Raw genomic sequence first — 139295 nt, forward strand, 5'->3', positions numbered from 1 at the left:
ATTCCAGTTTTTGATGAAAAATAAGAAGAAGTCCTCCAAGAATGAGGAGCCAGGGAACAGAGTGGGAAATGGGTACTCCCAGATGGTAGAGAAATGTTAAATAAGCAAATCATGAGGGAGGTATTAGCGATTCTACATCAGGAGAGTTATTGGGGAACACAAGCAATGTGTGACGTAATACGGGAATTTATACTATAGCCAAGCAAATTTGTGAAAGATGGGTGGTTTGTAAAAGAATAAATAAAAAGGCACTTAAAAAGCAGCCTGCAGGAGGGCAGGGTCCAAGTTTACAACTCTCTCAAAGTATTCAAGGTGATTTGCCTGTAGCTGGTCGAATTAAATACATACTAGTGTTGGTTGATCACCTTGCCAGCTGGGGAGAAGCTTTCCTCCTGAGCACTGCCGCAGCAGCAGTGGTAGCAAAAGTTTAATAACAGGTGGACCTCCACAGTTTGAAACTAAGGATTTATTTCTCAAAAACTGTATACTCGGGTTGTCTTGCCTATCTTCTCTCAGGCACAAGGCCTTCTGGCACAAACTCTGCCTTTAGAGTTTGCAGCTCACAAGTTTCAGCCTGAAAACTGGGTCCTGGTCAAATCCTGGAGAGAAACGGAAGCTTCAGCCAGATTGGGAAGGAGCATTTCAAGTTCTGCTGCTCACCGAGACAGTGGTACGACCAGCTGAGAAAGGGTGGACTCATTAGACACGGATTAAAGAGCCAATCGAACCTCCAAAGGACAATGACGAGTGGCAAGTATTGACAACTGATGACCCCCTTCGACTAAAGATACAGAGATGAAAATGAAATGAAACCTTTGGGGATTGTTAATCCTGTGTATGTAGAATTTACAAATGGGTTACTTAACAAACGTCACTGAAACTGAAGGTTCCCTAACAATTTGAGTAGATGATTGCCACATCCTTAACTGTGGGGATGTACAGAGCTAAAGAGAATGGAGTTATGAAAAGAAACGTGTCCAAGGGGCCTGAGTCTAAGGATGATTTAAAGAAGTGCACAGTTTTTGTTACTGTCTCTCATTGCCCCTCCTGGTACAGTGTTATTTGGAGCACAGAGTTTAGGGGATGGACAGTGAGCAATGAACGGTTATAGAGTTGCAAAGAAAAATGACCCTATCTAAAGGACAGTCTCTCCCAGGATGTGAGTCTCTGCAGTGCAACCCTTTGCTAATTGCAAGACAGAGAGCAGATGATTCAGTAAGTGGGGTTTATGGATCACAAATAGACATTAGTAGAAAAGATGCCCTGGGAAGGTTCAAAATATATGGAGGTACAAATGCCTGGGTAGAATGGATCAAATATATGGTGCAAAGCCTAAACGAGCAATTGCTATGCCTGTGCGGCAGGAAGGCCTGTGGCCCAAGTGGTACCCTTCCCTCTGGGGTGGAGCGAAGATTGACAGGGGATGGAGTGCGTCTTAGCCTTATGCCAAGACTCTACGGCATGGAGAAATAAGTCGTGTCATACTCTCTCCCTCCTGTTTCCAGCTTTGCAGGGAAAAATATCAAAATTCCCCTGGCATTTTCAGGAATAATTGAAAATCATACTGCCTGTCTCTCACGACGCGGCAGGAATGATACCAAGTTCCTAGGAACATGAGTAGGTGTGCAGAGACACGGGAAGTTGGTCCTCATATGTCCTCAAATGCTTCTTGAGTGGGTCTTTGGTGGTACTGTGGGAAGATGACACTTCATTCCATTTTATCCCCCACTGGGAAGGTACCTGTGACGTCGTACAATTGGAAATTCCTTTTACCCTGGCATTTGAACGCTGTGATCCATCAGGGCAACAGAAAAAGGAGTTGAGGGCTTTCCTCTGATGACAGGGTTTATTTCAATTAGATTGGGGTCCCCAGAGGAGTCCCCAAGGAACACAAAGCAAGGAGTCAAGTTAGCTGCGGGTTCTGAGTCCTTTTTGTTTTGGTAGGTAACTACAAACAAGAATGTAGACGGGATAAATAACATTTATTTATAAGTTATACTAGACAAGCAGTTAAATGAATCACCAAACAATTAGATGCTACTAGTAGAATGGCATGGGAAAATAACATGGTCCCAGATAGGATGTTGGCAGAAAAAGGTGATATATGTCTAACCACAGCTTCAGCAGAAGAATTGGCTGAGAATTCAGGTGTAGATAGTCCACTCACGGGATTGTTAGAATCTTGGTTTGGAATATTGAGAGAAATTACTTCTTTAATCGAAGTAACAGAAGCACTGATTTCTATAGCGTGCTACATCATTGCGTGTCTGCGAGGACTTGTTCAACACCTTATTGGACAGCTCTATCAAAGCAAGTGCCTTTAGGGCCACTGCCATGCTCAGATAAAATGATCCTGCTAAAAGAACAAGAAGAAAGAAAGAACAGCAAATGCATAACTCCAGAAGAAAAACGTGAAATCGTGTTGTCTAGGCTTGAAGCCACCTATACAACTGTATCATAAGAAAATGCAAAACCTCCTCCATTTCAGTCCTGCAGCTCAGCACTAGTTTTTCCTCTTCCCTCCCTTTGTCCTGCTCCCTTTGCTTTCTCCCTTTGTTCCAGATCCTTCTGCACAAAACCACCGTGACTCAGCCTAAGTAGATCTGCCGCTTATTCTTTTGTACTGCCAGCAGATTGTGGAAGTAGAGTATAAAACCCATCCTTATGGAGAGATCTTTGCATTTTAGGCTTAGTCTAAGTGTCTCAAGTAGCCGGGGTTTTTGTTTGGGCCTAATCCATCAGGTCTGATGGCTTTCCTCCTCGTCTCCAGATGTATGTGGTAGAAAATATAAAGCAAGGAAACGTCCTTTGGCCCAGCCTTGCCTTATTTCCTTCTCATCCTGTTCTCTGTGCCAGCCTCTCTCACTAAGCCCTCGTCTGGCTGCATGTCTCTTCTTTCCTCTCTCCTTTTCTCAAACTCTCCTGCTTCCTGGCTTTTGTCTTTCCATTCCTCCATTTCAGTCCTGCAGCCCGGCACTAGATTTTCCTCTTCCCTCTCTTTGGCTTGCTCCCTTCGCTTTCTCCCTTTGTTCCATATCCTTCTTTCCGACTTGTCTCTTGGAGACTTTTGGCCACGCTGGACCCAAGTCTGGGGATGTTTTGGAAACTTTTCCGAGGCCTCGCTGCTGACAGGGGGGACAGCAGGCAGTGACAGGCCCGGGGCTGACAGGCTCCCCCTCCCCTAGGGGGCGCTCGGCTGCCACACCCAGCTGACATAGAACCTTTGTCACAATGCCCGCTACCGTGGGGAGGATGCGGGCACTCTGCGGGTGACAGGGACACAGCAGGACTTGGTGTCAGCTCAGCAAGTGCTCAGTTCCCCAAAGAAGCTGAATGAGGTGTGTTTAATACAGTAAGGTGTTACGTATTCATAATGACCCCAGGAACGCCTCTACATATTCATAACCTTTCCCGCTTCTTCTTAAAATGAGTCCCAGGTGATCATTTCCGTAGTCTCCTCCTTGACCCCTCCCTGTTGCACCTGCGCAGTGCCATCTGGTGGTCTTGAGGAGGGGTCTTTGGATGAAGGCTCCTTCAGCCTCGTCACAGTGACCTCTTTACCTTTGGCTCATTATGTTGAGTGGACTGGAACCCAAGCTGCCAAGTCGATTGAAATCAGACTGGTTCCCCCTTTTGCTGTAAATCTTCGTTATCTCGTCTTCTCAAGTTTACATCTAGGTGCTGTAAAACCTCTTACCTTGGCATTCGACGAGGTTCTGTTTTTTCTTAACATAATGGGTTAGTTAGTTAGTTAGTTAGTTCCCTCTGTCAGTTCCCCCCTTTTCGGGAAGGTTAGTAAATTCTTGTACTAACGTGATGATTCCCTATTTAACCTTTTCTCGGACCACAAGTAAGAAGGCTGCTTCGACAGGAGAAGATTTATCTTTCTCCCTCAAAGAACAAACAAATTCTCATGTTGAACAAAACATTCGTGTTGCTCTTCTGGGGCAGCTGATGACCGGGTGGCTGGTGCCCCGGCAGCAATGGCATCTGTTGGGCTGCAGCGGGAGCTCGCGCTCTTTGGCGTGGTGACCCCGCTCACTGCAGTTCCTAGCGCTTTCCTTTTGGGTTTCTTCTTCCCAGTGCGATGGCCAGGTCCAGTTTGGTGTTATCTTTTAAAATCATTAGTTTATACCCCGTTCCTTTTGCTGCCATTTCAGGATCTATAGGCATGCCTGAGATTTGCATGGCTTGGACTACTGAATGTATTAACCGAACAAAGCACGGGGTCATACGTGGCAGAAACAGTAAACCCAGAAATGCACATACTATCATGAAGCCTATTTTCTTCTACCAGGCTCCCCCAAATAAGTTACCCCACCAATGGCTAGTAAGTATAGAATTCCATTTCTGTACTGGTACATGTGCAACGCGTTTTATCTCCTCTGCTATTTTCATTATGGCTTCCCCATCGTTATCTCTTTCCAAACAACACTCCGAAGTATTCAGTTTCCCACAGACGCCCCCCTCTCTTCAGCTAAAAGCCAATCTCACGCTCCCTGATTTTGGTACACTGCAGCTCTGGTCTGAGACAATTGTCTCGCTATGAGATTCGGTGCCTCAGCCGTCTGGTTGCTTATTATTTCAACCACTGCTTGCAACCGAATAATTTGGTTTAGCATATATATAGGGGTACGGGATCCCCAGTTTCCATCTTGGGCCCATGTGGCTGGATCATAGTATTCAAATATTCTTTGTGCAGGCCATTCACCATCTTTCCAAGTTTGCATTCCTCCTATGGGGCATTTATTAAACTCCTCTCTGTTTCAAGTTTTGTCTTGCACTCCCCCTCCATCTGAATAGCCCCTCCTACCAGCTTGTGTAAAACAGATGCTCTGTTCTCCCCTAGGGCAGGAGGCAGAGCCTACAGCGAGTCCACCTTTCTCTAGGTTAGTTGCTACCCATAATTTCTGCCCTTGGATTTCACGCTTCTCCAATTTTGTTCTATCATAACATCCAGAATTAATACGAGTGTGATAATGTAGAACATACTGGGTTAGTCTTCCTATTCTCACACGCTCGTAGCACTTGGTACAGGGATTAGCCAGGCTAAGTTGGGAAGAATAAGTCACCGCTCCTGGCAAGAGGATCAGGTCCAGGTTTCCACGCTCTCTGGCCAAGCAGGTTGCAGCCGGCAGCCGAGTTCGTCGTCTTCTCGGCAGCGAGGGCCGTGTCCCCGCCTTTCCTGTTTTTGTCGTTAGCGTGGCGATTATCGTTTCCCAACTCTTGGCCTTCACTTCCTAGGAACAACAGGAGCAACACGGAATTTGATTTCTCTGTCTGCACTCTATTCTTTTCATCACTGGTGGACTCTCTAAATTCCCATTCACCCCTTCAGTAAATACCTCCCACCATTCTTGGCTATTTTTTTTCTATTCTTCCAGTGGCAACTGGAATCCTCAACCGAGCTCTGGTTTCCTGATCTTCTATTCTTAGACATTTCTTACACAATCCTGTTGGTAAGTTCCCTTTGTGGATATGCTTATACCACAGTCCATTTACAACCCCGAGTCAACTTCAATTTCAGTTTGCCCGGTTCTTGAGATACTTTCAAGGTTCTTTCTTCCGTCAGGGGTCCTTTAGCTTGAGAGACGTGTGTCCATCTTTTCTCTGCCCTCCAAACAGCTGGTTCTGTAGTTAACAAAACAAGAAAAAGGCCATGAGGAAAGAAAGGGAAAAGGGAAAAGGGGCGAGATCCTCGTGATCTCCCACTTTTATATGAAGTATTCACGTGAACAGAATGTTATTCACCATTGGTCAGTCGCTCAGTCATCAGTTTTCTCATTGCCCCCCTCGCGAGATGTCCATCCGTGCTTATCAATAAGTTTGCATTCCCTTGCTGGGTTTAACCAAAACATGTGTTGGGTTCTCCAGGAAAATGCAGCTGACATGAAGGCTTTAGCTGACAGGCAAATTCACTAAAAGAGAAACTTGTTTTTTAACAAAACCAGGACATAAACGTAGCAATGGAATGAAAACTTATTGATAAGCACGGATGGACATCTCACGAGAGGGGCAACGAGAAACTGATGACCAACTGTGTATAACATTCCATTCACGTGAATACTTCATATAAAAGCGGGAGATCACGAGGATCTCGTCCCTTTTCCTTCCCTTTTGCCTTTTTCCTTCCCTTCTGCTTATGGCCGACATTAGGAGAGGACCTTGCTGGTCGTCCCTGCGAACTGAGGCCAGTGAGAGACTGAATCCAGCTCCGGTTGGCTACAGAGTCCAATCCAGGACTTTGGGTGCTGGCTCTGCAGTTGCTGAGACTTTCAAGATTGGTTTTGTATATTTGTGTTATTTTCTCTATTCTTATCAGTAGCATTAGTAAAACATCTTTAACTTTTCCAACTCTCTTCTCTCTGTCCTTCTTTCCCTCTCAATCGCCTGTCCTGAGTGGGAAGGGGGGAGAGGGAGGGGCAAAAGGGGGAAGTGGGGGGGAGAGGAGGTTGACAACACATCTGCCAGGGTTTGATTGTCACCCCGCAATCCTAACCCTCGACACCAGCCTATCTCCATTTCCCTGCCCACCTCTATGTCCAGGCCTCCTGGGCACTGGTGCCCTCTGCGAGGAAAAAGTGGGTGGCCCTGTGGCATCCCCGGGGATTTTGGGCCATGAAGGCACCCAAGAGTGGCCCTGAGCAGGCGAGCAGGTGCCACCTGCCAGCGATGCCCTGACCACTCAGGACAAGGAGCCTGGACCTTCCTGTGGTCTCAGGGGAGGCGCCCACCGCAGTGGCCCAGGAGGGAGGGGCCGCAGCTTTTGTTGGCTTTTGTTCACTTTTAAGAGAGGCCTTTGGAGGAGTCAGGTGGGAATCAGGAGCTCCCTGCCGCAGGTTCCCTGTACACTGCCTTTTAGGGAGTTTCATTTGCAGACAAATGATTAAACTCCACTGCTTCATCAGATGAAGTGAAAAGATCAAATGCAGAACTTCAGAACATCACTTTGTGGAGCAGCAGTGTCTACATTCATGGCAATCTATCCAAGACAAACTTACACTCAGAGGTGCCCCAACAATATCACTCCTGTTACACAGTTCTAGCACAAATGCCCAAGTATTTAAGGACAAGAAAAGGAATCATTTAGCTGCACAGAACTGTCTTCCAAATGTATGGAATGTATTGGTTTGGGTATTTCTTTGAAGCCCCAAGTCACAAGAAAGAAACAGCACCAAGTTTAACAATAACGGTTTCTCAGTGGTTTTTGAGAACTTTTCCAAAAACCATTAGGCAAAAAAAAAAGCATTGAAAAACAAGAGCTGAGTGATACAATGTGAAAATGGCAAAAACCACACTCCAAACAATTGTTATTGCAAGAAACAGAAATCACACACAAGCTGTACAAACATACACGTTACCGGCTCTGGACAGACAGACGCACACCACGGCAGCACGTTCAGCTGTGCAAACCTTGAACCCACACGATATAAAACCAATCTGACATTATCTGTACAACACAAAGTCAGACCGGAAATATTCTGGCGCATTCACAATGAAATACAATGTGTTGCTGGGCACAAACACCAATATTCACATCAGAACTGTGCAAACCATGGCATTACTCGCTTTGGATTTACAACACAGCCTATGTTTTACTGGAAAACACATTATGTTAATGTTTGGAAAGTTAATACAAGGCTACATTGTTTAGAATTCAGTGTAGTGTGTAGGGAAAACAGTGAGAACGTGTGTTTTTCGTGCTGCTTTTGACAGGCTGTGTCTCATCTCGGTGTACTAAATGTGGCTTTTCTTCCGTGTGCACACCGAGTACAGACCCCTAGTTTTGGGATAACAGTTGTATCACCCAGATGGACACCAATCAAAGCCTTGCCCAGCCCAGCTCGCTGGAGCAGCGGGGCGGGTGCCGATGGGGCTCCAGCCGCACTGCCCTGTTTGTCAGGAGCCCCAGCGGTGCCTCCACCCGGCTGAGCAGCGAGCGGCCCAAAGGCGCAAGGCTAAAATCGAGATATTGTCTTCAATGAATGTAATTGTGATCTGTTTGTATATTTGAGCTTGGCGTGCGGTTTGCATGTCTGAGCTCAGCCTTTTACTTCGCACGTTTATATTTGGTACCAAAAGAATTTTGTTCGGGGAGATAATTACAAAATGAGAACCGGTTCCATTATTAAAGTGCCACCGCGCTCCCCGTTCAGATGCATCTGTACACATGAGAGTAAATGAGAGGGGGAAGCGATGTGAATGTGAAATTCTGGGTTAGCTGTGTTGCAGTCAGTGTTGTTCTGCGCACAGACTGATCTGGGTCTGAAATTAGTGTAAGAAACTACAAAAGGGAGGAGCTGAGGGATGTAACTATTGCTCAGCTAATTGAAATTGCATATGAAGTTTATAGTCGCAGGAACTAAATGAAGGGAGAAAGAGATTTTAAATCAGACTCTGCCTTTAGGGTTTCCGATTCATAAAATACAACCTGGGGATAAAGTACTAATTAAAACCTGGAAAGAGGAAACTCTGACCCCACGATGGGAAGGACCTTTTCTTGCCTTATTAACTACAGAACCAGCCGTTCGGACTGCAGAGAAAGGGTGGACACACGGCTCTTGAGTTAAAGGACCACGGACGGGAGAAAGAACCTGGGGAGTAACCCAAGGACCAGGGGAATTGAAATTGAAATGGACACGGGATTGGTGATGTAACCACTATCAGCACTGTTAATGTGAATGTCCAGTACAAAGAGTGAATCGCCCGTGCACCCAGCGCTGTTTGGCTTGTGCTCTAACGAACACGTGTTCAAGGAATACAGTTAAGGAATTGGATTAAATGTTGTTTATCCATAGAAAAAGCGTAAGCTACGTATTTCAGTTCCTCATTTGCAAAAATGCTGTAACTCTGTGCAGCACGACCCCTCATCTTTATCTCTCTATCTTTCCACCTCTTTCTGGCATTAACAACGCCCAGATCAAACCTCTCAGCACAGACACTGAGAAATGCCCGCGGCCCATGCTCTGTCAGTTCCTTGGAGCTGCTGCTGTTCTGAGATCCCAGGAGGAGAAACTTCTCTTCAGCCGAGTTTAACACGGAACCTGTTCTCAGCAGCCGAGCCTTCTCCTCTGTGCAAGGGCAGCAAACCGCAGGTTTGGAACCCACAGCCCCTCAGTCCCGCTGCGGCCAGCGAGGAGGCGACGAACGAGCGCGGACACCGAGTCCGCCCGCGGGACGCGCCGGTCGCGCTTTGTGCTGCGGGGTCAGCGGTGCGGAGGGCGGGGAGGAGCTCATCTGAGAGCTGAGGCTGACCTGCAGTTCAGGGGGTTTCCCACTGCACTGAGCCACCATGACGGCACGGCTGCCAGAGACTTTGTTATTTTAATAACTGTTCAACTCATTCACATTTCGTATAAAAATTTGGCGGGTCAGGCGAATAATCGGACAGCTCTGTCGGGGTCCTGCCGGCAGCGCCGCTCGGCTCGCCCCTCCCGGTGACGCAATTTCCGGCTACAGGGCTGGGGCGAGCGGAGGCTGCTGAGCGGAGGCTGCTGAGCGGGTCCGGGGAGCGAGCGGCGGGTCCGGGGCGGGGAGCGGCGGGTCCGGGGCGGGGAGCGGCGGGTCCGGGGGAGCGAGCGGCGGGTCCGGGGAGGCGAGCGGCGGGTCCGGGGGAGCGAGCGGCGGGTCGGGATGGGGGCGGGAGAGGCGCCCGCGGTCGGGGCGCGCGCACAAGGATCCGTGTGCGAACGGGCCCTTGGAGACCCCGGTCCCGGGAACCCCCGGAGCTGAGCCCACAGCTGCCGGTCTCTTGGTGCTTTGTGCAGGTGACAGCGCAGAGGCCGCCATGAGAAACCCGGGTGTCCCCAGCACGTTCCTGTTGGAGCAGCACGTGGCCTGTGCAGCTTCGTGTGGGCCAAGGGAGGCGGCTGTGTCCGTGTTGGCTCAGGTCGGTGCAGCTGCGCTTGGATTTAGAGCAGTGACCCTGGCTGGCTGGTTGAGCCTTGGGGGTTGTTTATTGCTGAGAATGGCAGGGGTCTGTTCAGCAGGTCTTGAATTGCTGTGCACTTTACCCTGCAAGAAGGGTTCATTTTCAGTGTTATTCATTCAGCGTAGCTCTCTCCATTGTACGGATAAGTTTTCCCGCTCTCAAAGGTTCCCTCTCCATTTGGTGGTTGAATTTCTCAGCGTCTCTTCTGCCGTTTGTTTTCCTTCTCCTGCAAAGTGGGGTGGGAAGGAGAAGGCAAAAGGCTCCGCTGCTTCCAGGCGGGGACTTGGTTGCTTGTATAACGTATGTCTGGTTCATCTCGAAGTAGACAGAGAAGAGTGGTGTTAGAAATCAATCAGCTGCCTCCTGTTGGAGGGACAAAGTGTGCTGGATTTGAAGGCGTTGGGCAGGACAGGAAGAGCTGCCTTCCTGGGTCAGTGATGGGCGTTGGCATGTATTGTCTGAGCTGGAGCTGATGGCTGTCACCACTTGAGCTCTAGAATTACTCTGAGACCCAGGAATCTCCAGTTCCTTGTGGAGCTTTTCCAGGCTGTGGAAGCCCCTTTCTGTCACAGATTGTAACGCAGCCCTTGGAGAAGGGGGCACTGCTTGAGGTTCCTCAGTTTGGGCATTGGGGAGGCGTCGTTCTTGGGCTCACAATGAGCATGAGGAGACGTTTTCACGTGAGCTGAAGGCAGCTCTGGGTAGCCAAAGCTGTTAACCGGTGTTAACAAACGCTGCTGCTGAGATTTGGGGGTGAAAGTGCCACAAATGTGATTTCCCAGGGAAAACAGAGAGATTTGTCAGTGCCTGGTTGTTCCATGGCACATTGTAGTTAAGCACAGTGGTAATTTTGCATCGATTTTACACAGGATTACTGGCTCTAACAGACTGGTTGCATCAAATGAATGTTGACTTGCTGCACTGGTGGCCTTGTGAACAGCAGATGGCTTCTGGAGGGGGTGACATCTCCTGTGAGCCCAGGAGTGCTGAGCCCATCATACAGGGAACGACCTCCCCTCCCCGAGCAGGGCAGAGGACCCAGGGGTCCGGGCTGCCTGTCTGTGCTCCTCCCCTGCCCCAACACCAAAATACATTCCTTGGGGGACAGATATGGGCCTGGACTAAGATGGTACATAAGATGTTTTTCCAGTAATTGTTATTAAAAACACACTAAACTCATGTGATGTTTATTTCAGTTACGTTCCCACTCGTTCACAGACCAGGCCCAAGGACATCACAAATCCCATGCACTTGGGGGCGGTTATCTGGCCCGAGATACCATTCTCACGAGTCTGGGCTATAACGTTTTACAGTTATGAGAAACGTACTTCAAAGTACTCTGTCCAAGGCCCTTTATATGTTATTATGTTAGTATTATGTCTTTGACCGTCCAGATGGTCATGTTAGTATTGATCTTCCTTTATCATCCAGGTGGCTGGAACCGCACATCTTGCTTTTCCACATTTACTTTCCAAGAGGCTGCTGAACTGTGGCAAGGTGTTGCTGCCTGTACGGAGAACATGGTTGTAAAAGTACATCATGGAGATGCTCACACAGCCCAGAGTCAGCCACTGAGGAATATCAAAGCAAACACAGGTATGTCCCTGAAGGGCTGCCAGCTCTGCAGGGACAAAAATCGGGTCTTGGGAATCTGAGATCCCTCTTCTGCTCCAGTCAGTGAGCACAGACTGGTGCTGGAAACTGCTCAACATCCAGGTTGCCCGGGCAGCAGCCACTGAGACTGGAGTTATAAACCCATTGATTCCCCCACTGTCACACTGCCCCACAGTGCCCAGAGGATGCTGACCAGGGCCCCCAGGATGGGGATGTTTGGGCCAGGGGTGCAGTGAAGGGAACCCCGCGCCCCGCAAAAAGCCAGGGAGAGCTGCAAGGCGGGCGGGGGAGAGGGCAGGGGAGGCCGTGCCCCTGGGGACACAGCTCCATCCCCCAGCTGCTCTGAGCCCCACTCCAGCAGGACTCCCCAGGCTGTCCCGAAGCAGAGCGGCACCCTGGCTGTCCAGCTGCTCCCCTGGGACCCCCCGGCCTCTGGGCTCCAGCCTGTGCCCAGGGCAGCCAGGGAGCCCCAGGCGTGCGGGTGCCCCAGGACCTGCTCCTCCCCGCTGCCCCAGCACTGCCCTTCTCTGTGGGCTCTGCCCGCTGCCAGGGCTGGGGGAGCCCAGGCTTCCAGGCTGCTTTAACTGCCCTGGATCCCCTGATCGGTCACTCTGTGAGGCACCGATCTTGGTGAACGGGCTTCTTGTGCCATGGGCCCCGGGCAAACAGAGCTTATCAGAGCCGCTGTGGGAGCAAACATCCCTCCTCGTGCCAGGGGAGCTCTGTCCTGCAATGAGCTCCGAGCGGCTGCCTGGGAACAAGCGCCCGCTTCATCACGTCCCTCTGGATGGCCACGTCCTGCTCAGGGACAGCGCTGGCCTGGGCCGAGGATGGGGGCATTGAAGGGGCACTCGGTGGGGACAAGGGCCTTTGGTGAGCTGTGGCCAAGTCCCAGGAAGGGACAGGGCTGGAGCCAGAGCCTTGTTGGGGACAGGGACACTGGGACCCACCATGTGGGATCAGCTCTACAGGGCAGGACCCGGGTTGTCTGGGAGGGCACAGTGACCCCGGACAGGGACAGGTGAGAGCCAGGGCAGGGGATGTTCCCTCTGCTCTGTTCTCAGCTGTGGCTGCAGACTGGACCAGTTGGGGGCTGGCGGTGCAAGGGAAATGGGGTGGGCTGGAGCTGGGCACTGACACCACCCCAGCACTTCCCCCAAGCCCAGCCCTCCTCTCCCAGAGCCCAGGATTCACCAGTGCTCCCCATTGGCAGCGCCACCAGTGACTGAGGATCCCAGTCACCAGCTGTCCACATTGCCCCAGCTGTCCTCCCACCTCCCAGAGTTCCCTAATCCTGGGGTCCCTGGTGCCCCAAGAAGAGGAGTGACTCCCAGCCCCTCATTTATTTAAGGGGCTGGAAAGGGCTCAGAGATAATTGTGCTTAGAGACCCCAGATTTGAGGCTGGTGTCATCGCTGGGGGGGTTCCATAGGGAAAGACTGGCATGGGAGTTGAGGGGCACTGGGAGATGGTGGTGCTGGGAGGTGAGGGGCACTGGCAGGTGGGGGGATCAGGCTTTTGGGGTTGTTGCAGGATGGTTTCGAGTTGGAGCAGTGGGTCATCACCATAGGGTGTCTGGCTGTCAGGGACACACTGCTGTCCCCCCTCACCACTGTGGATGCCTGGGCCCTTCCCCGTGCAGCTGCCCCATGCAGGAAGCGGCACTGATGCCAGGGAAGGCAGCTGGATCAGTGCTCAAGGCGGGAGTGACTCTGTGCCAAGGCTGGGTTGCCAGGGCGGGTGTCTCTGCCAAGCTTTGCCCTGGGGGCTGGAGGTGTGGGGAGGGGCAGGGAGTCCTCCTGGGAGGGATAAAGGTGCCCTCACCTTTTCTGGCATCACCCAGGACTCCCTGCACCGCAGAGGAAGATGAAGGTCGCAGTGCTCAGCGTGGCCCTGCTCTTCACCATCCTGCTGTGCACCCCAGAGGATGCGCAGGTGAGGCTCCAGTGAGGGCCCCTCCCGGTTTCTTGTCTTGGTGCCCCCACACCCCTCTTCTTTGGGCCTCCCCATTCCATCCTTTAAGACCCCTCAGGTATCTCCTCCTCAGGATCTCCTCTGTGTCCTATAGAGGGTCGCCAAATGCTCTCCCTTTGATGGATGCCAATGCCTTTCTTTCCATCTTTCCACTCCGTCCTTTGCCTTTCACCCTGTCCCCTGCGGTAGTGCCCCCAGATCCCCCTCCTTGAACACCCCCTCCCAAGCACTTTCCCGATCCCCGCGTTTTGTTCCTCTGCTGTCCTCTTCCTCCTGCCCCCACCAACAACCTCACCTGAATTCCCCATGTCCCCTCCCCTTGAATTCTTTACCCCTCACTTGCATCCCATGCAGTCCTGTCCCTCCAGCACCCCCAGCCCGGTCCCTTGGGTTCTGCGAGTTCACAACAGTGCCCTGCCTCTGGGTCCCCCCCAGCCACCGTCCTCCTTGGAGGCCCCAAATTCCCATGTTATCCTTTTCTCCAACCCAAGCCCTGGTCCGCCATGAACAGGTATCCCAGGTGAAACTTGGAGGAATGAGGTTGGGGGGAGCAGAAGGGATTTTCACGCTCAGATGAGGGAGAATCCATGGGCCTGGGTGGGGCTGGGGACACCTGTGCCCCACCCACAGCCCCATTTGTCTCCAACCCCTTTCTCTTCTTTCATAGGCATTTCCAGGAACATTGCTGGAAGCAAGTGGAGGGTCTCTCCTGCATGTGAGTAGTGGGGCGGACTTGGAGGGCATCCAGTCTGGGGAACTGGAGGGCACCTTGGTCCTCCCCTCCCTTGCTCGGGCTGGGACATCCCAGTGACCAGTGAGGTCTCATGGTCTCTCTACAGGAGGGACTCAAACTGGGGCGAGTGAAGAGGGCTGCGGTAGGTGTCACAAGTTCTGCTGCCCCACACCCTCCCTCCCACGGCCACGAAACTCCAGGGCATCCCGGTGTGCCCCAGAACATGCCAGTGTGCCCCAGTACACTCCCATGCACCCTCTGCAGCCCCACAGAACATCCCTGCTCCCCAGTGTTTTCCCAGGGATGCCCCATTGCCCAGGGCTCCCATTGCATTCCCTTCCATCCCATCACAACCCACTACAGCCCAGTGCACCCCACGATACCCCAGGACACAGCCCCTTCCCCAGGACCTCCACTGCTTTCTGTGCCCCACCACACAAACTCACGCACCCCATTTTCCCTGGAGTCACCTTCCCAAGGACCCCATCGCTTTCCCCTGCCTCCCAGTGCACCCAAGTGTGTCCCTCACCCAACCTTTCTCCCCAGCTCCCTCTGTCTGTCAGGGTGGATGATGTTTTGCAGCAGAAACACCAGGTTCCAGATCTTCCAGATGCTGAAGTGCTAGTGCAGCCATCTCCTCCATTGCTGGTGAGCAGCATCAGGGCATCTCCAGCCCCACAAAGGGTCCTGGGTGGGCAGAACGTGGATCTAGAAGCAAACAGAGGAGACTGTCCATGCTCTGTGTCCCAGGCCACGCTGGACAGAGCTGCCCCCATGACTTTTGTTGCACCCAGCGGGGCTCTACGGACCCAGAGGGTCACCGTGCAGGCCAGGCTGGGGCTCTGGGGCCTTACAGACCCCAAGGGTCACCCTGAGGGCTGGGCAGGGTTCTGGGAGATGTAGGGGCATCCGGGGCTAATGACACACTGGCCAAGGAGCTCTGGGTGCCACATGGATCTCAGGAGAACCGAGTCTTGTCCTGGGTTGATTGAGGGCTCCAACTCTTCTCTCCTTCCCTGGGTCTCTGCAGAGAGACGGTGGGGAGAAGCCTCCCCTCATGTCCCAGCTGACACTGGAGATCTCATTTTGGGCTCTGATTTCAGAACTGAAACTGATGGTGACAGCCGTGTCCTGTCCCCCTCCAGTGACATGAGGAGATGATCATCCCTGGATGACCCCGTCTGATCCCCTGGGAGCCCTGGGCCATTTCCCTCTCATGATCAGTAAATCCCTTCAGCAAAGCTACGCCTGCGTGTGGATGTGTGTCCGTGTCCATGCTCCCACTGCTGTGCCGGTGCCCGGACACCTGGGTCCTCTCTGTCACTCTGCCCGACACGTTGCCCCTCATGTCGTGGCCTCAGCAGAGGACGTTTTTACCCTCATGATTCTGCAAGTATTGCACTAAAAAGCTGCACCCAGCGCATGTGCCTGATGTGCTGCTCTGAATCACATCAATAGTCAAAACTGCTGTGTTTGCTCCCCTCCCAACTAGAGCAAAGTGAACACCTGCATTTCACTCTCTTTCCCAAAGAGCCGATCGTAGGAAGTTACATTCACATCCTAGGATGGAAAAAAAAAAAGAGAAATAGGAAAAGCAGTCCAGACAATGGAAAACAAAATGGAAAAACATTCTATAAGGAAACAAAAATTTTGCAAGAGGCATCCACCTGTATTTCATATCAGAAATACGCTCAGTGCCGATGTTTGCAACATGAGGTGTACAACGTGGCATTCTCTGCACTGCTTTAAATCTGTTATATAGTATTACTAGATAAGTAAAACAATGCTAAACTTGTATGAAACCTTGTTTTCATCAGAGTGCACCCACTTCACCTTGTTTCCTCTGACAAGCTGTTCAACTGGCCATATGTGAGAGATTCTAAGATAATGTCTTGAGGACCCATGTTGGAAAGTAAAATGTGGGCAAGCAAGATGTGCGGTTCCAGCCACCTGGATGATAAAGGAAGATCAATACTAACATGACCATCTGGACGGTCAAAGACATAATACTAACATAATAACATATAAAGGGCCTTGGACAGATTACTTTGAAGTACATTTCTCGTAATTGTAAAAAGTTATAGCCCAGACTCGTGAGAATGGTATCTCGGGCCGGATAACCGCCCCCAAGTGCATGGGATGTGTGAATGTCCTTGGGCCTGGTCTGTGAACGAGTGGAAAAACAAGGGAGACAAACATCACATGAGTTTAGTGTGTTTTTAACAACAATTAGTGGAAAAACACCTTTTGTAAACATCTTAGTCCAGGTCTGTACCTGTTTTTGAACAGTGGTACTGTCTGATGGCTTTCCTCCTCGTCTCAAGATGAATGTGGTAGAAAATATAAAGCAAGGAAACGTCCTTTGGCCCAGCCGAGCGCCCCCTAGGGGAGGCGGGGCCTGTCATCCCCGGGCCTGTCACTGCCTGCTGTCCCCCCTGTGAGCAGCGAGGCCTCTGATTCAGCTGCAGTTTGTACTGTAACCGTGCATTTCTTGCTGTGGGCAGTAGCGCTCCAGGCTGAGTTGGACACCTCTGTTTCCCTCTAGACACTCTTCCAGAACGTTGTGCCCCACCACTGCCTGGGCTGCATCTGGTCCCGAAAGGACAAGAAAGAGAACAAACAGCTGGCACAGAGCATCAGAGCCACCACCTCGCAGTTCAACGCCGTCACCAACTGCGTGCTCAGCGCCATCCTGGAGAGCAAAGAATTAAAGACACAGCCAAGAGCGAAGATCTTGGAGAAGTGGATCCGTATCGGACGTGTAAAGCGTTTATTCGCGACTGTTTAACGTTCCTTGTGCGGGTGCCGTGGAGCTGGGAGGGGACAGGGGGGTTGTAGCGGGGAGTGATATTTTTGATGCTCAGTATTTGTAGAGCTGCCCGCTTAGCAGGGAGAATGTGCAGCAAGCAGGACACGGGGCAGACAGAAGAGCACTGACTATTGGTGATGCTGACGTTTAACGCTCCTGTGTTTCTAACCGCTCCTTTCACAGCAATGTAGGATCCTGAACAACTTTTCGTCTCTGAAGGCCATCGTTTCCGCCTTGCAGTCCACCTCGGTTTATCGCCTGAAGAAGACCTGGGCCTGCGTTCCAAAGTAAGGCTGTGCAGTGTGTCACTGGATGTGTTTTGGTGCTTTTATCTTTTCTGTGCCCAACTGTTAACGATTCTTGAGAAAAAAATTGTCCCCTGGTCTGATTCAGAGTGCTTACAAACAACTTAAATCATTGAATCTTTTCCTGTACAGGGACACAATGCTGATGTTCGAAGAGCTTTGCGAAATCTTCTCCGACTGTGACAACTTTGCGACGAGCAGGGAGCTGCTGCTGAAGGTGGGAATGAGCTTGAGTTGCCAGGTTGTGATCTCACCCAAAGCCGAGCTCAGCCCTGTTCCTGACCAATGAGCTCCCGTATGCGGTGCTTTGGGGAAGACGGGTCTGTAAATCCCGGCTTTTCTGCCGGGGCGAGAGGTGCCGCACAGCGAGATTTGACGCAGAGGAGTTACGAATGAGCACTTTGGCTTATATACCGCTCTGTGCAGACATGAACCGCTGGCTGAGATACCAAGGATGATGTCGTGAAAGCATCATTTACAAGAGCGCTGTTTGGTGAAGCAGACTAGTTGTGTTTTGTTTGCTTCCACAGGAGTATTCTAATTAGTATAATTATGACTTCTCAGTCAATTAATCCACCATTGCTCTGACCGTTTGCAGGGAGTCACACAAGGCACGGTACCTTACCTGGGTACCTTCCTCACTGACCTCGTCATGCTGGACACAGCCCTTCAGGACTATCTCGAGGTAATTTGGGGCAATTTTTGGAATCCTAAATCTCCTCCCTCCCTTGCAGACACTGTGTCTGCTCCTGCATCTTCCACTGGGTGCTAGTGCAGTTCTTAAAAAGAGAGGAATGTATTTAACAAATAGATTCAGGTACACGAGTGCTGTGGCTTATCCTAGAGCTGGAAACGGGTCTTTGTAGAGGCCTTTGGTCAGGGCAGCTCTGGCCCGTCCCTTGGTGTCGCTACTTCATCCTGTTCATCCTGTTTGTGATTAACTCCAGCCGAGCCTGTGCTCTTCTCCTCTGATCCCTTCTCTGTCCTTCCAACAGGGCGGCCTGATCAATTTTGAGAAGCGGCGAAGGGTAAGTGGAACGGTGACTGTTCTGTGATCGTTAGTGCCTGACGCTCTCTGCTAGAGCGTTCTCTTGGCGAGGCCTGTTGTCTTTGCTGGGCGTATCCAACAGCCGCTCACGTTACTCAGAGGGTGAGGAAGGAACAGTCCCCGGCACGCTGTGAACCTCTGCCGGGCTGTGCGGGGCGGCGCGGGAAGAGAAATTCCTTTTAGATGCGGGCAGCAGGGGAAGAGGAGCCGCAGGGCACTCGCTGCCGCGGGAGTTACGTCTGGGGCACGTTCCCCCCGTTTGGTGTTCACGGGAACACGTTACACGAGCGTGTTCTGTGTGCTGGGAGCGCATCAGACCTGCTGGCGTGAGACCTTTGCTGGCCACAAGATGCAGTCTGTGACCATCTTCCTTGTGCTGCAGTAAATAGTTGTGGGTCAAAGGTGCAGAGAGCGAAGCGGGTACCTGGGACCGAGAAATCAAGGCTGAGCGTTGCCTTCCAGCCTGAGCCTTGTTGGTCAGAGATCAGTAGGAGCGAAGGTGCCGGGGTTTCCTCTGTCCGAGGGCAGTTTGTCCTGGATCTGTTGCTGTGTGTGTTTAGTGTATTAACGAGACTGGCTTTATTTTTCTAATTAGAATTCCTATTTTATTATTTGTTTTCTTAGGAGTTTGAAGTAGTCGCACAAATGAAGCTGTTGCAGTCCTCATGTAACAGCTATTGCGTGACAGGAGATGATAAATTCGTGCAGTGGTTTAGGAGGCAGCGGCATTGAAGTGATGAGGAGAGGTAGGGTCTCAGCCCAGCTGGCGAAGCAGCTTTTCTTCCCCCGCAGGCAGGTTCAGGTTCTCTCAGCCTTGAGCTCTGCGCTGCCAGGAGCTGCTCCCGGAGAGTGGAAATACACACGCACAGAGCTGCGCTCCTCCTCGTGGGGATGAACCCTCTGGGACGTGGGAGTGACCCAGGGCTTCTCAAATATGGCCACTTTGAGATATTTAACTAACGGTATTGCCTGTTCTGCAGTTTCTATCTGTCACGTGAAATCGAAGGAGCAGCTCCTGACCAGAGCACCGCAGCGGGCAGAGCTCAGAAGAGCGTGGTGAAGAGATTCAGCCTGTGAGTACAACGGGGAGGGGGTTTGGTGTGTGAATATGAACTGGAATAAATCAAACACCAGCTGACAAACCTGGCTGGGGATCCAGAGCACTGCAGTGCTGCGAGGAGACACCGCCAGCTAGAAATACGTATTGCTGTTGTCTCTTTCTATTGGTGTAAGTAGCCATGAGGGTTATCGACTAAAGACTTCAGAAATAACTCTAAGGTGTCAAACAAAGGAACGATTTTAGTGCTGGATTATAAATTCAATTCAAATTTGCAGCAGCAAAACAGAGCAAATAAGGATAGAGTCTAATTTGCTATACACACACAAACAATAGGCCACTCGAGATAGGAAAACACAACAGCAGGTCAGATTGTTGAAGCAAGTGACAGCTGTGCTCAGCCCAGCTCTGTTGTGCTTTCTTTTCTCCCCTAGGCCGTTCCTGGGCTTGGGGGTGAGCGCCCTCAGCACCCCCGTCAACGCGCAGCCCAAACCTGCTCCAGGTGGGAGCTCTGGGGACAGCACCGTCACCATCGTCCCTCCCACCGACACTGCTGAGGAGCCTCAGCACAAGGTAGGGCCCGGGCCCTGTGTTCAGCACAAACAGCCTGTGCGAGGCTGCTGACGCTGCCGGCGGCCCCAGGCGCTTGCCCAAGCCTGTGGATCTTGACTGGAGCGTTGCTGGCAGTGGAATGGAGGGACCTGAGCTCTGGGAAAGGCGATTTTGGGGGGAGGGCTCATGTACATCAGCCCAGCCTAATTCTGGGGCAGGCAGAGCAGCTGAGCAAGTGAGAAGCAGGTGAGGTCAGAGCTCACCAGCCCTGTGGTTTGACCTGCCAGGAACTGCCCAGACCAAGCCTGGTCTGGGCTGGGTTCCGTTCCCAGGGAGCTTTGTCCTGCAGACTCTGCTCTCTTGACCTAAGCTGCCTTAACTGGGTTGCCGAAGCCCTTGTTAAGGCTGTTGTGCTGAAGAGTGTCATCTTTAGCTTTTGGATCTTTGAAATTCAATGGTAATGAATGTGTTTGATCTCGTCTCCCCCCTTGCTGCCATCTGATGACAAGTGCTCCAAGAAGTGCCCCGGCCCCGTGACTCCCGTTCCATCAAAAGAAGTGCCGCCAGTCCTGCCAGTCTACAACCAGCAGAGCGGAGAGAGCTGCGTCATCCGCACCAGCGTAGAAGAGGACAGAAGCGGCAACATCTACAGGAGCATCCTGGTGAGCGGTGGGAACAGCAAAGCGCTGTTACTGTGGGTGGTGTTTTCACCCCAGGTGACTTGAATGGTGCTTTTAGTTTCGGAAACACCTATTCCCCGATCAGACCTCCTTGACAGGGAACGTGACCGATGTTACAAATCAAAACATGTGGAGCAGGGGATGAATGAGAGGTTTGCAAAGAGCATCTCTCAAGGTTTCTGGCTTTGAAATTGAAGCTTGTATTTGATCAACAATGCCAAGGGAAGCACTCTGAGCAAGTGCCGGCTTTGCTGCCCCTGCTCTTCTGCCAGCGCCGGCTGTTGTGTGTCCAGCTCAGCACTGGGGTGTGTGAGCTGTGACACAAGGTGCCCCTTCCCCAGCAAACCCAGCTCCAAGGCCCAGAATCTTTGCAGGACATCGCAGAAAGTGTTTAGCAGGGGAGACTGTGGATTAATGGATGTCTGCAAACAGCAGCTGGGGCAGCTCTTGCTGCGGATTCGATGGCTGCTGAGAACAAGGTCTCACCTCTCCGAGCGGTTGCTCAGGAGAGCAGAGGCTGTGATTTCCTGCTGCATTTCTAGAGCAGTATTCTATTTAATCTTTATTTAATATTTAATACTTATATAATAAATATGCAAACGTTTTCCCACCAATTCTTGTCTGGAGTTAGTAGATTTTAATGTTTGATCTTTAGATCATCTTTGAGCTTTGTATAATATTTAATGTATCTATAATAAATAGATGAACTTTTTAACACTATTTTGTGTCTGGAGCGAATGTATTTAAATATTTGATCTCGTGTAACATTCCATCTCTCTATAACCTTTAATGTTTCTATGATAAATACGTCAACTCTTCCCGCTCATCAGTGTCTCGTTCATCTCTTTTCCTCTCTGAGACTGCACCGCGGTCTGAGAGTTTCCACCTTTTCCCCGTTGTCTCCATCACGGCATTTGTTGCTCCTGGCAAAAAGACGACCCCGAATTTAAGCTGCCTCTTGCGTTCTGGTTGTACTTCAACTGCCCGGGGAGCCAGCACACTGTTGTCAGGTTGTCAGGTTCTGGTGACAGCCTTAGAACCGGTGACGTGCACCAACCCTGCCTGTGACCTTGGTGTGAGCAGCTCCACTTGCTCCTCACCCTGGGGAAACTGCTCCTGGCTCCGGGTCTGTCACCCTCGCTGCGGGGTCTGCACCAGCCGGGGCTCCGGGGGCTTCGCTCTCGTGCTCCACAGCAGAGGACAAACCCCACGCTCACAGGAGAACACAATAACTCATGGAGCAGCTGAGCTTCACAGCAAAGGGGAAAAAGAGCAGAAAAAGAGCAGAACAGCGGAGAAGGGTTTGCACTGGCTCCTGCCTTCCCAAAACACAGTCAGTGCTGAGCAGGGAAAGCCCGGACAGCACCAGCCCAGGAGCTGAAAGCACAAGTGCGGTCACCTGCTGAAGTGAAGGGTGTTTGGGGTTGCACTGGGAAGCAGTTTTAGTCCTTCTGGGTGAGCAGCCTGGGTGGTGCTCACCGCATTGGGAAGAAGAAACCCAAAAGAACAAAACAAGTAGAATTTTTGGTAGATATGGGGGCAACACTAATGAAAACCTGAAAAGAAGAAACTCCAACCCCATGATGGGAGGGGCCTTTTCTTGTTTTGTTAACTACAGAAACAGCTGTTGGGAGGGCAGGGAAAGGATGGACACGCGTCTCTTGAGTTAGAGGAGCCCTGATGGAAGAAAGAACCTGGAAAGTAACTCAAGAACCAGGGGAACTGAAATTGAAGTTGACACGGGATTGGTGATGTAACTACTATTAGTGTTATTGATGTGAATGCCCAGTATAAATGAAAATGAGAATGGCTTAATAGCTAAATGTGTTGAACCGAGTTGTATATGTAATTCTCATTTTATATTTGATGTTTAGGTTGTAAATGGACTGTGGTATAAGCATATCCACAAAGGAAACTTACCGACAGGATTGTGTAAGAAATGTCTAAGAACAGAAGATAAGGAAACCGGGGCTCAGTTGAGGATTCCAGTTGCCGCTGGAAGAATAGAAAAAGAATAGCGGAGAATGGTGGGAGGTATTTACTGAAGGGGTGAATGGGAATTTAGAGCCCACCAGTGATGAGGAGAACAGAGTGCAGACAGAGAAACCACATTCCGTGTTGCTCCTGTTGTTCCTGGGAAGTGAAGGCCAAGAGTTGGGAAACGATAAAAAGTCGCCACGCTAACGGTAAAAACAGGAAAGGCGGGGACACGGCCCTTGCTGCCGAGAAGATGACGAACTCGGCTGCGGCTGCAGCCTGGTCGGCCAGAGAGGCAGAGGGTGCAGAACCCTGGACCTGATCCCCTTGCTAGCAGTGGTGACTTATTGTTCCCAACTTAGCCTGGCCAATCCCTGTACCAAGTGCTACGAGCGTGTGAGAATAGGGAGACTAACCCAATATGTTCTACATTATCACGCTCCTATTAATTCTGGATGTTATGATAGAAAAAAATTGGAGAAGTGTGAAATCCAAGGGCAGGAATTATGGGTAGCAACTAACCTAGAGAAAGGTGGACTCGCTGTAGGCTCTGCCTCCTGCCCTAGGGGAGAACAGAGGATCTGTTTTACACAAGGTGGTGAGTGGGGCTATTCAGATGGAGGGGGAGTGCAAGATCAGTAGAAGGAGGAGTTAGTTAAGAGTGCCACTCAGGAATTAAAAGGAAAGCAAGAGCAACAGCAATTGGTACAGAACAGCAGTGATTGGTATGAGGAAATAAGGCAAAAAGACAAAGGATTACAATTACCGACAGCAGGGAAAAACCTGTTTATAGATCTTATGGAAAAGACAGCCCGAGAATTAAATGTCACCTCGTGCTGGATATGTGGGGGGTCTCAAATGACTGAATACGTTGGACGAACCCCTTGTCAGTTAGCGTTGAGGGCAAATTCGTCAAGTACCTCTATTCCTCCCACTTGGTGGCCAGGTCCACCTAATGGATATTGGTCTCGAAACTGTAGCCTGGTGGAAGAAAATAGGGTTCGTGATAGTATGTGCATTTCTGCGTTTACTGTTTGTGCCATGCATGATCCCGTGCTTTATTCAGTTACTACATTCAGCAGTCCAAGGCATGCAAATCTCAGCCATGCCTATCGATCCTGAAATGGCAGCAAAAGGAACGGGGTATAAATTAATGATTTTAGGCAGGTGCTGGCTAACTTTGAAGTCAAAGCACGAATCAATGGGATAAAAAGCAAAAAGGGGAACTGTGAGAAATGCAGCTGTGGTTCGTGCTGAGAAGATGTTTAATGTTTACAGATATAACCAAATGGGGCACGGGCTCTGAACCTGGAAAAGGAAAAGGTGGTGAAGTTCTATGTAAAAAGTTAGGAAACTTGTTTATGAAGTTATATTGATAGAGGGAAATAACATTTTAAAGGGTTAACCAACTACATAGTAAGAGCCTACTAACGAACTAACACTTTAAGCCACAGAATGAATATCTAGTTCAGAACTGTATGTAAGCAATTGTGCTAGGAATCTTTAAAGGGCCAGGAGTAAAATCCCAGCGCGTGGTGCGTGTGCGTGAAGCAGCTCCGGGAGCGCTCGCCCCGGGCTCTGCCGCAGCACACGTTGTGTTCCACGCACAGTCTGATGCCCACGCTCCCGGCTCGGTCCGTCTGTCCCGCTCCCGGCGCCTTGTCCGGCTGAGCAAGGGCTCGGACTGCGGGCGGGCTGAGGGCGGGGCAAGGGGGCGCGCGCGGAGCGGCGGCGAGCTGCGATTGGCCGGCTGCGGGCGGCGCGTGCCGCCGCGAGGCCGCGTCCGGTCGCCGTGGTGCCGGCGGAGCCGTCGCCGCCGTTAGCGTGGGGGCGAGCGGTCGGTGCGAGAGAGAGCGGGAGTGCGGGGCTGGCGGAGCCGGCAGCAGCCCTGCCTGCGGACGCGGACACAGCGCCATGTGCGGGATCGGATGCGGGCCCTGCTGCGGACGGGTATGAGCGAGCCGGGCCCCGCCGCCCGCCCTCCCCAGGTAAATTGTCCCTTTAGTGCTAAAAAATGTAATAGTTCTTTTTGCAGTTTCACTTCATAAAAGGGATTTGTGTAATGCTTTCTCATTTCTTAAAAGGCATGGCTAAAAAAAAGAGATTAAATTTGAAATATAGTGTGATATATCACACTGAGGAAGGAAAACCATGAGCCAGCACTGGGCCCTTGTGGCCAGGAAGCCAATGATACCCGGGGTGGGTTAGAAGGGGGTGGTCAGTAGGTCAGAGAGGTTCTCCTGCCCCTCTGCTCTGCCCTGGGGAGACCACACCTGGAATATTGTGTCCAGTTGTGGCCCCTCAGCTCCAGAAGGACAGGGAACTGCTGGAGAGAGTCCAGCGCAGCCACCAAGATGCTGAAGGGAGTGGAGCATCTCCCGTGTGAGGAAAGGCTGAGGGAGCTGGGGCTCTGGAGCTGGAGAAGAGGAGACTGAGGGGTGACCTCATTAATGTTTATAAATATGTAAAGGGTGAGTGTCAGGAGGATGGAGCCAGGCTCTTCTCAGTGACAACCAGTGACAGGACAAGGGGTGACGGGTACAAACTGAGACACAAAAGGTTCCTCTTAAATTTGACAAGAAACTTCTTCATGGTGAGGGTGCCAGAGCCTGGCCCAGGCTGCCCATGGAGGTTGTGGAGTCTCCTTCTCTGCAGACATTCAAACCCGCCTGGACACCTTCCTGTGGAACCTCAGCTGGGTGTTCCTGCTCCTGGATGAGCTTTCCAGGTCCCTTCCAACCCCTGACATTCTGGGATTCTGTGATTCTGTGAAAGGGTTATTAGACATTGGAACAGGCTGCCCATGGCAGCGGTGGGGTCACCATCCCTGGAGGGGTTTAAAAGGGACATAGATGAGGTCCTGAGGGACATGGGGCAGTGCCAGGGGTGGGTTGACGGTTGCACTCGATGGTCTCTTCCAACCAAAATGTTTCTATGATCCTATCTATTTTTTGCATTGTAATAGTGTCTGAATTTCAGGGTTCATGTGATCTTGTCCCGGTACTTTTGCAAGGACGTTAAAAGTAAATGTGTTGCTATCTGCAATTCAAAACTGTTTTTCCGTTGTTTTCTAACAGGCTCGGAACTTCCCCTTTCGGAACCTGTCTCTTTGGAGATGCTGGAGAAGACCAAGGAGGAGGACACCCAGGCAGAAGAGAGACGAGGAAGATGTGGAGTCTCTGCACAGCCTTGAGGAGACTCTGACCAAGCCAACCAAGGAAGAAGTGGAGAGCCCAGAGTGTACTGAGGAGCCTCCAGAGCGCGTTGAGGAGACTCCAGAGCGCATTGAGCAGACTCTAAGCGAGACAAGAGAGGAAGATGTGGAGACTACAAGCAAGGTATCAGACAAAGACGCAGAGACTCCAGAGCGCGTTGAGAACGGTCTAAGCAAGGCAACAGAGGAAGACACAGAGACTGCAGAGTGCACAGAGGAGACTCCAAGCGAGCCAACTGAAGAAGACGTGGAGACTCCACAGAGCCTGGAAGAAAATGTGAGGAACCAACCTGGGGAAGACGTGGAGGTTCCACAGAGCGTTCAAGAGGCAAGTCACTGGTGCACAGACAGTTCTGTATGACTTAGGGATATTTTAGATTTAAAAGAGGTAAAAAAAACCAGAAAAGCAACCCCCAAAAAAACCCCAAACCCCAGCTTCCCCAAACCAGGATTTGGTTGCACTGCACTCAAATCCTTTCTAATTGAGTTGTTGCTGTGCTTAAGGCTATGGTAGTCAGTAAAGCCCTGAAACTTTAATTATTCAAGTGGTATGTATGCAGAAAAAGCATTATGTGGTTGCAGGGGGACCAGTATATGTATTTCTGAAGTTAATTGTTACATCTGTTTTCAATTCTCTAGTGCTTTGCTCCTCAACATGTATCAGCATGTTAATACAGCGGCTGTTAGTGGTGGGGTTCAGGAGATCTGGACTCTCTGGTTTAATTCTTACCTCTTTCATTGACTTGTGCAGTAAGTTGTGCACTCAGCTCCTCTCTGCTTTCAGTTAAAAGCCCAAAAAGGCCCAGGTAACTGAAGGCAGCTAAAAAGTGGCAACTGAAGTGAGCGTTGTTGAGGTGTTGTGAGATCCTGGTGCTGGCATGCTGGTGTCTGCAGCCTGCGCTTGTGCAGGGACCATGTTCCTTTCTCTCTGACTTGTTTCTCTTGGCCCTTTTCCTGGCAGAGCACAACTGAGGATGGAGCTGAAGACGCACAAGAAGGAGCTGTTGACTGCGACAGCCTGAGAAGAGCGCAGATCCAGCAGACTGACAGCGAAGGAGCAAGATGGCTCGGGGTAAGTAAAGCTGGCATGGTCGCCAAGCCCCCAGCTGATCAAAGTGTCCTCACTTCATTGCAATCGGTGCAGCTGTGGCAGTTTGAGCCAGAGGGTCAGGAGGTGGGTAGAACTTTCATGTTATGTTGCGATGTTTCTACATTTTCTTCAGGATCCAAGGCAATAATATAAGAACTTGCTTTGGTGTAGTGTCCAGGTTGGTAGTATAGAGACTTTGAGTGGCAGATTTCCCATCTCTGCCTCCTGTTTTTACCGGGAGAAACAGCAGAAAGTATTTTTGACCTCCTGTACATTTTCCAGCTGATGGGAAGAGTTCTTAGTGATGCTGCATTTGTAGAGTGATTTGGAGGCTTTTCAGCTGAAAAGCGTTGGCTGGTAGTGGATGTGTCTGAGAGAAATGCAGCTCTAACTGAAAATTTCATAGAACCCGTGTTGAAAGGAATACAACTGTTTTTGTTCATTTTGAGTGAGTTGGGCTTTATTACCAATTCCTTTAAGTACTGAGAAGCTTGAAACCTTGCTTAGTATTTTCTTGTAGAGGTTGGAGTAAGTGAAGGAACTTAGATCTTTCATGCTGCAAGAAGTCTGACAAACCTTTCTTAAACTTCTGGATGCTAAGAAAGCATCCGGGGTTTTTGAATGGTTGGCCCTGTTATGAGAGAATGGTCAGTTTCAAAGGCAACCAGGAGATTACAGCTTAAGCACTGGAAACACTTGGCTGTTTCAATAAGAAATGTCTTGATTGTCCTCCAGTATTTGATACAGCATTTGGTGTTTGGAGAGCCCAAACCGACAAAATTGTTTAGTAACTAGAGATGGACTATTCCTGTGAAAAGGTGGAATGGAATCTGTGTTTCGTTGTGCAAGCTCTGTCGGGGCTCTGGCTTCTGTCTGAGTTTTGTGCTTTGTCTTTGTTTCCACTTTGTAGGCTGAAGGGGACCAGTTCCCTGCAGGACACACTGTCAGCCCGGACGAGACGTGCAACAGCAGGGCCCTGAAAGCTGGAACTTTGGAAAAGCTGGTGGAGACGCTTCCGACGGCCTTTGCCGATAATGACTTCACATACATCAGCATCTTCCTCTCCACGTACAGGGCCTTTGCCGATAATGACTTCACATACATCAGCATCTTCCTCTCCACGTACAGGGCCTTTGCCGATAATGACTTCACATACATCAGCATCTTCCTCTCCACGTACAGGGCCTTTGCTTCCACCAGCACAGTCCTGGAACTGCTCCTGGACAGGTGAGAGCCGGGACAGAATGGAAACTGAGCCGTCATTTATTATACACGACAGGGGGACGTTGACAGAAAAGAATCCTGCAAAATTCAGGATTTCAGCGTAAACACACCATGTGTAAATGCACGTTGCCCACATCCCAAATCTCATTAAAGCTTAAGCGCCAGGTGGGGAAAGCGTGCGTGGTCTGACCGCTAAGGAACCAAACTGGGACCGACACAAGAAAACCAATACAGCTTGTCCCTTAAAAAAAGACCAGTGCACGGGGGATATGTGCAAACCCTTCATCTCTGCCGCAGCTTCCCCAGCCACGGTGGAATTGTCCAGCATGAAGCCCTTGTCTTCATGCCAATTGTATATGAATATGCCAATATCTATATGTTTATGCCAATTGTATATGGATTACGCTGTTTGGGTTGCTCAGTAGAGGTTCCTCTAAACAGCCATCTCATTTTTTCAGATACGGAAACCTGGAGATCTCGGGCTCTGAAGAACATGGAACCCAGAATTCCCCCGGATCCAGCACAGTGCTCAGGACGTAAGTTTGGTTTTGCAGCGCCCAGCGAGCCCCAGTCAGGGTTCGGTGCTGGAGCGGGACGTGGGCAGCAGAGCTGTTGTTTCATTTGACAATTCACAGCCCTGTTTGCTTCAAGGAGCTTGTGTAAAGGCCAAGTATCAGCTGTCTCATAACACATCCAATAATACAACGCAGAGAAAATATGAATGACTGCGCTGGTTTCTCAAGGTGTAATTGAAGAAGCAGCCTTTAGTTTCCTATGAAGTATTATCTTAATAATATTTCTTGCCTAAAAAGAACAAATTAAATTCTGTGCTCACAGAAGTGTCCATACTGCCCTCACGTGGGGGATGAATGTCTCAGTGTTCCTGTTGTTATATTAGGTACAGATCCATGCGATTGCATCAATACCTGCTGCATACAACCCATGTGTTCTCTCTGAATTTGCTCACAGTGCGATGGCTTCGATTTTACAAGCCTGGCTCGACCAATGTGCCGACGATTTCCGAGAGCCGCCCGAGTACGTGTGTCTGCAGAAGGTGCTGAGTTATCTGAAGAAGAACATGCCCGGCTCTGACCCGGAGAAGAGGGCGCAGAACCTCCTGGAGCAGTTCCAGAAAGAAGAATGGGAGAATGATGGTAAAGTACCTTTCTCTGCTGTCTGTGTGTTCTCCCAGCGTCAAGCCTGACACATCCCCTTATCCAGAGCACAAAGCTTCCTGTGCCGTGAGCCGAAAAGTCGTAAGAGCTCACGTGGTATGTGAATGAGTACTGGAATCAACTTCCAGCCTTAGTAGGCAGACTGAGTTCTACTACATGCATTTTTCTCACGTTACCTGCGTGTTTTTCAGACCCCGTTGGCTCTGGAGCGCATAACGGTAGGACTGGTGTGCAGAAAAGGCCCAGGTTTAGACTTAGTGCTGCGGCAGCCAAGGCTGCTGATCAATTCTGTACAGCCCTGCAGCCCTGAATCCAGCTCTGGTTTAGTGCCGAGTCCAGCCCAGGGCGTCCGGGGGCCTGTCCTGAAGCTGCTGGAGCCACGATTGGTTTCGTATATTTTGCATTACTTTCTCTCCTCATCAGTAGTACTAGCAAAGCACGTTTTAACTTTCCAACTGGTCTCTCTCCCTTCTCCTCCTCTTCCCTTGAAACGTGGACATAAGAGCATTCTCAGCGTAATATTTTGGGAGTATAATTGCAGTCTTGTCTCTTTGCAGTTCAGCTGTTTTTCAGAGTATAGAATGCGTAAATGCTGACAAGCAGATTATCAAAGTTCTGCAGTGTTAATAAGGAGTTGTTGTGGGGGGGTTGGTGGGTTTGTTCTTTCCAAAGAATGGTTAGTGAATGGGTTAAGGCACTTCTCAGCTAAGAGACCCTGAACAGCTCAGTTCTCCCTATTTCTTTTTCTTCTACCTTCTCTTTGCCCATTTAATCTTCTGGACCTTCTCTATCTCCCTAAAATATGCAGCACGGTGAGGCCGTTACCCCACGCAGGTCCCTTTGCATGTTCTGTTCTTCTATGTAGTGATTTTCCAAATACCTGCTTTGATTACTTGTTTTCTGTATAAATTCACTGACTCGTGTTTTCCCCGCTGGCCAGACGCGTTCCACAGCCTTTCTCCCTGCACCCCGGACGAGGAAGAGGAACTGGAGATCAGCGGCCCAGAAGAGTTCTCGTTGTTCCAAGAAGACCTGGTGGCAGAACAGCTGACATACATGGACGCGGTATGTAGATCATAGGTATTACTTGAAATGCTCGGGGAAAGAGTTCTGGGCTTCTCATTGTTTGTTTGTTTGTTTTTTAACTTATATCGGTGTAAGTCTGTTGTTCCAGAACCGCTCTGTTGCTGGGACACAGAGCGCAGCTCTGCTTGGTTATCCAGACTTGCTTCATTGATTGGGCTTTTCCTTCAGTTCTTCTGAAGGTGTTTGTCTTTTTGTTATACAGTGTGGATGTAGACTGTGTGGCCTATTTTGCAAAGTTTAGCATTTGACCCCTCAGAAATAGCGTATTTTGACTGTATCTTAGGCTACCTCACCTGAAGATGTAGAAGTACTTTGTAACTGTAGTGCTCCGATTTGGCTTATTTGTATCAATCTCTTTCAAAAGTATCATGATATAGAAATCTTTCCCCCTGGTAATGTAAGTGATAGAAAGGTGTCTTTTATTTTTCCAGGACAGTTTAGCTGACACTTCTTTTAGGGCGTCAGGCCTAAAGAGTTATACCAAAGTGTATATTTTAAACTGGAGAGAAAACCAATATTTCCCTTTTAATACCATACTGGATTCAGCTGCAGTTTGTACTGTAACCGTGCATTTCTTGCTGTGGGCAGTAGCGCTCCAGGCTGAGTTGGACACCTCTGTTTCCCTCTAGACACTCTTCCAGAACGTTGTGCCCCACCACTGCCTGGGCTGCATCTGGTCCCGAAGGGACAAGAAAGAGAACAAACAGCTGGCACAGAGCATCAGAGCCACCATCTCGCAGTTCAACGCCGTCACCAACTGCGTGCTCAGCACCATCCTGGAGAGCAAAGAATTAAAGACACAGCCAAGAGCGAAGATCTTGGAGAAGTGGATCCGTATCGGACGTGTAAAGCGTTTATTCGCGACTGTTTAACGTTCCTTGTGCGGGTGCCGTGGAGCTGGGAGGGGACAGGGGGGTTGTAGCGGGGAGTGATATTTTTGATGCTCAGTATTTGTAGAGCTGCCCGCTTAGCAGGGAGAATGTGCAGCAAGCAGGACACGGGGCAGACAGAAGAGCACTGACTATTGGTGATGCTGACGTTTAACGCTCCTGTGTTTCTAACCGCTCCTTTCACAGCAATGTAGGATCCTGAACAACTTTTCGTCTCTGAAGGCCATCGTTTCCGCCTTGCAGTCCACCTCGGTTTATCGCCTGAAGAAGACCTGGGCCTGCGTTCCAAAGTAAGGCTGTGCAGTGTGTCACTGGATGTATTTTGGTGCTTTTATCTTTTCTGTGCCCAACTGTTAACGATTCTTGAGAAAAAAATTGTCCCCTGATCTGATTCAGAGTGCTTACAAACAACTTAAATCATTGAATCTTTTCCTGTACAGGGACACAATGCTGATGTTCGAAGAGCTTTGCGAAATCTTCTCCGACTGTGACAACTTTGCGACGAGCAGGGAGCTGCTGCTGAAGGTGGGAATGAGCTTGAGTTGCCAGGTTGTGATCTCACCCAAAGCCGAGCTCAGCCCTGTTCCTGACCAATGAGCTCCCGTATGCGGTGCTTTGGGGAAGACGGGTCTGTAAATCCCGGCTTTTCTGCTGGGGCGAGAGGTGCCGCACAGCGAGATTTGACGCAGAGGAGCTACGAATGAGCACTTTGGCTTATATACCGCTCTGTGCAGACATGAACCGCTGGCTGAGATACCAAGGATGATGTCGTGAAAGCATCATTTACAAGAGCGCTGTTTGGTGAAGCAGACTAGTTGTATTTGGTTTGCTTCCACAGGAGTATTCTAATTAGTATAATTATTACTTCTCAGTCAATTAATCCACCATTGCTCTGACCGTTTGCAGGGAGTCACACAAGGCACGGTACCTTACCTGGGTACCTTCCTCACTGACCTCGTCATGCTGGACACAGCCCTTCAGGACTATCTCGAGGTAATTTGGGGCAATTTTTGGAATCCTAAATCTCCTCCCTCCCTTGCAGACACTGTGTCTGCTCCTGCATCTTCCACTGGGTGCTAGTGCAGTTCTTAAAAAGAGAGGAATGTATTTAACAAATAGACTCAGGTACACGAGTGCTGTGGCTTATCCTAGAGCTGGAAACGGGTCTTTGTAGAGGCCTTTGGTCAGGGCAGCTCTGGCCCGTCCCTTGGTGTCGCTACTTCATCCTGTTCATCCTGTTTGTGATCAACTCCAGCCGAGCCTGTGCTCTTCTCCTCCGATCCCTTCTCTGTCCTTCCAACAGGGCGGCCTGATCAATTTTGAGAAGCGGCGAAGGGTAAGTGGAACGGTGACTGTTCTGTGATCGTTAGTGCCTGACGCTCTCTGCTAGAGCGTTCTCTTGGCGAGGCCTGTTGTCTTTGCTGGGCGTATCCAACAGCCGCTCACGTTACTCAGAGGGTGAGGAAGGAACAGTCCCCGGCACGCTGTGAACCTCTGCCGGGCTGTGCGGGGCGGCGCGGGAAGAGAAATTCCTTTTAGATGCGGGCAGCAGGGGAAGAGGAGCCGCAGGGCACTCGCTGCCGCGGGAGTTACGTCTGGGGCACGTTCCCCCCGTTTGGTGTTCACGGGAACACGTTACACGAGCGTGTTCTGTGTGCTGGGAGCGCATCAGACCTGCTGGCGTGAGACCTTTGCTGGCCACAAGATGCAGTCTGTGACCATCTTCCTTGTGCTGCAGTAAATAGTTGTGGGTCAAAGGTGCAGAGAGCGAAGCGGGTACCTGGGACCGAGAAATCAAGGCTGAGCGTTGCCTTCCAGCCTGAGCCTTGTTGGTCAGAGATCAGTAGGAGCGAAGGTGCCGGGGTTTCCTCTGTCCGAGGGCAGTTTGTCCTGGATCTGTTGCTGCGTGTGTTTAGTGTATTAACGAGACTGGCTTGATTTTTCTAATTAGAATTCCTATTTTATTATTTGTTTTCTTAGGAGTTTGAAGTAATCGCACAAATTAAGCTGTTGCAGTCCTCATGTAACAGCTATTGCGTGACAGGAGATGAGAAATTCGTGCAGTGGTTTAGGAGGCAGCGGCATTGAAGTGATGAGGAGAGGTAGGGTCTCAGCCCAGCTGGCGAAGCAGCTTTTCTTCCCCCGCAGGCAGGTTCAGGTTCTCTCAGCCTTGAGCTCTGCGCTGCCAGGAGCTGCTCCCGGAGAGTGGAAATACACACGCACAGAGCTGCGCTCCTCCTCGTGGGGATGAACCCTCTGGGACGTGGGAGTGACCCAGGGCTTCTCAGATATGGCCACTTTGAGATATTTAACTAACGGTATTGCCTGTTCTGCAGTTTCCGTCTGTCACGTGAAATCGAAGGAGCAGCTCCTGACCAGAGCACCGCAGCGGGCAGAGCTCAGAAGAGCGTGGTGAAGAGATTCAGCCTGTGAGTACAACGGGGAGGGGGTTTGGTGTGTGAATATGAACTGGAATAAATCAAACACCAGCTGACAAACCTGGCTGGGGATCCAGAGCACTGCAGTGCTGCGAGGAGACACCGCCAGCTAGAAATACGTATTGCTGTTGTCTCTTTCTATTGGTGTAAGTAGCCATGAGGGTTATCGACTAAAGACTTCAGAAATAACTCTAAGGTGTCAAACAAAGGAACGATTTTAGTGCTGGATTATAAATTCAATTCAAATTTGCAGCAGCAAAACAGAGCAAATAAGGATAGAGTCTAATTTGCTATACACACACAAACAATAGGCCACTCGAGATAGGAAAACACAACAGCAGGTCAGATTGTTGAAGCAAGTGACAGCTGTGCTCAGCCCAGCTCTGTTGTGCTTTCTTTTCTCCCCTAGGCCGTTCCTGGGCTTGGGGGTGAGCGCTCTCAGCACCCCCGTCAACGCGCAGCCCAAACCTGCTCCAGGTGGGAGCTCTGGGGACAGCACCGTCACCATCGTCCCTCCCACCGACACTGCTGAGGAGCCTCAGCACAAGGTAGGGCCCGGGCCCTGTGTTCAGCACAAACAGCCTGTGCGAGGCTGCTGACGCTGCCGGCGGCCCCAGGCGCTTGCCCAAGCCTGTGGATCTTGACTGGAGCGTTGCTGGCAGTGGAATGGAGGGACCTGAGCTCTGGGAAAGGCGATTTTGGGGGGAGGGCTCATGTACATCAGCCCAGCCTAATTCTGGGGCAGGCAGAGCAGCTGAGCAAGTGAGAAGCAGGTGAGGTCAGAGCTCACCAGCCCTGTGGTTTGACCTGCCAGGAACTGCCCAGACCAAGCCTGGTCTGGGCTGGGTTCCGTTCCCAGGGAGCTTTGTCCTGCAGACTCTGCTCTCTTGACCTAAGCTGCCTTAACTGGGTTGCCGAAGCCCTTGTTAAGGCTGTTGTGCTGAAGAGTGTCATCTTTAGCTTTTGGATCTTTGAAATTCAATGGTAATGAATGTGTTTGATCTCGTCTCCCCCCTTGCTGCCATCTGATGACAAGTGCTCCAAGAAGTGCCCCGGCTCCGTGACTCCCGTTCCATCAAAAGAAGTGCCGCCAGTCCTGCCAGTCTACAACCAGCAGAGCGGAGAGAGCTGCGTCATCCGCACCAGCGTAGAAGAGGACAGAAGCGGCAACATCTACAGGAGCATCCTGGTGAGTGGTGGGAACAGCAAAGCGCTGTTACTGTGGGTGGTGTTTTCACCCCAGGTGACTTGAATGGTGCTTTTAGTTTCGGAAACACCTATTCCCCGATCAGACCTCCTTGACAGGGAACGTGACCGATGTTACAAATCAAAACATGTGGAGCAGGGGATGAATGAGAGGTTTGCAAAGAGCATCTCTCAAGGTTTCTGGCTTTGAAATTGAAGCTTGTATTTGATCAACAATGCCAAGGGAAGCACTCTGAGCAAGTGCCGGCTTTGCTGCCCCTGCTCTTCTGCCAGCGCCGGCTGTTGTGTGTCCAGCTCAGCACTGGGGTGTGTGAGCTGTGACACAAGGTGCCCCTTCCCCAGCAAACCCAGCTCCAAGGCCCAGAATCTTTGCAGGACATCGCAGAAAGTGTTTAGCAGGGGAGACTGTGGATTAATGGATGTCTGCAAACAGCAGCTGGGGCAGCTCTTGCTGCGGATTCGATGGCTGCTGAGAACAAGGTCTCACCTCTCCGAGCGGTTGCTCAGGAGAGCAGAGGCTGTGATTTCCTGCTGCATTTCTAGAGCAGTATTCTATTTAATCTTTATTTAATATTTAATACTTATATAATAAATATGCAAACGTTTTCCCACCAATTCTTGTCTGGAGTTAGTAGATTTTAATGTTTGATCTTTAGATCATCTTTGAGCTTTGTATAATATTTAATGTATCTATAATAAATAGATGAACTTTTTAACACTATTTTGTGTCTGGAGCGAATGTATTTAAATATTTGATCTCGTGTAACATTCCATCTCTCTATAACCTTTAATGTTTCTATGATAAATACGTCAACTCTTCCCGCTCATCAGTGTCTCGTTCATCTCTTTTCCTCTCTGAGACTGCACCGCGGTCTGAGAGTTTCCACCTTTTCCCCGTTGTCTCCATCACGGCATTTGTTGCTCCTGGCAAAAAGACGACCCCGAATTTAAGCTGCCTCTTGCGTTCTGGTTGTACTTCAACTGCCCGGGGAGACAGCACACTGTTGTCAGGTTGTCAGGTTCTGGTGACAGCCTTAGAACCGGTGACGTGCACCAACCCTGCCTGTGACCTTGGTGTGAGCAGCTCCACTTGCTCCTCACCCTGGGGAAACTGCTCCTGGCTCCGGGTCTGTCACCCTCGCTGCGGGGTCTGCACCAGCCGGGGCTCCGGGGGCTTCGCTCTCGTGCTCCACAGCAGAGGACAAACCCCACGCTCACAGGAGAACACAATAACTCATGGAGCAGCTGAGCTTCACAGGAAAGGGGAAAAAGAGCAGAAAAAGAGCAGAACAGCGGAGAAGGGTTTGCACTGGCTCCTGCCTTCCCAAAACACAGTCAGTGCTGAGCAGGGAAAGCCCGGACAGCACCAGCCCAGGAGCTGAAAGCACAAGTGCGGTCACCTGCTGAAGTGAAGGGTGTTTGGGGTTGCACTGGGAAGCAGTTTTAGTCCTTCTGGGTGAGCAGCCTGGGTGGTGCTCACCGCATTGGGAAGAAGAAACCCAAATGAACAAACAAGTAGAATTTCTGGTAGATATGGGGACAACACTAATGAAAACCTGAAAAGAAGAAACTCCAACCCCATGATGGGAGGGACCTTTTCTTGTTTTGTTAACTACAGAAACAGCTGTTGGGAGGGCAGGGAAAGGATGGACACGCGTCTCTCGAGTTAAAGGAGCCCTGATGGAAGAAAGAACCTGGAAAGTAACTCAAGAACCAGGGGAACTGAAATTGAAGTTGACACGGGATTGGTGATGTAACTACTATTAGTGTTATTGATGTGAATGCCCAGTATAAATGAAAATGAGAATGGCTTAATAGCTAAATGTGTTGAACCGAGTTGTATATGTAATTCTCATTTTATATCTGATGTTTAGGTTGTAAATGGACTGTGGTATAAGCATATCCACAAAGGGAACTTACCGACAGGATTGTGTAAGAAATGTCTAAGAACAGAAGATAAGGAAACCGGGGCTCGGTTGAGGATTCCAGTTGCCGCTGGAAGAATAGAAAAAGAATAGCGGAGAATGGTGGGAGGTATTTACTGAAGGGGTGAATGGGAATTTAGAGCCCACCAGTGATGAGGAGAACAGAGTGCAGACAGAGAAACCACATTCCGTGTTGCTCCTGTTGTTCCTGGGAAGTGAAGGCCAAGAGTTGGGAAACGATAAAAAGTCGCCACGCTAACGGTAAAAACAGGAAAGGCGGGGACACGGCCCTTGCTGCCGAGAAGATGACGAACTCGGCTGCGGCTGCAGCCTGGTCGGCCAGAGAGGCAGAGGGTGCAGAACCCTGGACCTGATCCCCTTGCTGGCAGTGGTGACTTATTGTTCCCAACTTAGCCTGGCCAATCCCTGTACCAAGTGCTACGAGCGTGTGAGAATAGGGAGACTAACCCAATATGTTCTACATTATCACGCTCCTATTAATTCTGGATGTTATGATAGAAAAAAATTGGAGAAGTGTGAAATCCAAGGGCAGGAATTATGGGTAGCAACTAACCTAGAGAAAGGTGGACTCGCTGTAGGCTCTGCCTCCTGCCCTAGGGGAGAACAGAGGATCTGTTTTACACAAGGTGGTGAGTGGGGCTATTCAGATGGAGGGGGAGTGCAAGATCAGTAGAAGGAGGAGTTAGTTAAGAGTGCCACTCAGGAATTAAAAGGAAAGCAAGAGCAACAGCAATTGGTACAGAACAGCAGTGATTGGTATGAGGAAATAAGGCAAAAAGACAAAGGATTACAATTACCGACAGCAGGGAAAAACCTGTTTATAGATCTTATGGAAAAGACAGCCCGAGAATTAAATGTCACCTCGTGCTGGATATGTGGGGGGTCTCAAATGACTGAATACGTTGGACGAACCCCTTGTCAGTTAGCGTTGAGGGCAAATTCGTCAAGTACCTCTATTCCTCCCACTTGGTGGCCAGGTCCACCTAATGGATATTGGTCTCGAAACTGTAGCCTGGTGGAAGAAAATAGGGTTCGTGATAGTATGTGCATTTCTGCGTTTACTGTTTGTGCCATGCATGATCCCGTGCTTTATTCAGTTACTACATTCAGCAGTCCAAGGCATGCAAATCTCAGCCATGCCTATCGATCCTGAAATGGCAGCAAAAGGAACGGGGTATAAATTAATGATTTTAGGCAGGTGCTGGCTAACTTTGAAGTCAAAGCACGAATCAATGGGATAAAAAGCAAAAAGGGGAACTGTGAGAAATGCAGCTGTGGTTCGTGCTGAGAAGATGTTTAATGTTTACAGATATAACCAAATGGGGCATGGGCTCTGAACCTGGAAAAGGAAAAGGTGGTGAAGTTCTATGTAAAAAGTTAGGAAACTTGTTTATGAAGTTATATTGATAGAGGGAAATAACATTTTAAAGGGTTAACCAACTACATAATAAGAGCCTACTAACGAACTAACACTTTAAGCCACAGAATGAATATCTAGTTCAGAACTGTATGTAAGCAATTGTGCTAGGAATCTTTAAAGGGCCAGGAGTAAAATCCCAGCGCGTGGTGCGTGTGCGTGAAGCAGCTCCGGGAGCGCTCGCCCCGGGCTCTGCCGCAGCACACGTTGTGTTCCACGCACAGTCTGATGCCCACGCTCCCGGCTCGGTCCGTCTGTCCCGCTCCCGGCGCCTTGTCCGGCTGAGCAAGGGCTCGGACTGCGGGCGGGCTGAGGGCGGGGCAAGGGGGCGCGCGCGGAGCGGCGGCGAGCTGCGATTGGCCGGCTGCGGGCGGCGCGTGCCGCCGCGAGGCCGCGTCCGGTCGCCGTGGTGCCGGCGGAGCCGTCGCCGCCGTTGGCGTGGGGGCGAGCGGTCGGTGCGAGAGAGAGCGGGAGTGCGGGGCTGGCGGAGCCGGCAGCAGCCCTGCCTGCGGACGCGGACACAGCGCCATGTGCGGGATCGGCTGCGGGCCCTGCTGCGGACGGGTATGAGCGAGCCGGGCCCCGCCGCCCGCCCTCCCCAGGTAAATTGTCCCTTTAGTGCTAAAAAATGTAATAGTTCTTTTTGCAGTTTCACTTCATAAAAGGGATTTGTGTAATGCTTTCTCATTTCTTAAAAGGCATGGCTAAAAAAAAGAGATTAAATTTGAAATATAGTGTGATATATCACACTGAGGAAGGAAAACCATGAGCCAGCACTGGGCCCTTGTGGCCAGGAAGGCCAATGGTACCCGGGGTGGGTTAGAAGGGGGTGGTCAGTAGGTCAGAGAGGTTCTCCTGCCCCTCTGCTCTGCCCTGGGGAGACCACCCCTGGAATATTGTGTCCAGTTGTGGCCCCTCAGTTCCAGAAGGACAGGGAACTGCTGGAGAGAGTCCAGCGCAGCCACCAAGATGCTGGAGGGAGTGGAGCATCTCCCGTGTGAGGAAAGGCTGAGGGAGCTGGGGCTCTGGAGCTGGAGAAGAGGAGACTGAGGGGTGACCTCATTAATGTTTATAAATATGTAAAGGGTGAGTGTCAGGAGGATGGAGCCAGGCTCTTCTCAGTGACAACCAGTGACAGGACAAGGGGTGACGGGTACAAACTGAGACACAAAAGGTTCCTCTTAAATTTGACAAGAAACTTCTTCATGGTGAGGGTGTCAGAGCCTGGCCCAGGCTGCCCATGGGGGTTGTGGAGTCTCCTTCTCTGCAGACATTCAAACCCGCCTGGACACCTTCCTGTGGAACCTCAGCTGGGTGTTCCTGCTCCTGGATGAGCTTTCCAGGTCCCTTCCAACCCCTGACATTCTGGGATTCTGTGATTCTGTGAAAGGGTTATTAGACATTGGAACAGGCTGCCCATGGCAGCGGTGGGGTCACCATCCCTGGAGGGGTTTAAAAGGGACATAGATGAGGTCCTGAGGGACATGGGGCAGTGCCAGGGGTGGGTTGACGGTTGCACTCGATGGTCTCTTCCAACCAAAATGTTTCTATGATCCTATCTATTTTTTGCATTGTAATAGTGTCTGAATTTCAGGGTTCATGTGATCTTGTCCCGGTACTTTTGCAAGGACGTTAAAAGTAAATGTGTTGCTATCTGCAATTCAAAACTGTTTTTCCGTTGTTTTCTAACAGGCTCGGAACTTCCCCTTTCGGAACCTGTCTCTTTGGAGATGCTGGAGAAGACCAAGGAGGAGGACACCCAGGCAGAAGAGAGACGAGGAAGATGTGGAGTCTCTGCACAGCCTTGAGGAGACTCTGACCAAGCCAACCAAGGAAGAAGTGGAGAGCCCAGAGTGTACTGAGGAGCCTCCAGAGCGCGTTGAGGAGACTCCAGAGCGCATTGAGCAGACTCTAAGCGAGACAAGAGAGGAAGATGTGGAGACTACAAGCAAGGTATCAGACAAAGACGCAGAGACTCCAGAGCGCGTTGAGAACGGTCTAAGCAAGGCAACAGAGGAAGACACAGAGACTGCAGAGTGCACAGAGGAGACTCCAAGCGAGCCAACTGAAGAAGACGTGGAGACTCCACAGAGCCTGGAAGAAAATGTGAGGAACCAACCTGGGGAAGACGTGGAGGTTCCACAGAGCGTTCAAGAGGCAAGTCACTGGTGCACAGACAGTTCTGTATGACTTAGGGATATTTTAGATTTAAAAGAGGTAAAAAAAACCAGAAAAGCAACCCCCAAAAAAACCCCAAACCCCAGCTTCCCCAAACCAGGATTTGGTTGCACTGCACTCAAATCCTTTCTAATTGAGTTGTTGCTGTGCTTAAGGCTATGGTAGTCAGTAAAGCCCTGAAACTTTAATTATTCAAGTGGTATGTATGCAGAAAAAGCATTATGTGGTTGCAGGGGGACCAGTATATGTATTTCTGAAGTTAATTGTTACATCTGTTTTCAATTCTCTAGTGCTTTGCTCCTCAACATGTATCAGCATGTTAATACAGCGGCTGTTAGTGGTGGGGTTCAGGAGATCTGGACTCTCTGGTTTAATTCTTACCTCTTTCATTGACTTGTGCAGTAAGTTGTGCACTCAGCTCCTCTCTGCTTTCAGTTAAAAGCCCAAAAAGGCCCAGGTAACTGAAGGCAGCTAAAAAGTGGCAACTGAAGTGAGCGTTGTTGAGGTGTTGTGAGATCCTGGTGCTGGCATGCTGGTGTCTGCAGCCTGCGCTTGTGCAGGGACCATGTTCCTTTCTCTCTGACTTGTTTCTCTTGGCCCTTTTCCTGGCAGAGCACAACTGAGGATGGAGCTGAAGACGCACAAGAAGGAGCTGTTGACTGCGACAGCCTGAGAAGAGCGCAGATCCAGCAGACTGACAGCGAAGGAGCAAGATGGCTCGGGGTAAGTAAAGCTGGCATGGTCGCCAAGCCCCCAGCTGATCAAAGTGTCCTCACTTCATTGCAATCGGTGCAGCTGTGGCAGTTTGAGCCAGAGGGTCAGGAGGTGGGTAGAACTTTCATGTTATGTTGCGATGTTTCTACATTTTCTTCAGGATCCAAGGCAATAATATAAGAACTTGCTTTGGTGTAGTGTCCAGGTTGGTAGTATAGAGACTTTGAGTGGCAGATTTCCCATCTCTGCCTCCTGTTTTTACCGGGAGAAACAGCAGAAAGTATTTTTGACCTCCTGTACATTTTCCAGCTGATGGGAAGAGTTCTTAGTGATGCTGCATTTGTAGAGTGATTTGGAGGCTTTTCAGCTGAAAAGCGTTGGCTGGTAGTGGATGTGTCTGAGAGAAATGCAGCTCTAACTGAAAATTTCATAGAACCCGTGTTGAAAGGAATACAACTGTTTTTGTTCATTTTGAGTGAGTTGGGCTTTATTACCAATTCCTTTAAGTACTGAGAAGCTTGAAACCTTGCTTAGTATTTTCTTGTAGAGGTTGGAGTAAGTGAAGGAACTTAGATCTTTCATGCTGCAAGAAGTCTGACAAACCTTTCTTAAACTTCTGGATGCTAAGAAAGCATCCGGGGTTTTTGAATGGTTGGCCCTGTTATGAGAGAATGGTCAGTTTCAAAGGCAACCAGGAGATTACAGCTTAAGCACTGGAAACACTTGGCTGTTTCAATAAGAAATGTCTTGATTGTCCTCCAGTATTTGATACAGCATTTGGTGTTTGGAGAGCCCAAACCGACAAAATTGTTTAGTAACTAGAGATGGACTATTCCTGTGAAAAGGTGGAATGGAATCTGTGTTTCGTTGTGCAAGCTCTGTCGGGGCTCTGGCTTCTGTCTGAGTTTTGTGCTTTGTCTTTGTTTCCACTTTGTAGGCTGAAGGGGACCAGTTCCCTGCAGGACACACTGTCAGCCCGGACGAGACGTGCAACAGCAGGGCCCTGAAAGCTGGAACTTTGGAAAAGCTGGTGGAGACGCTTCCGACGGCCTTTGCCGATAATGACTTCACATACATCAGCATCTTCCTCTCCACGTACAGGGCCTTTGCTTCCACCAGCACAGTCCTGGAACTGCTCCTGGACAGGTGAGAGCCGGGACAGAATGGAAACTGAGCCGTCATTTATTATACACGACAGGGGGATGTTGACAGAAAAGAATCCTGCAAAATTCAGGATTTCAGCGTAAACACACCATGTGTAAATGCACGTTGCCCACATCCCAAATCTCATTAAAGCTTAAGCGCCAGGTGGGGAAAGCGTGCGTGGTCTGACCGCTAAGGAACCAAACTGGGACCGACACAAGAAAACCAATACAGCTTGTCCCTTAAAAAAAGACCAGTGCACGGGGGATATGTGCAAACCCTTCATCTCTGCCGCAGCTTCCCCAGCCACGGTGGAATTGTCCAGCATGAAGCCCTTGTCTTCATGCCAATTGTATATGAATATGCCAATATCTATATGTTTATGCCAATTGTATATGGATTACGCTGTTTGGGTTGCTCAGTAGAGGTTCCTCTAAACAGCCATCTCATTTTTTCAGATACAGAAACCTGGAGATCTCGGGCTCTGAAGAACATGGAACCCAGAATTCCCCCGGATCCAGCACAGTGCTCAGGACGTAAGTTTGGTTTTGCAGCGCCCAGCGAGCCCCAGTCAGGGTTCGGTGCTGGAGCGGGACGTGGGCAGCAGAGCTGTTGTTTCATTTGACAATTCACAGCCCTGTTTGCTTCAAGGAGCTTGTGTAAAGGCCAAGTATCAGCTGTCTCATAACACATCCAATAATACAACGCAGAGAAAATATGAATGACTGCGCTGGTTTCTCAAGGTGTAATTGAAGAAGCAGCCTTTAGTTTCCTATGAAGTATTATCTTAATAATATTTCTTGCCTAAAAAGAACAAATTAAATTCTGTGCTCACAGAAGTGTCCATACTGCCCTCACGTGGGGGATGAATGTCTCAGTGTTCCTGTTGTTATATTAGGTACAGATCCATGCGATTGCATCAATACCTGCTGCATACAACCCATGTGTTCTCTCTGAATTTGCTCACAGTGCGATGGCATCGATTTTACAAGCCTGGCTCGACCAATGTGCCGACGATTTCCGAGAGCCGCCCGAGTACGTGTGTCTGCAGAAGGTGCTGAGTTATCTGAAGAAGAACATGCCCGGCTCTGACCCGGAGAAGAGGGCGCAGAACCTCCTGGAGCAGTTCCAGAAAGAAGAATGGGAGAATGATGGTAAAGTACCTTTCTCTGCTGTCTGTGTGTTCTCCCAGCGTCAAGCCTGACACATCCCCTTATCCAGAGCACAAAGCTTCCTGTGCCGTGAGCCGAAAAGTCGTAAGAGCTCACGTGGTATGTGAATGAGTACTGGAATCAACTTCCAGCCTTAGTAGGCAGACTGAGTTCTACTACATGCATTTTTCTCACGTTACCTGCGTGTTTTTCAGACCCCGTTGGCTCTGGAGCGCATAACGGTAGGACTGGTGTGCAGAAAAGGCCCAGGTTTAGACTTAGTGCTGCGGCAGCCAAGGCTGCTGATCAATTCTGTACAGCCCTGCAGCCCTGAATCCAGCTCTGGTTTAGTGCCGAGTCCAGCCCAGGGCGTCCGGGGGCCTGTCCTGAAGCTGCTGGAGCCACGATTGGTTTCGTATATTTTGCATTACTTTCTCTCCTCATCAGTAGTACTAGCAAAGCACGTTTTAACTTTCCAACTGGTCTCTCTCCCTTCTCCTCCTCTTCCCTTGAAACGTGGACATAAGAGCATTCTCAGCGTAATATTTTGGGAGTATAATTGCAGTCTTGTCTCTTTGCAGTTCAGCTGTTTTTCAGAGTATAGAATGCATAGATGCTGACAAGCAGATTATCAAAGTTCTGCAGTGTTAATAAGGAGTTGTTGTGGGGGGGTTGGTGGGTTTGTTCTTTCCAAAGAATGGTTAGTGAATGGGTTAAGGCACTTCTCAGCTAAGAGACCCTGAACAGCTCAGTTCTCCCTATTTCTTTTTCTTCTACCTTCTCTTTGCCCATTTAATCTTCTGGACCTTCTCTATCTCCCTAAAATATGCAGCACGGTGAGGCCGTTACCCCAGGCAGGTCCCTTTGCATGTTCTGTTCTTCTATGTAGTGATTTTCCAAATACCTGCTTTGATTACTTGTTTTCTGTATCAATTCACTGACTCGTGTTTTCCCCGCTGGCCAGACGCGTTCCACAGCCTTTCTCCCTGCACCCCGGACGAGGAAGAGGAACTGGAGATCAGCGGCCCAGAAGAATTCTCGCTGTCCCAAGAAGACCTGGTGGCAGAACAGCTGACATACATGGATGCGGTATGTAGATCATAGGTATTACTTGAAATGCTCGGGGAAAGAGTTCTGGGCTTCTCATTGTTTGTTTGTTTGTTTTTTAACTTATATCGGTGTAAGTCTGTTGTTCCAGAACCGCTCTGTTGCTGGGACACAGAGCGCAGCTCTGCTTGGTTATCCAGACTTGCTTCATTGATTGGGCTTTTCCTTCAGTTCTTCTGAAGGTGTTTGTCTTTTTGTTATACAGTGTGGATGTAGACTGTGTGGCCTCTTTTGCAAAGTTTAGCATTTGACCCCTCAGAAATAGCGTATTTTGACTGTATCTTAGGCTACCTCACCTGAAGATGTAGAAGTACTTTGTAACTGTAGTGCTCCGATTTGGCTTATTTGTATCAATCTCTTTCAAAAGTATCATGATATAGAAATCTTTCCCCCTGGTAATGTAAGTGATAGAAAGGTGTCTTTTATTTTTCCAGGACAGTTTAGCTGACAGTTCTTTTAGGGCGTCAGGCCTAAAGAGTTATACCAAAGTGTATATTTTAAACTGGAGAGAAAACCAATATTTCCCTTTTAATACCATACTGGATTCAGCTGCAGTTTGTACTGTAACCGTGCATTTCTTGCTGTGGGCAGTAGCGCTCCAGGCTGAGTTGGACACCTCTGTTTCCCTCTAGACACTCTTCCAGAACGTTGTGCCCCACCACTGCCTGGGCTGCATCTGGTCCCGAAGGGACAAGAAAGAGAACAAACAGCTGGCACAGAGCATCAGAGCCACCATCTCGCAGTTCAACGCCGTCACCAACTGCGTGCTCAGCACCATCCTGGAGAGCAAAGAATTAAAGACACAGCCAAGAGCGAAGATCTTGGAGAAGTGGATCCGTATCGGACGTGTAAAGCGTTTATTCGCGACTGTTTAACGTTCCTTGTGCGGGTGCCGTGGAGCTGGGAGGGGACAGGGGGGTTGTAGCGGGGAGTGATATTTTTGATGCTCAGTATTTGTAGAGCTGCCCGCTTAGCAGGGAGAATGTGCAGCAAGCAGGACACGGGGCAGACAGAAGAGCACTGACTATTGGTGATGCTGACGTTTAACGCTCCTGTGTTTCTAACCGCTCCTTTCACAGCAATGTAGGATCCTGAACAACTTTTCGTCTCTGAAGGCCGTCGTTTCCGCCTTGCAGTCCACCTCGGTTTATCGCCTGAAGAAGACCTGGGCCTGCGTTCCAAAGTAAGGCTGTGCAGTGTGTCACTGGATGTGTTTTGGTGCTTTTATCTTTTCTGTGCCCAACTGTTAACGATTCTTGAGAAAAAAATTGTCCCCTGATCTGATTCAGAGTGCTTACAAACAACTTAAATCATTGAATCTTTTCCTGTACAGGGACACAATGCTGATGTTCGAAGAGCTTTGCGAAATCTTCTCCGACTGTGACAACTTTGCGACGAGCAGGGAGCTGCTGCTGAAGGTGGGAATGAGCTTGAGTTGCCAGGTTGTGATCTCACCCAAAGCCGAGCTCAGCCCTGTTCCTGACCAATGAGCTCCCGTATGCGGTGCTTTGGGGAAGACGGGTCTGTAAATCCCGGCTTTTCTGCCGGGGCGAGAGGTGCCGCACAGCGAGATTTGACGCAGAGGAGTTACGAATGAGCACTTTGGCTTATATACCGCTCTGCGCAGACATGAACCGCTGGCTGAGATACCAAGGATGATGTCGTGAAAGCATCATTTACAAGAGCGCTGTTTGGTGAAGCAGACTAGTTGTGTTTTGTTTGCTTCCACAGGAGTATTCTAATTAGTATAATTATGACTTCTCAGTCAATTAATCCACCATTGCTCTGACCGTTTGCAGGGAGTCACACAAGGCACGGTACCTTACCTGGGTGCCTTCCTCACTGACCTCGTCATGCTGGACACAGCCCTTCAGGACTATCTCGAGGTAATTTGGGGCAATTTTTGGAATCCTAAATCTCCTCCCTCCCTTGCAGACACTGTGTCTGCTCCTGCATCTTCCACTGGGTGCTAGTGCAGTTCTTAAAAAGAGAGGAATGTATTTAACAAATAGACTCAGGTACACGAGTGCTGTGGCTTATCCTAGAGCTGGAAACGGGTCTTTGTAGAGGCCTTTGGTCAGGGCAGCTCTGGCCTGTCTCTTGGTGTCGCTACTTCATCCTGTTCATCCTGTTTGTGATTAACTCCAGCCGAGCCTGTGCTCTTCTCCTCCGATCCCTTCTCTGTCCTTCCAACAGGGCGGCCTGATCAATTTTGAGAAGCGGCGAAGGGTAAGTGGAACGGTGACTGTTCTGTGATCGTTAGTGCCTGACGCTCTCTGCTAGAGCGTTCTCTTGGCGAGGCCTGTTGTCTTTGCTGGGCGTATCCAACAGCCGCTCACGTTACTCAGAGGGTGAGGAAGGAACAGTCCCCGGCACGCTGTGAACCTCTGCCGGGCTGTGCGGGGCGGCGCGGGAAGAGAAATTCCTTTTAGATGCGGGCAGCAGGGGAAGAGGAGCCGCAGGGCACTCGCTGCCGCGGGAGTTACGTCTGGGGCACGTTCCCCCCGTTTGGTGTTCACGGGAACACGTTACACGAGCGTGTTCTGTGTGCTGGGAGCGCATCAGACCTGCTGGCGTGAGACCTTTGCTGGCCACAAGATGCAGTCTGTGACCATCTTCCTTGTGCTGCAGTAAATAGTTGTGGGTCAAAGGTGCAGAGAGCGAAGCGGGTACCTGGGACCGAGAAATCAAGGCTGAGCGTTGCCTTCCAGCCTGAGCCTTGTTGGTCAGAGATCAGTAGGAGCGAAGGTGCCGGGGTTTCCTCTGTCCGAGGGCAGTTTGTCCTGGATCTGTTGCTGCGTGTGTTTAGTGTATTAACGAGACTGGCTTGATTTTTCTAATTAGAATTCCTATTTTATTATTTGTTTTCTTAGGAGTTTGAAGTAATCGCACAAATTAAGCTGTTGCAGTCCTCATGTAACAGCTATTGCGTGACAGGAGATGAGAAATTCGTGCAGTGGTTTAGGAGGCAGCGGCATTGAAGTGATGAGGAGAGGTAGGGTCTCAGCCCAGCTGGCGAAGCAGCTTTTCTTCCCCCGCAGGCAGGTTCAGGTTCTCTCAGCCTTGAGCTCTGCGCTGCCAGGAGCTGCTCCCGGAGAGTGGAAATACACACGCACAGAGCTGCGCTCCTCCTCGTGGGGATGAACCCTCTGGGACGTGGGAGTGACCCAGGGCTTCTCAGATATGGCCACTTTGAGATATTTAACTAACGGTATTGCCTGTTCTGCAGTTTCCGTCTGTCACGTGAAATCGAAGGAGCAGCTCCTGACCAGAGCACCGCAGCGGGCAGAGCTCAGAAGAGCGTGGTGAAGAGATTCAGCCTGTGAGTACAACGGGGAGGGGGTTTGGTGTGTGAATATGAACTGGAATAAATCAAACACCAGCTGACAAACCTGGCTGGGGATCCAGAGCACTGCAGTGCTGCGAGGAGACACCGCCAGCTAGAAATACGTATTGCTGTTGTCTCTTTCTATTGGTGTAAGTAGCCATGAGGGTTATCGACTAAAGACTTCAGAAATAACTCTAAGGTGTCAAACAAAGGAACGATTTTAGTGCTGGATTATAAATTCAATTCAAATTTGCAGCAGCAAAACAGAGCAAATAAGGATAGAGTCTAATTTGCTATACACACACAAACAATAGGCCACTCGAGATAGGAAAACACAACAGCAGGTCAGATTGTTGAAGCAAGTGACAGCTGTGCTCAGCCCAGCTCTGTTGTGCTTTCTTTTCTCCCCTAGGCCGTTCCTGGGCTTGGGGGTGAGCGCTCTCAGCACCCCCGTCAACGCGCAGCCCAAACCTGCTCCAGGTGGGAGCTCTGGGGACAGCACCGTCACCATCGTCCCTCCCACCGACACTGCTGAGGAGCCTCAGCACAAGGTAGGGCCCGGGCCCTGTGTTCAGCACAAACAGCCTGTGCGAGGCTGCTGACGCTGCCGGCGGCCCCAGGCGCTTGCCCAAGCCTGTGGATCTTGACTGGAGCGTTGCTGGCAGTGGAATGGAGGGACCTGAGCTCTGGGAAAGGCGATTTTGGGGGGAGGGCTCATGTACATCAGCCCAGCCTAATTCTGGGGCAGGCAGAGCAGCTGAGCAAGTGAGAAGCAGGTGAGGTCAGAGCTCACCAGCCCTGTGGTTTGACCTGCCAGGAACTGCCCAGACCAAGCCTGGTCTGGGCTGGGTTCCGTTCCCAGGGAGCTTTGTCCTGCAGACTCTGCTCTCTTGACCTAAGCTGCCTTAACTGGGTTGCCGAAGCCCTTGTTAAGGCTGTTGTGCTGAAGAGTGTCATCTTTAGCTTTTGGATCTTTGAAATTCAATGGTAATGAATGTGTTTGATCTCGTCTCCCCCCTTGCTGCCATCTGATGACAAGTGCTCCAAGAAGTGCCCCGGCCCCGTGACTCCCGTTCCATCAAAAGAAGTGCCGCCAGTCCTGCCAGTCTACAACCAGCAGAGCGGAGAGAGCTGCGTCATCCGCACCAGCGTAGAAGAGGACAGAAGCGGCAACATCTACAGGAGCATCCTGGTGAGCGGTGGGAACAGCAAAGCGCTGTTACTGTGGGTGGTGTTTTCACCCCAGGTGACTTGAATGGTGCTTTTAGTTTCGGAAACACCTATTCCCCGATCAGACCTCCTTGACAGGGAACGTGACCGATGTTACAAATCAAAACATGTGGAGCAGGGGATGAATGAGAGGTTTGCAAAGAGCATCTCTCAAGGTTTCTGGCTTTGAAATTGAAGCTTGTATTTGATCAACAATGCCAAGGGAAGCACTCTGAGCAAGTGCCGGCTTTGCTGCCCCTGCTCTTCTGCCAGCGCCGGCTGTTGTGTGTCCAGCTCAGCACTGGGGTGTGTGAGCTGTGACACAAGGTGCCCCTTCCCCAGCAAACCCAGCTCCAAGGCCCAGAATCTTTGCAGGACATCGCAGAAAGTGTTTAGCAGGGGAGACTGTGGATTAATGGATGTCTGCAAACAGCAGCTGGGGCAGCTCTTGCTGCGGATTCGATGGCTGCTGAGAACAAGGTCTCACCTCTCCGAGCGGTTGCTCAGGAGAGCAGAGGCTGTGATTTCCTGCTGCATTTCTAGAGCAGTATTCTATTTAATCTTTATTTAATATTTAATACTTATATAATAAATATGCAAACGTTTTCCCACCAATTCTTGTCTGGAGTTAGTAGATTTTAATGTTTGATCTTTAGATCATGTTTGAGCTTTGTATAATATTTAATGTATCTATAATAAATAGATGAACTTTTTAACACTATTTTGTGTCTGGAGCGAATGTATTTAAATATTTGATCTTCGTGTAACATTCCATCTCTCTATAACCTTTAATGTTTCTATGATAAATACGTCAACTCTTCCCGCTCATCAGTGTCTCGTTCATCTCTTTTCCTCTCTGAGACTGCACCGCGGTCTGAGAGTTTCCACCTTTTCCCCATTGTCTCCATCACGGCATTTGTTGCTCCTGGCAAAAAGACGACCCCGAATTTAAGCTGCCTCTTGCGTTCTGGTTGTACTTCAACTGCCCGGGGAGACAGCACACTGTTGTCAGGTTGTCAGGTTCTGGTGACAGCCTTAGAACCGGTGACGTGCACCAACCCTGCCTGTGACCTTGGTGTGAGCAGCTCCACTTGCTCCTCACCCTGGGGAAACTGCTCCTGGCTCCGGGTCTGTCACCCTCGCTGCGGGGTCTGCACCAGCCGGGGCTCCGGGGGCTTCGCTCTCGTGCTCCACAGCAGAGGACAAACCCCACGCTCACAGGAGAACACAATAACTCATGGAGCAGCTGAGCTTCACAGGAAAGGGGAAAAAGAGCAGAAAAAGAGCAGAACAGCGGAGAAGGGTTTGCACTGGCTCCTGCCTTCCCAAAACACAGTCAGTGCTGAGCAGGGAAAGCCCGGACAGCACCAGCCCAGGAGCTGAAAGCACAAGTGCGGTCACCTGCTGAAGTGAAGGGTGTTTGGGGTTGCACTGGGAAGCAGTTTTAGTCCTTCTGGGTGAGCAGCCTGGGTGGTGCTCACCGCATTGGGAAGAAGAAACCCAAAAGAACAAAACAAGTAGAATTTTTGGTAGATATGGGGGCAACACTAATGAAAACCTGAAAAGAAGAAACTCCAACCCCATGATGGGAGGGACCTTTTCTTGTTTTGTTAACTACAGAAACAGCTGTTGGGAGGGCAGGGAAAGGATGGACACGCGTCTCTCGAGTTAGAGGAGCCCTGATGGAAGAAAGAACCTGGAAAGTAACTCAAGAACCAGGGGAACTGAAATTGAAGTTGACACGGGATTGGTGATGTAACTACTATTAGTGTTATTGATGTGAATGCCCAGTATAAATGAAAATGAGAATGGCTTAATAGCTAAATGTGTTGAACCGAGTTGTATATGTAATTCTCATTTTATATTTGATGTTTAGGTTGTAAATGGACTGTGGTATAAGCATATCCACAAAGGGAACTTACCGACAGGATTGTGTAAGAAATGTCTAAGAACAGAAGATAAGGAAACCGGGGCTCGGTTGAGGATTCCAGTTGCCGCTGGAAGAATAGAAAAAGAATAGCGGAGAATGGTGGGAGGTATTTACTGAAGGGGTGAATGGGAATTTAGAGCCCACCAGTGATGAGGAGAACAGAGTGCAGACAGAGAAACCACATTCCGTGTTGCTCCTGTTGTTCCTGGGAAGTGAAGGCCAAGAGTTGGGAAACGATAAAAAGTCGCCACGCTAACGGTAAAAACAGGAAAGGCGGGGACACGGCCCTTGCTGCCGAGAAGATGACGAACTCGGCTGCGGCTGCAGCCTGGTCGGCCAGAGAGGCAGAGGGTGCAGAACCCTGGACCTGATCCCCTTGCTGGCAGTGGTGACTTATTGTTCCCAACTTAGCCTGGCCAATCCCTGTACCAAGTGCTACGAGCGTGTGAGAATAGGGAGACTAACCCAATATGTTCTACATTATCACGCTCCTATTAATTCTGGATGTTATGATAGAAAAAAATTGGAGAAGTGTGAAATCCAAGGGCAGGAATTATGGGTAGCAACTAACCTAGAGAAAGGTGGACTCGCTGTAGGCTCTGCCTCCTGCCCTAGGGGAGAACAGAGGATCTGTTTTACACAAGGTGGTGAGTGGGGCTATTCAGATGGAGGGGGAGTGCAAGATCAGTAGAAGGAGGAGTTAGTTAAGAGTGCCACTCAGGAATTAAAAGGAAAGCAAGAGCAACAGAAATTGGTACAGAACAGCAGTGATTGGTATGAGGAAATAAGGCAAAAAGACAAAGGATTACAATTACCGACAGCAGGGAAAAACCTGTTTATAGATCTTATGGAAAAGACAGCCCGAGAATTAAATGTCACCTCGTGCTGGATATGTGGGGGGTCTCAAATGACTGAATACGTTGGACGAACCCCTTGTCAGTTAGCGTTGAGGGCAAATTCGTCAAGTACCTCTATTCCTCCCACTTGGTGGCCAGGTCCACCTAATGGATATTGGTCTCGAAACTGTAGCCTGGTGGAAGAAAATAGGGTTCGTGATAGTATGTGCATTTCTGCGTTTACTGTTTGTGCCATGCATGATCCCGTGCTTTATTCAGTTACTACATTCAGCAGTCCAAGGCATGCAAATCTCAGCCATGCCTATCGATCCTGAAATGGCAGCAAAAGGAACGGGGTATAAATTAATGATTTTAGGCAGGTGCTGGCTAACTTTGAAGTCAAAGCACGAATCAATGGGATAAAAAGCAAAAAGGGGAACTGTGAGAAATGCAGCTGTGGTTCGTGCTGAGAAGATGTTTAATGTTTACAGATATAACCAAATGGGGCATGGGCTCTGAACCTGGAAAAGGAAAAGGTGGTGAAGTTCTATGTAAAAAGTTAGGAAACTTGTTTATGAAGTTATATTGATAGAGGGAAATAACATTTTAAAGGGTTAACCAACTACATAGTAAGAGCCTACTAACGAACTAACACTTTAAGCCACAGAATGAATATCTAGTTCAGAACTGTATGTAAGCAATTGTGCTAGGAATCTTTAAAGGGCCAGGAGTAAAATCCCAGCGCGTGGTGCGTGTGCGTGAAGCAGCTCCGGGAGCGCTCGCCCCGGGCTCTGCCGCAGCACACGTTGTGTTCCACGCACAGTCTGATGCCCACGCTCCCAGCTCGGTCCGTCCGTCCCGCTCCCGGCGCCTTGTCCGGCTGAGCAAGGGCTCGGACTGCGGGCGGGCTGAGGGCGGGGCAAGGGGGCGCGCGCGGAGCGGCGGCGAGCTGCGATTGGCCGGCTGCGGGCGGCGCGTGCCGCCGCGAGGCCGCGTCCGGTCGCCGTGGTGCCGGCGGAGCCGTCGCCGCCGTTGGCGTGGGGGCGAGCGGTCGGTGCGAGAGAGAGCGGGAGTGCGGGGCTGGCGGAGCCGGCAGCAGCCCTGCCTGCGGACGCGGACACAGCGCCATGTGCGGGATCGGCTGCGGGCCCTGCTGCGGACGGGTATGAGCGAGCCGGGCCCCGCCGCCCGCCCTCCCCAGGTAAATTGTCCCTTTAGTGCTAAAAAATGTAATAGTTCTTTTTGCAGTTTCACTTCATAAAAGGGATTTGTGTAATGCTTTCTCATTTCTTAAAAGGCATGGCTAAAAAAAAGAGATTAAATTTGAAATATAGTGTGATATATCACACTGAGGAAGGAAAACCATGAGCCAGCACTGGGCCCTTGTGGCCAGGAAGGCCAATGGTACCCGGGGTGGGTTAGAAGGGGGTGGTCAGTAGGTCAGAGAGGTTCTCCTGCCCCTCTGCTCTGCCCTGGGGAGACCACCCCTGGAATATTGTGTCCAGTTGTGGCCCCTCAGCTCCAGAAGGACAGGGAACTGCTGGAGAGAGTCCAGCGCAGCCACCAAGATGCTGAAGGGAGTGGAGCATCTCCCGTGTGAGGAAAGGCTGAGGGAGCTGGGGCTCTGGAGCTGGAGAAGAGGAGACTGAGGGGTGACCTCATTAATGTTTATAAATATGTAAAGGGTGAGTGTCAGGAGGATGGAGCCAGGCTCTTCTCAGTGACAACCAGTGACAGGACAAGGGGTGACGGGTACAAACTGAGACACAAAAGGTTCCTCTTAAATTTGACAAGAAACTTCTTCATGGTGAGGGTGTCAGAGCCTGGCCCAGGCTGCCCATGGGGGTTGTGGAGTCTCCTTCTCTGCAGACATTCAAACCCGCCTGGACCCCTTCCTGTGGAACCTCAGCTGGGTGTTCCTGCTCCTGGATGAGCTTTCCAGGTCCCTTCCAACCCCTGACATTCTGGGATTCTGTGATTCTGTGAAAGGGTTATTAGACATTGGAACAGGCTGCCCATGGCAGCGGTGGGGTCACCATCCCTGGAGGGGTTTGAAAGGGACGTAGATGAGGTCCTGAGGGACATGGGGCAGTGCCAGGGGTGGGTTGACGGTTGCACTCGATGGTCCCTTCCAACCAAAATGTTTCTATGATCCTATCTATTTTTTGCATTGTAATAGTGTCTGAATTTCAGGGTTCATGTGATCTTGTCCCGGTACTTTTGCAAGGACGTTAAAAGTAAATGTGTTGCTATCTGCAATTCAAAACTGTTTTTCCGTTGTTTTCTAACAGGCTCGGAACTTCCCCTTTCGGAACCTGTCTCTTTGGAGATGCTGGAGAAGACCAAGGAGGAGGACACCCAGGCAGAAGAGAGACGAGGAAGATGTGGAGTCTCTGCACAGCCTTGAGGAGACTCTGACCAAGCCAACCAAGGAAGAAGTGGAGAGCCCAGAGTGTACTGAGGAGCCTCCAGAGCGCGTTGAGGAGACTCCAGAGCGCATTGAGCAGACTCTAAGCGAGACAAGAGAGGAAGATGTGGAGACTACAAGCAAGGTATCAGACAAAGACGCAGAGACTCCAGAGCGCATTGAGAACGGTCTAAGCAAGGCAACAGAGGAAGACACAGAGACTGCAGAGTGCACAGAGGAGACTCCAAGCGAGCCAACTGAAGAAGACGTGGAGACTCCACAGAGCCTGGAAGAAAATGTGAGGAACCAACCTGGGGAAGACGTGGAGGTTCCACAGAGCGTTCAAGAGGCAAGTCACTGGTGCACAGACAGTTCTGTATGACTTAGGGATATTTTAGAGTTAAAAGAGGTAAAAAAAAACCAGAAAAGCAACCCCCAAAAAAACCCCAAACCCCAGCACCCCAAACCAGGATTTGGTTGCACTGCACTCAAATCCTTTCTAATTGAGTTGTTGCTGTGCTTAAGGCTATGGTAGTCAGTAAAGCCCTGAAACTTTAATTATTCAAGTGGTATGTATGCAGAAAAAGCATTATGTGGTTGCAGGGGGACCAGTATATGTATTTCTGAAGTTAATTGTTACATCTGTTTTCAATTCTCTAGTGCTTTGCTCCTCAACATGTATCAGCATGTTAATACAGCGGCTGTTAGTGGTGGGGTTCAGGAGATCTGGACTCTCTGGTTTAATTCTTACCTCTTTCATTGACTTGTGCAGTAAGTTGTGCACTCAGCTCCTCTCTGCTTTCAGTTAAAAGCCCAAAAAGGCCCAGGTAACTGAAGGCAGCTAAAAAGTGGCAACTGAAGTGAGCGTTGTTGAGGTGTTGTGAGATCCTGGTGCTGGCATGCTGGTGTCTGCAGCCTGCGCTTGTGCAGGGACCATGTTCCTTTCTCTCTGACTTGTTTCTCTTGGCCCTTTTCCTGGCAGAGCACAACTGAGGATGGAGCTGAAGACGCACAAGAAGGAGCTGTTGACTGCGACAGCCTGAGAAGAGCGCAGATCCAGCAGACTGACAGCGAAGGAGCAAGATGGCTCGGGGTAAGTAAAGCTGGCATGGTGGCCAAGCCCCCAGCTGATCAAAGTGTCCTCACTTCATTGCAATCGGTGCAGCTGTGGCAGTTTGAGCCAGAGGGTCAGGAGGTGGGTAGAACTTTCATGTTATGTTGCGATGTTTCTACATTTTCTTCAGGATCCAAGGCAATAATATAAGAACTTGCTTTGGTGTAGTGTCCAGGTTGGTAGTATAGAGACTTTGAGTGGCAGATTTCCCATCTCTGCCTCCTGTTTTTACCGGGAGAAACAGCAGAAAGTATTTTTGACCTCCTGTACATTTTCCAGCTGATGGGAAGAGTTCTTAGTGATGCTGCATTTGTAGAGTGATTTGGAGGCTTTTCAGCTGAAAAGCGTTGGCTGGTAGTGGATGTGTCTGAGAGAAATGCAGCTCTAACTGAAAATTTCATAGAACCCGTGTTGAAAGGAATACAACTGTTTTTGTTCATTTTGAGTGAGTTGGGCTTTATTACCAATTCCTTTAAGTACTGAGAAGCTTGAAACCTTGCTTAGTATTTTCTTGTAGAGGTTGGAGTAAGTGAAGGAACTTAGATCTTTCATGCTGCAAGAAGTCTGACAAACCTTTCTTAAACTTCTGGATGCTAAGAAAGCATCCGGGGTTTTTGAATGGTTGGCCCTGTTATGAGAGAATGGTCAGTTTCAAAGGCAACCAGGAGATTACAGCTTAAGCACTGGAAACACTTGGCTGTTTCAATAAGAAATGTCTTGATTGTCCTCCAGTATTTGATACAGCATTTGGTGTTTGGAGAGCCCAAACCGACAAAATTGTTTAGTAACTAGAGATGGACTATTCCTGTGAAAAGGTGGAATGGAATCTGTGTTTCGTTGTGCAAGCTCTGTCGGGGCTCTGGCTTCTGTCTGAGTTTTGTGCTTTGTCTTTGTTTCCACTTTGTAGGCTGAAGGGGACCAGTTCCCTGCAGGACACACTGTCAGCCCGGACGAGACGTGCAACAGCAGGGCCCTGAAAGCTGGAACTTTGGAAAAGCTGGTGGAGACGCTTCCGACGGCCTTTGCCGATAATGACTTCACATACATCAGCATCTTCCTCTCCACGTACAGGGCCTTTGCTTCCACCAGCACAGTCCTGGAACTGCTCCTGGACAGGTGAGAGCCGGGACAGAATGGAAACTGAGCCGTCATTTATTATACACGACAGGGGGATGTTGACAGAAAAGAATCCTGCAAAATTCAGGATTTCAGCGTAAACACACCATGTGTAAATGCACGTTGCCCACATCCCAAATCTCATTAAAGCTTAAGCGCCAGGTGGGGAAAGCGTGCGTGGTCTGACCGCTAAGGAACCAAACTGGGACCGACACAAGAAAACCAATACAGCTTGTCCCTTAAAAAAAGACCAGTGCACGGGGGATATGTGCAAACCCTTCATCTCTGCCGCAGCTTCCCCAGCCACGGTGGAATTGTCCAGCATGAAGCCCTTGTCTTCATGCCAATTGTATATGAATATGCCAATATCTATATGTTTATGCCAATTGTATATGGATTACGCTGTTTGGGTTGCTCAGTAGAGGTTCCTCTAAACAGCCATCTCATTTTTTCAGATACGGAAACCTGGAGATCTCGGGCTCTGAAGAACATGGAACCCAGAATTCCCCCGGATCCAGCACAGTGCTCAGGACGTAAGTTTGGTTTTGCAGCGCCCAGCGAGCCCCAGTCAGGGTTCGGTGCTGGAGCGGGACGTGGGCAGCAGAGCTGTTGTTTCATTTGACAATTCACAGCCCTGTTTGCTTCAAGGAGCTTGTGTAAAGGCCAAGTATCAGCTGTCTCATAACACATCCAATAATACAACGCAGAGAAAATATGAATGACTGCGCTGGTTTCTCAAGGTGTAATTGAAGAAGCAGCCTTTAGTTTCCTATGAAGTATTATCTTAATAATATTTCTTGCCTAAAAAGAACAAATTAAATTCTGTGCTCACAGAAGTGTCCATACTGCCCTCACGTGGGGGATGAATGTCTCAGTGTTCCTGTTGTTATATTAGGTACAGATCCATGCGATTGCATCAATACCTGCTGCATACAACCCATGTGTTCTCTCTGAATTTGCTCACAGTGCGATGGCATCGATTTTACAAGCCTGGCTCGACCAATGTGCCGACGATTTCCGAGAGCCGCCCGAGTACGTGTGTCTGCAGAAGGTGCTGAGTTATCTGAAGAAGAACATGCCCGGCTCTGACCCGGAGAAGAGGGCGCAGAACCTCCTGGAGCAGTTCCAGAAAGAAGAATGGGAGAATGATGGTAAAGTACCTTTCTCTGCTGTCTGTGTGTTCTCCCAGCGTCAAGCCTGACACATCCCCTTATCCAGAGCACAAAGCTTCCTGTGCCGTGAGCCGAAAAGTCGTAAGAGCTCACGTGGTATGTGAATGAGTACTGGAATCAACTTCCAGCCTTAGTAGGCAGACTGAGTTCTACTACATGCATTTTTCTCACGTTACCTGCGTGTTTTTCAGACCCCGTTGGCTCTGGAGCGCATAACGGTAGGACTGGTGTGCAGAAAAGGCCCAGGTTTAGACTTAGTGCTGCGGCAGCCAAGGCTGCTGATCAATTCTGTACAGCCCTGCAGCCCTGAATCCAGCTCTGGTTTAGTGCCGAGTCCAGCCCAGGGCGTCCGGGGGCCTGTCCTGAAGCTGCTGGAGCCACGATTGGTTTCGTATATTTTGCATTACTTTCTCTCCTCATCAGTAGTACTAGCAAAGCACGTTTTAACTTTCCAACTGGTCTCTCTCCCTTCTCCTCCTCTTCCCTTGAAACGTGGACATAAGAGCATTCTCAGCGTAATATTTTGGGAGTTTAATTGCAGTCTTGTCTCTTTGCAGTTCAGCTGTTTTTCAGAGTATAGAATGCGTAAATGCTGACAAGCAGATTATCAAAGTTCTGCAGTGTTAATAAGGAGTTGTTGTGGGGGGGTTGGTGGGTTTGTTCTTTCCAAAGAATGGTTAGTGAATGGGTTAAGGCACTTCTCAGCTAAGAGACCCTGAACAGCTCAGTTCTCCCTATTTCTTTTTCTTCTACCTTCTCTTTGCCCATTTAATCTTCTGGACCTTCTCTATCTCCCTAAAATATGCAGCACGGTGAGGCCGTTACCCCAGGCAGGTCCCTTTGCATGTTCTGTTCTTCTATGTAGTGATTTTCCAAATACCTGCTTTGATTACTTGTTTTCTGTATCAATTCACTGACTCGTGTTTTCCCCGCTGGCCAGACGCGTTCCACAGCCTTTCTCCCTGCACCCCGGACGAGGAAGAGGAACTGGAGATCAGCGGCCCAGAAGAATTCTCGCTGTTCCAAGAAGACCTGGTGGCAGAACAGCTGACATACATGGATGCGGTATGTAGATCATAGGTATTACTTGAAATGCTCGGGGAAAGAGTTCTGGGCTTCTCATTGTTTGTTTGTTTGTTTTTTAACTTATATCGGTGTAAGTCTGTTGTTCCAGAACCGCTCTGTTGCTGGGACACAGAGCGCAGCTCTGCTTGGTTATCCAGACTTGCTTCATTGATTGGGCTTTTCCTTCAGTTCTTCTGAAGGTGTTTGTCTTTTTGTTATACAGTGTGAGTGTAGACTGTGTGGCCTCTTTTGCAAAGTTTAGCATTTGACCCCTCAGAAATAGCGTATTTTGACTGTATCTTAGGCTACCTCACCTGAAGATGTAGAAGTACTTTGTAACTGTAGAGCTCCGATTTGGCTTATTTGTATCGATCTCTTTCAAAAGTATCATGATATGGAAATCTTTCCCCCTGGTAATGTAAGTGATAGAAAGGTGTCTTTTATTTTTCCAGGACAGTTTAGCTGACACTTCTTTTAGGGCGTCAGGCCTAAAGAGTTATACCAAAGTGTATATTTTAAACTGGAGAGAAAACCAATATTTCCCTTTTAATACCATACTGGATTCAGCTGCAGTTTGTACTGTAACCGTGCATTTCTTGCTGTGGGCAGTAGCGCTCCAGGCTGAGTTGGACACCTCTGTTTCCCTCTAGACACTCTTCCAGAACGTTGTGCCCCACCACTGCCTGGGCTGCATCTGGTCCCGAAGGGACAAGAAAGAGAACAAACAGCTGGCACAGAGCATCAGAGCCACCATCTCGCAGTTCAACGCCGTCACCAACTGCGTGCTCAGCACCATCCTGGAGAGCAAAGAATTAAAGACACAGCCAAGAGCGAAGATCTTGGAGAAGTGGATCCGTATCGGACGTGTAAAGCGTTTATTCGCGACTGTTTAACGTTCCTTGTGCGGGTGCCGTGGAGCTGGGAGGGGACAGGGGGGTTGTAGCGGGGAGTGATATTTTTGATGCTCAGTATTTGTAGAGCTGCCCGCTTAGCAGGGAGAATGTGCAGCAAGCAGGACACGCGGCAGACAGAAGAGCACTGACTATTGGTGATGCTGACGTTTAACGCTCCTGTGTTTCTAACCGCTCCTTTCACAGCAATGTAGGATCCTGAACAACTTTTCGTCTCTGAAGGCCATCGTTTCCGCCTTGCAGTCCACCTCGGTTTATCGCCTGAAGAAGACCTGGGCCTGCGTTCCAAAGTAAGGCTGTGCAGTGTGTCACTGGATGTGTTTTGGTGCTTTTATCTGTTCTGTGCCCAACTGTTAACAATTCTTGAGAAAAAAATTGTCCCGTGATCTGATTCAGAGTGCTTACAAACAACTTAAATCATTGAATCTTTTCCTGTACAGGGACACAATGCTGATGTTCGAAGAGCTTTGCGAAATCTTCTCCGACTGTGACAACTTTGCGACGAGCAGGGAGCTGCTGCTGAAGGTGGGAATGAGCTTGAGTTGCCAGGTTGTGATCTCACCCAAAGCCGAGCTCAGCCCTGTTCCTGACCAATGAGCTCCCGTATGCGGTGCTTTGGGGAAGACGGGTCTGTAAATCCCGGCTTTTCTGCTGGGGCGAGAGGTGCCGCACAGCGAGATTTGACGCAGAGGAGCTACGAATGAGCACTTTGGCTTATATACCGCTCTGTGCAGACATGAACCGCTGGCTGAGATACCAAGGATGATGTCGTGAAAGCATCATTTACAAGAGCGCTGTTTGGTGAAGCAGACTAGTTGTATTTGGTTTGCTTCCACAGGAGTATTCTAATTAGTATAATTATTACTTCTCAGTCAATTAATCCACCATTGCTCTGACCGTTTGCAGGGAGTCACACAAGGCACGGTACCTTACCTGGGTACCTTCCTCACTGACCTCGTCATGCTGGACACAGCCCTTCAGGACTATCTCGAGGTAATTTGGGGCAATTTTTGGAATCCTAAATCTCCTCCCTCCCTTGCAGACACTGTGTCTGCTCCTGCATCTTCCACTGGGTGCTAGTGCAGTTCTTAAAAAGAGAGGAATGTATTTAACAAATAGACTCAGGTACACGAGTGCTGTGGCTTATCCTAGAGCTGGAAACGGGTCTTTGTAGAGGCCTTTGGTCAGGGCAGCTCTGGCCCGTCCCTTGGTGTCGCTACTTCATCCTGTTCATCCTGTTTGTGATCAACTCCAGCCGAGCCTGTGCTCTTCTCCTCCGATCCCTTCTCTGTCCTTCCAACAGGGCGGCCTGATCAATTTTGAGAAGCGGCGAAGGGTAAGTGGAACGGTGACTGTTCTGTGATCGTTAGTGCCTGACGCTCTCTGCTAGAGCGTTCTCTTGGCGAGGCCTGTTGTCTTTGCTGGGCGTATCCAACAGCCGCTCACGTTACTCAGAGGGTGAGGAAGGAACAGTCCCCGGCACGCTGTGAACCTCTGCCGGGCTGTGCGGGGCGGCGCGGGAAGAGAAATTCCTTTTAGATGCGGGCAGCAGGGGAAGAGGAGCCGCAGGGCACTCGCTGCCGCGGGAGTTACGTCTGGGGCACGTTCCCCCCGTTTGGTGTTCACGGGAACACGTTACACGAGCGTGTTCTGTGTGCTGGGAGCGCATCAGACCTGCTGGCGTGAGACCTTTGCTGGCCACAAGATGCAGTCTGTGACCATCTTCCTTGTGCTGCAGTAAATAGTTGTGGGTCAAAGGTGCAGAGAGCGAAGCGGGTACCTGGGACCGAGAAATCAAGGCTGAGCGTTGCCTTCCAGCCTGAGCCTTGTTGGTCAGAGATCGGTAGGAGCGAAGGTGCCGGGGTTTCCTCTGTCCGAGGGCAGTTTGTCCTGGATCTGTTGCTGCGTGTGTTTAGTGTATTAACGAGACTGGCTTGATTTTTCTAATTAGAATTCCTATTTTATTATTTGTTTTCTTAGGAGTTTGAAGTAATGGCACAAATTCAGCTGTTGCAGTCCTCATGTAACAGCTATTGCGTGACAGGAGATGAGAAATTCGTGCAGTGGTTTAGGAGGCAGCGGCATTGAAGTGATGAGGAGAGGTAGGGTCTCAGCCCAGCTGGCGAAGCAGCTTTTCTTCCCCCGCAGGCAGGTTCAGGTTCTCTCAGCCTTGAGCTCTGCGCTGCCAGGAGCTGCTCCCGGAGAGTGGAAATACACACGCACAGAGCTGCGCTCCTCCTCGTGGGGATGAACCCTCTGGGACGTGGGAGTGACCCAGGGCTTCTCAGATATGGCCACTTTGAGATATTTAACTAACGGTATTGCCTGTTCTGCAGTTTCCGTCTGTCACGTGAAATCGAAGGAGCAGCTCCTGACCAGAGCACCGCAGCGGGCAGAGCTCAGAAGAGCGTGGTGAAGAGATTCAGCCTGTGAGTACAACGGGGAGGGGGTTTGGTGTGTGAATATGAACTGGAATAAATCAAACACCAGCTGACAAACCTGGCTGGGGATCCAGAGCACTGCAGTGCTGCGAGGAGACACCGCCAGCTAGAAATACGTATTGCTGTTGTCTCTTTCTATTGGTGTAAGTAGCCATGAGGGTTATCGACTAAAGACTGCAGAAATAACTCTAAGGTGTCAAACAAAGGAACAATTTTAGTGCTGGATTATAAATTCAATTCAAATTTGCAGCAGCAAAACAGAGCAAATAAGGATAGAGTCTAATTTGCTATACACACACAAACAATAGGCCACTCGAGATAGGAAAACACAACAGCAGGTCAGATTGTTGAAGCAAGTGACAGCTGTGCTCAGCCCAGCTCTGTTGTGCTTTCTTTTCTCCCCTAGGCCGTTCCTGGGCTTGGGGGTGAGCGCCCACAGCACCCCCGTCAACGCGCAGCCCAAACCTGCTCCAGGTGGGAGCTCTGGGGACAGCACCGTCACCATCGTCCCTCCCACCGACACTGCTGAGGAGCCTCAGCACAAGGTAGGGCCCGGGCCCTGTGTTCAGCACAAACAGCCTGTGCGAGGCTGCTGACGCTGCCGGCGGCCCCAGGCGCTTGCCCAAGCCTGTGGATCTTGACTGGAGCGTTGCTGGCAGTGGAATGGAGGGACCTGAGCTCTGGGAAAGGCGATTTTGGGGGGAGGGCTCATGTACATCAGCCCAGCCTAATTCTGGGGCAGGCAGAGCAGCTGAGCAAGTGAGAAGCAGGTGAGGTCAGAGCTCACCAGCCCTGTGGTTTGACCTGCCAGGAACTGCCCAGACCAAGCCTGGGCTGGGCTGGGTTCCGTTCCCAGGGAGCTTTGTCCTGCAGACTCTGCTCTCTTGACCTAAGCTGCCTTAACTGGGTTGCCGAAGCCCTTGTTAAGGCTGTTGTGCTGAAGAGTGTCATCTTTAGCTTTTGGATCTTTGAAATTCAATGGTAATGAATGTGTTTGATCTCGTCTCCCCCCTTGCTGCCATCTGATGACAAGTGCTCCAAGAAGTGCCCCGGCCCCGTGACTCCCGTTCCATCAAAAGAAGTGCCGCCAGTGCTGCCAGTCTACAACCAGCAGAGCGGAGAGAGCTGCGTCATCCGCACCAGCGTAGAAGAGGACAGAAGCGGCAACATCTACAGGAGCATCCTGGTGAGCGGTGGGAACAGCAAAGCGCTGTTACTGTGGGTGGTGTTTTCACCCCAGGTGACTTGAATGGTGCTTTTAGTTTCGGAAACACCTATTCCCCGATCAGACCTCCTTGACAGGGAACGTGACCGATGTTACAAATCAAAACATGTGGAGCAGGGGATGAATGAGAGGTTTGCAAAGAGCATCTCTCAAGGTTTCTGGCCTTGAAATTGAAGCTTGTATTTGATCAACAATGCCAAGGGAAGCACTCTGAGCAAGTGCCGGCTTTGCTGCCCCTGCTCTTCTGCCAGCGCCGGCTGTTGTGTGTCCAGCTCAGCACTGGGGGGTGTGAGCTGTGACACAAGGTGCCCCTTCCCCAGCAAACCCAGCTCCAAGGCCCAGAATCTTTGCAGGACATCGCAGAAAGTGTTTAGCAGGGGAGACTGTGGATTAATGGATGTCTGCAAACAGCAGCTGGGGCAGCTCTTGCTGCGGATTCGATGGCTGCTGAGAACAAGGTCTCACCTCTCCGAGCGGTTGCTCAGGAGAGCAGAGGCTGTGATTCCCTGCTGCATTTCTAGAGCAGTGTCTGTTGTCTTGAACTAACTCCACCCCCAGGTGTCGCAAAGAGCGTGTTTTAGCGTCTGGCAGAATCTGCGACTTGGTTACCAAGCGACTCCTTGCAACTCCCTCTTTGCAGCTGAGTAACCAAGAGAAGGCTCCTGCTGTCACCCAGCGAGCCATGGAGAAGCACAACCTGCAGTCTGGCTCGGCCGAGGATTACGAGCTGGTCCAGATCATCTCCGAGGACAAAGGTGGGGAAGCAGAACTCTGCTGCTGCTGCTGCTGCTTGAAGAGCTCTGCTGCATTTTGCCGGCAAGAGTAACATGCGGAGCGACGTCAGAAACGCCATCGCCACGTTGTCCCAGCTGCCGGTGAGAATAAACCCCCAACGCTGAGTGGGGCGCCCATGAACGCTCGCTCTGCTCCCTCTCTTGCGGAGCTGGCGATCCCACCCAAGGCGAACGTGTTCTACGCCATGAGCACCCAGGGCAACTTCGACTGCATCCTGAGAAGAAAAGCTGCAGCACAGGAGGAGCCCGCACTTCATGGGTTGTAATGGCTGAGCTCTGGATAGGATTTACTGTTTATATCATAAGTATGTAAACTTTTTTCCCCCCAGTTTTAGTCTGGAGTTCATGTATTTTAATATGTGACCTGTATATAATGTTTGAGCTTTGTATCATATTTAATATTTCTATAACGAGTATATTAACTTTTTTCCAGTGTTTGTCTGCAGTTAATGTATTTTAATACTCGATGTGTTTATCGTATTTAATCTTTCCATACTTCTACAGAAACCTTCAATATTATATCATCTTTTTTCTACTGATGTCTGCTTGGAGTTCCTATATTTAAATAGCTTAGCTTTATAGAATATTTTAGCTTGTATAATATTCAGTATTCACAGAATAAGTACGTAAACTTTTTCCACTAATTTCTCCTTGGAGTTAATATATTGAAATGGTTTAGCTGTATCTCGTATTTGAGCTTTATTTAATATCTTTTATTTAACATACTGATATTTAATATTTATGTGATATTTTTATTTAATGTACTAATGTTTAATATTTATTTAATATGTTTATTTAATGTACTAATATTTAATATTTATTTACTATGTACATAGACCTTCCCCAATAATTATTTTCTGGAGTTGATATATTTTATTACTAAATCTTTATACAATATTTGATCCTTGTATAATATTTAATATTGATATGATAAGTATATCAACTTTTTTCAACCCATTTTTGTCTGGAGTTAATGTATTTTAATGTTTCTTCTGTAGATAGTGTTTGAGCTTTATATCACATATCTAGAGATGCATATAAAATAAATAGAGAAACTTTTTTCCACCCTTTTTTTCTGGAGTTAATAGATACTAATAACTGAGCTTTATAGAACACATCATCTTTATTTAATATTTATAGAATAAATACTTGAACTTTTTTCCACCAATTCTTGTCTGGCATTAAAATATTCTAATATTTGATCCCTATGTCATATTCAATCTTTACATGGATGTAACATCTCTATCATAAATACGTCACTTTTTTTCCACTAATTCTTCTCTTGAGTTAATATATATTAAGATTTGAGCTTTTATATCATACATAATCTTTATTTAATACATAATCTTTATTTACATAAGAAATCTGTGAACTTTTTTCCCCCACCAATTCTTGTCTGGCGTTAAAATATTTTAATATTTGATCCTTATGTAGTATTTAGTTTTTATAGATATGTAACATTTCTATCATAAATACGTAACTTTTTTCAACTAATTTTTGTTGGAGTTAATATAGTTTAATATTTGATCTTTATATCATATTTAATCTCTATATATTATTTAATGTTTCTATAAAAATACGTAAACATTTTTCCAGTATTTTTTGATCTGGAGTTACTAGGATTAATATTTAAGCTTTATATAACACATAATCTTTATTTAATATTTATAGAATAAATACTTGAACTTTATTCCACCAATTCTCGTCTGGAGTTAGTAGATTTTAGTGTTTGATCTCTAGATAATATTTGATCTTTATATGATATTTAATCTTTATATAATATTGAATGTTTCTATAATAAATGGATTAACTTTTGACCACTAATTTGTGTCTGGAGTTAATATATTTTAATGTTTGATTTTGTATTCTATTTAATCTTTAGTTAACATTTAATACTTATATAATAAATATGCAAACGTTTTCCCACCAATTCTTGTCTGGAGTTAGTAGATTTTAATGTTTGATCTTTAGATCATGTTTGAGCTTTGTATAATATTTAATGTATCTATAATCAATAGATGAACTTTTTAACACTATTTTGTGTCTGGAGCGAATGTATTTAAATATTTGATCTCGTGTAACATTCCATCTCTCTATAACCTTTAATGTTTCTATGATAAATACGTCAACTCTTCCCGCTCATCAGTGTCTCGTTCATCTCTTTTCCTCTCTGAGACTGCACCGCGGTCTGAGAGTTTCCACCTTTTCCCCGTTGTCTCCATCACGGCATTTGTTGCTCCTGGCAAAAAGACGACCCCGAATTTAAGCTGCCTCTTGCGTTCTGGTTGTACTTCAACTGCCCGGGGAGCCAGCACACTGTTGTCAGGTTGTCAGGTTCTGGTGACAGCCTTAGAACCGGTGACGTGCACCAACCCTGCCTGTGCCCTTGGTGTGAGCAGCTCCACTTGCTCCTCACCCTGGGGAAACTGCTCCTGGCTCCGGGTCTGTCACCCTCGCTGCGGGGTCTGCGCCAGCCGGGGCTCCGGGGGCTTCGCTCTCGTGCTCCACAGCAGAGGACAAACCCCACGCTCACAGGAGAACACAATAACTCATGGAGCAGCTGAGCTTCACAGCAAAGGGGAAAAAGAGCAGAAAAAGAGCAGAACAGCGGAGAAGGGTTTGCACTGGCTCCTGCCTTCCCAAAACACAGTCAGTGCTGAGCAGGGAAAGCCCGGACAGCACCAGCCCAGGAGCTGAAAGCACAGGCAGAGAACCAGCGCCTGTCGGAGCTGTGGAACCGCTGGGCAGCCACCGGGTCTTGCAGATGGAAATAAATAGAAAAGTGCACCTACACGCACACGTACGGGTGAAAGAACAGTCGGCTCCACTGAGGCCATGAAAGGGACACATTCATCTAATTCATTACATTTAGATCCTTAATTATTTCTCTCCCGTCCGTGAAACCTTCAAACCTCTTGTACTATTAATAACTCGCTTCCTAAATCAACTAAAAAAAAAAAACCCACGCACCTCAAACCAAACAAACAAATAAAAAAAGCAAAAACCCCAGCTGCAGTGTCAAGTAGTTTTTAATAAATTGCTACTGCTCTGCTTAGGGAAATCAAAGTTAAACAGAACTCTGCAGTGTGTCTGTCCCTTCCGTCTCCAGCCCCCGGCGGGGAGAACTGTGAGGAACACCAGGGCCGTTTCATGGAGAAACTGCTCCCGTGGGATCACAACGGGTCAGGAGAGGAACGGCTGGGAACCCAGAGCTGTGCTGACACACGTGCTGCTCCTACCCGCACCGACAGCGGCACCGCGCTGGATGCTCCGCTTCGCAGGCGTCCTGCTGCTGAGGGCCGCGCCAAGCGTCTGCCGCCGTCTGGAGCATCGCCGTGCTGCACCGCGCTTCACACAGAGCCGGGCTGCCGCTCGTGAAGCCAGAGCTGAGGAGGAAAGGAGAGGAGCTGTCAGAGAGCGACGCCCCCGCGGCGCAGCCGCTCCGCACGCTCACCACGCAACATGGACGCTGCTCCGGCCTGCGGAGCAGAAGGAACTCGGCTTCCCGGCACAACAGGCGCATTTCCACGGGCAGGGACTCTGTGGTAGAGCGACAGAGCTGAACGGCCTGCGCTGGCCTTCCCTGCCAGGCCTGCTCCCACCCCATGAAACAGCACACACAGCTGCCATTTTGCACCAGGTTTTATGTATTATCAAACCGGCTGACAGGTAAGAACACATCTTCTTGGGCAGAAAGCACAACATCCGCCAGGAGTTATTAAAGAACAAACACAAATGAAAGCCCAGGCACACATATCCAACCGTACAGATCTCCAGCAGGTGAGTTTCTCGGTGGGAAGCGCAGAGAACATCCCAGCCAACCCAAGCAGTGCAGGCCGGTATCACCTGCCCTCTGAGAATCGTTTGTTTTTAAAAATAATCACCATACTCTGCAGCAAGTACATCAGAACCCATCCAAAAAAAGAGACCAGTTTGCTCCTCACGTGAAAAAATATCCAGACAAGCTGCCTTTCCGTCCTGTAACGCACAATAATTCTGTCGGGGCTGTCGAGAACAGTACGGATGACACCACCAACATCTCGGTAAGTTGCTTTGGTTTGATAAGGATAATGTCAAGCAGTTCGTAACCAAACATTTTAAAGTTCCTGAAAGTCCTAACACTTGGTTTTACGGCCTAATTAAACAGGCCTGCAAACAGGCTGTGGAGCTTTGTTTTCCTGAAGGAATAAGTGGAGGCACAGGGGGTGAAGCGGGACATGGCATGGACCAACTCTTCCCTTTTGCAACCTCCACTCCTGCTGCCAGCTCCCAGGATTTTAGCCACGCCAAGATGGCAGCTCCGCACTGGGAGGCCCGTTCAGATCCGGCAAGTTTTGTGATTTGCAGAGGGGAAGCCAGCGATCCTTTTCTATCAGCGTGCGATGAAGGAGATGACCCTACATGGAGCGCTGCTCCAGGGAGCTGGATGGTTTTGGAAACCATTTTGATTCCCTTTGAAAAAACAAACCCAAATACCCAAACACTCGCCCGCAGTTTCTCTCAGCGAACAGGGTTATAAAAAGCCTGTGAACCTACGAGGAGTAACAGTTACACAGTAGCCTAGTGACAGCGATCCAGAAAGGTATGAACACTTGTACACCTCTATATATTAATCTTTATAAATACAGTATTCTACACAAGGAACTGTAGAAAGACGTCATTCAAGGTTTGGTTTTTCTTTCACAAAAGCTTGTGAGGGCTTTTGTTCAGATCTCTGCTTTTTTCCCTGCCAGTCTGCATCACTCGTTCTTTTTCCTCCTCCATCTCCCGCCTCGCCCTGCGCGTCTCGGTCAGTTGTCACATCAGCTCCAGGCTCTGTGCTCTGCCACTCGAAGCAGCGGGATGGAGACCACACGAAGAGCGGCTCCGCCACTGCCAAGGGTGAAAAGCCGAAGCGCGAGGCAGGTTCAGCGCCGACAGAGCCGCGGGGCCGCGGGCGGGCACAGCTCGTCCCTGGAGGACGGCGCGTCCGGAGACGACTGCGAGGGCAGAGCGTCCTTGTTCTGGGCGTCGCTGTGGATCGTGCCCTGCTGCCGGGATTTCCAGGAGTGCGTTCTGCCCCAGTCCGTCGACACGGTCTCGTTGTCCCAGGTGGTGGAGGTCTCTGTGTCGCTAAGGTAGCCGGGCTGCCCTGTGTAGTGCGTGGGGTAGACGAGCAGGGGTTCTGCTGAAAAGGCTTTCAAGTCTCTGGACTTGTAGTGCTCCATGTACTTTGCTCTAAAGAGGAGAGAAAAATCATCAGGGACAGAGTGAAATGCTTATAACTGTGAGATCCAAGCCCATCCACTGAGTGAATGTGTCCCAAGCAGCACAGGTCGTTGCTGTGGTGGGGTCTGACCTTCTACCCACTGCATTCAGCTTTAGAAAAATGAAACGTGAGCATCACAACATCACACGCTGCATACTAAGCGCCGTGAGGTTTTGCGTAGCTTGAGTCAAACAGCATTAAAACACTAAAGAACCGAATGATTATTAACCTGATCTTTTGTTGGTTTAGGTCTCAGTACTGGTTGATAAATCAACATTTTTGCAGATGAAGTTGAAGAGCACGAAGTGAGCTCCATTTTCTGAAGTGCCCCACAGAGCACTCAAGTCATCAACCTGCTGAAAACTGTAACGTGAATAATTTGGACTCCAAGCTCCAAAATTAATCATTTATATGTACCACACTAAGTGTGCACACATAAACAAGGGTATACATAAGCATATATAGATATTAACACATATGATATACACTACACAAATCTACGAACCAGATCTTAATCATTCAGCAAGACCAAGCTCACGTGAACCCAAGTAACGAAGACATCCGACCTACTCACACCGGGTGCTTGTTGTACATGACTGGCAGAAATTCATCCACCGGCAACATCCTGCCGAAAGGCTCCGCTCCGATGAGCTTCTGAACCCCCTGGAAGGAGATCGCGTAGCCCAGGGTCCAGTACGAGTAATCGGCTCCCACCAGGTTCATGGCGTTGGGAACTGCTTTCTCAGGCTCCTGCACCCGCATCCTTTTCCGGCCAATGTAGCTTAAAGGGGGAAAAGACCACAGAAATCGGAACCTAAATGTGAATCTGCAGCAGTTAGGACCACACAACCGTCCATGTCAAGCGGGGAAGGACAAAGGGTGGATCTAAGAAGCAATCCCTGACACATTTCTATCCTGTACCACTCTCAGACATTCAAATCTTACCCCAGCGGGTGGTACAGATGTGAAAGACTTGATAAGGCAGCTGAGCTGACACGGTCCAAGCCTCAGCGCTGAGCTGTGGCAGTTCCTCTGTCACAGCGGTGTCTCCAGACGACCAACACTGCCCACAAAGCGCACCAGTGGTACCCAACACAGCTGGGGCACCCCAGCACCAGCCTGGCCCAGAAGCAGAGTTATCCTGATGGGAAGAGCCATCAAGAAGCCTCTGCCACCTTTCCCTGCACTCCAGCATCACCCTCCATCTCTGCTGCTCATGTCCCCTGTGTGCCCAGAGCTTCACGAGGGCCAGTGACTCACATCAGCTCCCAGTCTAGCTGGGCTTGTTCAATGTCATCCATCAGCTTCATGAGCTTCCTCTTGAACTCGTCCTCAATAACAAGCGTCTTCTCCAGTTCTCTGTTCACCACCTGAAAGAAGATGGTTCAGAAGTGATCACAGTGGCCCCGAAATCTCTGGGGGTCATCCTGACCTGGTCCTGGCCCTCTGGACCATACAGGTAGGGAGGCTGGAGAACCAGCCCCAGATTCACAGCTCAGCTGGGACGAGCTGTCCAAAAATATCCTGTGGCTGAGCATCTGCAACCTAGAAAAACCCTCCATGTGATGCTGCAGCACCTCAACCCCGTGAGCTACCATCTTGCACGACCACCTCCTCCTTTGACAACAAAACCACTGTTCAGAAAAACCTGTTTCTGTTCGGAAAAAAAGTGTTTCTGGAATCTGGAGAATGATCCAGCACAGCCAAAGTCTGGCCCTGGCAACTTCAAGAACACACATGCAAAGGCATCCTGCAAGTGGGTTCCCATCTTACCATCTGACCATTGGTGATGCAGAAGTCTCAAGCCCCAAATCATTGCCTGATTTCTCAGTGCTGAAGTCCCTGCTGCTGGCTGAAAGGTATTTGGATCATCCAACCATCACAGTCACATTTGGGCAGCTGCTGCCTTAGACCGGTCTTCTCTAAGCACCAAGTTGTTCTCCCTGCCTCCACATCCCACCTCGCTCGAAATGATCCCTCCCGTTGATGTCAGGCTGTGTAACTCCAGCACCTCCAACCAGCACAGCCCAGATCCTCTCAAGTGTGACTCCCCAGGTGACCAGGACAGATGGAAGCTACAGCTACTACAACCCAAACAACACCTGTTAGCTCAAGTAACAGAGATCCCTGCTGCTAAATTTATTTATGATATACCAGCTCAAAAAAAAGCAGTTAGCAGAGCCACTGGAACTTGCTCCAACACACATGAAGAACCAGGGAAATAAAACAGGAGTTTCTTTAATACCGTTTGTTCTTCAAAACCTTCCTGCCTTTCTCCTAAACAAACTCACTCCAAACAGGCTATCAGATGGTCTGCAAAACCAACCGTGAAAACACTCTGATAAAAATCACTTGGCAAACGGAGAGTAGAGCTGAGAAAGCTGAGCAATGTGTTCAAGAGAACCCCTGTACGCGATCCCCTACAAACCAAGTAAAACCATCCTACACTTCCAGAAACCGGTATTAGATTTGTCCTGGGACCGTCCGTGTGCCTTCCCACTGCTCCTGCCCTCAGCACCCTCCCCAGGGCACCCGCACCCCCCTCACCTCCTCCCAGATGTAGCAGTGGCTGAGGAAGCAGCCGATCTCTCCCCGGGCGAGGGGCCGCGAGGAGCACGGGTCCCGGTGTCGATGCTGAGAGCTTTGATCTGACTCGTGTTCAGCGCTCTGAGAAAGATAGAACACCTATCAGCATTTAAATAGAAAGTAAATTCAAGTCGGACACAGACGCAACGGGGGAAGCGCTGCTGATGTTCAGAGATAAGCTGTAACTCACGAAATTCCTGCACTTGTTTTGCTCAAAAACCGGGAGAAAAATTAACTAACTGATTTACATTCTAAATCAAGCTTAGAAATGATATCCTTAACTCTGCCAACGACTTCTTGTGGGACCATCAATATGGCAGGAGCTTGGCTTCAAATATTTTCCTGATGTCCTGATGGGTGCGCAAGTCTCCGAGACCACCAGATGGCATGGGGGTTCCCACTTCCCTTTTTGCGAGTCCCAGACCAAAAATTTCTGCCTTGATTTCTCAAGATAAAAACATCTTACCATGCCTTAAAGTAAGGGCTGTGTCAGGGTTAATACTGTAGCCCAACAGCTTTGTAGCACGAGGACAGACAAATCTCTCAGGAGATGATTGCTCTCACACACTTTTGCTGCTTTCTAATTGTGTGCAAGTGTTACAGTTCACAGAAAGGAGTATGATTTTAACCTGATTTTCATCTTAGGTTGGATCTGGGGAACAATTTCTTCCCCAAAGGGCTGTGGGGCATTGAACAGGCTGCCCAGGGCAGTGCTGGAGTCACCATCCCTGGAGGGCTGGACAGACGGACATGCGGTTCTCAGGGACATGGGGCAGTGCCAGGGGTGGGGGAACAGTTGGACTCGATGATCTTGAGGGGCTTTTCCAACCCAAATGATTCTGTGATTCTATCAGCCTGACCCACACCGCCCTGGTTCTCTCATGAAGACCAATTACAAAAGAAGACACAAACAGAGTCAAACTGCCCCAAAGCAGGGGCAGTTAGGTTAATAAAATGTCCACCTCTCCCTCAGCCCATCCATCCCCAGCAGGAGGGAGGTCAGGGCACCCAAGGAGATGGTGTCCAGCACAACCCCCTCTTTGCCAACATCAGCAACCCCAGCCGAAACTCACTTCCCATCCACGGCCTCTACTATCTTGACTGCAATCTCCTGCTCGTAGAGAGTCCGCAGCATCCGATCCCGCCTGTCCTTCCGGCGCTTCAGGTTGATCATGAAAATCTGGGTTGAAGAGAGAGACATCAAGCTCACAGCCTGGGAGCGAGGAGGAGAAGTGACTTCTCATCTACCCTTCTTCAGCAGCAGATCTTAAAATACCAGCTGTGATTTTATCCCAGGTTGCGTAGAATTTGTCAGAAAGTTGGGGTTGGTTTTGAGTTGGAAGGTTAGAGGTTCATTCTTTGTCTAACAACTACTTTTTAAAGACGTTTTATGTCACAAGGAAAAGCTGCTCATCAAGGATGAATAAAGGTGAGAGCAGACCAGTTACAGCCAAGTCTATAATTTCCAAAGATATAAGATGTTTTGATTTATATTAAACACAGAGTCAAATGTCCAGCTCCAGTCCCAGAGGAACATCGGCCCACATGTTTCTCCACAACGCCACCACTACCTGTATTTAGGATTATCTGCGGGGTCACCACCCAAGCACAAGAACACAGCAAAGAGAATTTTTGTAAATCACTTCAGGCACTGAAAATTCACAGAATTTTCACAAAAAAAAATCACAGAATTTTCACCAAAAAATCACAGAATTTTCACCAAAAACAAATCTGCTGCTTCCCCTGCCAGAGCAGAAAGCCCAGCACAGAGCCCAGATCACACCCAGAGATGTCTGCGCCAGGCTCTGCCCAAGCCTAAGCAGACAGACTTTTTGGTGGGGGGCAGAGGCCCAAACCCCTCATTTGCAGGTAAACTGCAGAGGGGCTGGGATGTTTTTCAGTCCCAGGCAGACAAGTGCAGCTTTGTAGCCTGTGGAGCAAAAACCTCGAGCCAGTAAGAAGCGGATCCAGTTCTAGGTCAGCACAAATGCAAAAATAATAAATTGGATAAATAGAGCGCAGCCACAAAGGACAACACGGCAAAAAACCTACAACAGCTGCGCCCTAACACAGACGCTCCAACAAATCGTGTTTGGAATTCACGTGTCGTATAAACAGATGTAACAGAATAAGCCAAGAAAACAAAGGCTTCTCTGGTCTGCACAACTGCCACCCTGGCAGCTGCATAAAAACACAACTCCTGGTTAATTAAAGCACAGCAGATCCCTCTCCAGCCTTTCCCCTCAATGCCTGCACCCTCCATAACATGAAGAACAGGGAGGAGAGGGATTTCTGCGGGGTTTTGGGGCAGGACCGCTGTCAGGAACCACCTTTCTAATGCACTTTTAAAGGCCATAGCAGAAAAATGCGGTGACCGAGCAGGGCAGGAGGAGAGCTGCCCCAGTAAGGGGGGAGCACACATGGTTTCCAGCCCTCCTAGACGTCCCCATCTTGGACAGAACTCGGCTGAGAGCCTCCCCCATCTTCTCCAGGCTCCCCAGTGCCTCTCTCAGGGGAGAAAATCATTCCTGTCTCTCACTGGAACACAGGAGAGGTTTCCCGAACGACCAGTTCTTGCTGCAGAATGGAAGGATGGCTAAGCTGCCCCACAGAGTCAGATGGAGAGGAAATGGCACAAGAATCGGGGGAGTTTAATGATGTGTTTTTCACTCTCACTTCTGCCATCTCTTCCTGGCTGGATTAAAACATCCGTACCATCAATGCAGGAAGCCCACAGATTTGCTGAGCACTGCCCTGGCACACCAACCTTAATCGGGGGTTTTGTAGCAGGTATGAAATGCCCACAGACCTGAGTGGCCTCATTTCTCCCCAGCAAATGCCAGAGGGCAAGAATGCTCCCTGAGCCCTTTCCCTTCTGCTTCCCTGACCTCAGAAGTTCTCCCCACGTAAGGATGGCTGTTTGCTCCTGGCAAAAAGCTGAAATCCAACAGACGAGTGACTGGGAAAGAGCTCAAACGTATGAAGAGATGGGAATGGGAAACGGCTGGAAGGTCAGTTACAGGGAGATCCCAGCTCCATTAGGTGAGAAACAGGAAGACAAGACAATGGCAGCAAAATAAGTTCCTTACTTCATCAAATCCCATCTTGTCAGGGTTCTTCGGCGGAACAGAGACAAACTGTGAGGGTTCAACGGGAGGACGATCAACTGGAAGAGAGGAGAGATGCCAAGCATCACCTTCATGCACTAACAATAACGTGTGTGTGTGTGTGTTTGCGTCTCTGGACCTAAAGCCCCAGGGACCTGGCTGATGAAGTCAGGCAGGAGTGGGTGTAGCACAGAGCGTCCATGTCACAGAACAGAAGCCAGCAGCCATCTGCCAGACACAGCTCAGGAGAGACACGAGGTTCTGGAGCATCCTTGCCACGTTAAAGATGCATTTTTGCATTCGATATGGGGAAGTTAAGGAGTTTTGTCAACGGAGCTGACCTGACCGTGAAGCGATTGCATCTCTAGGTAGAAAAACAGTGGAAAAATGGGAAACTGCATGTCAAACCAGGATGAGAACAGTCGGATCAGGAGGCAGATTCCCAGGGGTAAGAGAGCTCTCCAAACCTTAACTTGGGGGTGTCCATCACAGCAAGGCACAGTAACTTACTCATTGCCTCAATGAGGGTGTGCACAAAGTTCTCGGTTTCTTCTTGCAGCGTCTGGTGCGATTTCAGGGGCATGGGAAGGAAACCATAGTGTTCACGGTTGCAGATGAACATCTGTATACCTGGGGATCACAGAAAAAACCAGAAAATAGAGTCTAGTCTCTTAAAAGAGGAGTTCGCTGCTCTGTTGCTATGTACCCACAATCAAATTCGTTGCCAGGAGCCCAGTCCCAAAAAGTTCTGCTTCAAAAGCAAATGAAGGGGTTTAACTTAAATCCCTGGAAGGCTTGAACAAATGTGGAGATGAGGTTCTCAGGGACATGAGTTAGTGCCAGGGGTGGGTTAACGGTTGGACTCGATGATCTTGGTCTTTTCCAAGCAAAATGAGTCTATGAAATTCATAGTGACATTTTCTGTATCATTTGGCTGGCAGCACGTGGTCTCTCCTCTGAAAACAATTTCCAGTTGCTCCATAACCGAAGGTATTTTTAATTGCCATCAGTTTTCTCTTAGGAGAGACTGGAAACTCCCTCTTAGCCCAGAGAAAGGGTCTCTTTTGGCCTTTGCCTTCATGCTATGAAAACAATCTCTCAGCAGAGGGCAGAACCGGCCTTTGGCAAAGCGATGTTTGATGCACACAGCGGATCTGCTGGGAGAACTGGGGAGCATCCCAGAAACCCCTGTATTCCCCAAACCCCACCTGCACCGCTCAGACCTGGTGCAATCCCCTCACAGAGCCAAAAGCAGGAGCAGGTTTGCACCATCCAAATCAACCAAATCCTAGAGAGAGAGAGCAGCAGGGAGAAAGAGATGCTTCCAAAAATAGGTGATACTGTAGCTTCCTTCTGCTCAAAAGCTTTTGTAACTGCTTGTTCAAGGAGCTGAATCTGAAGGCACGGAACAAGAAGAAGATGCAAAGCTTCCCTTCTGAGCAGATCCATTTGCAAGGGAGAGACCCACACGCTGCTGGGAATGTCGCAATGTGTGATCAGTAAGATGCTGTTCCCCCCAGACTCACCAAGAGTTTGCTCATTATCGGCTATAACTTTTCTTTTGTTTTTTAATTAAACAAGCAGAATCACCCTTGTCCCTCCAGGAAATAAATGAAAAGCAGACACCACCTGGTGAGAGTTGGTGCTTTCATGTATTAATCCTCCTAAATCCCTGGTATTTTTAGCAAGGCAGAATTATCTGCACTAATGACCCCGGTGTTTCTACTGTTTGAAGTTCTGCGAGGAAGCTGCTGGCTACACTACTGCCAAAACACATTCAGCTGTCAGCTGCAATTCAGGTAAATGGCAAAATAAAAAATACTACCTGTTGATATTAATGGATTTGGCACTGATCTAATCAACTAATCTTATCTGATCTCCGTTTTTATCTTCCGCTGGCTTAAACACAGTTCATCTGCATAGATTCACAGCAGTATTTCTGTTTCTTCTGGGATAAAAGTTACTTCAAAATGGTAAATCTGCCTTAAAACGGGGAGGGGGACTCACTCTCCGGCTCTGTTTTTATAATAAAATAAAAGTTTGCTACAAAGGACAGAAGGCTAGAGATACTGGTGTTACTATTAGCCTTTGTAAGGCAGTGAGCAGGGTTCACAGTCATATGCCTTAAATAAATCCACGGTCATATTTAGGCAACCTAAATTTCCCCCACACCCCTGCGACTGGACATTCCTGGTTGGCCTGAGGTCTCAGAGCCTCAGGCTGAAGGAAGCTCAGAAGGTCTGGCCAGCTCAACATCATCTTGCAGTGCAAAGGGCTCAGCCCAGGACACAAGCCAACAATCTGAGAAGATCAGTGGGCCAGACGGCCGAGGTCAGCTCTGGAAAAAGCTGAAGTGTTCTAGGATGGAAGGAAAAAATGATGGGTTTGAATCCCTGAAATATTTCTGAAGCAGCTGGAGCTGATGCAATGCAGTTCCCAGACTAATTGGATGCTGTCAGAGGGAACAAGGGGCAGGTAGATTTGAGGGAACCTGCTTTGCTCACTGGACCTAAACCTCTGTTCTCTTTTGGAGCCAACAAACCCATGTCCTGACTCAAAAGGTCAGGGCCCCAAAAGTGCCCTGCAAACTCCCATCTTCCTCTGCCTCCCAAGGGCTCAATTTCAGCTCTTGTTGCGTCTCCTCTCCCACTCATCCATGCTCCACATCCCCTGGAAGCTGAGTTTTAAAAAGCCCTGCTTATCATGCCAAGAACACTGTCTTTCGCAGTGCTGTTTGCAACAAGAGGATCACTCAAAAGAAAGCTGCCAACAGTCGCTGCACTGCTCTGTAAGTGGTGGGAAAGGCAGATTTCTCAGCCTGGCTCTTCTCTAGAAGCCACTGTTGACAAGCCACACTTCTTCACTTTCCCTCTACTTGTCTGCACCCCAAGAACAGCCCCTCCTTCTCACCTTAACTTTTTACAAGGAGAGGACAGGTAACACCAGCTGCACATCACTCAGCAGACCCAAAACCCGACTTTCCCCAAGTAATTCACCCCAGTAAGCCAGCAAACCAGTTGTGAAGCTCTGAACAGAAGCGCGTTTCATCAGTGCCGCTGAGGTTTCATCAGTCATTTCTTCCTTTGTAAGGCCCCAAACTTTGCCCTTTGCAACAAAGAACAATACAGATGGTCATTAAAAACGTACCCTTCCCAGGCCCCTTTCATAGATGTGACACAGTTCTGCCAGCCAGGACTTCGCTAGAGACAGAATACCCACCAGATCCAAAAATGAACAGGACTGACCATCCTCAGCAGAAGAACAAGCAGCTGTAGCAGTGGTATCGTGCACTAAGAGACAGCGAATCCCCCAAGACACATGGAGCTCTGCACACACCAACAGCCGTTCCAGGTAGAAGAAGACACTGAGGTGGTGCCTTGGCCCGAAAGGACTCCTGAGTTTCAGATCTAACTGAAATCCTCCCAATGTCTGGTAGAAACTGGTCCCAGTACCAGCTGGAGCCCCAAGCATCTCAAGGACTGGTTCTTGACTCATTCTCCCAAAGTCCCAGTGAGGCGTCAGTTCTGTGGAGATTTTACTGCTCTCACGCCAGCACGAAATTTCCTCTGAGCACGGCCCACAGCCCCCACATCACTCCCTGAAAGTTGCACTGATTTTGCTTAAAGCAAACAGAACCAACAAAAGAAAAACCTCTTAACTCTCAGACAATTCCTGCTGAGCTGCCACAAAGCAAAGCTTCATCAAGCACTGCAGGCAAGCAACTTGGGTTTTATTTTGCACAAACACTGCAACGTCTAAAAAGTGTCTCTTGTCCTCAGCCCTTCCTCATGGAGTCTCCTGGAAGTGGTGAATTTAGACAACTACAGAGTGCCTTCCACTCTCACAGCATTCACTTGTGCTCGCTATCATCTCACTGTGACAAAAAACAAAGGTAGATGCCACTAATTTGGTCTCTGAAACATTGCCTTCGTCCCTAGAATAGTTCCCATGTCTTTTGAAGCTATCTGTGATTCAAAACTGCACTGCCACTCACTTGCTGCTGGTTGTCCCTGACCAGATCCAGAAGAGAAAAGGGAACAGGGTCTTAACTCACCACTGAAGCCAAAAAATTGGCTTTTGGCCTGTGAACTCCAAAGTAAAGATCTGCATGTCTACGAGTGAATCCTGCCCAGCAAAGTCTCCAGACACACCTGCCTGGCGACTGGAGAAGGCAAAGGCCATGGTATCGTCAAAGCTCCAGGTGTAGTCCTGATGCGGGGGGTAGAACATCAGCTTGGTGGAGGCTTCTTTCCTCAAGTCGATGAGGAAGGTGGAATGAATCATCGGGACAGCAGAACAGCCTGTCCTCTTCCATTCCCGGATCGGGGGGTAATCCAGGGTCCTTTTGTAATAGCCCTGCAAACAGAAGCAGAGGGCTGGATGTGACAGAAGACTTCAGTTTCACAGCTGCTCCCCAGCAAAAGCTCCTGCCCTTAGTCCTGCTCAGCAGAGACAGATCAGTGCTCAGTTCTCAGATTTTGAAGTGTCCCCATTTTGAAAAGGGCTCAGTCAAGTATTCAGAAACAATCTTCAACCAAAAAGGTTAAAATATGACCTTCTCTCTGCTTTTCAGCAGCTAATGGAAATTCAAGCCTTTCTGCTACAAAATTCCCTTGCAACAGAGCTTCAAATCTCGGATTTTTTTCCCCTGGCTCTCTGGAAACCTTTTTTTTGCACATAGACTCTCAGCTCTGACCCTGGAAGCTGCTGAGCATCTGTGGCATCCTCTGTGTTCAACAAGCACAAAGGACATTCAGTGTCTCACCGAATAGGACCTGCAAAGTATTTCTGGCCATGACCTAAAGAGCTTTGCCAACCTTTCGGCACTGAGGGTGCGACACCCGCCTTGTGCAGCTCACAGCTGGGTCTGCAGGTGCCATATGTCTAAAGCTATCAGATTTGGAAATCAATACACTGAATTCCCCCTGAAAGAAAGTCCTAATGCACCAATTAGACATCTGAATATGGCTGATGGTTGGGTCCGTAGTGGATTCTGGTCTTTACAGAAATGATGAGTCACTAAAATCAGTTGAAGTTACTTTTGATTTATATTTTCCAAGAGCATCCTAGCAACAGCCGAGCAAATCACTGCAGAACCACTTTACCCTGCCCTTGCGCAGAAGCACCGTGTGGTGCGTTTGTCTGTTTATGCATCTGTTGGTTTGCCCTTCGGAAACCTTCTGACCACGCTGTGAGGCCTGGATGTCTCAGATGTCCACGAAGGGCAGAGAGCGGGCAGAGCCCTCACCGGCATTCCCGCTGCGGGAAGGGTTAAAACATCCAACCGTTAACAGACGGCCGAGAATGCCCACAGGTGAAAGATGCTGGAAACTTAATTTTTGTCCTCCTCCACTTGCTCACTACGGGCTTGTGGGGCTTTTCATGGCTCATAAATCACCTGTAGCCAAGAAAGACTCCAACTTGTCAGCACTGCTGTGCTCTCCTAAGGACAGCTTCACGACAGCTGAATGTCTGGCTGTCTGCAGCTGGGTTTGGCTTTGTGTTTTAGGGCGTTCTCCAGTTCCTGCTCCCTCCCCAAGTCTCCAGGGAGAGCAGGGCTGAGAGCACGAAGCTGCAGGACCGCGAGCACAGAAACAAGCAGCAGTAACTAAGAGAAAAGGAAAAAAAAGTGGGAACTTTCCTCTTCATCTGAGCAGCTTTTTTCAGCAAATCCTGCAAGATGCATTTGCTGCGAGGTTTTTTTTCCCCTCCTTTTCTCAGTAATCCTGGTAATGATGGAGATTTTCTGCTGGAGAGGTAACAGCAGGGGCCGGGGCTGAGGCTGGCGCACACTGGCAGAGCCCCATGCCAGGCTGTGGAGAACTGCTGGTTTACATCAGGACTTCACCTTAAACACTTAAAGGACAATGCCTTTCCTATAAAGTTTATTTCTCCATTTTAAAACAAAAACTGAAACAAGTAAACACACCCCCCCACACACCCCTTTTCTTATCTGTGTATTTACTTCCCAAGAATTTGGCGAGTTCAGGACCTTTTCCTGCTATTTTTACTCAATTAGTTGGTCTTACTTGTGGAACTCCTTGTCATAAGATGGTGTGGGGGCCAAAAGAGAAAAGATTCGGTGGTTTCTGTAAAAGAAAAAATATAATCACCGAGAGCTTTAAAAACAAAGACCTTCCTCAAGAAATCCTACAGAAGGAGACTGCCAGAGGATGTTTTACACCAGAAGTGGGAAATGGAGTTTGTTCTTCATTTCACTCCAGCAATAATGACAATAATTAGTAACCGGGTAGCTCTCTGGAGCAAAGCAAGAGGGCAGGAAATGGCTGGAGCATGGAGCCTCTCTAACATCCCCAAGGGATGACGGAACACCTGCCAGCAGCAGAGCAGCAAACAGGTCAAAAACCCGATCTCATTATGGAGATTTACCTGTGGGCTTGGAGAAACGAGTATTAATTACAGTCCTCACCTCAGACTGTGCGGGAGAAGAATGGACTCCGACAACTCTATGAGAGTTATAAACTGAAGCTGTTTAATGTGAAGTTTGATCAGGTTATATAGTCTTAAACTGCTGATTTTGTAGTTACATTATTTATACTTGGATAATTATAGTTAGATTACGCGCTGCTTACATTTCTCTAGCTAATACATGATTGATTGCTACCTTAGACAATCATCACCTCTCGTGTCTCACCACAAACTACTTCAACTCCTCATTCTCCTCTTGCCTCATCAACTTTCTACCCCATTCTGTGTGGTCAAGGACCTTTCAATGACCCTTCCCTTGTGGCCTAGATCAGCTCGATGCAGTCTTGCTCACTGCACCGATGTCCATTTGTTTCCAGAAACGATCCCACGAGGCTGACTGTCTGAGGAAGCCCATCTAGAGCTCAGTCAAGAACATTCCAAAGAAAAAGAGTGAAAAAAGGCAAAAAATCACCGCTGACCCACACTGACCACAGCGATGTGGATCTACTTGTCAAGTGATAGCTCAATCTCATTCTGGCTCTAAAAATGATGTTACTCCTACTAGGCAGCATCTTTGTACCAATATTTACTGCAGCATCTATGATTTGAGAAAGAAGCACTAAACTAATTTCTACAAGGCAAACGATGTTGCCCCAACACATAAATCTTGTTCATGTGTGAGAAAAACAACCTATATACAACAGAAAGCTGTAGAAACAAAAGCAAATTCCTCTCTGATTAGCATCACTATACAGGAAAGCTTGTCTAAAATTATGTACCAAGAGATTTAAGGCCATTAAACAAACATATGGAGTGACCTCAAATAAATTCTGGTGTGTGTATCAGTATTTTTTATGTAGTTAGTGGGATTGTATCATTTCCCAGGACTTTTGGCTAAACAAGCTCAGCTTCCTCCAGATTCAGCTTTTTCAAGCGAGAAATCTCAGACCAGGCAGCAAGTTCCAGCTACGTGCCTGCACACCCAATGCAGAACACGCGTTGCTCTGCTCGTACCTACAGCTCGGTTAGAAAACAAAGCCTGAAAAACATTGATAGACCGCAGTGTCCTCTCTGCCCTCATTCCCAGATTTCCTATAAACGTATGGACCTTTCCCAAAGGTACCCACCAAGATTTGGGATGCTGCCACTCAGAGAGGCGCAAGCTGAGCTGAGTGCACGTCACCGAGCTACAGCAGCTTCTTTTCAGAAAAGGACGCTACAAAATCAGACAGGAAAGCCCACAGGACAGAAACCACAACCCACCACTTCACAGACACAAGAGGCCTTTGCAAACACAGCTTGCACAGTCGCCCGGTAGCGTTCAGGAGGTCACTTGCCTGGGGGGTGATGCCACACCAGAAATTTGAGTAGAGAGAGCGAGACTCGAGCATTGGTGCCACCAAGGTCTTGTTTTCTGCTATCAACAGGGTCAGGGTTTCTGCGTTGGTCAGTGAGTTATCTGTATCAATAAATTAGAGAAGAGGGGAAGAGAAAAATAAATTTGTTATTAGATTAAATGATATGCTTGCCCTGATGCTTTCTTGGGAACAAGGCAGCCAGAGGCATGAGGTTGTCAAAAAAAACCCAAAAAGCACTGAGCTGCTGGTTTTGATACCGTAGGACACATCTCTGTTAAAGGTACATTATGAGATGGGAAGAGATGCGGAGTTTCCCTCGCACTCCACGGAATGTTCCTCCAACACTGGGGCAACGGAGCTGCGGGGGAAAACATCACTGCTGAAAATTCAGGGTGCGTTTATTCTGCGAAGAGGATCACTCTTAAAAAGTGGCTGCTGCAGTCACCAAAGCCACACATCTGTTCACAACTGTTCCGTAGAACTATTCCCCTTACATTCCATCACTAACAGGTGGGGTTTCCATCTGAGGGCCCCTTGCAGGTACCTACCCACCACCAGGACTACATTCAGTCCTGACCGCTGGGCAACAAACCTTGGGTTTACCCATGGACTTCTCTCTCCAGCTGCAAACTCTCTTGCTCATCAGACCAAGAAACGATACACGGCATCTCACTGCAGAGAGCTTTGTCTTTAGATGGACAGGAAACTTTTTGGCAGCCCCGGAATTATCAGAGTGACCATCTGAAAAGCTTTTGCCTGAGGACAGTTAATAAATCAAACCCTGTACTTACCAGGATGTGGTCTGACCCCTTCTCTCGTGCAGCACGCAGGGCTGCCGGTCGGAGTTTCGTCCCGTGAGTGAATCGGGAGCTTGGCCAATGTTTTGGCCCAAATTCTTCTGGGTAAGACGTAGCAAAAAAAACCAAAAGAAAGTGACTGCAACCCATGTCTAGAAACCTATTGCGCTAGTTAGAAAAATAAAAAGTTCCCTTACTATCTTCTTTCCAAAATAAAAACAGTGTTAGAGTCACCTCAGGCAACCCAGGAGCGGTTTTGAGAGAGAAAGATTCCAAGTTTCGTGCTGGCGTGTGTACACAGGGCACTGGAAAACAAGCAGCGCTGCAGCGTTTTGGGCTGAGCAAGTGACTGAAAGCAAAACAGCACCATCAAACACACCCAGGAGTTTCTTCAGCAGCAACAGGCCCTGATGGAAGCAGAGGTTACACCACCAAAATGGGCTGAAGCTGATTTACCTCACCTGACCCTCTGGTAGAAAGTCATCTCTCCTCTGCTACAATTCAAGTTTAAACTATAAACACAGCTTCCTTGAGCCCAGTAGAATCAACAGAACGGAGGATGAGAAGATGAAGGCAATCTGGATTCCCTTGGGGTCTGGGCATCACTAGCAACTGTTAACACATCCTGCTAACAGCTCTGAAATCTACAGACACCCAGCGCCCAGCGCCAGGGGCCCGAGCACGTGAGTGAAGTTACCCACGTGTCTCTGTTCTCAGGATCAGGTCCAAAAGCAAACGCTTTGTTACAAAGATGGAAGGAAACACCGGGACAGAGCCCTATGTGGAATAACAAGTCAGGATACAAACCAAACACACAGAGTTCTTCCTCTTTGAAATTCTGCATATAAATAGGTGTTGCTTTTCATTCCTTATAGGAGGATGCTCTTTAAACCTACTATCGTATTTCAAAGCAATGATCCTGCAAGTCATGCAAAGGCATAATATGCTGAATTAAATCTAGTTCTCTGGCTCAGAACTTACTGAGAATTCAATGTCTCGAACAGAACTTTCATAGACACTAATGGGAATGGGCTACGATTTCTCTGCTTCCTTGAAAATAAAGAATGACAGTTTTTATTCCCTGTAGTTTTTGATGTGATTTGTTTTCCAGGCACAGAGAGCAGCTGCAGACGTTAAATAACTGAACGGAAAATATTTGCTGAATTTCTGCATGAGTTGCTTCACCGAAGTCAGAGACCTTTTTATGGGCTCCATAAGGACACAGTTTAAATGGGACAGACCCGCCTCCCCCCACAAAATCTACATTTTAAGTACACCTCCTTATTTGAGAACAGAAAATCTAGAAAACCGGAGATACAGACCAACCAGTCAGCCCCTCACTGCAGTGCTCACTGGGGCTCTTCCATCGGCCTCCACTCCACACCGTGGTAGAGGTTCTGCACGTTCTTCAGCCACTCTCTAAGCATTGCTGTGGTGGTGTCAACACTGTGGGCAGTGGCCACCCTGGAAAAACGAGAGCACAAAGAGCCCCATTAACACACGGTTTAGGTCCTTCGCTTTTTCCAGCCAGCAATTGAGTCAAACAGAGGCACGAGCTATTTATTACAGGCACATCCGGTTCCTGGAAGAACTCGGGGCAGCTCCACAGAGGTGCAAGTCCTTGTTTAAGCACAGAGCAAAGCCCAGATTCCCCACAAAGCCAGAACGCGGGCATCCTTGCACATCTCTCCCCTCTGCTCATCTCCTCCTGCCTCATCGAGACCACAGCAGCTTTAGCATCGAGCAGGTACAGGACTGAATTCTGTTCTTAATGACCACACGGTGAATTCTCCTTGCCAACTGTCACCATCCCTGGGAAGGTTTAAAAGATGCATAGATGAGGCTCTCAGGGACGTGGATTAGAGGTGGACTTGGCAGTGTGAGGTCAGCGGTTGGACTTGATGATCTTAAACATCTTCTCCAACCAAAACGGTTCTATGATTCTAGCCACGTCCGTTTAAATGTCCAGTTCACCCACTGGGAAAGACACGACAGGCCACCACCACATGAATGGCCGCAGGTAAGTTATTATAGCTGTGAAGATCCTACCTCTAGAGGCACGGGGATTTTGTTCTGCTTGCTGTATTGTCCCCAGACTCTGTGTTTAAGCTGAAAGGGCTGGGGCTCAGAGACGGCTGCTGTTTCCTCACATGGAGGTTCTAAGTTTGTAAAAACACACAGAGGAGCTTTGTGCAGATGCTGGGCTCTCTTAAAACGCTGCAATAGCGCTCAGTCTCAAACAACGGGGTGGAAGGAACCCGCCTGCTCCTTCCCCCACCCTCCCCAAAAGCAGCATCTGAAGAATGTTGGTTTTTTTTCCTCCTTGGGGTTGAGCTGTGCAGCTGCACAAACTGGAACAGGATGCACAGATCCATGTTCCTGATGGGAATCACATGGAAACGCTCCCAAAGAAGCCAGGAGCTCATCGGCACAGCCCGGCTCCTCATTCCCAGCCTGCGCTTCCCCGGGACCACGACTTTGCGGATCCGACACCTGGCCATGGTGGATCCCACCGAAAATTCCCTCCAGCCAAAGGGCTGCTCATTTTTCCCTAGGCAAACGGCAGCACAGCCCCATGGCAGGACACAACCTGCGCAGCCACAGCTCCACTGAGAATTTACACCTTTAAATTCCTCTGGAAGTAGAAATACTCCCAAAAGGTCTCGTGGAGAGACAGCAAAGAGGGTATGGAACACATCCCCAAGGGGAGGGGGCTGGAAGGCTGTGCTAAGCCCCTGTCAGCTGCTCTTAATCGCCTCTCTTGTCCTCCAGCTCCAGAGACCCAAAGGCATCTCCCACAGCATCCTCCATCCTACTTGAAGTCAGAGATCCCTGTAGCTGGGAGGGAAGAAAGGAGGGGGGGGAGACACTGAAGGGAGAAAGGGAGCACATCCCAAACCCTAGAGCTACTCCAAACTATTTCAGGAAAATACCTCCACCCCAAGTCATCGTGTGATCCTCCAGACGAGAATCAGACCATGAACCCTTTCCAGCTCATGCAATGAGAGGACATCAATCCCGTGGGGTTTAGCCTGGTTTAATTTAAAAATAAAAGGAATCAAGAACGCAGAAGAATGCAATAATTTAAGGACAGGAAGCTTATTTGTTGAGTATTTATTCCTGTCTAGCAAAGCAATAAATAAGGAAAGTTCAGCAAGTGAATGAGGGTTGGTTTCTTTGCTATTAGCTGCTCTCCTACGCCAGAGCAAGGCTGGGTTTCGTCATAACTTCAGGGTTTGCTTTTGACCAAGACCCTGGGTTGGACTGCACTGCAAATCCAGCTTCGCGAGGATGTTTAACTGAACTAAACCAGTCAGTGTTGACTTGGTAGAACAGACTGGTGTCTAACTTGCTCCATGTATTTCACAGATCGCAGATTCCACCCCAGTCCCTGTTCTAATACACTTGCTTGGGCTTCCTGCTGCCCTTGCGCATTTCACTGCTCTCGTTCAGCTTTCCTCCCACACGCCAGCTGCACAGTCAACAGCTCCAAAAATTCCTAAAATACCAAAGAACCGTGAAAACGGTTTTGTTGTTCATCGTCATTGCTGGAGCTGCAGTGGCACCAGGAAGCTCCTGCCACACAGCAGGACCACACTGCAAGTGCGTGTCATGCAAACCAAGCAAAGATGATGGTGGCCTTCCTGAAGAACGTCAGAGTCCATCTTACACCACAGAATCACAGTTTGGGTTGAAGGGACCTTCAAAGCTCCCCCAGTGCCACCCCTGCCATGACAGGGACATCTTCACCAGCTCAGGTTGCTCAGAGCCCCGTCCAGCCTGGCCTGGGATGTCTCCAGGGATGGTTCATCCACCACCTCTCTGGCTGGTGTTTTACCACCTCTTTGCCAGGCCCAGGCTAGTCTTAAAGATCTTGCAAACCCTTAAAGTAAGCCTACAAATCCTAGAGTCTGGTGTACATGCCCGTTTCTCTCATCAGGCCCCATCCCAGACCTTCTATCCTTGTGTAAGATCAGTGGGGACAACCAGATCCCATACACCCGGGGTTCTCCATCCTGCTCCTGGTAGGGCAGCATGCTCTTCACACAATCCACCCCAGAAGACCCCAACACCTGACAACCCCCAGACAGACGTGAGACACAGGAATCTCTACATCTACCCACAAGGAAACTGCCAGAAGAAAAACGGCATTTTACTGCCCAAGCTGTAATGGTGGTGTTATTTAAAAGGTAAATTCACAGCCCAGTAGACCTTTAACAAGGACATTGATGAGACAAAACTGGCGCAAATACCTCACTCAAGTCTCCGGGACCATCCACCCAGCAGCATTTCTAAGCCCAAGAGTTCTCAAAGGCAGTAAAATTTGCCACACCCTGGATGAAACATGCCCTATGACCAGCAAACTGGCAAACCTTTGTTTTTCCAGCTTGGAGCCTCAAAAACAACACAATTTAAAAAAAAAACCAACAAATGACTCAAGCTATTCTGAAAAGTAATTATCACTATTAGTCTCTGAACAATTAACATTTAAGATCAAACAAAATTTGCGCTTACTCCTATTTTAATATCTGAACCAGTCCACCTATCCCCCCGGAAAAAAAATAGCAGCTATGGTATTTGCGTTATCACTGTATGGAAAAACAGACACTTCTTTTTTTCCTCCCTTTTTTGAAATAACAACCCCCGCACAAGAAAAAACAGACAAATAAAAATATGAGCAGGACTTCCCACTGGCAGTGAGAGCTCCTCAAGCCATAAGAGGAACATCAGGACAGGCCCCATCGTACACATTCTGTAATAGTTTGTAGGATGTCAAGAAGCTGAGTAGACAGTTAAAACTTCATTGTTCTAACTCAGATGGACCACTTGGATTCTAAATCCATTTTGGAGACTCATAAGGGCATTTCTGCTGCAGATGTCACCACCGTCACTGGTGGTCTGTTGTCCATGGTGCACATCTCCTTGTTTCTGGAAAACTGAGCGTCCTTTCCCTGGGTGAGGACGGTCAGGAAGGGTTGAGATGCAGGGATGGAGTTGTCAACACTTGTGACAGGGCTGGTACAGTGAGACGAGGCCATGGGATGAGACCGTAGGTGTGATAAACCAGGGGTAAGAAAGCACCACATGGAGGACACTGTTGGCAGCATCCCGTGCTGACTCCCCTTGGGAAATGCTCCTGATAGGTGAGGTAAATCACATTTTTGGAGTGGATTAGTTAGTCCCCAGCCTACATCCCTGTGAAGGGTTCTTCCACCCCAGGTGCAGGACCTGATGAAGTTCAGGAGATTCCCTGCAGGCACCTCTCAAGCCAAAGCCAACACGCTCCGCCTGCAACCAGTTATTGGGGGAGGCGGCTTCAACAGCAGGATTCCCTCAAAAGAGACCAGTTAGACCCACAACCTTTGCACTAAAAGGGAGGCAACTTCATGTTCAAGAGCTGATTAACAAAGGCTAAAATTTAAAGAAAAAAGGTCTCCTGCAAGATTTACAACCTACAGCCTGTGCGACACAACCAGTTAAGGTTGGGGGAGTGACAAGGAAGAAACAACAACGAAATATATATTAAATTCCCGCCACTCTTTTCTGAAGATAAAGCTTAATAAATTAAACTGGAACAGCTCTACAGATGGACACACCTATTCCAGTAACACGGCAACTTTTTCCATTCAGATTTAAACCTATTTCCAATAAATAGAAGTTAAATTTTAGAAAAGCTTGAGCAAGAATGTTCATATAGGGGCTTATGTCGGTATAACTATAACCACCTCAATATTTACTTTGGCTTTAAGCAGAAGTCTTACCATGGACACAAACCCTCATTGGCCATGTTCAGTAAAGTAGCCCCCTCCCAAAAAAACACAAGTACCGCTAATAGCGGAAAAGTAAGCGCAACATTAAGCTCCTACTGTTTTAATTAAGTAACATGTGAGCAGTAGCACCGGAGGAAAACTGCTCCTTTTACAGACTGCTCATATATTTAGCCTGATAATGTCTGATCAAACTGTGTTTGCAAGAGGGAGTTAATTTAGGCTTCGAATGTTCTCCTCCTGTTTTCCTCCACACCCTTGAGAATAAAAATCACCCTTTTTTACTCCTCCACATCCCAGCCTGCTCTCCCAAGCTATTTACAGTTTATTTACCTCAGGCACTAGGGCAGAGGAAAAAAAATCACCTTCACCATCTGTATAGGAAAAGTACTACAGGACAAAACCAACCCTGTCTGCCTCTGGTTCGTCAGAATCTGGGTCACCTCGTAACACAAATTGTGGGAAACTCTATGGCCAGGGGCCTGCAGTGATTTTGCTACTGAATTTAACATTTATCAATTCTTCCCTTTGGCAAACAGGCAGGGAGAAAGGGCTTTGAAGAGATGTAAGCACTTCACATTCAAGAAGTGCGTCCTGCAAAGCAGAGCCAGAACTGGAGGCAGTTTCTATGATTCTATGGAAAATTGAAGTTCCTTAGAGGATCCTTTCCCATCCTGATGATGTTTCAAAGACTGTAAAGGCTTGAGGAGGGCAATGGGTTCTGCCCCCATCCCCGTGTAACATAACACAGCAAAAAAATGTACACAGAGAATGGATCAGCACTGTTTGAGTCATCTGCTCCCAAATCCTTGATTGCTACGAGAGCCAAATTCAGCCCCTCCGGTCCAAGCGGCCCCTTCCCATCGCCCTGCCAAGCACGTACATGGATGACGATGGTCAGGGTGCTGCTGATGGCTGGGGCTGCATTGAGAACGGCTCCCAGGAGGAGGACACCCTTGGCTTTCCAGGGTTGCTGCAGGACTGAGCTGGGCACGTAACCAAGTCCCAGGAAAAGCCACAGATATCCAGTTTAGCCATCCCTCTCGCTTTTTCTCCGCTTGCAGCCAGAGATCCAGTTTACCCACCAGGCTTGCTATGGGATGTAGTCCAAGATTGAGTTCCACTGAAACAAGAGCCATAAGTTGGCCACGTGCCCTAAATCTGCGGAGCCTCGTCCAAAGCGAAGCCCAAAGTCAATGGAAAGCCTGTTAGCAGATCACTCCTAACAACCATAGCACAGAAACTGGTGACAAAAGCACCAGTAGCTCCCCTTGGCCATCCTCCACAAAGCAGAGCAGCAATAAAGCATTCAGAGAGACTCTATGTCTCAAAAGAAACAGCGATGGAGGAAGCATATCTCTGCATGCCAGAGATACCCAAATACTCAGGTTGGACCTTGAACCCCTCCGTGCCCTCACATGTTTGAAGGAGCAAGACAGAATGGGAAGGAGATCACCTGCAGAGCCCCATCTTTCCTCTTTTATTAGAAATAATACAGACTCACAGGCTATGGCAGCTCGGGCCCTGCTCTCTTACTGTTGGTTAAAGTTTGGCAAGGTCAATTGAGCTGCCACCTTCCAGCCTACTAAAAAAGGCTGAATTCTACAGTTATTTCTAAGAAGTTTCCTCACACAAGCATAAACCCTCATGGGGAATCTGGCCAGTCTGGGATCTCCAGAGAAGTCTAGGAGACAAAAAGGTTCTGTCACTGTCACCAAATGGCTTGGTCTTTGAGTCAGAGCTGTGTCCCCCACTCTTGCTATGAGGGCTACAGCCAAAGCTGGTCCCACCCGATGTTTCCGGAGAGCTCAGCCCTCTAAAGCAGAACTCAGCATGTTTGTGAGAGACTAAAGAAGATAGCAAGGTACTTTTGGCTTTGTAAGGGTCGCTAGAGCCCTCAGAATCATTTAGATACTGCAGCAAAAGCCCACTGCAGCTTTCAGTCACTTTGGGCAGCTCCAAAAGCCGTCTGGTCCAAGCAGAGAACCGAGCTTAGTGTCACACAGACCGATGACTGCGCTTATTCTGGAGGTGAATTCGGCCCTGCCAACAATGACAAAAAGAAAAATAAAATCCAGCACTGGAGTCCTAATATGAGTCCCATACACATTTGGATTTAGATTTCCCAAAACAAGCATTAAATTAAGTAACAGACGAGTCATTTCTCCCTGTCTTTGTGTTTGGATGCTGCCAGACTTAGAAAACTAACTCAAAACATAAAACCCACCAAACTGGCAGTTTCCACTGTGAATCAGTGATGAATTCGCTTGACTAGGAAACACTGCGGCTGGGAGAGCCTAGAAGAGAACGTATGGATCCTAAAGGGAAAAAAAATTCAAAACACGACAGAGGCAAAACACTTTTAAAATCCAGCGAGAGGGAGTCTGCCAAGGCAGCGGAGAGCGACCAAAAAAGCAGCTGTACTATTACAATGGCTTAAGACAAAGCTTTTGTAGGTCTGGCTCCATCACCTTCCTGCCAAGAAACAGAACACACTACTCACCCCGTGGCTTGATGCACAAGTGAAGAGCTGTTCAGCACCCGGCTGGGCAGTATACCCAGATTTCCCAAATTCTGGTGTTTTATTCCAGCTGTGAAAACGTCCTTCTTTACCACACAATAACAAGTGGCATTGCTACTATTCATGACTTATGTTCTCCAGCTCAGCACCTTTCCCAAAATTCTGCAAACCAAGCAGGGTTCATTATATTTTTTCAAGCACTCCCGCAGCAACAGGCAGGTATGAGGCTCTTGTTCACCCAGCACTGACCGAGGAGGCTCAACTAATTAACAATTTTCTTTTAATTAGAAACACTCTGTTGCTTTGTAGATATTTGTGTGTGTGCCTGTCCTACCTTGCATGCATTAATCTGGGACTTGACACCTCAAATCCTGCAGATACCAACAGATCAGGGGATAACAAAGCTGGTGAGGGGCTGGAGCACAAGTGTGATGGGAGCAGCTGAGGACCTGGGGGTTCAGCTGGAGAACAGGAGCTGAGGGGAGACCTTCTGATCTCTGAACTGCCTGAAAGGAAAAGTTTCTTCACTAAAAGGGCTGTTGAGCGTTGGAACGGCTGCCCAGGGCAGTGCTGGAGTCACCATCCCTGGAGGGGTTTAGAACACACGTAGGTGTGGTGCTTAGGGACGTGGTTCAGTGGTGGACTCAGCAGTGTTGGGTTAACAGTTGGATTCAATTATATTAAAGCTCGTTTCCAACCTATATGATTCTATAACGCATCACGAGATGTCACCGAGCTATCTCACAACAACGCACTTCAGCGCCTGTGAGCAGATTTAAACCTTCCTTGCCACCACTTATTTTACCACAATTATACTCACACAATTAATAAAGCCTGATCCTTCAGGCCCGAGTTCAAATATTGTTTAAGCATTTAATCAACTTGCTAAAAATCTGAATGTACGCGTAAGACTTTTTGGCTTCATGGGGACTTGGCATTTGTTCTAGGGTTTCCATAATTCAGGACAGACTTTTGGAAGTACCTTATTTTTTAACCACTTTACCTTGGTCCCCCAGACGTCAGCTCCTGTGCAGAGATGGCCTGAGCCCCGAGCAGTGGCAGGAGTTGTGTGGGAGTGTGGAACCAGTAACAAGAGCAGCAACACTCCCGGCTGGGCAGCTGGACAAAAACAGGACCTCACAGCCCAGGAATGCAACAAATAGCTCTCTTCTCTGACTTTTTCCCTATGCCCTTCAGCAGCTTGTGGATAATGCATTTTGCTGGCAGCAGCAGCGATTTTAAAGCCTTCAATGATCTTCCAAGGCCAAGGGAATGATTCACAGCTGTACATTATTGCATACATACGTTGAAACACACCAGGATCTTGGCTCTTTCCACACAACTTCAAACCAGACATGGGGAAGAAATTTTTTTTTACACCAAGGGTAGTGAGATCCTGGCCAGAGAGGTGGTGGCTGAACCATCCCTGGAGACATCCCAGGCCAGGCTGGACGGGGCTCTGAGCACCCTGAGCTGCTGAAGATGTCCCTGTCATGGCAGGGGTGGCACTGGGGGAGCTGGGGAGGTCCCTTCAACCCAAACTGTTCTGTGATTTTATGACACAACAAGGGAAACAACATCTCCCCAGAAAATCCATCAGGCTGAGGCTGCTTATGGTTCTCTCATGCCCATAGTTAAAAATCCCCATGTAACAGCTTCTTTGGCATCTGTGTGAGGGGAATTGTCTTACAGTGCAGCAGAGGTTCTGACTGCTCCAACCCCAAGTTCTCTCTTAATCTTACTTTAGTTCTCCCCACGGTCACCCTGTTGCAGACAAAGCTTTAGAAGCAATAAAAAAAACCCCAAAACAACAAAAAACCATCTGCATCTGGCCTTGTCAATATTTCCAAGCAGACTTGGCTTCCAGGAAACAATTCCCATAAGGAAAGCCCAGGAAATCTCATACGCACAGGATCAGGGCTGTGAGGAGCCTCTGAAATCAATTTGCTCAAACAAAGAATTAACTACAGCAGCGCTGTAATTTCTGAGGGGATAGTTTGTTCCCACCAATGCTAATTGAGACACCAGCTAATGCAGCTGTTCAAGATCAATGAAAGTGAGTAAGCCACCGGGAAGGAACACTGGTGTTTAGAAATATTCTTGGCTCTGCTCATGCAAAATGGACAGGTTTTTCAAAGAGCAGAATCAGCTCAAATTTAGGTGCCCAGCACCACTGATTTTTCAATGGGCACATTGAAGATGGACCCATACCACGTTACCAAGGGTCCCCCAAAATAGGAACATCTGCAAAGCTCTCCATCTCCGTACCAAGCTGGCAGAAGAACGAGCACAAGGCTCCCACCAGACACCCGGTATTGGAGTGAAAGGCAGACCCAGTTTATCGCACCCAGTGGCTTACTTTTTTAATTTAGTGGTGTGTTTTGTTCTGTTTTTTAATGTTTTTTCTCCCCAAAAAAGTGAGAACCATGCCCTGTAAGTACTGGTAAGCACACAGCGCTTACCTCCCAGCCCGAGATTTCATCCTCAGGTAGATCTTACAGTTCTACATACACAATACTGAGATTTTCAGAATGGAAAAAGTAGGTTTTGCGATCAGGAAAGAAAACCTAATACCTCTCTACATCTTCCTTTACCTTCCCTTGACCCTCACCTCCTTTCCAAGATTAAAGGTCCAAAGCTTGTCAGTATTACTGCAGACCAACATCTGTTTTGCAACAGTTCTGGTATGGATGGACAGACTTATTTTCCTTCAAAGTAGGCAACAAATAGTGGCATATTTATTTCACTATTATTTATCTCAGCATTACCCCACCCTGCAGAGAACAGGCTTAGCTGAACACAGCCAGGTTATGGGGTTGAGACAGTGTCCTGGTTTTGTTAAAAACAAGTTTCTCTTTTAGTGAATTTGCCTGTCAGCCAAAGCCTTCATGTCAGCTGCATTTTCCTGGAGAACCCAACACATGTTTTGGTTAAACCCAGCAAGGGAATGCAAACTTATTGATAAGCACGGATGGACATCTCGCGAGGGGGGCAACGAGAAACTGATGACTGAGAGACTGACCAACGGTGAATAACATTCCGTTCACGTGAATACTTCATATAAAAGTGGGAGATCACGAGGATCTCGCCCCTTTTCCCTTTTTTCCCTCATGGCCGACATCAGGAGAGGACCTTGCTGGTCGTCCATGCGAACTGAGGCCAGTGAGAGACTGAATCCAGCTCCGGTTGGCTACAGAGCCTAATCCAGGACTTTGGGTGCTGGCTCTGCAGTTGCTGAGACTTACAAGATGGGTTTTGTATATTTTGTATTATTTTCTCTATTTTATCAGTAGCATCAGTAAAACATCTTTAACTTTTCCAACTCCCTTCTCTCTGTCCTTCTTTCCCTCCCAATCGCCTGCCCGGAGTGGGAAGGGGGGAGAGGGAGGGGCAAAAGGGGGAAGTGGGGGGGAGAGGAGGTTGACAACACATCTGCCAGGGTTTGATTGTCACCCCGCAATCTTAACCCTCGACAGGGACAAAAGCGGTCCCCAGGATGTCACAATGGGCCCTGGGGACAAGGGGGGGTCCTCGGACGTCACAACAGACCCTGGGGACAAAGGGGGTACACACGGTGTCAATAGTGGCCCTGGGGACAATGGGGGGTCCTGGGATGTCACAAGGGACCCTGGGGACAAAGGGGGCTCTCCAGGATATCACAATGGGCTCCGGTGACAAAGGGGTCCCCAGGATGTCACAATGGGCCCTGGGGACAAAGGGGGGTCCCCTGAATGTCACAATGGGCTCTGGGGACAAAGTGGGGTCCTGGGTTGTCACAAAGGGCCCCAGTGACAAAGGGAGTCCCCAGGATGTCAAAATAGGCCCTGGGGACAACGGGGGGTCCTGGGACGTCACAGTGGGCCATGGGGACAAACGGGGTCCCAAGGACGTCACAATGGCCCCTGGGGACAAAGGGGGGTCCTGGGATGTCACACTGGGCCCTGGAGACAAGGGGGGGTCCCCAAGATGTCACAATAGGCCCTGGAGACAAAGAGAGGTCCCCTGAAATTCACAACGGGCCCTGGGGACAAGCGGGGTCCCCACGGTGTCACAATGGACCCTGGGGACAAAGGGGGTCCCCATAGTGCCACAATGGGCTCTGGGGACAAACGGGGTCCCCAGGATATCACAATGGACCCTGGGGACAAAGGGGGTCCCCATGGTGTCACAATGGGCTCTGTGGACAAGGGGGGTCCCCAGGATGTTCACAATGGACCCTGGGGACAATGGGGGGTCCTGGGATGTCACAATGGGCCTTGGAGACAACGGGGATCCACATAGTGCCACAATGGGCCCTGGGGACAAACGGGGTCCCCAGGATGTCACAAGGGGCCCTGGGGACAAAGGGGGGTCTCCTGAATGTCACAATTGGCTCTGGGGACAAGGGGGATCCCCAAGATGTCACAAGGGGCCTGGGGACAACGGGGAGTCCTTGGACATCACAATGGACCCTGGGGACAAAGGGCGTCCTCAGGATGTCACAATGGGCCCTGGGGACCAAGGGGGCTCCCCAGAATTTCACAATGGGCTCTGCGGACAAAGGGGGTCCCCAGGATGTCACAATGGGCCCTGGGGACAAGAGGGGATCCTGGGATGTCGCAATCGGCCCTGGGGACAAAGAGGGGTCCCCTCAATGTCCCAATGGGTCTTGGGGACAAAGTGGGGTCCTGGGATGTCACAATGGTCCCCAATGACAAAGCGGGTCCCCAGGATGTCACAATGGGTCCTGGGGACAAAGGAGGTCCCCAAGATGTCACAATGGGCCCTGGGGACAAAGGGCGTCCTCATGATGTCAAAATGGACCCTTGGGACAATGTGGGGTCCTGGGATGTCACAATGGGCACTGGGGACAAAGAGGGGTCCCCTGAATGTCACAATGGGCCCTTAGGACAATGGGGGGTCCTGGGATGTTCACAATGAGCCCTGCAGACAAGGGTGGTACCCACGGTGTCACAATGGGACCTGGGGAAAAGGGGGTCCCCAGGATGTTACAATGGGCCCTGGGCACAACGGGGGGTCCCCATAGTGTCACAATGGGTCCCCAGTGACAAGTGTGGTCCCCACGGTGCCACGATGGGCCCTGGGGACAAGGGGGGGTCCCCATGGTGTCACAAAGGGCCCTGGGGTCAAAGGGGGTTCCCAGGACATTACAATGGGCTCTGGGGACAATGGGGATCCTGGGACACCACAATGAGCCCTGGGGACAAGGGGGGGTCCTGGGATGTTGCAATGGACCGTGGGGACAAAGGGGGGTCCTGGGATGTCACAATGGGCCCTGGAGACAAAGAGGGGGTCCCCAAAATTTCACAATGGGCCCTGGGAACAATAGGGAGTCCTGGGACGTCACAATGGGCCCTGGAGACAAGGGGGGGTCCCCTGGATGTCACAATAGGCCCTGGAGACAAAAAGGGGTCCCCTGAATGTCACAATGGGCCCTGAGGACAAGCAGGGTCTCCACGGTGTCACAATGGGCCCTGGGGACAAAGAGAGCTCCCCAGGAAATCACAATGGGCGCTGGGGATAAAAAGAGGGGTCCCCAGGATGTTCACAATGGGCCCTGGGGACAATGGGGGGTCCTGGGTTGTCACAATGGGCCCTGGGAACAAAGGGGGCTCCCCAGGATATCACAATGGACTCTGGTGACAAAGGGGTCCCCAGGATGTCACAACAGGACTTGGGGACAAGGGGTGTCCCACCCTGTCACAATGGGCGTTGGGGACAATGGGGGGTCCTGGGATGTCACAATGGCCCCTGGGGACAAAGGGGGGTCCCCAGGAGGTCACAATGGGCCCTGGGGACAACGGGGCGTCCTGGGACATCACAATGGGCCATGGGGACAAACGGGGTCCCAAGGATGTCACAATGGCCCCTGGGAACAAAGGGGGTCCCCATGGTGTCAATATGGGCCCTGGGGACAAAGGGGGTCCCCAGGATGTCACAATGGGCCCTGGGGACAATCGGGGGTACTGGGATGTCACAATGGGCCCTGGGGACAAAGGGGTCCCCAGGATGTCACAATTGGCCCTGGGGACAAGGGGTGTCCCACCCTGTCACAATGGACCCTGTGGACAAAGGGGGTCCCCACGATGTCACAATGGGGCCTGGGGACAAAGGGGATTCCCAGGACCTCACAATGGGCTCTGGGGAGAATGGGCATTCCTGGAATGTCACAATGGGCCCTGGAGAGAAAGGGAGGTCCCCAGGATGTCACAATGGGCCCTGGAGACAATGGGGGGTTTTGGGATGTCAGGATGGGCTCTGAGGACAAGGGGACGTCCCCATGGTGTCACAATGGGTCCCCAGTGAGAAGGGGGGTCCCCATGGTGTCACAATTGGCCCTGGGGACTAAGTGGGGTCCTGGGATGTCACAATGGGACCTGGGGACAAAGGGGGTCCCCACGGTGTCACAATGGGCCCTGGAGACAATGGGGGATCCTTTGATGTCACAAGGGGCCCTGGAGACAAGGGGGTGTCCCCAGGATGTCACAATGGGCCTTGGGAGAAAAGGGGGGTCCTGGGATGTCACAATGAGCCCTGCGGACAAGGGAGGTACCCACGGTGTCACAATGGGACCTGGGGAAAAGGGGGTCCCCAGGATGTTACAATGGGCCCTGGGCACAAGGGGGGGTCCCCATAGTGTCACAATGGGTCCCCAGTGACAAGTGGGGTCCCCACGGTGCCACGATGGGCCCTGGGGACAAGGGGGGGTCCCCATGGTGTCACAAAGGGCCCTGGGGTCAAAGGGGATTCCCAGGACATCACAATGGGCTCTGGGGACAATGGGGATCCTGGGACATCAAAATGAGTCCTGGGGACAAGGGGGAGTCCTGGGACGTCACAATGGGCCCTGGGGACAAAGAGGGGGTCCCCAGGATTTCGCAATGGGCCCTGGTAACAATAGGGAGTCCTGGGACGTCACAATGGGCCCTGGAGACAAGGGGGGTCCCCAGGATGTCACAATAGGCCCTGGGGACAAAGAGAGCTCCCCAGGATATCACAATGGGCCCTGGGGAAAAAGAGGGGTCCCCAGAATGTCACAATGGGCCCTGGGGACAACGGGGGCTCCTGGGATGTCACAATGGGCCCTGGGGACAACGGGGGATCCTGGGATGTCACAATGGGCACTGGGGATAAAGGGGGTCCCCATGGTGTCACAACACACTGGGGACAATGGGGGGTCCCCAGGATGTCACAATGGCCCCTGGGGACAAGAGGGGTCCCCGCGGTGTCACAACGGGCACTGGGGACAATGAGGGGTCCTGGGACGTCACAATGAGCCCTGGGGACAAAGGGTGGTCCCCATGATGTCACAATGGACCCTGGGGACAAAGGGGAGTCCTGGGATGTCACAATGCGCCACAGGGACAAATGGAGTCCCCATGGCATCACAATGGGCCCTGGGGACAAAGGGGGTCCCAATCGTGCCACGATGGGCCGTGGGGAGAATAGGGTGCCCAGGATGCCACAATGGACCCTGGGGACAGACGGGGTCCCCACGGTGTCACAAAGGTCCCTGGGGACAAAGCGGGGGTCCCCTCGGTGCCACGATGGGCCCTGGGGACAAGGGGGTCCCCAGGATGTCACAACGGGTCCTGGGGACAAAGGGGGTCCCCAGGATGTCACAATGGCCCCTGGGGACAAGAGGGGTCCCCACGGTGTCACAATAGGCACTGGGGATAAAGGGCATCCCCAGGATGTCACAATGGGCCCCAGTGACAAAGGGGGTCCCCATTGTGCCACAATGGGCTCTAGGGATAAAGGGGGTCCCAATCGTGCCACGACGGGCCGTGGGGAGAATAGGGTCCCCAGGATGTCACAATTGGCCCTGGGGACAGACGGGGTCCCCACAGTGTCACAGTGGTCCCTGGGGACAAAGGGGGGCTCCCCTCGGTGCCACGATGGGCCCTGGGACAAGGGGGTCCCCAGGATGTCACAATGGGCCCTGGGGACAAATGGGGTCCTGGGATGTCACAATGTGTTCTGGGGACAAAGGCGGTCCCCAGGATGTCATAATGGCCCCTGGGGACAAGAGGGGTCCCCACAGTGTCACAATAGGCACTGGGGACAAGGGGGGTCCCGACGGTGTCACAATGGGCCCTGGGGATAAAGGGCATCCCCAGAATGTCACAATGCGCCCCAGTGACAAAGGGGGTCCCCATGGTGGCACAATGGGCCCTGGGGACAAAGGGGGGACCCCAGAATGCCAGAATGGGCCCTGGGGACATTTGGGGTCCCCAGAATGTCACAATGGGCCTTGGGGACAACGGGGGATCCTGAGACCTCACAATGGGCCCTGGGACCAAAGGGGGTCCCCATGGTGTCACAACACCCTGGGGACAATGAGGGGTCCCCCGGATGTCACAATGGCCCCCGGGGACAAGAGGGGTCCACATGGTGTCACAATGGGCACTGGGGACAATGAGGGTCCCCATGGTGCCGCAATGGTCCTTGGGGACAAATGGGGTTCCCAGGATATCACAATGGGCCCTGGGGACAGAGGGGGCCCCACGATGTCACAATGGTCCCTGGGGACAAAGGGGGGGTCCCCTCGGTGCCACGATGGGCCCTGGGGACAACGGGGGATCCTGAGACGTCACAAGGGCCCTGGGGACAAAGGGGGTCCCCATGGTGTCACAACACCCTGGGGATAATGGGGGGTCCCCAGGATGTCACAATGCCCCCTGGGGACAAGAGGGGTCCCCACGGTGTCACAATGGGCACTGGGGACTATTGGGGGTCCTGGTATGTCACAGTGGGTCCCAATGACAAAGGGGGTCCCCATGGTGCCACAATGGGCCCTGGGGCCAATAGGGGTGCCCTGGATGTCACAATGGGCCCTGGGGATAAAGGGGGGTCCTGGGATGTCAAAATGGGCCCCAGTGACAAATGGGGTCCCCATGGTGTTCACAATGGTCCCTGGGGAAAAAGAGGGGTCCTAGGACATCACAACGGGCCCTGGGGACAAAGAGGGGTCCCCAGGATGTCACAATGGGCTCTGGGGACAATGGGGGGTCCTGGGATGTCACAATGTGCTCTGGGGACAAAGGGGGAGTCCCCATGGTGTCACAATGGCCCCGGGGGACGAAGGGGGGTCCCCAGGATGTCACAATGGGGTCTTGGGACAAAGGGGGTCCCCAGGATGTCACAATGGTCCCTGGGGGCAAAGTGGGGTCCTGGGATGTCACAATGGGCCCTGGGGACAATGGGGGTCCCTTAATTGTCACAATCAGCCCTGGGGACAAAGGGGGTCCCCATGGTGTCACAATGGACCCTGAGGACAAAGTGGGGTCCTGGAATGCCACAATGGGTCCTGAGGACAATGGGGGTCCCCATAGTGCCACAATGGGCCCTGGGGACAAAGTGGGTCCTGAGACGTCACAATGAGCCCTGGGGAAAAGGCGGGGTTCCCAGGATTTCACAATGGGCCCTGGTGATAAGGGGGGTGTCACAATGGGACATGGGGACAATGGGGGGTTCTGACATGTCACAATGGTCCCCAGTGACAAAGGGGTTCCCCATGGTGCCACAATGAGCTCTGGGGATAAAGGGGGTCCCCAGGATGTCACAATGGGCCCTGGGGACAAAGGGGGGTCCCCAGGATGTCACAATTGGTCCTGGGGACAATGGGAGGTCCTGGGATGTCACAATGGGCCCTGGGGACAAAGGGGGTCCCAGGATGTCACAATGGGCCCTGGGGAAAAAGTGGGGGCCCCATGGTATCACAATGGGTCCTCAGTAACAAGGGGGGTCCCCATGGTGTCAGTATGGGCCCTGGGGACAAGGGGTTCCCCAGGATGTCACAATGGGCCCTGGGGACAATGGGGGGTCCCCATGGTTTCACAATGGGTCTCCAGTGACAAGGGGGGCCCCATCCTGTCACAATGGGCCCTGGGGACAATGGGGGGTCCTGGGATGTCACAATGGGCCCTGAGGACAAGGGGGGTCCCAACCCTGTCACAATGGGCCCTGGGAAAAAAGGGGGTTCCCAGGATGTCACAATGGGCCCTGAGGACAAGGCAGGGTCCCCATGGTGTCACAATGGGCTCTGGGGACAAAGTGGGGTCCTGGGATATCATAATGTCCACTGGGGACAAGAGGGGTCCTGGAACGTCACAGTGGATGCTGGGGACAAGGGGGGGTCCCCAGGATGCCTTTGAGGTGCAAGGTTTGGAGGTGCAAGGTTTGGGAGGGAATTCTTTGGGGTGCAGGGTTTGGGGGCAGGTTTAGGGGTGTAGGGTATAGGACGGAAGGATTTGGGAATGCAGGGTTTGGGGTGCAGGTTTCGGGGTTCAGGAAGGTAGGGAGGGCAGGATTAGGGGGTGCAAGGTTTCAGTTGTAGGGTTTAGGGGTGCAGAGTTTGGTGGGGCCGAATTTGGGGGTGCAGGATTTGGGGTGCAGGGTTTGGGAAGACAGGATCGGGGTGGGGGATTTGGGGGTGCAGGATTGAGGGGCAGGGTTTTGGTGCAGGGCTTGGGGTCAGGATCTGGGGTGCAGGATTTTGGGTGCCGTGTTTGCGGGGCAGGTTTGGGGTGATCACTGCTGATCCGCACACACTCGCTCTCTCTGGTATTCACCTCCACTCCTGCTCCTCCACCTCCCCACTGTTCTCTCCATCTCCTCTCTTCTCGTTCCCACCACACTCTGCACACAGACCCGACCACTGAGAATGTTCCAGAACACGCTGATCCAAACCCCGCTGGGACCTCCGGGCTCCATGGCAATGTGAAAATAGAGTGTGCCACAGAATCCCTTTGGGTGTCAAACACCTTGAAGGTGTCCAAGCACAACCCCCCGGCACTGCCCACGGCCCTCAGGAGCTCCTGTGGAAACCCCTCCACGGATGGCGGCTCCAGCCCTGCCCTGGGCAGCCCGTTCAGTGCCCGACAGCCCTCGCTGGGAGGAACAGCTCCCAGGCTCCAGCCAGAAGCTCACCCGGTACCGCTGGGGCCGTCTCCTCTCCTCCTGCCGCTCGTTCCCGGGCAGAGTCCCCGAAGCCCGCTCTCCGGGCGCTCTGCGGGCGGCTCCTGGCCCGGCCGCCCCCCGCACTCCCGCTCTGGCTCCGCCCCAAGGCTCAGGCGGGAACGCCCGCTGCGGCCCGGCCGGCCAATCGCAGCTCGCCGCCTCAGCCCCGCGCGCCGCCGGCCGGTGGCCCCGCCCCCTCATCCCCCATCCCCTGAGGAGGGGCCGCACCCGCTGGTGCTGAGCGCGGAGCTGCTGGCGCCACTCGGAGAGGCTCCAGGGGACACCCCCAAAGGCAATGGAGCCCTGCCCTGTTGGGCAGAGGGGGAGGGCCTGAGACAGCCCCTGCCCTGTCGCTGTCGGGCACCGCTAGGGGACCGAAAAGATGGGGAGGGTTGGAGGCGAGTTCCAGTTCGGCGCCACGGGCATCCTGGGAAAAATATGCAGGCTGACCCAGAAAGGTACAGCGACCGAGAAGAGCTTAGCTGAGAGAAAATCGCTGAAAGAGACCCGGTCTGGTTTGTGACAAAACCAGGACACCCCCAAATTGTGTACTTTGCCCAAAAAATGTGCCCCAAAAATGCTTTTTCCCCATAAAAATGGGTTCCCCGCGAAACTGAGTGTTTTCCCCCAAAAATGGACCTCAAGTATTGGAAGTATTGGTTTTTTCCCAAAACAATGGGTCTTGTTCCCTCCAGAATGGGTACTACCCCACGAAAAATGGGACTGAAAATGGGTGTTTCATTCCAAAAATGTGTCCAAAAAATGGTGTTTACCCACAAAATGTGGGCCCAAAAGTTGTTTTTCCCCCCCAAAAAAAATGAGTGCACCCAAAACTGTGTGCACCCTCCAAAAATGGGTCCAAAGATGGGTGTTTCTCCCCAAATATGGCCCTAAAATTGGGGTTTTCCCCAAAACATGCACTTGTTTCTAATAAAAAAATGTGTTTCCCCCAAAAAAATGGATCAAAAAATGAGTGTTTCCCCCAAAAAGGTTATAAATTTTTTTGCAAATTTGCCAAGTTTGGGCAAAATTACGGATTTTCTTGTCAAGATTTGTAGATTTTGGCGCAAAATTGCAAGGTTTTGGGGCAAGATTTGCAATTGGGGGGGAAATTAGTATTTTGAGGCAAGATTTGCGCATTTTTTGGTTAAATTACAAATTTATTTGCGAGAGTTTGGAAGTTTTGCAATTTCTTTTTGGCAAAACTACTCAGTTTGGGGGCGTTATTGTGCAAGATGATGAGAGAGGTTCTCCTGCCCCCCTGCTCTGCCCTGGGGAGACCACACCTGGAATCTTGTGTCCAGTTCTCCCTCAGCTCCAGAAGGACAGGGAACTGCTGCAGAGAGCCCAGTGCAGCCACCAAGATGCTGGAGGGAGTGGAGCATCTGCCGTGTGAGGAAAGGCTGAGGGAGCTGGGGCTCTGGAGCTGGAGAAGAGGAGACTGAGGGGGGACTCATTCCTGGGGATCAATATGGAAAGGGGGGTGTCCCGGAGGCACCCCAGGTTCGTTTAAGGGACAACAGGGTCCAAAACAACTTCTGTTAAACCGGTGAGAAACAGGGTTTTAGCATCCAAAAGTGACTCGAATACAGGTTCGGATACCAGTTGAGGAAAATGATGAAGGGGCAGCAACCAATACAACAGGCGGTGCACAGAGTGCATGCACGTGGCTTCACCAAAACAGTGCCGGAGCCGTCCCTGAGTCCGGGAGGAGTCCGCACTTGCCTGAACACGGTGTGGGGTTATTTTGAAGAGATACACGTGCTGTAGTGAGTACGGAAAGTGCACACTCGCGATTCTGCGAGGGTAAATTTACAATACACTCGCAATCCTGCGAGGGTTAATACACGTGCAGATGTGCACGGAAAGTTACACGTGCTTGTGCGGAAGCAGGGGAGGAAAACACACCCGCGATTGTGCGAGGAAATAATTGATACACGTGCTTGTATTAAGCACGGAAAGTACGCGTGCAAACGTGCACGGTGTTACAGACGATCACGATAAACAGCACGCACCCGTCGGAATAAATTGCTTAGAATTTATTGCAGCAAGCGGGCAAAAGAGCGCTGGGCGGCCGGGGAGCCTGCGCTGCGCCACGGCGCCTTTCCAGGAGCGGCCAGCTTGGTTACATGTGGTAAAGGATTACGTATTCATGGTTATTCCAGGAACGCCTATACACATTCATAACTTTTCCTCAACAAGGCCGTTCTTATTAAAATGAGTTCCAAGGAATTATATCTATAGTCTTCAGCTCTGGCTCTTTCCTGTTGCGCCTGCGCAGTGTCTGCGGGTGGTCACGGGCGGGGGTCTTTTGGATGAAGGCTGCGGTCCGTTCTTTTGTGCATTTCTTATCTTTGGCCTAGCACGCTGGGTTTGGCCAGGGCTCCAAGGCCTTGAGCTGGTTTTCCTCCCGCTTTGTGCTGAAGACCCCGTTATCCCGTTCACACAAGGATGCAACTGGGCCCTTCTCTCTGTCAGTCTCTTCCTGAATGTTCTGCAGGGTACACTAAATTAGGCTTTTACACATATCTGTGGAACAAGTTTTTTACAAAGACTACGTACAGGTTGCATTGTTTAATGGCAGCATATACTAATATCACACGCTCAGGTTTCACAGCCACTGATAACATATCCATTTAGACCGGTTTGATTAACAAATATATCGTTAAGTCTATTACAGTCCCTAACCCCAGGAAAAATACACCCACGTGTTTAGAGAGAAATTATCTTACGGATATACGCTTGCCTGAATCTGGCAAGGAATTCTTCAAGAAAATCCACAGGTCCACAAGGCAGAAAGGCCGGGGCACTGCCTGTGCGGCCCCAGGGATGGGTCCCCAGCTTGGTGACCTGCAAACCACGTTTTTGTGCAGACGGGGAGGAATGGGGACTGAATCATTGTTAGGGAGGACGAGACAGGAGGGTGCTGGGGACCCGGAGGGTTCTGAGGAAAGGATTGTCAGCGTTGTGGCGATGAGGAACGATTCACACAGGCGCAGACGGGGCGCACAGGCACAGGGTTCTTGTTGGCAGCAAGAGCAGAGCCGGGCAGAGCTGAGCTCTCTTTTATTAACGGTTCTCCATTTATAGATTTACAGGGATGAGCTTGGGCTAAGAGGTTAGACAAATGACTTTGTTCAATAACTGTTATTCTAAACACACCACACTCTATTGTGACTGGTTTCAGTCACGTTCCCATGCGTATCTTGTGGGCGGCATTCCGACCCACTCGTTCACACGCCCAGGCCCAACATTCACACATCGCACACACGGGGGTGGTTTTCTGACCCGAGATATCGTTCTCACTGGTCTGGGCCATCATGTCTTACACCCATAGAAAACACTTCCGTGTAATCTGTCCAAGGCCCTTTAGCTGGAACCGCACACCCTGCCATTCCCGCAAGAGTTATCGACCCGGAGCCCTTCGACGGCCCGTGGGACCAGGCGGGCGGCCTGGAGCCGGGCGACCTGTGGCACGGAGCGTTAATGAGCCCTAGGGCACCGCGAGTGCTGCTGCATGGACCAGGCCTCTCTCCTGGGAACACCAAGGGAGCAGCGGCCATCCATCACCACCCTGTTTGGTTCGGCAGCCTGAACCCCCTCCCCGAGTTTGGCAACGGCACCCCCCTCAGCACCTTCAGCAAATCAGAGCAGTCCTCTCCATGGCACTGGGAACCGTGAGCAGCGGGAGCTGCAGCGGGACCCGTGTGGGAGCAGGTCCGGTGCTGCCGGGGCCGGTGGGAGAGGGGTGCAGCCGGCTCCAAAGCCGGTGTGAGCAGCCATCGCCTGCCAAAGCTGCGCCAGGCAGGGCAGCCGCGCTCCCCGCTGCAGACACGTTGGGTGAGAGGGGCAGGAAGAAGCGGGGAAGGGTGGAAGGAAGCATCGGCCCTTGCAGCCCGGTGTCCCCATGTGGGGACATGGCAGGGGTGGCCTGGGGAAACCCCTCCCGCTCAGGAGACAGTGGGGTGGGGGCAGCTCCCGGAAGCCCCTGCCCACTGCAGAGCCCCTGGCAGGGCCTGGGGGGAGGGTGTGTGCAGCCCCTCTGTGACACGGTCCGGGGTCACAGTGGGACAGCCACACGTCACAGTGGTGACAGCCCCCCTGTCCCTGTCGTGACCAGCGTCTGCCCCACTCACCCCGTGAGGCCGAGTGGACTCCAAGTGCTGAGAGCTGCTCTCGCACCGCTCTGCTCTGGAGTAGCTGCTCTGCAGTGAGGAGGAGAAGGCGGAGAGAGGGAGCAGGACAGCACCAAGGAGGGTGAAGGGTGGAGAAGGAGAAGGAGGAGGAGGAGGAGAGAAAAAGAAGGAGGAGGAGGAGGAGGAGAAGGAGAAGAAGGATCAGGAGAAGAAGGAGGAGGAGAAGGACGAGGACAAGGAGAAGCAGTAAAGCCATTGTCCAGCCACTCTCTGCAGTTGTTGACTTGAAGCAGGAGTGGAACTAAGATGGCAAGACAGCTCTTCTTGCAGCCTCACCTGAGCCCAACTATTGAGAAGCTGGAGCGTTATGGTAAGGCCTTCAGGCCCAATTTCACATGTGTGTCTGGGTCAAGGACATCTCTGAAATCAGGCATGGAAACCCGAGGACTGTGGGGGGTGGTTGCTCAGGAGTGGTGAGTGCAAGGAGGGACCTGCTTGACCATCCCAAAGGGCTGAGGGGCTGATGTGGCAGCCAGGGCTCCTGGTTCCCTCCCTGACGTGGCCCCTGCCTTCCTGGGGCAGCCCAGGCAGAAGCCCCTGACCCCAAGGGGCTGCCCTTGCCTGGCGCTGGGCATTGCCCACGCTGAGCTCACGTCTGAATGGAAGAGCTGAAGGTGCTCGTGGGCCACGTGGGCTCTGTGTGTTCAGAGATGTGACCCGGCAAAACCGGCCCCTGCTGGGGAGACACCAGGGCCTGCCCTGAGCCTCCGAGAGCCGCGTGGAGCGCAGCCCCGTGCCCCCGCGGGCAGGGCAGAGCACTGCCGGCTTCCCGTGGGAGTGGGTCACACCCTGGAGAGCTGCACCCGCAAGGAAAGGAGCCCCTTGGAGGCAGCAGGAGGTGTCCCTTGGTTCTTGCCGGGCTGGAGAGAGACCACCTGAAATGCCTGAGTGAAAGATGCATCGCTCCTTGGACAGGAGTGGGCCGAATGGTCTTGAGCTTGCTGCCTCAGAGCATGACGGGTCTTTCCCTTGTTCTTCCAGAGTTCGCTAAGATTTGGGCCAGCACATCGTATCACCTCAGCCTGCAGCTGGCTCTCCACCAGGTGGGCCTCACCTCCTTCTCCCCTCACACCCTGATGAACGCTGATCAAGTCCTGACAGCCCTTTGCCATCGGGTGCAGCTGTTCTTCCCCTGCGTTGAAAGCAGGAGCAACGCCCCAGCACAACACTGCAATGCACACCGTGACATGGACACCTTCTCTGTCCATTCAGATGTACAAGAAGGTCCCCCCGTCAGAGTTGCATGTGAAAACCTGGAAGCCTGGGACACATCTGGATTTATTCCAAGCGTGGGAACCCCCTGCCTTCTATCTGATTGAGCCAGAGGGTGTTTGTCAGCTTTCCCTCACCTATTTGGTTCTTTGTAGCTGAAGGGGGGTGCGAGGGAAAAGCGCAGCCCCTGTTTGTGTTCTCCCAAGGAGCCCATCTTGCTCCTTTGTACCTCAGGCCAGGGCAGGGCACTAAGCACCATCAGCCTCCTCTGACAAGTCACCCGTCTGCCCCTCCAAGGCTTCTTCCCATCCGCCATCTCCTCTGTTCCAGGCTGTCCGCGTTCCCGGAATCGGGACTTTTGCGGTTGTCACGAAGCGAGTAGCCCTCAGTGACCAGGATCTGGTGATCGTGGAGAGACCCGTGTTCCAATCTGAAAAGGCTGTTGCGCAGGACCGTGAGCTCCGCTGTGCTTGCACAGACTTTCCTGGTGAGCAGCGTGAAAGCGGCGCTGGCCTTGAGCAGGGTGGGAGGGGTGCTGTGCTCTCCAGAGGTGACTGAGGGGAGCACCAACCACCCACCGCGGCCCTGCCAAGAGCTCCACTCGACAAAGCCAGCCGGCTGTGGAAGGACCCTGCCCAGCTGTTTGTTTTAAAGAATCACCAGAGGACAATGCAGCTAAGAGCGCACTCTCTTTGTCCTGCTTCAACAACAGGGTCCCTCACAGCTTCCTTGGGGTGGTGTCTTCTGGTTCCATGATGCTTCAACTCTTGCTCCCCCTTTCCGCTGCTCTAGACCTCGTCCAGGCAAATGCCGGGGCCCTTCCAGCTCCCTCAGCCTCCTTGCACGGGGGAAAAGCAGGGGAAACCCAGGGGGGAAAGACGGTTCCTTCCAAAAGCCACTGGCGGGACACCTGCGCCTTCTCGTCACTGCTGCCTTTGGGGCAGCTGTTGTGGGACCCCGGGGAGCACCAGGAGCTTGGGGCTGTGTTTGGGGTGCGTTTCTCTCTAAAGACAAAGACAGCACCGAGTGTGGGCTGGCACCCTCCAGCTGCCCTGGGACCTGGCGCCTATCTCCCCACTGTGTCCCGCAGTCACTCTTCTTCCCACCAAGTGCCTAAGACTCTTTGTTTCCCTTTCTGTATCAGAGAAGCCACCGCTGTCTGCTCCGCACCTCACTGCCCACTGTAAGAGGAAGGGACAAGCCGAGCGTCTCCTCAGAGGCGCTGGCCCAGCCAGACAGCCCAGTACCAAAGTGTTGCCCGAGGGCCTGGAGGCTGCAGACCTTTGATTGTAGCCTGCCCAGCAGGTCTGCAAGCTCATGTGCTCCTCTTCTCTCGTCTTTCAGGCCACCAAGATTTCGAGCAGCTGCCGTATGCTCAGATAGCCTCAGAGAACGCTGTCTCTGAGGGCACCGTGCAGCTCTACATGGAAAGGACCACGCACCTTTTCCATGCCTGCGTAGAGAACGGGCAGAACGTTGCCATCATCTGGAGGGACGTGGGCATGCTGATTGTCCAGGGAAAAGACGTGAAAATGAGATTTTACTTAGACTTTCTGGAAAGGCTGAATGGCGCTGGCAAGATGCTGCAAGCTCTTCTCGAGGTAGGATTTTCACTTTCCCAGCGCCACTCCTGCTGCTTCTGAAATGCTTTCTGGGGGCTGCTTTCCCCTGGCCGGCCATGCCTCGTTCAGCCCCTGGGCTCCTGGAGCTCTAGAGCACAGCAGGCTCTCTGCAGAGCACCTCCCTGGCGTGCAATGGCCCGGCTTTGCAAGAGCCGCCCCCAGAGGAGCTGCCCTTTGCGAGAAAAGGCCGGCGTTGATGGCGGGGAGCGCTGCGTGCCCCACTCTGGGGGCCGGGAGCAGAGGCACAGGCAGAGCAAGGCTTGCTGAGCCCAGAGCCCTTGGGCGGCTCTGGCTCTTTGCTGGCGCTGGGCTGAGGCGGAGCGAGCAGCCGGCCCTTCCCAGCGTCCGCTCCTCCCGTCATCCGCCTCTGTCCTCGTTGCAGATGCCGGAGATGAGGGACTCGGTCATCTCACGCCATGACACCGCTGCTTCCCAGACCTCTTCTGGACGTGTTGTCGTCCTGCCATGGTACGTTTGACTTCACTTGAGGAACGGGGGACAGTGGCACGGCTTCTGCATCTGTCCTGCTGTGGACCTAGAGACGCATTTAGGCAACATTTCCCGCTACGTTTCTCCTGCTCCTTTTCTTTCCTCTCTGGGAGAGACTGCTCTTAGGTCCGGAAACGTTAATCTGCAAGGCTCTACGAGGAACTCGGAGGGCAAGATCAGAATTCAAAGGCGTCTTAGAAAACCAGAGCACTAGATAATACTCTGCTCTCCGTGTGCGCGATGAGCAGAGTCACTTCCCCAGCAGCAGCAAGGGGGTTTTGTGGGAGGACGGCCATTCTCAGGGAAGGATGGAGAAACGCGGGCACAGGCTGACGGGGCCTCTCCCGGCACTGGAGCTTCTGCTGCGTCCCTCCGGGTTGGGCTGCGGTGGGAAACAACGTGGTGTCCTTTCTTCAGCCTGCTGCCTTCTTCCTCTGCCAGGTACCAACTTGAGACCGTGCCCAAAGTGCCAGCGCTGATAGACCTGAACGGATGTGTGAAGGGAAAAGGTGATGGCCTGTGGTGTGAACCTGCCCAGCAGCAAATCTGTGTGCGCGGGACCAATGCAGAAACCCCAGAGCCGGGTTCCCTTGAGATAAATGATTCCCCTCCCCAGAATGACTCCTGGACAGCACCAGTATCTGCCATGGAAGCCCCCGTTTCAGCACACGGATGAGAGAAAGCCATGCAAACAGTCTTCCCCAGGGAATAACGGTGCACTGTGGGCATGGGGCGTTGGATGAAAAAACAGTGTCAGAAAAGGCCTAAGACCTCCCAGGAAACATGGCTTTCCCCCAAAGGGATGAAAAGGACCACCTTCCCCAGTGTTACCACAGCCCTGAGCAGACCCGCACGTCACTCTCCTTGGAACTGGCACACGAGTGGCACCCGGTTCCCAGAACAACACCGAGATGCTGTTCTGAAGAACCGTCTCCTTTCCCGTTTCTAGAGGATGCTGCCGGGAAGCGCCTCCTCCGTCGAGCCAGGCTTCCTCCACATCGGTTACCTGCCCTGACTGTGACGCCGGAGCAGGGTCAGAAAGCCGAGGGGAGTGAGCCTCGCGCCAGGTGAGACACTCGCACAAACGGGTGAGCGTGGCCCCCTGCTCCGGTCTCTGTGGGAGCGAGACGTTTCTCCCGGAAACACCCCACGTGCGCTTTGCCCACGTCCCACTGACTCACGGTTTCTTGCTCATGGCAGTGTCTGCAGCTTCTTGGCAGACTCTGCTGGCACCACCATTTCTTTCTTCCCTTCCGATGTGCAGATCTCTTGAGTAGCCAAGTGCAAAGGCTCGTTCCAGGAGCAGAAGGTCATTTTGGCTTTCCCTTCAGGTTGAAATGAGCCTGGCCTTTCTGTTTGCTGAGAACAGAGTTCTGCAGTTAGTTACTGCAGAGGATGGCCCTGAGCAACCAGGAGCCTCTTCTGCGCTGACGCCTGTCTTACGGAGAGCTCAGTGGCAGGATGGCTTTTCCGTGGGGTCGCGTCCTCCCCCCTTTGACACTGTGTCCCCAGCGCCCAACCTGCCCGTACAGGGCGTAGCGCTATCTCCGGGCACAGGACCCTGTTCCTCTGGGTGCTCCAGCAAGAGAGGGCCGAGACCCGGGCATCCTGGGTTGCAGGGGGGCTGTTGGGCACATCCGAGGCTGACAGCTTGGGGTCTTCTCTGTGCCTGGGGACTTGATCACAAGGATGTGAGCAGAGCCCGTTCTGCTGCAGAAGCAGGTGCGCCACCTGGAAGCACAGGATGCAGAACCAGCTCCTCCTGCGCTCCTGCCAACACGCCCTGTTGTGTCTTTGCAGGCAGCTACCGGTCATCCAGAGGAGCTGCTTGAAGGAAAAGGAGGAGAAAGGAAAGCTACCGCCTCTGGTTGCACCCAGAGAAGTGGACTTCATAGCCAGAGCCATTGAGAGGAGAGAAAAGGTACCCGACACCGGATGCTGCAGGAGCACATCCTACTGGACTGTAGAGCAGCGTTGCTCCACACATGCCAGTGCTCACAAGATTCTTCACTGGGTGTTCACGGGACCACTGACCGGTTGCTTTGGTGTTTGCTTGGAGAGAGGCGGGTCACTGTCAGTTGAGAATATACTTGTCACTTCCAGCAGCCTGGAAACACCCCCAGAGCCCTCACGTGGGGCTGTTTCTGTCGGCCCGGTGGCTGCAGGGCTGGTCTGGGCTCGCCAGCTGCCGGCTGGTTTGTAGCCCGGTGGTGGCCGATCTCCCTGGTCATCCCAGACGGGCTCCTCGGTGGAGCCTGCGGGAACCTGGGAGCAAACCAGCGTGGACAGCGAGGCAGAAGAGAAGGGAGGGAAGGGAGGGAAACAGCTCAGCCGTGGCAGGACAGACTGATGCTGCCTGCTATTGCATTTCATTCGGCCTCCAGAATAAACGGCAGAAGAAGAAAGAGGAGAAGCTTCCACAGTATATCCAGAAATTCCTGGAAGCAGAGGAAAAGAAGGAAAAAGAGGCGGCGGTAGGGGAAAAAAGTAAATGGCCGTCAGCCGGAGCAATGAAAGCAAAGGCCGAGGCAGAAAAGGAGACACCCGGTGTGGAAGGAGAGGCAGAAAACCCTGAGGAGATGCAGAGGAGCCAGGTACTTGGGATTCCTGCAGAAGAAGAGCACTTTCTCCCGCGGGGCGGCTGAGACCGCAAAGCACCTCTGGCACCCAAGCCGTCACAGCAGCGTTGCTGCAGCAGAGCCGGGCGGGTGATGCTGCCCTTCCTGAGCAAGAAGGGGGACACAGAGTTGCAGTGAAACCCTGGTGACACTCAGAGGTCACCCCAGGGCCTGCTGAGCTCCTTCTCCCGGTTCTCCCCGTCCCCTGTGGTCCATCCAGAAGTGTTCTGGGGTCTGCGTGCTGGGAAGCAGCACCCTCCGGGTGCGGGGCTGTTGTGTGAGAGTCTCCTCCTGTGCAGGAATCCAGCTCCCCCGAGTGCTCCTCAGACAGCTCCCCGAGCAGCGTGGAGTCAGACGAGTCCAGCTGGGACCTGCTGGAGATCAGGACCATTATGGAGGACTGGGAAGAGGCCGGAGAAGAGCCCCCCACAGTCCCTGAGGACAACAGCGTCCCCCCGAAGCGGTACGAGTGTGCCCGCTCCAGCCGAGCCCTGGGGCCGTGGGGGTGAGCCAGAGGTGGTGGGTACAGGGAGCCAACCCCCGAGCCACGGGGCTGCACAGGGCACCCGGGGATTTCTGCAGCCACGGGAACGGGCTGGGTTAGACCCCACGGCAGGGGCCAGAGCAGGGGCTTGAAACCCCTCCTGCCTCCAGGGGGCTGTGGGGCAGAACGGGGCCGCATAGCTGTGGGGCTGAGTGTGGGAAGAGGCAGGACGGTCCCAGCTGCAGAGTCAGGGAGACTTTGTCCTTGCTGTTGCAGGAGCCTTTCCCCACGGACAGACCGGGCCCTGCGGGAGGTGGTGACCTGCATCCTGGGGCAGGTGGCCCGCAAGAGGAGAGGGGAGAGGGATGAGCAGCTGGATCTGCAGGACAAGCTCCAGTGGTAAATCTCTCCGGACACGGGCAGCGCTTCCTCTCCCGCAGTCCCTTCCTCCTGCTCCCCGCAGCCCCGCGGGAGAGAGCCGCTTCTCCTGGCACCGGCCTCTCGGCAGAGCCGCTCCTGCGGCCGCGGCTGGCGCCCAGCTGGGAGCCCGGCTGGAGCGCGCTCCTGTGCTCACACCGCCTCCTCCCGCTGTGTGTCTGCAGCGAGCTGGCCGTGCTGCGCTGGGAACGGTCGGGGAAAGAGGCAGGCAGCAGCCAACACCTGCGGGAAGCTGCACCCCAGGCTGCACCCCCTGCCAAGGCGAGGGAGAGGAGGGCAGGACCGGTACGTCCCCAAGGCTCGATGTGGTGGCGTTTGTAATGGCGACGGCGCAACGGTGCGGCCAGGCTGGTCTGGGACAGCAAGCAGCCGGGTTGCTTTCAGCCCCGCGCTCCCTTGGCTCAGGGGTCGTTGCAGAAAGGCTCTGCAGTCGGGACCGTGAGCAAAGCAGGGCTGATGGAGAGGCTGAAAAGAAGGGGCAGGAGGGAGGGGGGCGCTGAAATCCCCCCAGCCCCTGCCAGGGACACCAACACTGCCTGCTGCTGCATTGCCGTGGTCCTGCAGGCGCAGCCCCGTGCGTGCACGGAGGAGGAAACACGCAAGCTCTGGGAGTCCTTGTGCAGCAAGATAGAGCAGAAGCGCAGCAGTGGCACCGCCAAAGGCCTGGAAAAAAGAGCCAGAGCAATGGGAGGCCCAGGTACCGCAGGCCGTGAAAAACAACTGGGGAAAGAGCATTCCCAGTTGAGTGTTTGCCTTTTGGAGGGCTCGCCTCTGCAAAAGGGGCTGTGGGCCAGCTTCAGGCCAGAGCTGGGCAAAGAGGGTGTTTTCCTGACAGCCCTGGGGGCACGGAGAGCAGCAGGGTGGGACGGCATCCCAGGGACCTGGACCTGCTCTCTCCAGACAGCAGCAGATCCCACCACAGGTGTCCTGACCAGACTTGTTGCTCTGCACCTCTGTGCATACAAGACTGCAGAGCTTTGTACTCAACTCCGCAGCTCTGGAGAGCGGATCTGCTCCACGTCGGCCAGTGCCAGGAGACCGTCTCAGGCGCTGAGGCTCGCGAGAGAGACGTCCAGCAAGAGCCTTCTCCGGCGTGACGAGCGCCAGTGCCGGCCAGGCTGCTGGCACCAGCTCTTGCCCCCATCAGTAAAGCCCCCCCTGCAAACCGCTGGGTCTCACGCTGTGGGTGTTTCCTTGGTGGCTGTGAGGCTGCGCTGGGCAGTGGGTGAGCGCTGGGGGGGCAGGGAAAGGCCTGCAGGGAGAGGGCTGGAGCTCCGGCCCTGCTCCAAGGGCAGCCCTCCCCAAGGCTCTGCTGGACCCGCTCGGCTGCGGCCCCGCTCTTGGTGCCCCTGCACCTTGTGGCCCTGGCACTGAGCCTGCTGCAGCTGCACATCCCGGACAGGAGCGGGAGGAGGAGGAGGAGGAGGATGTGAAAAATGCAGTTGTGATTTGTGCTAATGTCAGCAATCAGGACACAGAACCACGGGCACAGTTCCATGCGGTGCTTTATTCCAGCGCTGGGAAACCAGGGGTTTGCACCCAAAGCTTCCAACAGCTGATTCAGACCATACCTTATTATACAAGTCAGTCACATACATATTCATTACACCCCTGACAACCATTAGAATATTCCACACCTGTAATAACACAAACTTCCTATCTAAAAGATGCTACAATTATCAGTTATTTTCTACGGTACCAACTTTAAAAGAATATATCGTAAATCTATGTCCACCTTAAGAATAAGGCTCGGTTACAGTTACCTGCCTTGTAAGAATATACCATAAATCTATGTCAGCTTTAAGAACAGAGTTTGGTTACTGATTACAAGAGTTCTATGGCTACAGGGCTGGTTGCCATCCTAATATTAATCCAACTGTAAGAGATCCAGCGATATTCAGGGAAGACCCATCCTGTCCTGTTCCATGGAACAAAACCTCTTGTCAGGTTGATTCCTCTCAGCCGCAGGCCCTGCCGGCCGCCCCCACGCATCCCGGGGGCGCCGGGGGCTCCCGCCCCGCGTTGCCCCGCACGCAGCGCTCCCGCAAGGCCCCGCACACCGAGGGAGCGGGGGGAGGAGGCGGCTGCGGGGGGATTCGAACTCGGCACCCGGAGCACAGGGGGGGCGGGGGGGGAGGAGAGGGACGGAGCCCGCTCGGCTCCGGGGAGGCCGCGCGGTGCAGGGGCGGAGGGGGCGGGGCCAAGGAGAGGGGGGCGGGGTGATGGGGGCGGGGTGATGGGGGGGCGTGGCCACGCAGCGGGATCGCCCGGACGCCTGGGTCCTCTCTCCCGGACTCCTGGGTCCCTTGGGGCACTCCTGGGTCCCCCCCCAACTACTGGGTCCTTAGGGGTACCCCTGGGTCCCCTTTCCCGAACTCCTGGGTCCCCTCTCCAGGACTCCTGGGTCCCTTTCCCAAATTCCTGGGTCCCTCCCCAACTCCTGGGTCCCTCCTGAACTAAATCCCCACCTGAACTCCTGGGTCCTCTCTCCCGAACTCCTGGGTCCCTTTCCCGAACTCCTGGGTCCCTCCTGACCTGAATCCCCGCCTGAACTCCTGGGTCCCTTTCCCGGACTCCTGGGTCCTCTCTCCCAAACTCCTGGGTCCGCATTCCTGAAAACCTGGGTCCCTCCTGAACTGAATCCCCGCCACTGGAGTGCAGCCATCAGACTCACAGAACAGTTTGGGTTGGAAGGGACCTTCACAGTTCATGCAGTCCAACCTCTGCCATGAGCAGGGACATCTTCACCCAGATCAGGTTGCAGCTGGTAGAAATGATGACCTTTCAGAGCGTGCTGGTGGTACTTTGTCCCTTGTGCCCTGCCCTGATGTGCAGAGGAGACAGAAGGGACACTGGGAAGCTTTGGGGAAGACCCCCCGTATGCTGAGGTGTTGCGTCTCCTTCCTCTTCAGCCTCTAAAAGGTATGTGGTAAAGAGCAGAGCTGGAACCGGGGGTTCCCATCATTTGGGATAAACCCTAAAAACTCATTAATCATTTTGGTTGGAAAAGACCCTCAAGATCATGGAACCCAACCATAACCCACCCCTGGCACTGACCCATATCCCTAAGACCCTTGTCTAAGGCTTGACAGGAGCTCCAGCGCAGTTGTCTGCAGCCAGTGCCGGCGAGAAACCTAAAATAGGACATGGGAGAATTTGCATGGGAGCGTTCACCACGTGGAAATATCTCTGCCTTGGGAGGGCTGAGACTGAGTGGGTTGGAGGTTCTTTTTGTTTTCAAGGATGTGATCAAAATCACATGAAATGACACACAACGAAGGGTAGGCACAGGCTGGGACTGACACCGGAGCCTCAGCACCGGGTTTTATCCTTCATGGAGAAAGGGAACCAGGCTAAATCAGCCAGTTGGAGGCCAAAACAAGCGGCTCCTTTGGCTGTTCTGGGACGGGAGATGCAGGCAGGGCCACCAGTGTGGGGTCTGTCCTGGAGCTGCAAGGGTGGGATGCGGGACGAGGCAGCCAGAGCTGCATCCACACAAGGAGGCACAAACATCTGCCATTTCCATGTTGGTTTTAGGAGGGTTAATATATGTGATGGTGATTTTTGACCCACACATTGCCTGGGTTGGCATCACCAGCCACAGGTTGGGTTTTAGCATCGTTCTAAAATGCTGGAGGGAGCAGGGTGGGACTGAGGCAGCACTGGTGACAGAGGGACAGAGCCCCTGGGGTCCATGTCTGTCTTGTGCCAGACAACCCAGAGTTGGACTCGGTTCTCTGGGGAGCCCCAGGAGAGCAGAGCAGAGGGGGAGCATCCCCTCCCTCCACCTGCTGGTGATGTGGCCCAGGAGACACTTGGCTTTCTGGGTGCGAGTGCACATTGCCAGCTTATGTCCCTTTTGTCACCCACCAGCCCTTCTCCACAGGGTTGCTATCCATCCATCCATCCATCCATCCATCCATCCATCCATCCATCCATCCATCCATCCTCCCCCAGTCTGTGCTGGTACTGGGTATTGCCCTGACCCAGGTGCAGGACCTTGCACTTGGCCTGGTTGAATTTCACGAGGTTCACATGGACCCCCCAGCCTGTCCAGGTCCCTCTGGATGCCACCCCTTCCCTCCAGCGCATCGACGACACCACTCAGCTTGGTGGAAAAGCAGAACTGAAGTGTCTTGGGTGATGCAGAGGCCAGGGAAATGTGCCTGGCTTTAGCTCTCTGCCAAGAACACCTGGGGAAACCCTTTGAAATGCTTCAGCCACTTTAGCAGAGAAAAATAACACCCCCACACAGCTGCCAGGCTTTCACTGCTCACGCAGGGACAAAGGACAGCGCGGGGACAGCACAGCGCTCACTCTGGAGCTCGCCGGCTCTGACACCCGTGCCTGTTTGGGAGAACTCTCAATGGGAAAGATTTTGTGCTCTGGGATTCAGGTCATCTGAAGAACACCAGCAAGGAGAACGACTGCCAAAACCTGCACAACGATGTGACCAGCTCCAGCTCCCCTGGGGAAGGAGGCGGCTGGTGCTTGTCCCAGCCCAGCCACGCCATGGGCGACCCAGAGCGGATGACAGCAAAGCCTCTTTCCAGGCTCTATTCGCTGTGAGACCGTGGGGCAGGGTCCCATCCAGGGGGAACACGGGGAGCACATCCTGCCCGAGCTCTCACAGGCCGCTCTGCTGCACGGGGAGCAGAGGAAGGGACAGAGGGGTCTGGGTGGCCCCAGAGGAGCTTGGAGCAGAGCAGGGGGCACAGAAACCCAGGGAGGGTCTTGGAGACGGGTCCAGAGAGGATCCAAGTGTATATGGGGAGGGGGAAAGGGATGGGACGGTGCAGGGGGTGTCACACAGGGTGGGAGTGAGCATGCAGGGACCAGAGCCAAGCTGAAGGTGCTCGGTGGGGATAGAGGTGATTGAGCAGGGGACAGGAACAAAGTCCTGCGGAGGGCAACGGAGCTGGAGGGGATTTGGAGGGGTAAAGAGGAATGGGGGAGACCCAGGAAAGAATCTGGGGCATGAGGGGTGTGAGGGGGAAGCACAGGAGCTGTGATATTTGGGATCAGAGGAACTGGAGAGAGGATGCAGAGGGGAAGAGGGATGGGGAAAACCTAGAGTGCACAGAGAGGGGGGCAGAATGGGTGCCCCCAGGGTGGGGGGAAGGCTGGTTTGCCAGTCATTGCCCCCCAAATGAGCTGGGGCTGCAGGTGGTCCCAGCACCCCCACCCTGGGCAGCAAAGGGGGACCATGGCAGCAGCAGCAGGTCCCACTGCACATCCAGCATCCATCAGGGGGAAATAAAACACCTAAGTGGGGGCAGATAAAGCAGGAAACCCCCAAAGTGGGCACAGGGAACAGAGCTGAGCACAACACATCCCAGCACTGGGGCTGCTGGGCTTAAATTGGTGTCCAGGAGCATGGGGGTGCAGGTGAGGATGCTCAGGGTGATAAAGGCATCAGAGTGGGGACGCCTGTGGGAGGGGGTGGTGGGGGCTCTGAGGTGCTTGGGTATGTGTGTGTGTCCCCAGCCCTGCAGGGGACAGGGGGACAAGCACAGCCCTGTGACACACACGTAGTGGCTGCTGCTGGGTGTCACGGTGTGGGGACCCAGGATCACCCCAACACGCTGCCCTGGGCTGGGGCCAGGCGGGTGCTCCCCCAAACTGTCAGCACCCACTCCTGGGCACCCCCCACTGGCTGCAACTCCCTGGGCAGGCACAGCGGTGCTGGGCTGTACTGGGACCTGCTGGTTCACAGCAGGATTTGGGGGGGGCCCAGGAAGAGTAGTCGGGCACCCCACCCTGTGCTGAGCTGGATCCATCCACCAGCACCACGTGGAGGACATTGGGGTGCAGGGAGGGGGTATGCAGGGTGAAGGGGCAGTATAGTGGGGTACAGGACAGGACAGTGGGTGTGGCAGGGTGCAAACCCCCCTCTCTCCCCCTCCCTCCTTCATCATGGAAGGAGTAGACACATCTCCCTCTCTCTCTGCTACAGCTTCTTTTGTTTGGCCCCAGAGCCCCTGGCCAGGGCCGTTAGGAGAAGGGAGCGCCGAGGTGCCAGGGAGCCGCTGGGCGCCCGCGGCCAGTGTGGGGGATGTTTGGAGGCTTCAGGGGCACCCACAGCCAGAGTGGGGGTGCAGAGAAGCTTCTGGAATGCCCACAGTCAGATGTGATCAGCCAATAAAAAACGGGACTCTCGTCAAGACTCCGCCCATTTGTCGCGGGTTTCTCGCAGCACGAGCGAGATGCTGCCGCCGAGAGCCCCCCCGGGATGGAGACTCCGCTGCCTTGCCGCCGCGGGTGTGAGTGAAACTGCCCATCGCAGGATTGCGAGTGTATTATAAATTTAGCCTCGCAGAATCGCGAGTGTGCACTTTCCGTACTCACTACAGTACGTGTATCTCTTCAAAATAACCCCACACCGTGTCCAGGCAAGTGCGGACTCCTCCCGGACTCAGGGACGGCTCCGGCATTGTTTTGGTGAAGCCACGTGCATGCACTCTGTGCACCGCCTGTCGTATTGGTTGCTGCCCCTTCATCATTTTCCTCAACTGGTATCCGAACCTGTATTCAAGTCACTTTTGGATGCTAAAACCCTGTTTCTCACCGGTTTAACAGAAGTTGTTTTGGACCCTGTTGTCCCTTAAACGAACCTGGGGTGCCTCCGGGACACCCCCCTTTCCATATTGATCCCCAGGAATGAGTCCCCCCTCAGTCTCCTCTTGTCCAGCTCCAGAGCCCCAGCTCCCTCAGCCTTTCCTCACACGGGAGATGCTCCACTCCCTCCAGCATCTTGGTGGCTGCGCTGGACTCTCTCCAGCAGTTCCCTGTCCTTCTGGAACTGAGGGGCCACAACTGGACACAATATTCCAGGTGTGGTCTCCCCAGGGCAGAGCAGGGGGGCAGGAGAACCTCTCTGACCTACTGACCACCCCCTTCTAACCCACCCCAGGTACCATTGGCTTCCTGGCCACAAGGGCCCAGTGCTGGCTCATGGTCACCCTGCTGTCCCCAGGACCCCCAGGTCCCTTTCCCCTTCGCTGCTCTCCAACAGGTCCTTCCCCAGCTTAGACTGGAACCTGGGCTTGTTCCTGCCCAGGTGCAAGCGTCTACCAGTGCTGCCCAGCGCTGATGAAATAAAGAATGCCGCCGAACAGCGGCATTGCCTCTGCTGTTCACTCCATCTCTTCGCTGCCAGAGAGTTCCCGCTTTCTCCAGAGCGCAAGAGACGAGGCCGAGAGAGCCCGGGAAGAGCCGGAGCCACCCCCGCCTCCCCGAGCCGGCCACGCCAGCAATTCAGCCGCCCGAGCGCTCTCCCCGCCACGCCCCAAGCGGCTCCCGCTGCCCGCGCAGGGGAACCGGGGCTCCCCGGCCCGGGACTCACCGGCCGTGCCGAACGCCCGCCCGCTCCGGACGCCGCTCAGCGCCGCGCTCGGCAGGGGCACCGCCATGCTGCGCGCCGCCCGCACTGGAAGGGCCCCGTTCCCATAGCGACGGGGGCCGCGCCGCGCGGAGTCCGGCCTGGAAGGCCCCGCAGCCGTAGCAACGGGTCTGTCTACCGCAGCGCCGGGCTGGGAATGCCCCCCTGCCCTAGCAACGGGGCTGTTTAGCGCGGAGCCTGCCTAGAAACGTCCCCGCAGCCCCGCGGGACGGGCTCTGCCCTCCCCGGGAACCCCTCCCCATCGCCGGCCTTGCTGCTCCGACCGGGCAGAGCCCGCGGAAGGACCGGAGAGGCCCCGCTGTCACCCCGGGGTACCCGGACGGGAGGTGAAGCCCAGCACAAGAGCCAGGGGTTTTTCAGAAATCGGCCCGAAAAGGAAAAGCTGCAGTTGCCTGTGGGCTGTGGAACATCCTGGGGGTGCTGGGGAACCGCAGGGCAGAGTCACAGAGCCACAGAATCCCAGCCTGGTGGGGCTGAAGGGGCCTCTGCAGACCCCCAGTCCAATCCCTGCTCACGGGGGGGTCACAGAGCAGATCACACAGGGAAATGCGCGGGGAGGAAAACACAGCCTGGACCCTTCACTTGGCATCGTTGTGTTCTGGAACATGGCCTTTAAAAACCAGAAGAACATCCCAGAGCAACCTCCAGCCCTAAGGACCTGGGGCAACTGATTTCTGCCCTCAAATTCTGGCTTCGTCCTTCCAGGTCAAACTGGCAGTTTCTCCAACCACCGCGTGTGGTTTTCGGCTCCAGAGAAGGACGAGGATTTCCTTCCCAGCTCCATCAGCAAAGCAGTGCCACACGCGGATTCGTGTGCACAAACTGCCACAGGAACGTTCTTGTCCCCAGGTTCCCTGTATCAGAGTCTCAGGCATTTGCATTTTAAAAAGATACTTGAATTATAAGACAAAATACAACTTAAAAGGTACAGCAAAGAAAAGTCCAGACTGGGGGCCTCTCAGGGGGAGGGAACACAAGGCGAAAGAGACTTGGGCTTTTAAACCCAAAGCGGCCAGAGGAGGAGCAGGTCCCGCAGCAGCAGCAGGAGCAGCTGGAGCAGCAGCAGCAGCGTCTGCATCAGGGAGGTGTCTCCTCACCCTCCCCACTGGGCCTGGGGCCACAGTGCCCAAGCCCTGAAGCTTTTCTGACAGCTTCTCTCTCTCCCTTTCTCCCAGAGACCGCGCAGCAGCGGCTGAGCACGGCTCACCAGAGGAGACGGCGTGAACAGCCCCGCCAGGAGCTGCCCAACCACCCTGTGACACCGCTGACCGCAGCCCAGGACCTCGGTGCCCCGACCGAGGGTCTCTCCGGCACCCTGGGTGAGGCTTCCAGGAGCTGCGGGTGGGAAGGGACTCGCCAGGGGAAACTGCGCTTGTACCAGTGTCTCCAGAGGCTTGGGATGCTCCTGGGGGCTGGTTTAGTGTTCCTGTATGTAAACCTCAGGTGTGAATTGGCCTCCGCGTCCTCTGCAGGGGCTCAGCGGAGCTCTCTGAGCCAGGGCAGTGCCTTGCTCGTCTCCCTGAGATCCCCAGGCAGAGCCCTCAGCCCTGCTGCGCTGTGCAGAGGAGCTGCTCCTGGGCAGAGCTGTCTCTCTGCAGCGCTGCCGCTTGCCAGGAGCTCCCTCTGTCCCAGGAGCCCAGCCCAGCTCAGTAGCACAGGAGCAGCCCAAGGTGCATTAATGACCCCTCTGGTGGGTTTGGTGCTGAGTCCATGGACCTCAAACCCTGAGGGGAAGCTGATGAAACCTCTCAAGAAGTCAGATTCAAACTCCAAAGTTTCTTGCAATGTTAATGAGTCCCACTGAGGGACACTACTGAGGAACTGACCCCAGGGTCCGGTTAGAGAAGAAAACGGGATGCAGTGACAAGAGGTCAGGAAAAGCAAGGTGAAGTTCTCTTAGATGCTGAGTAAACCTGAATGTGTTTCATTAACCAAAGGGCCAAGCCCTGACCCCCAGCCCTGGGAAGGCAGACCCTGTTCCTCCCACATTGCTCAGGGCCCTTCCTGGACAGTGTGATGTGGGGCTGTGCAAGGCCAAGGGCAGGACTATGGTCCCACAGCTCCCAGGTTCCTGGCTGGGGACAAGGAGGCCATGAGGCCCCTGTGCTGGAAGGACAAGGTGTCTCGTCACAGGCATCAGAGGTGCAGACGACAGCCATAGCCAAGGGGAGAAGGAGCTCATGTCTGTTGGGGCTTTCAGCCTCTTTACATCCCGTGATCATCTCCACCACAGCCTGTCCTGTGCTGTGGCATCCCCTGCACCTCTTTCCCTGCAGGCTGCAGACATCCCCCCTGCTGCCCCACCTTGCTCTTGTCTGAGCATCTTCCTCCCTTTGCTGAGATCTCTGCATCCTCCCCAGCTGTTCCTTGAAGCACAAAGCCTTGGGCTGATGCAGACTCCCTCTGCTGACCTGCTCCACCACAGCACTGCCCTTCCAGTCACATTCCTTCCTGCTCATGTCCAGCGTGGACCTCCCCAGATGCACTTTGGGCCATTATTTCTTTCTCATGCTGTTTCCCAGTATGCAGAAAACCTCCACCACCTCTGAAACCACCCTTCAAGCACTCTCAGGCTTCTCCTGCACTGCTGCAGCCTCACCAGTGCTGTTGGGCTGAAGCAGCCCAGGTCCCTCAGCATCCCACACCATGTGCACAAGGTCCTGAACCTGCCTTGGCAGAGCCCTGCACTCTCCAGTTCCCCCCTGCTTCTCCAAACTGGGAAGCCGCACACTGGCACACCCCCGTGTGTGTGGGGTCACACCAGTGCTGAACCGAATGGGATGAGAACTCCAGGTGTCTGGGTCCCCACGCTCCTCCTCATGCAGCCCCGTGTGCAGCTGCCTTGTTCATGGTGAGCGTGCACCACAGGCTGGTGTGGGGACCTTGGAGTGCCCAGGCCCTTCTCCTCAGGGTCACTGCTCAGCGTGTCAGGTCCTGCTCTGTCCTGATGGATGGGGTTATTGTCCCACCCTGATACAGCACTGGTCACGTCTCTTTGTACAACTTCAGAGCTTTCTGCTGGTCGAATACCAGATATTCACAAGGTCTGGACTCTCCCTGGACTGAAGCTCCATTTGCTCAGCTGTTAATGTTTTCATGCAGATGGTTTATCCTGATAAGGGTTTCTCTCCTAAGATAACAGGATAAGGAGCTACAGGACACTACAAATACCATCTCCTGGAGAAACCGTGGGGTCTTGGGGGTCCGTTACTAACAATGTCAGAGGTCTGGACTCACAGGGGTAGATTCCCCTCTTGTGAGAGAACAGCAGGAATGCATGAAATTCAGCCTGGGAACAGAAAATGTCAGCTGAAGGTTGAGGAGTCATCAGGAAAAGGCAGAACAACATGGGCAGTGTTGTGATGACTGGACATCAGCTACTGACTCACTGATGAGGAAGAGAAAATATATGAGGCCTCCTTCACGACAAATGAAAGAAGCATCATGTTTTAAGGGCGGTGTCCTTGTATCAGACGTGAGATATCCAATATTTGCAAGGTACCAGCCATCCAGGAGGGGTTGGAGCTCATTGACAACATCTTCCTGACACAGGTGACTGAGGAGTCAGTGAGGTGAGGTGCCCTGTGGGACTTCACACTTACAAACCACAAAGAGTTGGTCAGGATGGAACAGTCAGGGATGGGAAAGGGGAGCTGAGGCTCCTGGGAGATGATCACAAGGCCAAGAGCAGGATTTCAGGAGAGCAAGCTTTGGCCTGCTGAGGGACCTGCTTGGGTCCTATGGAATATGACCTTGGTGTCTGCAGTGCTTTTCTCTCACATTTCCTCCCTCCTCTCTCCCACCTGCTGTTGTGCAGCGTTTTTTACCCTTTCTCAAAAACAATATCCCAGAGGTGCTGCCAGCATCACTGAGTGGCTCAGATTTGGCAAGGAGTGGGTCCATTTTGGAGCCAGCTGAAATCAGCTGACACTGCTTCATTTCCAATAAAATAACAGACAGGGTGAATGTGGAACTGCTGGTGAACTTCATAAGAGTAGAATCAGACAGGGCTGAGGTTCTTCATGGCTTCTTTGCATCTATCTTCGTCAGCAAGGTCTCCTGGGACTTTGTTCCTGAAGGCAGGAGTCTGGAGAACACCCAGCAGTGGATGGGCTCAAGTCAGGGGTGACCTGAGCAAACTCAGACACCATTATAGAACAGGAGATGGGTCATTTGACCAGCTCCCTGAACACAAGTATCACTGTGCTGTGGCACCTGAGATTCCCAGGAACACCCACCTCTTGGCCCAGAGTTGTGTGATTCCTCTTGAGGTGTCCTGGCCTGTCTCCTCCGTCAAGTGATGCTTTAGGCACCCACTTCTCTGACACATTCAGTTGTTATCAGGAGATTCTCTAGATCCATATTTATTGGAGATTGTTGATACCAGCTGTTCTGGAAATGAGGGTTTTGGGAGGGGGACGGAAATATTAGAGATTTGACTTTATTACTCTTTATTATGGAAATGCTCATTGCTTGGCTACAATTCTGAAATCTCTGAAATCATCCACACCAGAGTTCAAGTCTTTAGGAAAGTGCTGCACAGAGCCTTGTCTTGTAAAGGCATTTTGGATGTTACTGAGCCCTCTGCTGCCGCGATCCTGAACTGCAGGTACTGAAAGAATGAACAAACCTGTCATGAACTGAAGGGCGGAAACAAACCCCAAGTTTCTGAGGGTGTTTGGGACCCCACAAAGGGCCATTGCTGACACAAGCAGTCCCTGTCCCTGGAGACAATGGTCAGAGGTGGTAAAGGCGATGTGGAGGTGGTTCTGGTGCCCCGTGAGCTGTTGATGTTTGTTCATCATCAGAATGGCCAAACCCTGACCCCAGGGCCAGACAAAGGAGACCCTTTCAGTCAAATGTTTCTCAGGCTCTGCCTGTGGTCACTGTGAGTGTTTTGTGTTTTGGGGTGGGCTTTATGTCAAGTGTTGTTGCTTTAATTGCAAGGGTCTGGTTTTCTGTGGAGCTGCAAATGCCTGTGAGTTCCTCACAACTCATTCAACTTCTTTCATACACCTGGCAATGGTCACCAATCACCTCAATGTCCCAGTCCCACAACTGCTTGAATCCTCTGTTTGGATCTATACCCATCACTCCAGGAGGTTCATTCATCCACCAGGCTCATGGATGATTCCTGAGGACCATCCAAGTGTGGGCAGTGTAAGAGAGGAGCAGAGCAGGGTCAGCTCATGGGCCATGACTGAGCACAGCCACCCCAGCAGCAGCCATTCCCCATCTCCCAGGCACAGCCATGCCCACAGGATGGAAATGTCACTGCCATACATGAGTAGCCCAAGAGAGGCCTTTCTTCCTTCCACATTCCCAGGAAAATCTTCCTCCTGTTCCTCCTCCACCTGCAGACATCAACTGCTTTCCATTTCTGGGCTCAGACATGGCTGGAAGGGTTCACTAAAGCCATCAGCCATCTCATTGCTTCTCCCTGACAGGCCCTGACCCTCTCCCACACCTACACATGGCCAATCACAGCTGCTCAGGGCCTCCCGCTCTTCAGAAGAGGCCTTGAGCTTCTTGGTTCTTCCTGGTGCTTGGTATAAACTTCCTCACTCTCTCCAGAGTTCATGGTGAGCTTTCTTGTCCATAACAGCCCCTTTATGATCATGTCTTACTGAATGGTTGTCTTTGTATGATCATTTGTGCAGAAAGGGCAGTTACAGGACAGCACCCAATGTGTCAAAACTGATGCCGAGTGAAATGCCGTCAAGACCTGATGAGTTACCCCTGTGTCTGTGTCTCTCCTGGAAGGAGTCTGTCCCGAGAAGGGGATCCAGCTCCTGTCACTCTCTGCAGGGGCACATGAGCAGTGTCCGTGCACCTGGGGACAAAAAGGGTGACTTTTCCTAGACCACCCTTTTCCAAACTAAATGATTCTATGATGTTATGATTCCATTATTTGATTTGAAACCATTACAATTCCCACTACCTGCAGCTTTCTTCAAGGGCGGTTGTTGTGTGGCACAACTGTCCTGGCTCTCCAGGCAGGTTGGGCACTGGTTTGGTGCCTGCATTGGGAGTTTTTCCCTTCCTGGGGTAAAAGGCTGTTGAGGAGAGACAGTTGTAGAGATTTGGGTCACAGGGGTTTGAAGCAATCCTGTCAAACTCTGAGCAGGCTGAGCTTTGGAGCCAAGGGGCAACAGAGTTGGTCTCAGAGATATTTTTTGAATGGTGTTACTATCACTGATAACAGTAACAGAGAATTCCTTATTCATCGTTATGCTAATGAACTAAAGCTCTTTAATGTCCTTCCCAACAGTCATTCGCAATTCTCAGAACAGATGCTACATCTCAGTAGTTATCTTCTTCTATGAAGTTCTTAAAACAGTGCTTTCTCTCACTTCTACCTTTTTTAGCATTGAAAGAATACAACTCTTGGACAGAATTGCTCCCATATCATCCCTATTCCATACATTTTCTCCCTTCTTTTTCTGCTGTGAGGGGCAGGTGACATAGGGGAGTTCCTTCCTTTTTAGGCAAAGAAAGCCAAGGAACAGATCCCAGGTCAGTGCAAAGTCACCAAGGAAGCCAGAATCTTTATGTGGTGTGCACTGACACACACTGTCACCTGCATTTCCTGTCTCTGAAGACCCAACCGTGCAGCAGAGTCTGGAGTTCTGAGCTCCCTTCATCTGCCCTGTGTGACACGTGGAAAATGGAACTACCCCAGTCAAGAAGTTGGTTTTGATTCTTTCCAAGATGGTGCAGAGTGGCCTCAATGTGACACCGTCCTGCTGTCTCAGCTCCTGGGATGCTGCCCCTGCTGTCCCATGGACTGGAAAGGGTTGTGTTAGTTACAGTGACCCTGACTTGATCCCCATCCACTGCTGGTTGTTCTCCACATTCCTGTCTCAAGTCACAGAGGATTGGGAGGCAGTAATTTCTCAGAAGAAAGATTCTTCCTTTGAGAGTGTTGGTAGGAAATGTATTTTGCTGAGTAACTGGACACAATTATGTATTTTCCTATATATTTACCAACACATATATATACTTCTTTTTCCTTATGATCACATAGAAAGACAGATAACACAGATCTCTGGAGATCACTGTCAACATGGCCATCTAAACAGAGAACAGTTCATTTAACCTTTTTCTCCTTCTTTCCTCCATCAGACAAGAGTGGCCAACAGCTTCCAGCAGGACTCACTCTGTGCCAAGAGTAAAAAGTGGCACTGACAGGCCATGGCAGTGGATTGTTTGATGCCTTCGACTCTGTGCAAGACACAAAGATTATCTTTCTTAATGCTGGAGGCTTTGGTAGGAGAGAAATCTAGAGAACATTAAAAAAAAAAAAAAAGAGAGAAAAACAAACAAATGGAAGATGTAGAGTGAAGGGAATGTCTTCTTGGAACATGAAGTATGAAACGTTGTTGGTGTTTTAATTCTCCTTTCTTTGTTTTGAATACTTTAAATACCAGTGTTTTCAAAAGAGAGAAAACAGAGACTTCAGGATGTGCATGAAGAACAAGAGGAGAGGTTCTGATCTTCAACAACATTTCCCTTCTCAGCACTCTCTCTGTTATCTGTGCATCTGATCTCCCTCATCCTCCAGGTATTTCCTCCTGCCCTGACTAAACTGACCATGTTTGAAGTCCCATTTCCAGCAGCTGATCTGCACACAAGCACTTGCGATTGCTCTCTGGGTTTCCCTTCTTACTGTTTGATCACTCAGACACTTCTCAACAACCCAGTTGCTGCTTTCACCTTCAAGGAGTTAAAAGCTTCCTTGTCTTTCAGTAGTCTGTCTAATTCTGTCCTTAGACAAATCTTTTATTGTGTTTATTTTTAAATTTCCTTTCTCTCTACAACATTTCTTGCATGGTTCTGCCTTGGAGACGGTGAACCTCAGTGGTGGCAGTTTGTCCTTGGCGTACAGTTGAGGAGTGTGTTTTCTTTTAATCATGACTCTTTCAGTGTTATTTTGTTTGTTCAAAGGTAAAGCAAAGTCCCTGTTTGCTGTGTGCAGCCAGGTCTCCAAGGAGAGCAGGTGGGAGCTGGTGCAAAGGAGCCGGCACATCCAGCTGCAGACTGCAGTGGAGAAGTCTGGTGTAAGGAAAAGGGATGCAAGGCCCAGGGGGCCATGAGAGAAACGATGGGGCTGGGGAGGTGAGGAGCAAGGTTGTGCACATGGTGTGAGACCTCAGGGGACAGCTTCTCCAGCCAGTCCAGACCTGCTTAGGAGAGACCCTGGATCCACATCAGATAATGCTACGATCAGCTCTTCTCCAAACTGAACAGTAATGAAATACACTCTTTACAATAGAAAGACGTTTTTGTCAGAAGCTTTTGAAATCTTTCTCCAGAATTACACCAAGAAAACTCTCTAATTAACTAGACAAGATTGGAAGACAATTATAAGAGGAGACATGGCTTGTTAGAGCTTTCTTCAGTGTAATGAGCCCCATGGTGCATTTGGTGCTGAGTCCTTGAACATTACTCAGGTGCTGAGAGGAGATTGCACAAACCTTTCCAGAAGTCAAAACCAGAAGAAAAAAGTACTAAGTACCTTGAAGTATTAATGAGTTCCACTGAGGGCAAGTACCAGCAGAGCCTCCCCAGGGACTCCTTAGAGCAGAGGATTGGAGGCCATGGTGGCAGAAAAACAAAGGGAAATGTGCAGGCAGCTGAGGTGCTGAGAAAAGCCTGGTTTTGTTGGGTGAAGCAGAGAGGCCAAGGCCTGACCCCCAGCCCCTGGGAAGGCAGATCCTGTCCCTCACACATTGCTCAGGGCTCTTCCTGGGCCAGGGGGATGTGGGCTGTGTGATGCTGAGTGAAGGACAATGGTGTGACAGTTCCCAGCCTTACTGGGGGTGTGCAAGGACGCCATAAGGTGTCCCAGTGCCTCAGGGCAACATGTCTCCTCACAGGCCTTGGTGACAGAGGTGTTGGCCATAGCCAAAGGGGACAAAGTCTTGGGTTCTCTTGGTGACATCCAGCCTTGCCAGTGCCCTTTGCCATCTCCACCACAGGTTGTCCTACACTGTCCCACAGCTGCTTCTGTTTCCCTGCAGGCTGTAGACACCCATCTCGCTTCCTCCCCTTGCTCTCACCCTGGTATTTCCATACGTTGACTGATGTGTCTGCACTCTCATGCTCTGTTCCTGGAAACACAAGGACATGGACTGATGTCATGCTCCTTCTGGATGATTTCTCGTGCCACAGTACTACCCTTTGAGTCACATTTCTTCCTCCTTATGTCCATTCTCCATGTTCCAAGCTGTGCTGTGTGGCAGTGTTTCTCTGCTGTAGAAAGGAGGACCATGAAAGCTACTGACCTGTCTACCTCTTACCTGTGCCTGGGAAGATCATGGCACAGATCCCCCTAGAAGCTGTGCTAAGGCACAAAGAATGGTGACTCAACCATTTCCTTGGGCAGCCTGTTCCACTGCTTCACAACCCTTTCCATGAAGAAATGCTTCCTAATATCAATTCTGAACCTTCTCTGGCAGAAGCTGAGGCTATTTTCTCTCATCCTGTCACTTGCTACACAGGAGAAAAACAACACCCTCCATACTACAACCTCTTTTCAGATAGTTATAGAGATCAGAAATGCCTCCCCTCAGTCTCCTTTTCTTCAAGCTATAACAACCCCGGGTACTTAAGCTGCTCCTCAGCAGACTTGTGCTCCAGACCCTCAACAGCCTTGTCCCTCTCCCCTGCACTCACTCCAGCACCTCAAGGTCTTTCCTGTAGCAACAGGCCCAAAACTGAACCGAGGATTTGAGTTGTGGCCGCACCATCGTCGAGTACAAGGGGATGATTACTGCCATGGTTCTGCTTACTACACTATTCTTGATGTAAGCCAGGAGGCCAATGGCCTTTTTGGCCACCTGGGTACACGCTGGTTCATGTTCAGTCATTTTCGATCAACACCCCCAGGTCTTTTTCCACCAGGCAGTTTTCGAGCCACTCTCCTCCAAGCCTGTAGTGTTACAGGGAGTTGTTATGACCCCAGTCCAGGAACTGGCACATGGCCGTGTTAAACCTCAGACAAATGGCCTCAGCCTAATGAACCAGCAGCTCCAGATCCCTCTGTAGAGCCTTCCTACCCTTCAGCAGATCAACACTCCCACCCAACTTGGTGTCATCTGCGAACTTACTGAGGGTGTACTCGATTCCCTCATACAGATTATTCATAAAGAGATAAAAGAGAACTGGTCCAAGTACTGAACCCTTGGGAACACCACTCCAGACCAACCGCCAACTGGATTTGGCTCCGTTCACCAGAACCCTTTGGGCCCGGCCCTCCATCCAGTTCTTTACTCATCGCAGATACACCATCCAGGCCATGAGCTGCAGCTTCTCCAGGAGATGCTGTGGGATACGGTGTCAAAGGCTTTACTGCAGTCTAAGGACACAACACCCACAGCCTGGGTGGCGCATTCACTCCCCACGACAGACTTTCCCTCATCTGCTCAGCCGGTCACCTTGTCATAGAAGGAGATCAGGGTGGTCAAGCAGGACCTGCCTTTCACAAAGCCAAGCTGATTGGGCCCGATTGCTCGTCTCGTATGTGTGACCTCACAGTCCTTTCCCAGCCATGTTCCTGCTGTTGGCCTGTCCCCTGCAGAGGCAGAAGTGACCTCACCATCCCCTCCACAGCCATTGGCTTCTACTGGACTATGAGTTCCTGAGACACAAGTGACCACATGGCATCGTACCCAGCCATCACCCTCCTTGTGCTCCAGTGTGTGAGCAGGTAGACTTTAGCTGCTTTCATCAAATTTAGCCAATAGATTTCCTATCAAGGGTTTGAGTGGAGAAACGTTCCTCAGAGGAGCTGCTGTATTTACTCTGGGACATTTTACATCTTTGCTTCTGACTCTTATTATTTTTCTCTTCTTCCTTTGTCTGTTCTGACTTGAAAGAGCTCTCCAAGGAAAAGATTCATGGAATCCTACAATAGCACAGGTTGGAAGAGACCCCTGAACACCATCTCTGTCCCACCGACCTTTATGGCACCCCAAGGAATAGCTGACAGCATTTGTGCTCCCTTGGGTTCATCTCACCACATGCACACAGTGGACATGCACATGATGTGTATGGTTACAACTCATCTGTACAATGAAAACATGGACTTTTGTCCTAGTATTTCATAGAGTCATAGTATGTCCTGAGCTGGAAGGATCCACAAGGATCATGGAGTCCAACTCCTGTCACTGCACAGGACACCCCACAGTTTACACCGTGTGTCTGAGGAAGTTGTCCAGTCTCTTCTTGAACACTGTCAGGTTGGGGCCGTGACACCTCCCTGGGGAGCCTGTTCAGTGTCCATCACCTCTGGGTGAAGAACCTTTTCTTCATGTCCAACCGGAACCTCCCCTGGCTCATCTTCTGCCATTCCCTTGGGTTCTGTCATTGGCCACTAGAGATAGGAGTTTGGTGCCTCCCCTTCTTCCTCCCCTTGTGAGGAAGCTGTAGCCACCATGAGGTCTCCTTTGAGTCTTTTCTTCAGCTCTGATGCTGAGAAACCCCTGGTTTTCTTTCTGAAGCAGAAAGGAGAAGCCATGACCTTCAGGCAATGGGAAGGGGGATTCTGCCCCTCACACACGGCTCAGGGCTCTTCCTGGGACCATGGGATGTGGGTGTGCAAGGCCCAGGGAAGGACAACACTGGGACAACAACTTCCAGCTTCCCCATGGGGCTGCAAGCAGCCACCGAGGCCCCAGAGCCATGAGGACAACATGGCTTCTCCTGGGCCTCAGTGGCAGAGACAACTGCCATGGCCAAGGGGACAGAGACCTGGGTTCTGTGGGTCCCTTCCAGCCTTGCCAGCGCCCTTTTCCATCTCCACCACAGGCTGTTCTACACGGTCCTACCCCTGCCCCTCTTTCCCTGCAGGCTGCAGACACCCATCTCGCTTCCCCACCTGCTCTCACCCCAGCATTTCTGCACCTTCACTGCTGTGTCTGCACCCTCACTGGCTGCTCTTGGAACACAAACCATGGGCTGATCCAGCTCCCTCTGGGTGAGCTCTTGCACCGCAACACTGCCCTTCCACTGACATTTCTTCCTCCCGATATCCAGTCCTCAGCTTCCAAGTTGCACATGTCCCTGCTGCTGTCCCCTCATGTTCTCAGGTGGGATGGACGTGACAACCCATCTGCAAGGCCTCTTCCTGGGTAGGGCCTGTGACCACTTAGGCAGAGGTTCTTTCCCAGCCATGTCCCTGCTGCCTGGCTGTCACCTCCAGAGACAGAACTGACCTCACTGCCCCTTCACAGCCACAGGATTCTGTCTGGATTATGAGTGTCTGAGACACAACTGACCAAAAATACCACACTCATCCATTCCCTGCCTTATGGCTCAGGACCTGACCAAGACTGAAGCGTATTCTACACAGTCCTACACCTACTCCTCTTTCTCACAGGCTGCAGACACCCATCTCGCTTCCTCACCTTGTTCAAATTTGTCAAATATATTTCCTACTAACACTGTGAGTGAAAAGCACTCTTCACTGGAACTCCTGTACTTCCGGTAACATCTTCTGTATCTCTTCTTCTCCCCTTTCTTATTTTTTTTCTATATTTCCACCTATTCTCTCTCCTGAAACCTCTCCAAGGCAAAAAATCTTTCAAATCACAGAATAACTCAGGTTTGCAGAGAGCCCTTGTCTCACTCATCTTGTCTCACTCTCCTGAACAGGGCAGGTGAACCACGTCAGGTTGCTCAAGGCCTCCACCCAGGTTTGCATCATCCTCAAAGGCACTGAAAGTTCACTCTGTTACATCTTGGAAGAGGAGAATAAAGATGTTCAACAGTGTTGCCCCAGTGCTGGTCACTGAGAGATGACACCAGTAACTGGCTGCACGGAGGACTTTGTAACACTGGTGATATTTGGGCTTGATGATTCAGCCAACTTCCCACCCAGCATCCACTTCTTGAGCCCCATCAGCACCACTCTGGTCAGAAGGAGACCATGGCTTAGCCTTGCAAACGCCCTGTGCACAACATGCCTTTCTTTCCCTATCCTTTTGGGTTCAGCAGTCCCTTCCTTGTCCTTCACATTCCTGGAAACAGCTGCAGGAGGACGTGTCCCATACCCTTCCCAGGGAGGGAGGTAGGGTGGCCAGCCTGTTATTCTCCCAGTTTCTATTCCTGCTCTTCTTGAAGACGGGTTTGAGGTCTGCGTTTTCTAAGGACCCAAGAAGAACCATTCTGGTTTCTATGGCACTTTTGACATAAATATCAGGGTACTGTCAGGTGTCCACATCTGAGCTGGCCTCATGGACTCCTTATGCACCCAGGGATGCTCAGAGACAGAGTCTGTCCCTTTTACAGACAGAGGCAGGAGTCACAGTGTCCCTCTGGCCTCCTGTTGCCACTCTTAAAGGATGGGAAGCATCTCATCCCTTTAGCATGTCACACTTCTCTGTACTTATCTGAGATGTCCCACGTCATGAGGAATGGATACAGGGACCTGAGTTAAAGGAACAACAACCCAGTGCTGCATTCAGGCAGTTTCCCATAGGATGTTTCTGCCAACATGAAGTCACCTCAAGACCTCATCTGTGCTACAGACCTTCAAAGAATGGAAAGGAATAGTTGATGGTGTTTGTGCTCACTCACATTCATGTCACCTCATGTACATGATGTGCATGCTCACATCTCATCTGTACAAAGTAAACATGGACTGATGAACTATTCATTGAGTGTCCATCCATGGAGGGAAGAACAACCTCTGTGGGTGAGAGCACAGGGCTGGAAATGGTGGTTGTGAGGGGCCAGTCCATGATGATTGACTTGAAGCTCCTTATGAAGGGGTGTCCAGTGCACAGGGGCACAGCCCAGCCCCTGCTCTGCTGGTCCTGCAGGTCTCTGGCAGGAGGCCTGGCTGTGAGAGAACGCTGCTGTGTGCCAGCCTTGCACATACACACTGTTCAGCTGTACTACGGTGCTTCATCTGTGGGTCACTTTCTAGGACATATCCTTGAGAGAAGGTTTGGAAGAAGACCTAAACATTCAGGCCCTGCCCACAGGAGATCACCTTTCTATCTGGAAAGGCTGTTGTGAGTCCAGCTCTGTCACAGCAGTGCCCATTGCCTGTCCCTGCCTGCGCTCACGGCACTGACACACAGCAGGACAGGGACCAAGCTGCCAGAGCACTCAGGCTTTGCACCAACACAAGGAATGAGAAGGAGAGTGTGGGACTGGAACCATAACAGGTCTGGAAGAACAAGTACCAATATTGGTGAAGGACCCTTTATTTTGCTTAAACACAGAGAACACGATTCCACATTGACACAGCCACTCACTGAGAAGTGAAAAGCAGGCAGTGAATTACAAAGGGAATAAAAATATTATCATTAAAAAAAAAATCACAACTAGAGACAAAAAATACTACACAAGATGAACCTGCAATGAGAATGTCTTCTTATGTGGAAGAACACAGAGACAGTTTATAGGTTCAGAAGAAATCCAGTCATCAGTTTCCACAGGGCTTCCTTGAGCTCCCGGTTCCTCATGCTGTAGATGAGGGGGTTCACTGCTGGAGGCACAACCGAGTACAGAACAGACACCACCAGATCCAGGGATGGCGAGGAGATTGATGGGGGCTTCAGGTAGGCAAACATGGCAGTGCTGACAAACAGGGAGACCACGGCCAGGTGAGGGAGGCAGGTGGAAAAGGCTTTGTGCCGTCCCTGTTCAGAGGGGATCCTCAGCACGGCCCTGAAGATCTGCACATAGGACACCACGATGAACACAAAACAGCTGAAAGTTAAACAGACACTGACTACTAGAAGCCAAACTTCCCTAAGATAGGAGTGTGAGCAGGAGAGCTTGAGGATCTGGGGGATTTCACAGAAGAACTGGCCCAGGGCATTGCCCTTGCACAGTGGCAGTGAAAATGTATTGGCCGTGTGCAGCAGAGCACTGAGAAACCCAGTGGCCCAGGCAGCTGCTGCCATGTGGACACAAGCTCTGCTGCCCAGGAGGGTCCCGTAGTGCAGGGGTTTGCAGATGGCAACGTAGCGGTCGTAGGACATGATGGTGAGAAGATAAATCTCCGCTGAAGCTAAAAAGACAAACAGAAAGAGTTGTGCAGCACACCCTGCATAGGAAATGACCCTGGTATCCCACAGAGAGTTGGCCATGGACTTGGGGAGAGTGGTGGAGATGGAGCCGAGGTCAAGGAGGGCGAGGTTGAGCAGGAAGAAGTACATGGGGGTGTGGAGGTGCTGGTCCCAGGCTATGGTGGTGATGATGAGGCCGTTGCCCAGCAGGGCAGCCAGGTAGATGCCCAGGAAGAGCCAGAAGTGCAAGAGCTGCAGCTCCCGTGTGTCTGCGAACGCCAGGAGGAGGAACTGGGTGATGGAGCTGCTGTTGGACATTTGCTGCCTGTGGGCATGAGGACCTGTGCAAGGAGCAAAAGACTGTGACAAGTTAGGGGAGACTTCTCTGAAGAAAATAAATGGGCTGTTTCTCATGGAAAACCCCCTCCACAATGGAGGGATATTTCTGCTCATTCTCTCTTTCTACCAAGTGAGAAAAACAGTTCATCACAGTTTAAAATGCAGTTGGGCATGCAGTTTCCATGAACACAGCTCTGGGGCAAAACCGCCTGAGTTGGTGTCAGAACAAAAACTGACCCACACTCCCACCCCAACCCCAGAGAGCAAGAGCATCAGGGACACCTGTAGAAACAGGGAAGGACACTGCAGTGCTACCAGAAAATAAAGCAAGGACAGAAAGGCAGATGAGCAGGCTGTGGAACCTTCTCCTTACCTGGCTGTGCTGCTGCCACTCACATAATGACACTATAGAGCAAGTACTTTTAGCATCTTTTTTGTGTACCACGTTCCAGGAACCCTTCACCTGGAGGTCCAGCTGCTGAGGTGGAGACTCGTGACCTGGACCCCATGGCTTTGGGGCAGAGGCTCTGCTGGGGAGGAGAGGAGAGCAGGGGTTGCACTGGGAAATGTGTCTGCACTCGAGAGGATGTGACAGAAGTTCCTAAATCCTGTCCCCAGCATTTCTGGTAGCAGTTAACTCTTCCTGCCCGTGTCTGTGCTGCCTGCAGCTGTGTCTCTGTCCCTGGGTCTGCTCCCTGTCAGTGCCACAGAGCCCGTCTCACGTGCTGTGTGCTCAGCTCTGTCCTGCTCACACCTCCTGGCACTGCCCAGGGTCAGCTCTGTGTGTGCAGGGGCTCAGGAGCAGATCAGAGAAGTCCTAACGAGAACTGGGGTCTCAGTGTCCTCTCCAAAGCAGAGAAATAAATCCCCACCTCCCACAGCACACCCGGCCAACCAAGAGTGGAAAACTGAAAGCACAGACTCCTTCCCTTGCAGCTGTTGCTGTGTTGATGTCGTTGTTCAGAAGGACCCTCTGCAATGTCTGTGCGGTTGATCTGGAGCTCTGAGCAGCCTTGACCCGCACAGCACCCTTCAACCCCACAAGCTCTCTGCCTGCCCTGCCGGAGGTCGCTCCTTCCACCCACAGCTGCTGCCATGGGATCTCTGTGGGCAGGCTGAGCGCTGACCCTGGCAGGCGGCAGAGTCCCTGCCCCGGCACAGCCCTGGGGTGCAGGGACCCTGCTCTGCAGGACAGCCCTGGGAACCCCTGGGTGCACAACTTGCTTCTCAGATTTTTTAAGTTGCTGAAAAAGATCCCCGTCCTTACAGATGCCACGAGCTGTGCCTGTGCCAGTTTTAGGAGATGCCTCCAGGAGCTACAGCTGCATTGCCCTACACCCAGAGGCTTACCATGGCAAGGGCTGCAAAGGTTTCTCCTCCAGGGAGCTCTCAGTCATCCTCCCAGTCCTGACCACCTTTAATCTCTCTCTGCCTTGCTCGTCTCCCTGAGATCCCCAGGCAGAGCCCTCAGCCCTGCTGCGTGTGCAGAGGAGCTGCTCCTGGGCAGAGCTGTCTCTCTGCAGCGCTGCCGCTTGCCAGGAGCTCCCTGTGTCCCAGGAGCCCAGCCCAGCTCAGCAGCACAGGAGCAGCCCAAGGCGCTTTAATGACCCCTCTGGTGGGTTTGGTGCTGAGTTCATGAACCTCAGACCCTGAGGGGAAGCTGATGAAACCTCTCAAGAAGTCAGATTCAAACTCCAAAGTTTCTTGCAATGTTAATGAGTCCCACTGAGGGACACTACTGAGGAACAGACCCCAGGGTCTGGTTAGAGAAGAAAATTGAATGCAGTGACAAGAGGTCAGGAAAAGCAAGGTGAAGTTCTCTTAAATGCTGAGTAAACCTGAATGTGTTTCATTAGTCAAAGGGACAAGCCCTGACCCCCAGTCCTGGGAAGGCAGATCCTGTCCATCAATGTTGCCCAGTTCCCTTCCTGGACAGTGTGATGTGGGGCTGTGCAAGGCCAAGGGCAGGACTATGGTCCCACACCTCCCAGGTTCCTGGCTGGGGACAAGGAGGCCATGAGGCCCCTGTGCTGGAAGGACAAGGTGTCTCCTCACAGGCATCAGAGGTGCAGACAACAGCCGTAGCCAAGGGGAGAAGGAGCTCATGTCTGGTGGGGCTTTCAGCCCCTTTACATCCCTTGATCATCTCCACCACAGCCTGTCCTATGCTGTGGCATCCCCTGCACCTCTTTCCCTGCAGGCTGCAGACATCCCCCCTGCTGCCCCACCTTGCTCTTGTCTGAGCATCTTCCTCCATTTGCTGAGATCTCTGCATCCTCCCCAGCTGTTCCTTGAAGCACAAAGCCTTGGGCTGATGCAGACTCCCTCTGCTGACCTGCTCCACCACAGCACTGCCCTTCCAGTCACCTTCCTTTCTGCTCATCTCCAGCCTGGACCTCTCCAGCTGCACTTTGTGCCATTATTTCTTTCCCATACTCTTTCCCACTAGGAAGAAAACCTCCACCACCTCTGAAACCACCCTTCAAG

General features: G+C 51.3%; 6 protein-coding genes, 1 long non-coding RNA gene and 1 other non-coding gene across 9 annotated transcripts; 5 read left to right on the top strand and 3 right to left on the bottom strand.

Moving 5' to 3' along the window:
- Window positions 1-10360: 10360 nt before the first annotated feature.
- On the top strand, window positions 10361-10445 carry LOC136111034 (small nucleolar RNA SNORD45). The gene has a single exon (XR_010652703.1). It is a non-coding gene; the product is annotated as a small nucleolar RNA SNORD45 (small nucleolar RNA).
- Window positions 10446-16153: 5708 nt separating this feature from the next.
- On the top strand, window positions 16154-19923 carry LOC136110726 (ral guanine nucleotide dissociation stimulator-like 1). The gene is made up of 9 exons (XM_071817733.1): window positions 16154-16174; window positions 16797-17012; window positions 17244-17347; window positions 17498-17582; window positions 17964-18050; window positions 18361-18393; window positions 19038-19159; window positions 19394-19486; window positions 19905-19923. Exons 1-7 carry the CDS (start codon window positions 16154-16156, stop codon window positions 19143-19145), a joined length of 654 nt encoding a protein of 217 aa, XP_071673834.1. The 3' UTR covers window positions 19146-19159; window positions 19394-19486; window positions 19905-19923.
- A 4586-nt stretch (window positions 19924-24509) lies between these two features.
- On the top strand, window positions 24510-35723 carry LOC136110946 (ral guanine nucleotide dissociation stimulator-like 1). The gene is made up of 16 exons (XM_071817734.1): window positions 24510-24667; window positions 25757-26221; window positions 26855-26965; window positions 27894-28210; window positions 28666-28743; window positions 29177-29361; window positions 30323-30447; window positions 31098-31313; window positions 31545-31648; window positions 31799-31883; window positions 32265-32351; window positions 32662-32694; window positions 33339-33460; window positions 33695-33787; window positions 34206-34344; window positions 34833-35723. The coding sequence occupies exons 1-13, from the start codon at window positions 24608-24610 to the stop codon at window positions 33444-33446; spliced, it is 1974 nt and encodes a 657-aa protein (XP_071673835.1). The 5' UTR covers window positions 24510-24607; the 3' UTR covers window positions 33447-33460; window positions 33695-33787; window positions 34206-34344; window positions 34833-35723.
- Window positions 35724-38776: 3053 nt separating this feature from the next.
- LOC139829567 (ral guanine nucleotide dissociation stimulator-like 1) lies at window positions 38777-49916 on the top strand. The gene is made up of 15 exons (XM_071817735.1): window positions 38777-38967; window positions 40058-40522; window positions 41156-41266; window positions 42195-42403; window positions 42859-42936; window positions 43370-43554; window positions 44516-44640; window positions 45291-45506; window positions 45738-45841; window positions 45992-46076; window positions 46458-46544; window positions 46855-46887; window positions 47888-47980; window positions 48399-48537; window positions 49026-49916. Exons 1-13 carry the CDS (start codon window positions 38932-38934, stop codon window positions 47903-47905), a joined length of 1752 nt encoding a protein of 583 aa, XP_071673836.1. The 5' UTR covers window positions 38777-38931; the 3' UTR covers window positions 47906-47980; window positions 48399-48537; window positions 49026-49916.
- A 3055-nt stretch (window positions 49917-52971) lies between these two features.
- LOC136110727 (ral guanine nucleotide dissociation stimulator-like 1) lies at window positions 52972-64623 on the top strand. Its single transcript, XM_071817737.1, has 16 exons — window positions 52972-53162; window positions 54253-54717; window positions 55351-55461; window positions 56390-56598; window positions 57054-57131; window positions 57565-57749; window positions 58711-58835; window positions 59486-59701; window positions 59933-60036; window positions 60187-60271; window positions 60653-60820; window positions 61060-61082; window positions 62083-62175; window positions 62594-62732; window positions 63221-63373; window positions 64053-64623. Exons 1-16 carry the CDS (start codon window positions 53127-53129, stop codon window positions 64236-64238), a joined length of 2376 nt encoding a protein of 791 aa, XP_071673838.1. The 5' UTR covers window positions 52972-53126; the 3' UTR covers window positions 64239-64623.
- A 2594-nt stretch (window positions 64624-67217) lies between these two features.
- Window positions 67218-85036, bottom strand: LOC136110848 (procollagen galactosyltransferase 2-like). The gene is given in 11 exon segments (XM_065854538.2): window positions 67218-69423; window positions 70029-70235; window positions 70715-70824; window positions 72002-72084; window positions 72087-72121; window positions 73114-73220; window positions 75130-75206; window positions 75658-75777; window positions 79299-79503; window positions 82914-83049; window positions 83727-85036. Coding segments are annotated over 11 exon segments (1545 nt in total). The 5' UTR covers window positions 83882-85036; the 3' UTR covers window positions 67218-69113.
- Window positions 85037-115528: 30492 nt separating this feature from the next.
- Window positions 115529-121481, bottom strand: LOC136111003 (uncharacterized). 2 transcript variants are annotated; one of them, XR_010652698.2, is made up of 3 exons: window positions 121387-121481; window positions 116716-116956; window positions 115529-115959 (listed from the first exon to the last, which is right to left on the bottom strand). It is a non-coding gene; the product is annotated as an uncharacterized lncRNA (long non-coding RNA). The 2 variants fall into 2 exon arrangements; XR_011742067.1 differs by having other exon boundaries at window positions 116716-117175; window positions 121387-121472.
- Window positions 121482-135854: 14373 nt separating this feature from the next.
- On the bottom strand, window positions 135855-136787 carry LOC136110945 (olfactory receptor 14J1-like). The gene has a single exon (XM_065854688.2). The coding sequence runs from the start codon at window positions 136785-136787 to the stop codon at window positions 135855-135857; it is 933 nt and encodes a 310-aa protein (XP_065710760.2).
- Window positions 136788-139295: the final 2508 nt, after the last annotated feature.

This window comes from Patagioenas fasciata, chromosome 21 (assembly GCF_037038585.1).
Source record: "Patagioenas fasciata isolate bPatFas1 chromosome 21, bPatFas1.hap1, whole genome shotgun sequence".
Classification (NCBI taxonomy): domain Eukaryota; kingdom Metazoa; phylum Chordata; class Aves; order Columbiformes; family Columbidae; genus Patagioenas; species Patagioenas fasciata.

What these genes read in the sequence shown, in the direction of transcription:
- LOC136110727 (XM_071817737.1), top strand. Translation starts at nt 53,127, where the DNA reads ATGAGCGAGCCGGGCCCCGCCGCCCGCCCTCCCCAG. An exon ending in TTCCACAGAGCGTTCAAGAG is followed by an intron (nt 54,718 to 55,350) that starts GCAAGTCACTGG and finishes TTTTCCTGGCAG; the next exon opens with AGCACAACTGAGGATGGAGC. An exon ending in AGAAGAATGGGAGAATGATG is followed by an intron (nt 57,750 to 58,710) that starts GTAAAGTACCTT and finishes CCCGCTGGCCAG; the next exon opens with ACGCGTTCCACAGCCTTTCT.
- LOC136110946 (XM_071817734.1), top strand. Translation starts at nt 24,608, where the DNA reads ATGCGGGCCCTGCTGCGGACGGGTATGAGCGAGCCGGGCCCCGCCGCC. An exon ending in AAGGAGCAAGATGGCTCGGG is followed by an intron (nt 26,966 to 27,893) that starts GTAAGTAAAGCT and finishes TCCACTTTGTAG; the next exon opens with GCTGAAGGGGACCAGTTCCC. An exon ending in AGCTGACATACATGGACGCG is followed by an intron (nt 30,448 to 31,097) that starts GTATGTAGATCA and finishes GTTTCCCTCTAG; the next exon opens with ACACTCTTCCAGAACGTTGT.
- LOC136110945 (XM_065854688.2), bottom strand. Translation starts at nt 136,787, where the DNA reads ATGTCCAACAGCAGCTCCATCACCCAGTTCCTCCTCCTGGCGTTCGCA.
- LOC136110726 (XM_071817733.1), top strand. Translation starts at nt 16,154, where the DNA reads ATGTTGGAAAGTAAAATGTGG. An exon ending in AGTGGATCCGTATCGGACGT is followed by an intron (nt 17,013 to 17,243) that starts GTAAAGCGTTTA and finishes CTCCTTTCACAG; the next exon opens with CAATGTAGGATCCTGAACAA. An exon ending in ACCTGGGCCTGCGTTCCAAA is followed by an intron (nt 17,348 to 17,497) that starts GTAAGGCTGTGC and finishes TTTCCTGTACAG; the next exon opens with GGACACAATGCTGATGTTCG.
- LOC139829567 (XM_071817735.1), top strand. Translation starts at nt 38,932, where the DNA reads ATGAGCGAGCCGGGCCCCGCCGCCCGCCCTCCCCAG. An exon ending in AGCTGACATACATGGATGCG is followed by an intron (nt 44,641 to 45,290) that starts GTATGTAGATCA and finishes GTTTCCCTCTAG; the next exon opens with ACACTCTTCCAGAACGTTGT. An exon ending in AGTGGATCCGTATCGGACGT is followed by an intron (nt 45,507 to 45,737) that starts GTAAAGCGTTTA and finishes CTCCTTTCACAG; the next exon opens with CAATGTAGGATCCTGAACAA.